General features: G+C 34.5%; 5 protein-coding genes across 15 annotated transcripts; 4 read left to right on the forward strand and 1 right to left on the reverse strand.

The window, feature by feature from the left end:
- The first annotated feature begins 15,272 nt into the window (after positions 1-15,272).
- Positions 15,273-22,485, forward strand: LOC115968475 (elongation of fatty acids protein A-like). Of its 4 annotated transcripts, none has more exons than XR_004086748.1 (3): positions 15,273-16,158; positions 20,382-20,427; positions 22,401-22,439. XR_004086748.1 is itself a non-coding variant. In XM_031087882.1 (2 exons), exon 1 carries the CDS (start codon positions 15,311-15,313, stop codon positions 16,136-16,138), a length of 828 nt encoding a protein of 275 aa, XP_030943742.1. In that variant the 5' UTR covers positions 15,273-15,310; the 3' UTR covers positions 16,139-16,158; positions 22,401-22,485. The 4 variants fall into 4 exon arrangements, 2 of the variants coding, with proteins under 2 accessions (XP_030943742.1, XP_030943741.1); XR_004086747.1 differs by lacking the exon at positions 22,401-22,439 and adding an exon at positions 16,452-16,521 and having other exon boundaries at positions 20,382-20,713; XM_031087882.1 differs by lacking the exon at positions 20,382-20,427 and having other exon boundaries at positions 22,401-22,485.
- On the forward strand, positions 16,130-32,517 carry LOC115968474 (pathogenesis-related thaumatin-like protein 3.5). Of its 3 annotated transcripts, none has more exons than XM_031087880.1 (5): positions 16,130-16,158; positions 22,401-22,461; positions 31,094-31,171; positions 31,421-32,084; positions 32,287-32,517. In XM_031087880.1, the coding sequence occupies exons 3-5, from the start codon at positions 31,111-31,113 to the stop codon at positions 32,420-32,422; spliced, it is 861 nt and encodes a 286-aa protein (XP_030943740.1). In that variant the 5' UTR covers positions 16,130-16,158; positions 22,401-22,461; positions 31,094-31,110; the 3' UTR covers positions 32,423-32,517. The 3 variants fall into 3 exon arrangements, with proteins under 3 accessions (XP_030943740.1, XP_030943738.1, XP_030943739.1); XM_031087878.1 differs by lacking the exon at positions 16,130-16,158 and adding an exon at positions 16,457-16,521; XM_031087879.1 differs by lacking the exon at positions 16,130-16,158 and adding an exon at positions 20,399-20,427.
- Positions 32,518-46,591: 14,074 nt separating this feature from the next.
- On the reverse strand, positions 46,592-81,121 carry LOC115967935. Of its 6 annotated transcripts, none has more exons than XM_031087094.1 (12): positions 80,383-81,115; positions 76,618-76,846; positions 73,165-73,312; positions 68,036-68,134; positions 65,292-65,449; positions 64,667-64,832; positions 59,684-59,820; positions 56,088-56,775; positions 49,908-50,020; positions 48,881-49,136; positions 47,002-47,320; positions 46,592-46,851 (listed from the first exon to the last, which is right to left on the reverse strand). In XM_031087094.1, exons 1-11 carry the CDS (start codon positions 80,570-80,572, stop codon positions 47,024-47,026), a joined length of 2,481 nt encoding a protein of 826 aa, XP_030942954.1. In that variant the 5' UTR covers positions 80,573-81,115; the 3' UTR covers positions 46,592-46,851; positions 47,002-47,023. The 6 variants fall into 6 exon arrangements, with proteins under 6 accessions (XP_030942954.1, XP_030942953.1, XP_030942959.1 ...); XM_031087093.1 differs by having other exon boundaries at positions 47,019-47,320; positions 80,383-80,988; XM_031087098.1 differs by lacking the exon at positions 46,592-46,851 and having other exon boundaries at positions 47,227-47,320; positions 48,892-49,136; positions 80,383-81,118.
- A 27,789-nt stretch (positions 81,122-108,910) lies between these two features.
- LOC115969017 (transcription factor MYB8-like) lies at positions 108,911-111,687 on the forward strand. The gene is made up of 3 exons (XM_031088577.1): positions 108,911-109,105; positions 109,261-109,390; positions 110,899-111,687. Exons 1-3 carry the CDS (start codon positions 108,973-108,975, stop codon positions 111,401-111,403), a joined length of 768 nt encoding a protein of 255 aa, XP_030944437.1. The 5' UTR covers positions 108,911-108,972; the 3' UTR covers positions 111,404-111,687.
- Positions 111,688-137,697: 26,010 nt separating this feature from the next.
- On the forward strand, positions 137,698-139,308 carry LOC115967635 (transcription factor TT2-like). The gene is made up of 3 exons (XM_031086775.1): positions 137,698-137,957; positions 138,142-138,271; positions 138,529-139,308. The coding sequence occupies exons 1-3, from the start codon at positions 137,825-137,827 to the stop codon at positions 139,184-139,186; spliced, it is 921 nt and encodes a 306-aa protein (XP_030942635.1). The 5' UTR covers positions 137,698-137,824; the 3' UTR covers positions 139,187-139,308.
- The last annotated feature ends 3,257 nt before the right edge of the window (positions 139,309-142,565 follow it).

A 142,565-nucleotide genomic window follows, 5' to 3' on the forward strand; every position in this document is an offset into this window, starting at 1 on the left:
TCAATGGGCTAGCGGTTGCTTGAAAGGCTTGAAAAGAAAGAAACACAAGATCAAAGGTGACTAGGGTGATCCCGCCAAGAATCCTCCGATACTTAAGTCAGTTTTTTCTCTAGAACTCAAGAATTCCAACTTTAGGAGTAGTGGAAATTTACTTTCATTTGATGTGGATGAGTCCTTATATAGTGAGCTTTGGAGTGGTTACTTGTTTAATAACTTTCTCAACGTGTGTGGAAGTTAGAAGGTTCAGACTTAATTTCCACAACCGCTATAGAAGTTAAAGTACTCAATCTTATCTTCTACAACTGCCATTGGAAGTTAGGTACTTAGTGGGAAGTTATAGCGATGAACAATGATTTTCCTTATACTTCAGAATAGTAGAACGTGGTCTGAATTACAAGCTTTTGTATATAAATTCATTCTGAAAATTTTCTAAGTGTTGAGAGGTTGTCCAGGTGTTTTCTTGGATGGATGACCCTCATGTCCATGGACGACCTTCTTAAGTCGGACGACCTTCTTATGTTGGGCTAATCTTTCTGGCTCTGGACAACTCTTATGGATGAATTGGAGATGGGTTTGATTTTTAGTTCACCATCAATATATATATATATATATATATATATATTTTTGAGCAAATGATCGCCAAAAATTAGCGAATGATTTATTGCATTCTTTAATTTCTTCCTTAAATAAGAAATATTTTATGGCATTATGAAAGTTTAATACGATAAAGCATTATAATTTTCTAACTGAACTATAACTTAACTTGCTTTCATTTGTTTTCTTGACCTAGTGAAAAAAATAAATTTGACACTACAAAATTTAGGTACAATTGCCAAGGGCCACATTTACTGCTACTCACTCGTCTGGGGTTGGAGTAGGCATCAGGGATAGCAATAATTGTGTAACGGCAGCAATGAGAATGAAGATTCCTTGTCCTCTAGGACCTTTGGAATGCAAAGCTAAGGCAATGGAGACTGGTTAACTTTGCATGGGATGTAGGGGTACAGGAGATGATTTTTGAGTGTGACTCCTTGATTTCGTCTGAAGCCTTGAATGGGTCAAGTGAACCCCCAGTGGCTATTAGCAATTTAGTTGAGGGAATTCAACATCAGATGAGAGATTTTTGTGGCATTCAAGTAACACATGTTCGAAGAGAGGGAAATTGTTCAGCACATATCTTGGCTTAGTATGTTAAGGGCATTGATGGCTATGTAACTAGGATAGAGGAAAATTCTACTTGTATTGAAATAGTTTTGATTCATGATGCAATGCATTTATCTTCTCTTTAATAAAATGATGATCTTCTTATTATAAAAAAAGAAAATTGCCAAGAGCCTTGTAACTAAATTTGCACTTTCAATGCACAAAGTGCTTAGAGTTTAGAGGGGCTATTTTCTTGTCCAAGATGAATGTATGAAAAGCAATGGTAGATTAAAGTAATTGTTATTTACTCATGGCATTCAAGTAATTATTTGTTGTTTTTATTTATTTATTATTTTTTATGCTTAATCAATCACTTCATTTGTTTTTTTTTTCTTTAATTTTTATTATGTAACTTTGATTCCTAACTACAAAATTGGTCAAATTAGAAAACCCACAATGTGTTTGATGAAATTTCTTATGTAAGTGCATTTCTTCGAATTCAATTGTAGCTTCACATTTTACACACTTCGCTATTGATTGTATGTCTATGTTACCAATTTAAATTATTTACCAAATGTTTTATATATATATATATATATATATATATATAGGTGCCGTCGTTCAGAGGGCACTGGGGGCGGAAGCATAAATAGGTTACAAATGCATTGCTATTACAAGTGTAAGCTGGGGGTGAAGAAAAGAAAAGAGCCATTTAGGTTACAAAGTATTTCTGAGTACTAAGTAAGAAGCTCTGAGGTGATTCTAGTTGAGGTATAGAATTTAGCTTGCTGAAGACTGAGGCCAAGGATGCCTTATATAGAAGGAGAGAGCCTTGGGTCCGTCCAGGAGACTGCGACAATCACGGAAGGTAAATTGCTTTTACTTCAGGTGAATAACTTTTCAGCCGAAAGCAATAGTAACTTCAATGATTCTGCTGGGGTACTGTTGGAGTGAACAATAGCTGGTCACTGTTTATGAACAGTATATTGTCCCCTTGCTTTTCTGGAATAGAAACTCTGCATAGTGTTTCGGACTGTGCAGTGAATCGGTCAACTTTGCAGTGCGGGTACTATTCTGAATAGTAGCCGGTTCTGCAAAGGTGGTTCTTGAGCTAGCCTGGGCTTCAGAAGCTGTTCTGGAGCGTCTGGGAGCCGATCTAGGGATGCTTTTACTCGCTGTCCAAGTTGTAACCATCATAAGGATCTTGAGCATCCTGAAATGGGTCAAATGGGACACGGTTGCAAGAGGCTTCAAAAGAGGCAGGGGAGTTTTGTTCTGCTGACTCTAACTGGGCCGACTGGAGGAGCAGCTGTTGGGCAAGATCTTTCAATTCTTTGCTAGATTTTCCGGATATTTGGACGGAGTCTAGACTGGATTGTGATCTTGTGCAATGAGCTATGGTCTTCTGAACTGGAAGGGGAAAGTCTTTATACATTCTGGCAATAGCATCAGTAGGCCTGAATCTATCCCACCATTTAGTAAAGAATTCCCTATCGAGTAGGTTCTGGTTGATTGCATATTTCCACATACTTATCCAGTGGATCTTGTACTTTATAGTCATGTGCAAGATGGCCGGAAATTGGGAAGCATGCTTGTCTGCTTGGAACCTGGAGCTGAAATACCTTAGTGCATCCTATAGGGGTTCTGGGAAGTTCTGAAGAGTAGAACCAAACATTTCCCACCACTTGAGGAACCACGAAGGGATCTGTCCACTGAAGTTTTTGTCGAACTGTATGAACCATGAATGATCATAGGTCATATTTTGAAAGAATAATACATTTTCAAATGCATCCATATAGTCATAATAGTTGTACAGGGGTTCTGAGCCCTTGAGTACAGTAAGTTTTCTGAGAGTGGAGGGGTGTCCCCAATCTTTGCTGCTTACAAAACTCTGTATTATGAATTTATGGTATAAGACAATTGAAGGATTAGTCCTTTCTCTGATGTCTTCTATTCGGGCAGACTTTTCTTGGGTAAGAATGCCTTTATAGAATCTGATGTTCTTTTCTGGGCTTTTGGGAAGGAAATGCCATTCATGAGGCAGTACTTCCATTGCTAGTGCCAACGGATCTGTTATGTGGGCTAAGTGTGGCTCGACATAAGAGATGTGCTGGACAAAAGGTTTTTTGAGGTAAGAAGCTCTACCTGTTCTGGGAGGGAGAGCATAAGAAGGTTGTTTAGACACATTCTTAAGACCAAAGGGTTCATCTACATTGTATGGAGAGGATACAACTTTGGGTGGCAATGTGGCTAAAGCAGAACTGTAACTGTGTTGTCCTTGGGGCCTTTGGTAGTTTGGTTTAGGGATTGTAGAAACCAAATAACGATTGGCAACAACGGATGGTGACACAGGTAAAGTCTTTTGAGAACTGGAAAAGGGTACTAATGGGCCAGGGTTCTGTGCCTGACTGGTACTCCTAGTGTTATGCTGTTTAGGCAATTTGGGAGGTTGGGGTTGTACGGGTTTCTTCCCGGACATTTTGTTCTGGATTCTGCAAAAATTCACGGGTGAGGAAATCAGGGATACTATTTTGAGTTCCTGCAATGAATTCAATGTCAAAATCGAAAACGGAAAGAATGGCTTGCCAACGTGCAAAAATCTGTTTTGATGCAATGTTTTGAACATCTTTTTCTAAAACATGTTTTGCAGATTTACAATCAATTCTTATTAAAAACTTTTGATTCAAAAGATCACTTTGAAATTTTGAAATGCATAGTACTATAGATAAAATTTCTTTTTTAATAGTACTATAATTCAGTTGAGTGGGAGTCCAAATTCCTGAATGAAAACAGACGATCTGTTCTGGGGAAGTGAGACTAACACGCTGAAGGAGAATGCCACCATAACCAATGTTAGAGGCATTTGTCTGAACTACCTTGAAGGAATTTTCAGAGGGGATTCCAAGGCAAGGGAGTGTCTTGACATATTTTTTGACATGTTGAACAACCAGTGTATGAGTGGGTGTCCAAGGAGGAGGATTGGTTCAAAGTCTATCAAAAAGAGGCTTGCATTGTTGCCTAAGGTTTTGATAAAAATCAGAAATGTAATTGAGGGATCCTAAGAACCTTTGGAGCTGGGTCTTATCAAGGATCTCATCTGGAAACTTTTCGGCAAACTGGATGGCTCTATCTATGGGTTTGATGACTCCATGTCTTATATCAAAACCTAAGAACCTAACACTGGTTTGGAAAAGTTTAATCTTCGGGGCCGAGACAACAAGACCATTTTTCTTGATGGTTTGGAAGAATGTTCTGAGATGCTTCCAATGTTTGTCTAGGGATTCAGAGAAGATTAGTACATCATCAATGTACACAATGGTATGACTGGAGAATGGATTAAAAATCTCATTCATGATATTCTGGAATTCAGAAGGTGCATTCTTAAGACCAAAGGGCATTACATTCCATTCGTAATGACCAAAGGGTGTGGTGAAGGCTGTCTTGTACCTATCAGGCTCACTGATTTGTATCTGCCAAAAACCACTCTTCATGTCAAACTTACTGAAAACCATTGCTTTACTAAGCCTGTTAACTAAGTCTCTTTTGTTGGGAATAGGGTACCTAATCCATTCTAAGACTTTGTTAAGGGGCTTGTAATTGATGACAAGTCTAGGGACACCTCTTTCTATCTCAGCGTTTTTCTGGACATAAAAGGCTGGACAAGACCATGGTGACCTAGAGTTTCTGATGATTCCCTTTTTAAGAAGATCCTCTATTTCTGCCTTACAGGTATCCATAAGTTCCTGACTCATTTGGATAGGTCTGGCTTTGGTAGGGATGTTCTTTTCATGGAAATCTTTGACATAAGGTAGAGCAACCTCGTGCCTTTTCCTATGCCAGAAGGCTGTGGGAAGATCAGAGCAAACTTCGTGCTTGAGCTGTTCTTCAAACTTTCTGATGTCTGATTGGTAACTTTTGCAAGATAATTGCTCATCAATCCTTTTGTAACTTAATTCATATCTAAGGTACTTAAGGTGTTGAGTTTTGGCTTTGATAAGGTTAAGGGTCTTGGAGATGGTAACCTTTTGAAGACTATTGATGTCTTTAGGTTTAGGACTCCTAAGAAACTTAAACTTGACTGGCTGGCCAAAAGGATGGGTAGTGATTCCTTCACTATCCGTGGTGAAAGGATATAACAGACACATGAACGGGTTTCCTAAGATGACCCTATCTGTCATATTTTTGACAAGAACAAAGGTGGTTTTGAAACACGCATTGTCTTGGCAAACATGTGCTTTTGGGATTTTGAATTTAATCTGCATTTTCCCACCACTTGCGGAAGTCAACCGTTCTCTGGTTTTCCGGAAGTATTTAGAGGGAATAATACCTTCTTGAATGCAATTGAGATCAGCACCCGAATCTATTAGGGCAACTACCTCAAATTCAAAATCTTTGCTTATGACAATCCTGACTTTGGAATGCCATTTCTGGGAGTTAATCCGACTGATGGTTTGTAAGAACGATCCATTGGATGATTCTAACTCCATATCTGCAGTAGGGTTAACTGTATCATCTACTTCATTATCAGAGGGGTTTTGTAATGAGATTCTATCCTCATTGCCCTGTTGTGAAGTATACTCAAGGTTTTTGATTCTTTGATCCATAAGACCATGATCAACCTTAAGGATGATTAATTCCTGCCTAAGGGTTCTTGCCTCAGACTTGGTATCCTTGATCTCTTTATGAAGATCGTGGATAGTTATCTCTTTCTTGGAATTGGTAAACCTATTGTAGATTTTTTCCAAGTTAATTTTGGGTTCCTGGATCCTAGGGTCGGATGTACAGCTTTCCTTGACTAGGGTTTTGTGGAACTCACTAAGTCTCCGAGATTTCTCCTCTGGGTCATTGATCTGTTCTATGAGATCTAGGAGTAGTTCTTCTTGTTTAGAAAGAACTTCAACAGTATTGTTTCTGCAACAACTGTTTGTGCAAGGAATGGTTTCATCTGAGCTACTAGAGGTGCTATCTGGAACTCTAGGAGAGGATGAATCTTGGTAGATCTGACAGGTTTCTCTATCAATAGAACTGTTAAGAGACTCACTTTCTGGATGGTCAAGTTCTATGGCTTTAGAGATATCTTCAGATACTAAGGAATGGGTAGGGGATTTGCCTGTACATTCTTTCTTGATATGTCCCTTCTTTCCACACTTAAAGCATTTTCCTTTTGCTTTAGGTTTGAGAGTTTCTATAGGATTGGGGTTTCTTTTGTTATAGATGCCTCTGGTCATCAACTTTTGGAGTCTATATTCTCTGGAGACAATCCTTTCTCTGTGGAAATCTTTAAAGGCTGGGTTTCCTCTATATTTGGATTTCCATATCCTAGGAGGAAGTGGGGGTGTATCACCAAGCTGATCGTCTAGAGGTTCTTTCTCCTTTTCACTTTCTGAGGAAGGTTCATTAGAACTACTAGAAGATATATGGGCTTCTAAAACATTTACTTCTGGTAAAGGAGAGACTGGTTTTTCTACTTTCTTTTTTGAATGCCTAGCCTTTGCTGGTGGAATGGGTTTTGAAGGAAGTTTGGTTCTGACACAGTTCTTTTTATGCCATTTGAAATGTTTCTCAAAGTATTCAAAGAAAGGATAATCTGCTTTTACCTCTTTCATGAATATCTTCCATTTCTCCAAAACTTCAACTTTCTGTTCTCTGGTATGGTTTGCTCGATAGGCTTCTCTTGTAATCCGGTTCTTTTCGGAATTAAAATCCTTTTCGAGGTAGTCCATATCAGGGATGAACTCTTTTGTCAACACGAGGAGCTGATGGTCATATTCAGTTTCTTGTTGAATAGGATTTCTGAAATCAGATCCTGATGGTGAGGGAGGCTTAAAACTGTCCTGACTGTTGTTGTCTTCTTCTTGATCAACAACTGAGTCTTGTTTGGCTGTGTAACAAGGGGTACTAACCTGAGAGTGGTCTTTGACACCTTGGAACTGCGGGCCTAAGTCTCTTCTAGATGTAGGAGCTCGTGTTCTAGACGAACTACTATGGGATGCAGGTCTATCTTTCAAGAGGATAGTTGGCTGCCTAAAAGGGGGGCGTAGATCTATGGATCTAGACCTTGGTTCCTAGTATGTTTCCTGGTACAGATCTAATGAGGATCTGGGTAAGGGTTCATCATACTCAAAGGGTGACCTAAACCTAGATTGGTCGAAGCTTAGTCTAACCGTTCCATCGGCTAACTGCTGGACATAATCTGGATCTGGGTTCCTAACAGGATTCTGGATCTGTAGAGGATAATTTTCATTCTCTAGAGACCACTGTGCTGGGAATGTTATCTCAGACCATTTCAGGGTTCTTGGTACCTGAACGGTGGATCTAACATCTGAAGTTTGGATAAGAGTAGTTTCACCTGGTTTTCTCTTATCGAAAGCTTGGATGGACATGTTCGTCCTCATGCACTTATAATACACTCGGTATATAAGAGCAAGCTGTTTGGTGCCATGTAATACGAAGATTCCATGGGTTCTAATGTTGAGGGTGAGGACCTTCAAGATATGAGGGTCGTCAAGTGCAACTGTGAGGTTTGGAAAACAGTCGAAATGAATTGGACCGTTACTCAAACTGGATTCTATGGTTCCTAGGAGACTGTCTCTAAATCTGATGAGACGGGTATCTCTGAGGGCCATAAGGACCGAGTTGTTCAAACCTTCTCTGATCAATGGTTTAACTCCGACTTGGACAAGTCCTATGTGGAGGTATTTGTGACCAGATTCCCTGTGAGCTTTCACGGCTGCAGGGGACAACAAATAACAAGTTTCATATTCCTTGTTAATGCTGTAGACTTGTTCTATAGTCCTAACATGGTAGTCCGTTCTGAAAGACTTTTTTAAGGACCATGACGAAGACTTATAGACCTGGGTTGTGGGAACTTTAGGTATGTTCCAATCTCCTAACTTCTGATCTAGATCTGAAAGCTGGTACGACTCTGAGTTGATTGTTCCATCTTCTTGTGGAATCTCAGGTGGGTTTGTACTGCTAGATCTAATGGAAGTGGAAGAGTCACTCCTTCCAAACATCCTATTTATCATTCTGGATTATAAGCCTAAGAAATCAATTACAACCTAGACTACCTTTATCTTCCAATTTCTGGATCTATCCTTAGATCTGAAACAGGGTGTGTATGGACGCCTACTGTATCCTGTTACCAACTTACGGCCGCTCGGACACCTTTCTGTGAATCTTGCTACCGCTTACACTATTTCGCTTTGTTGAGTGTACTTTCCCTATCCTCTCCGACCCTAACGCCTAACGCTTTCCTGGCTAACGGCTCAACGGGCATTACAGATTGATTCGGGCTTCCTGCTCAACTTAGGTACTCTAGACTCACCGGGTAGCAAACGATCACAAAACTGGAATTACTCCTAGACTTACTGGATAACATTATGACACAATACTTAGCATGGTACACATCTGCAACAAACTGTGGGGAAGAAACAAAGAATGGAAAAAGAAGATAACTGGGAAGCAAAGGATTAGCTTAAACAGATAATTACAAGATAATAAACAGTTTGAATGAACGGGAGGCTCAGCCTACCACAAAAGAAAGAACAGTATAAACTGGCTAAGATGAAGTAGTAGATGAAAAAATGCAACATATGGGAGTGGAAGTGCTATCAGAAAATAGATGTAAAACAAAATAATGTTTGTTAGAGATAACATACTTCAAAGTAATACACAAAATAATGGATAACTATGGCGGTTGTACCGGCCAACTTGATTTAAAATCAAAATTTACAGTAACTTACAAACACTTACGATCGAGCACAAATGGCTCTGATACCAAATGGGGGTAAGCTACAACAAAGAGGTGCCGTCGTTCAGAGGGCACTGGGGGCGGAAGCATAAATAGGTTACAAATGCATTGCTATTACAAGTGTAAGCTGGGGGTGAAGAAAAGAAAAGAGCCATTTAGGTTACAAAGTATTTCTGAGTACTAAGTAAGAAGCTCTGAGGTGATTCTAGTTGATAGGTGCTCAAAGGATAAAATGTTAAATCACCTACATTTCCAAACACTCATTAGAGTAGCTGGTTCTTATTATTCTTAGTGAATTACAAGTTTCTTGTGATTTTTTTAGTATGACAATTAGCTTAATAGTGACTTTGTTCTCATAACAAATGCGCTTCAAAAAATGTTAAAGCCATATGCACATTGCTAAGCATTATCATGTTTATGGTAGTTGTCTATTGTGATGGCTACATTAAATGTACTACATTTGACCATGGTTGTTATAAGGTGACCGTTATCTTTTGATATAGAAACTTATATGATGCTTGCTTTTCATTTTATTTAGGCGTGGGATTTGTGGAAAAGCAATAGGTTGTTAGAGTTGATGGATCCCATCCTTAGAGATGCTACACCTGCCAATGTCCTATTAAGATACATAAACATATATAAAACTCCTTTGTCTCCTAGAAAATGCAACTGATAGGCCTACCATATATGATGTGGTCTTCAATCTTGATGTTCAACATGAATCTTGCATGTTTACCTTTAATTACGAAAACAACCAGCGTTTTCAATTGTCAAAGATATGGAGAATTTGGGTTCATGTAAGAGAATGCTGCAAATTTGTTCTATAATAAATGACGTGATAATCTCCATTTTAATTTGGAAGTTCAATGACAATTTAGAAATCAGTGTTCACACCTCAATCATCTTCTCTTTTATTTTTATTTCTTTTGAAGGAATCTTCTCTTTTATCTAAGTTTGTTTTAAATAAACAATAATATGTCATATACTCCTCGACTTTTACCCTTTTTTTTTTATAGATAAGTTTGTTCAGGGATGGAAGCAAGAATTTGCCTTGGCAACCAAATATGAAGGGGGAAAAAAGAAGAAGAAGAAGAAGAAGATAATTCAAAAATAAGAAACTCTCTAAAATTCAAAAATAAATTAATACATGAAAAACAAAACTAACATCTATTTAAAACTAATATCTAACAATATAAACAAAATAAAAGACAAATAATTTTCTCCTCAAACAATCAATTTAACCATTTATGATATATTACAACATAAAAATAATCTATGATGAATTTTGAATTGAATTTCGCAAAAATTTATATTTCATGTACAAAATCAAAAAGTCTGTTCATATCATCTTCCATTTTGTTATGAAAACTGCTTCTTATAATTGAAAATACTGACTAGTCTATAAACAAATTAATAGACTATTGAATTTCAAATCCTCACTAGTCATTGGTACACAATTCCAAAATATTTAACAATTTCTTAAGGTCAAAATGTCGAACTACATCATGCTAATAAGTAATAACGGTGAAGTTCCCCTTCCATCTCCAACCATAGTTTTTCTTGATCAGTGAATTATTGCGAATAAAACTAGTTCATCAACAAACAAATATTATAACTTCTAAAAAGATTCACATGCCTCTCAAACATCTAGAGATGAGATAAATACAGGAAACTCATTTATGCGTTTGCTAAACAAGAAATCCACGGGGTCAGTTGCTCGGTTGGACAACTTTGGGCTCGATAAAGAATGTAGAGGTTACCTGAAAATTGCTATCTTGGGTCAATCAAGCAGAGTTAGGCCTTGGGCTTCTTTGATGGACCAAATAATTTTGGGCCTACAAATTTTTTTCCCCCAAAAGACAAAAGATTGACCACATACAAAGGACCTTCACTCACGTCCATTTTGCTGAGGACTCCCTTTTTTTTCTTTCAAAATGATAATTCCTCCCTTGCCAGTTTAAAAAGGATTATACTGTGGTATTGCTCTATCTCAAGCCAATGCATCAAATTTTACCAAGTCTGACTTTTACTGCTCTCCTAACATTCCACAAAATGAACAAGATAACATGGCTAACTCTCTGCAAGTCAACCTTGTCCGGCATCCTAGCAGGTATTTGGGCATTAATTTTAAGTTTAGAGGTAGGAGAGTATGTGATTTATAGGATTTAGTTGATAAAGTCCAAAATAAACTCAAAGGTTGGAAGGCTAAACTCTTGTCCCAAGCTAGTAGAGCAACTTTAATTTCATTTGTCCTACAATCTATACCTCTCTATACCTTTTCCTACTTCAACGTCCTTTTGGTGGGGGCATGATCTTGGTACTAGGAAAAATATCACTGAAAGTCAATGCTCTTCCATTCATCAAGGCCGCTGGCTGATTGGAAATGGAAATTAGATACTACTTTCCCATCCAGATTAGTTTCAGTGCTTAAACCATGTCCTTAGGGAGTACAGTCTCAGTAATGGTATAGTGGCAGACTTTGTTGATAGTCAAACTAGGTCATGGAAACGTGATCTAGTTAGGAAAATCTATCAACCATCAATGGCTAAGGAGATACTTCAAATTCCTTTACCTAAAACCCAGGGCAACAATGACAAGCTGATCTGGAAGCACTCTTCATCAAGAGTTTACAAAGTTAGTCAGGCCTATAGTTTAATTCACCAAGCACAGAACCCTTCTCCACAGAATGCTTCAATCCTAAGCCCATCTGTTTGGAGGTTCTTCTGGAAAGTGAAATTACCTCTGAAAATACTTCTGTTTATATGGAAATTGCTGCATAATTGTTTGCCTACATTTGATAATTTGAGAAAAAGAGGTATCCAAATGACAGGAAGATGCTTAATGGGTGATGAATTGGAAGAATCTGCTATACACCTCTTTTTAAATTGTACCTGTGCAAGAGCCATTTGGCATGGATCAAATCTGGGTTTGAGAACTTTTGAATTGGAATTTAACTCTGCTGAATAGTGGCTTAGTCAATGTATTCTGTCAAGTAAAGATTTGGAGCAGAACAGAATGATCTTCTTGCAAACTATCTTCACCACTCTTTGGTCAATTTGGAACCATAGAAATATGGTTCTGCATCAGGGTCTAAGTCCTAATCCTATTAAAGTTATTCTAATTTCACAATCTCTTACTTGCAAGTATCAGAAAGCCTTCAACCAAATGCAGAAAAACAGGTCAAAATTATGGTTCTTTCCTGTGATGTGATTTATAATGGGTTGCATTGTGTATTAATACAAGTGAAGTTAAATGGGACTTGCCAAATGGGATGCCTACACAAGTGTAATAATCTAATTATATATTTATAAAAAATCATATTTCTTTTTAATGAGTAGTTATAATGAAAATTACTATTGTGAAGTTTGCTATTTTAATTTCTTAGTATGTGCTAAATTTATCCAAGTTGTTAAAACAAATTAAATATATTTTGTATTCAATCAAGAGCATTAGGAAGCTTTGTTTCCTTTGGGATAAACGTTAATTGCTCATTATTTGAGCTTTTTGTAAGCAGATTCGATTCTTCCTGTTGTGATTTAAACATTTTATTCCAATTATTTAGGTGGTTTGAAACATAATTGCACCATGCGCAGTTTCCATAATTGGCCAGTTCAACTGTGGTTCACACAATCCATAATAGGCCGGTTCAATTGCAGTTCACACGATCCATCCTCTTGTAAGAGACCATGCTCCTAACCAGTTTTGAATTGATTGGTTTGGGCCAAACTCATATGAATAGGTTGTGTGGGTTCATGTTTGTGCCTCTCAAAATGGTGGTTTGACTGATTACATTTCCCCCCTTCGATTAATGGTTTTAAAATGGAGCCACCACTTATTTAATTATTGAAAAAAAAAAAAAAACCATAATTGAAAGATTCATCATTTTGTTGATTTGAGAATGAATATACATTGATGATAGGATATTGCACAACTTTGGTCATAAATACAATATAAGATAATGTACGTGGTTTTATTTTCTAGTTACAATCTAGAAATTGAAAATTACATGAATAAGTAGTTGATCTACTAACTCTTGATCTAAACTCGGAGGCTAGGTTACGAGATGAGAAGGTTGTTAGACACCCACCTTACCTAGTGAAACTAGTCTTCTAAACTACAATGGCCAACGTTCATGTCACATCATTCAATCAATCAATTGCATGTTTATTGCTTTAATTTAAATTGGCATGCTACTTGTTTGAATTTAAATGAGTGTGAATGTGATAAGCCCTAATTCCATTTATTCATCATCATAGTTGGATTGAAAATAAATTATAGTGGATGTGTGTGAATGGTGATATCCCAGATTTAAGGATTTGAGATAATTACAAAATTAAGGATGGAGAAGAGGGAGAGTGAGGCTCACTCAATATCTTGAGTCTTAGGATGACCAAGATATGACAAGACTAACTCTACTTCACTAGAACTTAAGAGGGGCAGAAGAGAGAATGTCTTTGTGTCTTGGAATGGAGGAGAAGGGGGCGGGGGGAAGGGGGGATTATATAGTAGTTCTAGAGAAAATATGAATGGAAAGACATTAAATAAGGGTTGACAAAGGATGAGAGAAAATAATGAACCTAATCCCAATTTTAAACTTTAGGGAAGGTTGGTGCATTAATTTTGGAGGTTTGTAGGAGTGGTGAGCAAGCAAAATAACTAAAACTCCGTTTTTTTTTCCTTCTATAACAGCTTAGAGCCGATTTCGAAAAATAATATCTTACTCATTTCTAGTCAAAATTGTCGCATTTTTATAATCAAATTGAAGCCCCAAATGTCTAGTTTTTAGAAAAATTAATCGCACTCACAAATTCAAAATGGTTTGAGAAATATCAATGAAATAATGAGCAGAGGTCATTTCTTTGAAAATTGTTTTAACAAATTAAATTAACATTATTTGGCCCAAAATTAGCTTCCAATTAACATTAATCAGCCACAAAATCATGACCTAATTATCCCAATTAAAAAAATAATCACATCAATTACTTATTGAATAATTAATGTTTGATCATCTAATTAATCAAGTTGGTTTTTCTAAACAATTAATTCTTATTGGTTATAATTAAAACCAATTTGGAATTAATGATGTGTCATAATCTGATTGGCTAGTGAGACTTAATTTGTGAGAGTGCATCTTAGTCATTAAAACTTGATTTCATAATAACTTCCAATTCGATTGTTTGATTAAGGATTATAACCAGTTAATTTGATCGTTACAACATCAAGACCACTCTGATAAAATGAAATTAAGGACCCAATGACCACAATTAAGATGCTTATCTCAAAGTTGAAATTACTCTTTTACCCTTCATGAAAGGTCAAATGCGGGTTGTAAAATGGAGTGCCAATACCTTTTATTTGTAATATTTCGTTCTTGTTAATTAAAAAATTGAACCTTGATCAGGTTCTTAGTTAACCTCGTTGTACAAACAAGTACATATAAATATCATTTGAGTATTTTTATTCACTTATAAAGTATCATGTTAATATTATTGCAAAGAGTATGTACAAGCAAAACATACAAATATATATAAATAATATGTGAAAGAAGTTTTCTATGTTGTAAGAAAATAAAATATAGCTACTAAGTGAGTATTTATTTACTATATATCTATTATGTGAATAAATTACTTTACAACGCAAAAAGGAAGGGAGAGGAGAAAAAGTCACCTTAAGCAAATTTATTCTCCATGTATATTCAACACAATAAACCAAAATAGTTTTTTTTTTTTTTTTTTGGGGGGGGGGGGAAGGGGAATTTGGTTACCTTATGGGCAAAAATGCAATTTATGAAAGTTGAGGGACTAAAATGTGCTTTTGTAAAGGTTTTTGGGGTCAAAGTTTGATTTTTGAAAAGTTTAGTGATTGAAATGCAAATTTGGGAAAATTTTGGAGGAAAAGTTTTGAGATCAAAACATGATTTTGGGAAAGTTTTAGGGTCAAAACATGAATATAGAAAAGTTTTGAATCAAAATGTATTTTTGAGAAATTTATGGACCAACATGAAAATATGGAAAAATATGATGGCATGCTAGTAATTAAAGGAAAAGCAAGCTGGTGGACCCTTTTAATTTGTGTGGGCTGGAGCTGTTTGGGTTTTGAGTGAAACCTAAACAGGTTGGGTTAGGGTCAACATTTATTCAAGCATGATGTGGACTTTAAGACTGGGCTAGTGTGATTGGTTTGAAGTTGGTTTAAAACCTGGGTTTGTAAGAATTGATGGCTGGAGGCATAAGTAACACGGGTTTGGGTTTACGTGAGGGCTGATGGTTGAACTTAATTGGGCTGGACCTCATATTGATAACCAGACCCCACTCAAAGCCTATTTTCCCTACAGCCGTGTGCCTCTCCTCACCTAGAAATAGAATCTTCTTTCGTTCCTCTTCATTCTCTCTCTCATATATCTCTTCCTCTAAGATGATTATATCATCCCTCCAATACTGGCTTGTGAACCACCCAACCATCCTCCATTTCTCATGGACCCAAGGCCAAACCCCAGCCTCCACCCCTCTCTTCCTCTCTCTCATTCTCATCTCCTATCTCTCCCTCACTTACATCCTCTCTCATCATCATCATCTCCAACTCCACGCAATCCCAATCCACATCCTCAAACCCATCTCAGCCCTCCACAACCTCACTCTCCTCCTCCTCTCTCTCATCATGGCCATTGGTTGCACTCTCTCAAGCCTCACACATCCACCTAATTTTAATTATATCATTTGTTTCCCACCCAATACCTCTCCCTCTGGGCCTCTCTTCTTCTGGGCCTACATCTTCTACCTCTCCAAGATTTTAGAATTTGGTGACACCCTTTTGATCATTCTCACTAATTCCATCCAACGCTTGACCTTCCTCCACATTTACCACCACGCGACGGTCCTGATCATGTGCTACCTTTGGCTACACACTTCTCAGTCTCTGTTCCCTGTAGCACTAATCACCAATGCGTTGGTGCACCTCGTAATGTACACCTACTACTTATTGTGCGCAATGGGTGTGCGCCCCAAGTGGAAGAGATTGGTCACAAATATCCAGATTGTGCAATTCGTTTTCAGCTTTGCGATTTCGGGTCTGATGTTGTATCACCATTTTACCAGCTCCGGGTGCTCCGGGATTTGGGGTTGGTGCTTCAATGCTGTTTTCAATGCCTCTCTGTTGGCTCTTTTTGTGGACTTTCATGCTAAGAGTTATGCCAATAGGAAGAAGATGATGATGGGTCCCGGTCCCAAGGATAAGGGATTATGAAGATCTTTACTTTATCGTAGGTAATGTTTTATTAGAATATAATAATAATAATTATGCTGTTTTGAGAAACAAATGTTTTATTCCAATTTGGATTTTATTTATGTTGCTGTAGATAGTTTTTCTAATTCATGTTCTGCTTGCTGCTGTGTTGTCAGTGTTAGTAGTTTTTTGGGTAAAATCCGTTAAACACCCTTGAGTATTGTGGTAATGCCAGCCAAACACACCCATAATGTTTCAAAACTAATCAATATAGTCCCTAGACACCAATTTGTGCACTCTAACTTACCTCCTCTCTTCTCTTTCGATTTCACAGTACCATTCATTCATTCACCCTTCATAAACCAGTTGGCAGCAGCAACATATCATGGATGAACTCAAAGCAGGTATCATAAAATCTGAAATTTCAGTTCAAAGCTGAAAAAACCCAAAAACCAAAAACCCAAAACCCAAAATTTTGGTTTTTCTTTAAACTATCACTTACCCTCTAATCTTCATCGACACTGAATCACACAGATCTCTGCCATCGAAGAAGAAAGAAATAGTAAGTAAGATCATGTTGTGTGATAGACACAAGAGAGAGGTGTACACTACCTCCAGCTCAAGATGTATCCAACAAGTTTTTCCAATTCTTTGCTTTTTAAGAACAAAAATAGAGAAACGGCCTCAATATTTTGATGTTCTTTACCCACGATTTCTATTGTTTTTGGAATTAAATTAGCTACACAAGATATATATAGATATATATATATATATATATATATATTCAAGTTGGTTGATTTGTGCCCTTGATCCATAATTCCCAATTTTTTCTTCCAAAATTTCTGTTTTTCTGGGGACAAAAGTCAAAACCAAGCAATAAAATGAAATGAGGATTGGAAATATTGGGTTTCTTTTCTTTCTTGACAACCAAATGAAGTTTTAGAATCAACAGTACAAAGTGTAGGAAATAGGAATGAGAGAGAAATGGCTTAGGAAGTAGATGTTGACTTTTGATGATACAAAATTTGTGGAGAAAAAAAAGAAGATTTTTTTGTGTGCTTCAGCAATGAACTATGAGAGACTGCAGAGCTATATACTTAAGGCTATGAATTATCGAAAATATGTTGTTGCCAACTAAGTTAGAGTGCACAAACTGTGTGCAACACCGTTAGTGTTTAGGTACTACATTAGCTAGTTCTGAAATGTTAATGGATGTGCTTGGCATTACTCCTTGTTGATACCCATTTTTGATAACAAAGGTTCAATGACAGAAAAGCTCAAATCAAGCCGAGAGAGGAAAAAAAAAAGAAAAAAGAAAGAAAGGAAAGATTAGGGAATAATAACAAAAATAATGGGGCCATGCCCCTAAGGTTCAAAGAGAAGGAATAGCCATAAAGAACATGGAATATAACACATTAACCCATGGGCAACGTGAGAGAACCGGCCAAGGTGAGATGACCCTCTTCAAGAGAAAAGAAAATAGGCCTTGAATGGGTCCAAGGAAGAGGGGAAGAGGAAAGAGGCCCAATGGGTCAACCCAGAAGGTATTAACAAATAAACAATAAAGGAAAGACATTGAAAGGCCCATAGGCCCAACAAGGCAAGATGTGGCAAGTCCAACAAGCCCACTTCATTTCCATAAGGGGCAAACACGAGTAGAAGGCCTTAGTCCCAACAAAGGATAAAAAGGGACAAAATCACATAGCAGCGGCAAAAACTGTGTGGGAAAGGAAGAAGACAAGGCATGAAGTAAGAAGACAACAATACAATGGTCAGAACACCACCAACCTGTATCCAACCAATGCAAGGGGGTGGGCCCACAACGAAGGGAATTATAGAGGGTGTGGTATGGCGGAAAGGGGAAAAGAGCCTATTTCTAGTATCCTGCTAGGACCTCTTTTGGGAGGTGCTTTGCTAGGAAGGCATGTTTACCCAAGATAGGTAGTAAACCAACCGAGACCACTTGATGCATGCTAGAGAAATTGGTAGAGAGAGACTTAAGGTTTTACTCTTCAAAGGAGAGAGAGGTACACGGCCGAACAGAATGGATAAGAATTTGTCATGGGATAGGTAGTGGAAGAGAGTAAAAATGTTGAGCATGTCCAAATGTAGTGGAGGCTAAACCTATAAGCCAGAAAGGTATTGGGCACTTTTGAGGAGTGTTTGCAGTAGACAAAAGTAGTTGGTGAGCAATAAGGGTAAAAGAGTGAAATCAAGAGAGCTTGATTTAGTATAAATAGGAACAATACCCATAAGAGGAAACGAGATACTGACTTAGGCAATCAATACAAAGAGTTGAAAAGGAAAGAAGAGAAAAAAAAAAAAAAAGAAGGAGAAAGAGTGAAGTAAGACTTGGTAAGATAGAAGAGTGTATACAACAGAAATAGCATGCATCAATAGAAAATCTTTTTCCTCCCTCACACAATAAACCCACTCTTTGTAATTCCATCAAAACAAGAAATAGCTATCTAGACTCATTCTTTAAAATGTAAAACTTTATGAGTTAACTCAGTAATAAGGTTATCCAAGTTGAGGTTTGGGCTCTATACATTACACTAGCCAAAGCATGTGTGAGTGCTGACGTGGTTAAATTCGGACCTTACATGTGGGCTAGCTGTGAGGAAAGGAAGGAGAACATTGGTTGAGGAAGAGCATCTTTGGATTGTGCCAATAGAGTGACTATCTTGGGGAAGGCTGAAAATGCACTTGGCATGGACACCTAGCACTGACACAAAAGGGAGATATCAACCCCCTATAGTAAAATGCTATAGAACACCCCTTATTAGTTGAGCTTGTGCTAGATCATTGCTAAGGACACATGTATCCCTTCTAGCCTCCTTGATGTCCCTTTCCTTGTCTATAGCTTGCTCCCCACGTTGTAGCAAAGTCACCCCCCATCCCACTACCTTAACATTGGTGTGTCTTCTCTTTCCTCCAACTAGTATAGTACAATAGCTGTATTAGGGTTTGAAATGAGGGAATCATGGCTTGACAACTGTCCTCATGTACCCAGCAATATTCCTCATACTATAAGAGGAACATATTGCTAAGCAATTAGGGCAAGAACCTAGAAAGATAGAGAGAAAGCAGCAGAAGTTTGGATAGGAAAGTGAGGTAAAAAGAGAGACTTTCTTTGGGAAGAACATCACAATTGTACAAAAACCTTGACTTTCACATAATAGAGAACATCAAGAGTGAGGGACATTCTTTCCTTCTCTCACCCATGGTTTTTATCCCTTCCAAAGGGTTTTCCACATACATTCCATGCCTTCTTTACTTTCCTTATTCTGCTTTTACATTTTTTTGAACATTAAAGTGTTAAAGTTTTCATTTTTATTGTTCTTGAGCTTTTTCACTTAAATGTATTGTTAGACTCATCACTCTTTCTCTTTCCTTAAGCTTGTTAGTCTAACTTGCATGTACAGGCTCTCTTTCGTTCACTTCTTGTGGAAACCCATTATTTATATGTATTATGATTCTGCTGCTTTAACTATGGCTAACTGCTAACGATTTGGACTGACTTTTCTGCCATAATACATACAAACACACACACACACACATATATTATATACTCACACATATATTACTTGTTGTCTCTTTGGGGTGCTTTGTCTTGTGTATAGACTGGCCCTGAGCAAGGTCCTGTAGAGATAGTGGGCCAAGCCCAACTCTCCAACTCACAAAAAGCCTTAGCCCAAAAGCATAAAAAAAGGTCCCCACACTCCTCTAGGGTGTTTAATTGATTTTACCGTTTATTTTTATTTTATTTTTTCCAAGAAATAGGAATTAATAATTAAAGTATTAGCACCAGCTCGTGCATAAATTTCTGTTTATTTTAGCATAATAATTTACTTTTTTTATTATTTACATACTCACTTTAAAAATACTTCACATCAGATTATCTACTATGTACTATATTACATTAAAAATATAAACTTTTTAACTATTTTTCTTTCTTCACACATAATAACTATCATGGACTGTCTTTCTTCATCCTCGAAATACATAAAGAAAAAAAAAAAACTAAATGTAAATGAATAGTACCAATGTAAATTTACATTTTTATTGTAACAATTATTTATATTTACACAACTTTGAATAGACTAATTTAAATGAATTTTGAACTTATTTGACTAAAATGTGGTATTTTTTCTATTATGCATTCATTTATCTATTTTGTGTTTACTCCTGCACTTACATGTACATATGAGAGTTTACAAGTTTTCTCTAAAATATACTCATTAGGCGTATTTTTCTCTTGTAGGAGATTAAAACAAAGCATGTAGACATGAAGGCAAGAGAATCCAAAGGTTAAGATCAATTGAGAAGTGGCTTTTAACGAATTTAACAAGTCAATGATGTGAGGAAACATAAAAGGAAAGAGAGAAATACATTTAAGCTAAAGTTGGAAAAAATCTTGACATGAAAATATTTTGACCATGTTGAATTGACTTGATTCTTGCAGCCATAAAAAGAGGACTTGAAGATATAAAAACTTTTAGTTTACAAAAACTTCATAATCTACTGTTTTCAAGGTTAAAACTGACCTAGAAGTTGACCCACTACTAAAAAATGGGAATTGACATTTTTATTTTCTTTTTTGGGGAGCATGTGATTTTTTAGGGTTTTAGAGTTTATAAATATTAAAAGTATACAAGGGTAGCCATGTTTTTTGTTTGCTAGAAAACCTTATTTTTTATCAATTTTTAAGAGTATTTATTTTCTATTGAAACTTAAGAATTTAAGCTAGGGTTAGGGGTGAATCCCCAATGATAGATTGTCCACTTATCAATCCAAACATGTTTTTCACATTTTGATTATTGAAATCAATTGGTCTCTTTTCATAATTGTTTTGTTAGATTGATGTTTAGTTGCTATTTCGTTCATAAGTATTCTTGAATTTTCCTATTGTTAGAATAGGGTTTTATAATCTCTCTAGCAAAATGTGATACTCTTGCTAGATATTACTTTTGCCATAGTATTGTCTCTAGGGTATGCAACGTTCTTGAGCTTTTCTAGCAAAGTTGTTATTTTCTAGACTAAATTCTTGGACCAATTGATTAATATAATCAACCAAAGAGAGTTTTATTAATAAACCCTATTTTTAAATCTTCCAATTGGATAGTTTATGTGTTTACTTTCCCGATTGTGTACTAAATTGGATTGGTAGTGGATGCTTAACAATATTGGTGTACAAAACCTAACACACTAGTAATTTTATTATTAAATTTTATCAAACTTTCTTTGTCCTAGTTTCAGTCATATTTTCTATATATTATTGGTGCTTTTGACATGTTAAGTGTAACACCCCATAATTTTATTACTAATTTCTTTCTTATACATAAATTAAAAAGGAGGCTCATAATTAAATGGATTTAATTGATTTAGGCCTAAGATATTTAAATCAGATAATTATTATGGTATAAGAGGCCTAAGTGAGATGGCATATATATATATGGGCCTTGATAAACAAAAAAAAAAAAAAAAAAAAAAAAAAAAAAAAAAAAAAAAAACACCCTAGCCTTTTATCTTGAGTTGTGTGTGTGTGTGTGTGTGTGTGTGTGTGTAAATAGGAGGCTTCTCCTCTTTTAGCGACACACACGGTTAAATTTATTTCCCTGCTCTGTGGCTTTAAATGAGATTGCAGGTATGATTTTGTTTTGCCGTAAATATACAAAGTTGGAATATTCAATGGCTAGCAATTGTTCCCACACTTATAGGAAGCATCTATTATTTGCATACCTAATAGAAAAATAGGTGTTGCTATTATGGATCTAAATCTATGATTATATTAATGGGAAAAATGGTGCTTTGTGGTTGTTATATAATCGTATATGGCCTCACTAAATTCACCACCAATCTGTCATGCATCTACACCTTTGTCATTGTCCAAATACGTGTCCAGCAATATCTTATGTTTTGCGGCATCAAAGGAATTATGGTGGCAGATATAGGCAGTGACTAGAATTAGATTAGTTGTGAAAAGCTTACAAAATGAAGTCTGGTCGACAAGTTCAGGCATCAAATGGGGCATTTCAATGCTCCCATCTATCAATTTAACAACTGCAACTCCAGCAGTGATGGCCATAAATTCAATAGCCAAGCCCACTGACAAAGCTGAAGTGTATCTTAAAGAATCTAACATCTCTGTAGGCTTTAATATTGATTGATAAAACTACTTAAGTATGAAAATAATATAGATAGATAAAACTATTTAAGTGTGAAAACAGAATTTTTAAGTGGGAGATTCATGTATTGATGGACCTATTTTTGGTGTTGCTAGGTTCTAATTCTACTGATTTATTGTGACTCAAGGGTGTTGCTTTCATTTTTGCAATTAAGAGGTAAGTGGTGTTTACTAATTTTGGTAGTTTTCCCAAAATAGTTTTGATTATCATACTATCCTTATATCAAAGAAATATGTTGATATTTTATAAATATATTGATATCCTATAAATATTTGATGTACACATTGTATGGAAACGTTGACTATTTGTTATATGAAAAACTTGTGGAACAACCTAAACTTATTTAAACTAGTTGCATACCCGCACGTTGTGCGTGATAATTTTTTTAGGATGATCTCATTAAATATCTTATTAATACTATAATTTTACTTATTAACCATTGGTTTTTCATTAGTTTTTAAGTTAATATAAACCTTAAATATTCCTTTCTTTTTACCTTTACACACACATGCACATATGTATAATGTGAATCTTTACTCATACCTTTAAGAAAACTCTATATATTCCATATCTTTGGATGTGTAAAATTATAGACCACTACTCCATAATGATAGGGACTAATTATATATATATAAATATATATATATATATATTTTTTTAGTGATCTCATTTGCAATGCTTCTTACCATTATTGTATATTTACTAAATGATGATTTGCATAACAAATAAATTAAATGAGAGGTAGCATTGTTCATTAGATTTTCAAAAGTAATAGTGTATGAAAATTATATATATATATATAAATAAGATTAAATGAAAGGTCAAAAAAGAAATTTTAAAATTTTCTAACTTTATTTCTTACGTAATTTCTACTACTACCAGAGAACATCTTTTTTTTTTTTTTTTTTTTGTTATGATTAATATCGTTTCCATAGTTAGAGTTTGATTAATTTTAAATTTAAATTTAGTACTATGATTGTATTTAATTATTGATTTAATTTTTAAAGTGAATTTAATAGTTTATTTTACTACATTGTAAAGTTTTTAATGTTCTCCACACGATAATCTCTATTTTATTTTTTACTTATCCTTACAACCTCTTTGTTTTCCAATCAACGGTTACTAATTGATGCTTGCTTTTTTTTTTCTTTATCTACCCTTTATTACTTTGTATTGTTTTTTTTTTCTTTACCATCTCTCTCTCTCTCTCTCTCTCTCTCTCTCTCATCTGGCAACCTATCGTTATCCAAAATTTGATGATGATTTTATGACATTAAATATGCATTATTAGTTTTTAAATTTTTTTAATTTAGTGTTTCTAACTTGATTTGTATTGTATTTCATTTTTCCTTTGATGCATTGGGTGTGAGAATGAGTGTTTCCCTAGCATTACTTCACTTAATAAGGTCAATTTTATTTATTTATTTAATTTAAGCAAAATATAATATTTTAAAATTTTTTGGATACAAGATAGAATTTCTACTCTAGCCTAATCTAATTGTATAAGTGTGTGAAGTTCCCTCCTAGAGACTTGAACCCTGGCCCTTGCCCTCGACACCCCACAAACATTTATACTTGTGAAGTAACCACCGCACTAAGGGTGTGCGATGGTAAATTTTTTAAAATTAAAAAGGAGAGGAAATATAAATAATTTAATGATATATATGGGGGATGTGGCTGAATTTAAATGTTGAATAAAATTATATGAGAAAAAAAGAAAAATTAAAATATATAACAATAAACACTAACTTATCTAAATCATTCTATGTAATATAATAATAGTATATTCTAATATACTATCTTTAATTCTTTATAATGCAATATGATAACATTTAACAATCAAAGTGATAAAATAAAAAATAAAAAAAATAAAAAAATAAAAAAAAAACTTAAAACACAAAACTAAATTTTATCAACCAAAATAGAATTCTAAAGAATACAACACTTTATCAAGCTAAAATAGAGATGCAAGAAAAATAAAAATAAAATCCACCAAAAAATTGAGGGAGAAAGAGTGGGAAATAACCCATTTTTTGTGAGAGAAAATTATGTAAAGAATAGAAAAATGAATGAAAAATTTATACTAAGAGAATGATAATAAAAAAAAATAAAGAAAGATAAAAGGAAAGAGGAAAAGTGATATCAAGGTAGAATGTTTAGGGAGATGAAAAGGTAAAGGGAATGAGAAAGGTTGGAGAAAATGTAAATGTTAAAAAAATGAGTACAATTTGATGAGCATAATTTTCTTTTATTTGAATTTAAGTAAAATATTACTTTTTTTTTTTAAAGAGAGAGAAAGTATCAATAATTTAATGATAAGGAGGATGTGGTTGAATTTGAATATTGAATAAAATAAGATGAGAAGGAAAAAAATAAGAAAAATTAAAAGATATAACAATAAATACTAAATTATCCAAATTATGCTATGTAATGGAATACTATTATATTTTTATCTACTATCTTTAATTTTTTATAACGTAATTGGATAAAATTTAACGATCAAAGAGAAATAATAATAATAACTAAGGATCATCAAATAGCCCACGGTTCACAACCCAACCCAGAAATCCGAAGGCCCACCGGGCTAATGGGCGGCTTGGCCCATGGGTAGCCCACTAGCCTAGTGGGTCAAGCCGTGGGCTAGTTTTTATGCCCATGGGTACCTGGTGGGCTGGCCCAGTAGCAACCCATTGCCCAACCCATTGGCCTAACCCGTTGGCCCATCCCAATAACTCATAATTCATAACAAAAATATATAGGAAGTGTATGAAGAATTGATCTTGAGATATTATAGAGGAATTTCTTAAGAGAACTCCCTCAACTACTAAGATACTCAAAGTAATTGTGCTAAACTTAGTTTACTAAATATATATTTTTCTAGTGGTCTAGCAAATTTGAATTAAAAATTTGACATTTTTTTTTATAAAAGATAAAAATAAAAAACTATTTAAAGCCTTAATAAAAAAAATTAAATAGGTTTCCATCAACAAAACAAAAAATTAAATAGATTTGACTGTAAAAAAATTTGTAACTAAGTATTAAATTCTTTAATTCTTTCCTTTAAGAAAATAGATTGATTATTCTCTTATAAATAATTGATTCTTTCCTTATAAAAATAATAAAATAATATGCTAACATAAGCCCATGGGTAGCCCATTAGGCCCAACCCGATAGCCCACCTCGCTAAAGACAAAATGAGCATTGTCCATGGGCAGGGTCATGGGCTAAGGTTTTCTCTTTTGGCCCAACTCGACCCGGCCCGTTAACTAGTTAATAGCCCGTTATGCCCAGCCCATTGTGCCCATTGGCTAAGTAAAAATGGGACGGGCCGGCCCATTGACGATCCTTAATAATAACTTAAAACACAAAACTAAATCGTATCAACCTAAATTAGAGTTCTAAAAAACACAAAAATTTATAAACCTAAAGCAGAGATGCAATAAAAATAAAAATCCACCAAAACATTGAGAGAGAGATAACCTTTTTGTGAGAGATAACTATGCAAAGAATGGAAGAGAGAATGACAAATTTATAGTAAGAGAGAGTAAATAAGAAGAGAAAAATAAAGGAAGATGAATGGAAAGATGAATAGTGATATTAAAGTAAAGGGTAGTGGGAAGATGAAAAAATAAGGGAAGAAGAAAGATTGAAGAAAGTGTAAAAAATTTTTTTTTTTAAAAAGTGAATGTCAAAAAAAAAAAATTATAGGAAAATTGGAAATAAAAAAGAAATATATATATATATATATAGATGTTAAAACCGACAAAGAAGAATATGTAAAGTTAATAATTTATTTATATATATTTTTGTAAAAAAAAAAGAATAATAATTATGTGGCAAATGATGTGGCAATGAGGTGGCGCAACAAGAGTTTAGTAGCAACAAATACTACGCTTCAGCTTTTAGTAATATATAGATTTGTATGTGTAGAGAAATCTTTGTATTTTTTAGTATTATGATTGGATTATTTGTTGTGAGTATCTTGAATTTGTTTTGAATTCTATGGCAAGTCATGATTAAAAATTCAGTATTGTATTAGTCCTTAGCAAGGAACAATCATAAAATAGCTAGTCCTTAGCAAGAGACAATCCCAAAAAAGGGGACTGTGCACATTTGGTAGCTCCTTAGTAAGGGAGTATACCATTGAGGATCTGAAAAGGGAGCTTCTTAGCAAGGGAGTGCACCTTTAAGTTCCAAAGGAGTCACCCTTGAAAAAGGGGGTGAAAAGATAGTTCCAGTCCCAAAAAAGGGACAACACAACCCTGTCAACAAAGCGTAAACGTTGACCACGAGATAAGCTTAGGAAATTGTTTGTATGATGGTGTTGGTATGTTATGATGACTCACAATATAATGATATTTTTATATGAAATATTTGATGTTAAAATATAGATAGTTTTGCAAGTTATAACTTTGCTATCATTTAAAAGGTTTGTTCCCACACCCCAATCTCACCCCCTTTTTTATTTCCCCTTAAAAAAACATTAGAGGAATCATTGGAGTAGAAATTCTTGGAAGACAACAGTTACAAATTATATTGTGAAACTGAGAATTTCATTATTATTTTTATGGTATTACATATTGTACTGGAGAATTATTTTGAGGATATTTTATCTTTGGTGGAATTAGAACTTTAACAATTGTGATAAGATTTTAGGTTGTTGGTTGCATTTATTTAATACTTTTATGAATTATTTAGATTGAATAGACCCCCCTTTTTTTAATGATTTTGGGGCGTTACATTAAGTGCCACAATTGTTTTCCTTTTTCTTTTTAAGTAAAAGACGATATCAAGCCCCCCAAAATTATTAGTTTACTTAAATCCCAACATTCTACCTTCTCCCAAAAATAAAATAAAAATAAATTGCACATACACGCTTAAAGGAAAGAAACAAAAAATTGACTATTGCTGATGAATTTTTATTTTGTTGCATATTTCCGTTTGTTGTGAAATAAGTTAAATAGATAAAACTAAGCAAGAAGAACACAAAGAATATATATAAATAAACTCTTGTATTCAAGTGGTCATCCACAAGCTTTAGTTGATATCTCTTAGATATGTACAATTATAGTAAAGCAATCACCCCCCCCCCCCCCCCCCCAAACACACACACACACACACACATATATAACCTTAGAATTACACACACACACACACACACATATAACCTTAGAATTCTTGTAGAGTTCATGGGATAAAGTTGCAATAGAGAGTACAATTATGGATATACATCTCCCCTATAGACTTTATACATCCCAAGTAACCCTTTCATTGTCAAAACTTTACACATTCCAATCAGACTTTATTTCTAACACTCACCTTTGGATAACCACTTCCTAAGAATATGCCTAATTAAAACATTTCCAAAGAAATAGCCCATGGGAAGAAAAAAAAATTGGCTAAGGAAAAAGAGTATAATATTCATGTATCACTTCGAGTGTCTTAGGAATGCCTCATTAAAACCTTGCAAAAGAAAACCCAGCGTGAAAAAACCTTAGCGAAGGAAAAAGCCTACAATCAGCACATATCCTTTAGAAAATGTACTCCCCCTCATGAATACAAAGAACTTCCATTGTTCATGATAAAAAGATCCTTAAGTCAACGCATACCAATGTTATGCACCATATGCCAAATTATCACATGATCGTATCTACTTAACATCAATATCGCCGCTATTCTCAAGCTAATGTGTATAAAAGAATTTTGGTGCAATGTGCTTGGTTCTATCACCTTTGACATAGTCTCCTCTAATTTGTGTGATAAAGCAGCGTTATCTTCGTATAATATCATTGGGTTTTTTTTTTATTAATGACAATCCACATTTTTCATGAATATGTTGAATTACCTATCTCAAGCAAACACATACACGACTTGCTTCATGAATTGCAATAATCTCTAAATAATTAAAGGAAGTAGCAGAAATTGTTTGGTTAATAGATTTCCATTAAACAGAAGTATTTCCATAAGCAAATAATCATTTTTGTGATTGACCTATGTGTGGATCAAAAAGATAACCTGCATTAGCATATCCAACTAACTTTGGATTTGATACATTTGGATAAATAAAAAAAATCCCAAATCAGTCGTCCCATAAAAATAATGTAATATATGCTTAGTTCCATTCCAACGTCTTCAAGTTAGTGCAAAATTATACCTTGCTAGAAAGTTAACTGCAAATGCCAGATTAGGTCATGTGTAATTTGCAAGATGCATCAAAGTACCTGTTTGTTTCAGCGTTTGAAGCCCAAAAGTTGCGTTTTCAAGAAAGTCAGCCCAAAAATAGTGTTTGGTAAGTATAAAACGCAACTTTTTGGAAAAAGTTGTGTTTTATATTTGTGAAGAGAACGCACGTTTGAGTTATGGAGCTCTGGAGGTCCATAAACAAAAAGTTCATGCGCGTTTTGAAGCTATTCGTTGGGTTCTTCCTAAAATTACCAAATTACCCTTGATAAATCATCAGTTCTCATGCTGTGCCTTATTCCTCTCATCTCATCTCTCTGCTTTCCCAAAAATTTCCAAATCCAAACACAAAAAAATTTATAACAAATTCCCAAATCAACTAAGGAAAAAAAAAAAAAAAAAAAAGCAATCCCTTGCAAATTAGGATTCCTCAAAATTCAAAACAAAAAAAATCAGAATATAGCAAAATGATAGAATTACAAGACGAAATTGAAGGTGAATGCGTCAACAACACCGAGCTCTGGGTTCGATCAAATCGGCGAACCCTTCCCAATCAAACCCTCCGACTCCGACCCCATTTTCGATCTCCAAGCCCTTCCCTCTCAGCCACTCGCTGTCTCTGAACTCCACCACCTCATCTTTGTCGTGCACTCCGATGGATTCTACGTCGCCAGAACTTGAGTGGGACGCTATCGATTCCGCCAAGAACCAACAGACGAAGTGCTAAGAGAGAGAGAAAAAAAATACTCAGAAGGAGAGCTCTGGAACGTTCTGGAGTTTGGAGGAATGGCAGGGAAAAAAAGGAGGAAAGAAGGATAAAAAAGAAAAGAGTAAGGGTACGTGTGTGGAGGAGAAAAAAAGAGGGTGAAAAAAAAAATGCCGTGTGTGGAGGATAAAAAAAAGAGGGGGAAAAAAATGAGGAAATGTTATCACAATTTTTTCACAATAAATTTTAAGGGGTAGGTTATTATTAGCTAATATTGGTGAGAAAAAAATAATTTTAATAGTATGTTAAAATTAAAATCAGTATTAATTTTTATCACAATATTTTCACAATACTTTCACAATAAATCTTAAGTGGTAGGTTATTATTAGCTAATATTGGTAAGAAAAAAATAATTTTTTTAGAAAGAGAAAAAAATAATTTTAATAGTATGTTAAAATTAAAATCAGTATCAATTTTTATCACAATATTTTCACAATACTTTCACAATAAATCTTAAATGGTAGGTTATTATTAGTTAATATTGGTGAGAAAAAAATAACTTTTTTAGAAAGAGAAAAATTGATTTAAGTATGATGAAGTAGTTGATTTAAGTATGAAACAAACTCACATAAAAAAATTTAAAAAAAAAAGTATGAAATAAACTCCCTAATATATATTGTCCTTTTTGGTAATTTATCCCTCAAATTGCCACTTTTATAAGTGCTAGCCAAACACTTAGTTTTTTCAAAAAACACTTTTTAACAACTTTTACCAAACACTCAACTTTTTGAAAATGCACTTTTTCATTATGCACTTTTTGAAAACTCAGCTTTTTCATTATGCACTTTTACAAAAGGTTGAACCAAACTCACCCTAAGATATGGTACTTCAGGACCAAGAGATTCTTCATCATCATCTTGTGGTCAAAAAAGATCTTTCTTGACATCAAGTGACAAACCTGTCATTAGAGTGCTCAAACAAGTTTAGTACACTCGAGTTCCATCAGTGTAATTTTTTTTTTTTTAAATGCATGGAACTCGAGTTTACTAAACTTAAGTTCCACGTGTTTTTTTTAATTCCACGTCAGACTTATATTTGTCAAACCTCGAGTGTAGTAAAGTTGATTTTGAGTTGGAACTCGAGTTTGGCAAACTCGAGTTCCAAAAATAGTCCAACTAACTAAATAAGTTTAAACGTGTGCTAGTCACCGATTTTTTTTCCTAAAAATGTACTATTTACCAAATTTTGCCCAGAGATGAGAGTTGAAGCATGAGAGAGATATGGAGAGAGTAGTGTTTTGTGACTTGTCCATAATATCAACTGACAATGTGTGGGTCCCACGATTTTCACAATATTTACAATTGTGCTACTCAGAACTGTTACTTAAGTGTTGAATACACCTCTTGATTGGTTTTCTAAATTCATGTTTTATTGAATATCCAATCAGAATTGTGCCACTCAGAACTGTCACAATTGTGCCACTCAGAACTGCTACAACCACTATATATTTACCAGTAATATTGAATATCCTGTTTCATCTCTTATAGTTATACAGACAAAATAGAAGAACAAGGCATCAGCCCACAAAATGCAAAGCATAGATGTCAAGTATAGGACACACGTAACACAACGTAAATTTTACGTTAACAGTAGAATGTAAAACCCAGAATTTTCAATGTGTTAATAGAGAAAGGGGGCAAAAAATTTAGATGACATTAACTGAGGCAAGGTATCATTTGACTTTATGGTTGTGTAAGCAAGGAACCTTTTGGGGCTGTCATAGGATGTAGATTCACTCTCGCGTACACGTAATCTTCCTTCTCTTTTATTTTATTTTATTTTACTAGACACCTCTTTACTCTCTCTTATAAAACATATCTCCTCACATATAACTATCCTCAGCAAAAGCAGAGAGAGTGATGGCTTCTTTTTGCAGCGTACTTCTGACAATTGTGTTCATCTTCACTATCACTGCATCAGGTACATTCCTTCTCCACCCTTTTGCCTAATGTTCTAAGATTTATTTGTATTTTTATGATTAGCAAAAACCACTAGACGCCTGATATATTTTCAAATTCATGGTTCAATTTGTCCCGACATTACACCATTGCATGCATCTAATATTTGACTCAGACACTTAAATTTTCGTGTCAAACTTGGACTACAAAATTCTGAGGACATTGACTTCCATTAATATGCTTACAAATTTTTGCACACCTTGTGCGACAGTGACTAGAATATCCAGCAGTACAAGAACTTTCACCATAGTAAATTCCTGCAAGGAGACAATATGGCCAGGAATAACACATAGCGAGAACATCAGTGGTGGTGGAATTGAACTAAAACCGGGCAAATCTACTGTTTATACCGCTTCATCTGGGTGGGGTGGACGCATTTGGGCTCGAACCAGTTGCAAATTCAACAAAAATGGCAATGGCACATGCCAAACCGGTAGCTGTGGCAGCACCCTCAATTGCACTGGCCCGAGTAGCCCTCCCACCTCCATCGCGGAGTTTAACCTTGGAGAAATCGATTATTATGATGTTAGCCTTGTAGATGGTTTTAACTTGCCTGTGATGGTTAAAGCTTTTAATGGTACAGGCAATTGTAGCACTGCTGGCTGTGATGGAGATATGAGGCAAAATTGCCCATCAGATCTTACCCTTAAGGCCAAAGGGAAGGTCATAGCTTGCCGAAGTGCATGTGATGTGTACAAGACTGATGAGTATTGTTGTAGAGGAAAGTATGGAAATCCTGACACATGTTTACCTTCAAACTATTCCAAGAGTTTCAAACTAGTATGCCCGGCTGCATACAGCTACGCATATGATGATCCTACTAGTGTCATAACTTGCTCTGGAGCAAACTACGTTGTAGCCTTCTGTGCAACAAGGTAAGACCATATTTAGCGCAATTGAAAAAATTTTAAGCTCCATTTAAATATTAAAAAAAAAAAAAAAAAAAAAGCTCCAAGCACTTAATATTTGTAGTTAATAGTTGAGAGTAAAAATATGTATAAGAATGTTTGTCATATTTGAATATGCCATGCGTTTCTTACAAACTTTTAATTTTAACTTCTTTTTGGTTGAATACAGGAATCAAACGGTATGCTCTTATCATGATAATCAACTTTTCTGTAATCAATCAAAGGGCTTAAAAGTAGTCCCTCACAGATGGTGGGTTGCGGTGCTTGCTATACCCTTGATGTTAAAATTATGCGTAATGTTCTAGCAAATTCTATATAATGTTTCATAATCTAAAACGCTACTCAATCTTACTTTGTTTTTACTTCCTCCTTTTTTTCTTTTTCTTTTTTTTGGGTTAAATCCCACCACACACCCTTGAAATTTATCAAAATGAAACTCCCTTGAAGTTTGAATAAATACAATAATTAAGTTTATGCCCTTTTATGCTGTGATTTCACTAAAGGAATATTTCATTTCGTAAAAGATTTTTACTCAAACTGCGGACACTTTCCTCCTTGAGGTAGTGAAAACTTAACTGTTGCATTTACACAAACCTTAAGGGAATGTGTCATTATACAAACATTTGGAGAGTGTTATTTCATAATATCTCAATAAAGGTCAATGCAATTAACCCATTTTCCTTTTTGGCTGTAAGATGTCCACCATATCATTCCACTCTGGTTTGGGTGTATAAATTTTCTAGTTGTATAATCTTCTCTCGGCCAAAAGAATATGAAAAAAGGCAACACCTTCTATTGTCTTGTGAAATTAAAGCTAAGAGAACCCTCTCCCCCAGCAACAGCATTTTGATCCAAGAAAAAGATTAGCATGCAAGATTTATAAACCAAAAAATAAAAACAAATGCAGCTTACCAAGCTAAGTCCCGTCGATTTTAAATTTCAAAACTTATTTGTGGACACGTCTTACAGACAGCACTGAGAAATGTTGCATAGAATTTCATATCCTCTTCAGTATTGCAAGCACACAAGTAACAAAAGCCTTCAAACCAACATTAGTGACTAGCAATAGCTAGTGTTATAGTTATAGCTGTAGTTGGATGTGGCAGAATTATGCACAACCCTTGAACCCAACATGACATGACACGAAATTAACAGATTATGGGTTAAGGCTTAACGGGTTTGTATCATATTCTGATTGACGTGACTGACTCGTTTAATAAACGTATCGGGTTTAATAAACGTATCGGGTTTGTGTCCAAACCATGGAACTTGTTTGACCCATCTGACTCATATAATTAAATGACATTTTACCAATATAACCTTCAAATCCTAGGTTTATAAACTTATTAGGTGTTGTGGTTTATTTTCTTTGACATATTATGATTGATTATTTGTGAAATGAAGATATATTTTAGTTTTGAATGATTATTTGTAATGCAATTACGCGTTAGTTTAGAATTTTATAATTAAAAAAAAAAGGTATTTGTTTGGTTTTTCATAGTTCAGATCAATTTGGTTAATACTAACTCATTTAATAAACAAGTCATGTTGGGGTTGAGGAATCTTAACCCGTTTAATAAATCAAGTTAGTGTTGACCCATATTGTTGAATACTTATGAGTCAACACGACACAAACCAAACACGTGAATACAAATCGCCACCCCTAGATATAGTTAATGTCATAAATTGATAGCAACAACTTACCATAAGATGGAACTGGCGCACGTAGATAGAGGACTAGATTCAACATATACAAAAATACAAGTCAGCAAGCTGAGCTGAAATGCAAAACAAGATGAAAGGAAAAATTGTGAAATTTTCACCTAAGTAAGCTCCAAGTCTTGTCTTTGTTAGTGATTGTTGGTTCCTTTTTTGACCTTTTGGGCTGGCTGCTATTGATAAGGAAGGAGAGCTGGGTCTAGCTCACTTTGCAGGATATGCCAAGAACCAGTCTATGTACAAAGCAAATAACACTCCAAAGGGCAAGATAGATATATCATATATATATATATATATATATATATATTCTTTGTTTTCATGTGTATCATGAAAACAAAGAATAAATACTACTTCAATAGACATAATCATGAGTAGAAAAGGTATTCTCAACAGGATGTTAACTATAAAGAGCTCAATCCCAACTTACACAACCTTATAACCTAATAAGGCTACAAATTTGACTGGTTTGGAATGTGAGTTAGAGTAGTTATCCTTAGGAGATTGTAGAGAGTATGCATTTAGGTTTTCTGAGGAAGGAAAATAATTCCTAGTGATGCATGCTATACACTCCTGTTGTGAATACCCTACTCTTTTTCTCTCGAGTGTCACTTTAGCCCTTTCTCTCTTCTATTACTAGCTCCTTTTTTTTTTCTTATGAATGCCTAGGTTATTGTGTCCCTCTATTCATGTCCGTTGTTCCTATTTATACCCCAAAATCATACCTATGTAATTTCCCCCTTTTACCCTTATTCTTTTCTAGTTCTCTATTTGCTGCAAACATTCATCCTTATTGTGTGATGTTTGTTACCCATGTCAGTCGGGCGTTCTCCTACTACCTTTTGACCATGTTCAATAGGATGCCATCCCACTACCCCCCCCCCCCTCCGGCCCACGTTCAGCCTTATACGCTCCCACTAAGGCACCTCAGCCCATTCCCCCACGATAGAGCAACCCCTCCCATTTTGGGTAAAAGCTAGTTTGCCATGGAGTCATCATTACTCTTTCTTCTTGAAACTGTAAAGGCTCTCATTAATTCTTTTTGTCCTCCTCTAGCATGCATCAGATGACTCTCACCTACTTCCTACCATTTTTGGCAAAGATGCTTTCCTAGCAAAGCATATTCCCAAAAGTGGTCTATGCGGAATATGAAATCTTTCCCCTCTCCATCAAGCCACACCCTCAGCATCTCGTCAGTGGGCCTTGATTTCCCTTGCATTGGCTGGGCTACAGGACAGCAAAGACCCCAACTTTGCTACATTTGTCTCCTCTTCAGGTTTGGTTTTTTTTCTTCTTTATACAATTACTACCTCTATCACTTGTTGTTACTCTTTGTTCCCTTTCATCTTTTTCCACCAAAGGAAGCTTTGGCTTCTCTTTCTCTTTTATATGGACGTTATGGGCTTTATGGGCCCGCTGCCTTTCGTTGGGTTTTAGGCCCATTGTTCTTTACTTTCTTATTTATTGCAAAGGGCCACCTTTAGCTTTAATCATTTTTCCTATTTTGCTCAAATGCTTTACCACAGAATTTGCTTTACTAGACCCTTTTAGAATCTATACTTGGGCTTTACTCTTCCATTCTTTAATTGGGCCTTTGGGCTTTTATTCCTTGACACATTTCTCATTTGCACTCTTCCTCCTAAGGGCCTCTTGAGCCTTATTTTCCAATGGGCTTTTGGATTATGGGCAAACCTTAAAAAATGGGTATCAACATTTAGCCCCCCTAAGCATGTGGGGTGCTTTGTAGCCACACATGTGAATCCTTCTTTTCTTTCCTTCACAAGGTTTTTTGAACAATCCCTATATCTTTATTATGTTCTCTCTCTTCTCTTTATTTCTCTTTCCTTCTAATATGTTGCGAACAGATCAGTCTTTCCAAGTTTCTTCCTTTAATTGCTATCTAGACATATAGCCCCTAGTTCATTTAATGTGTCGCCTATTTTATAATACTCTTCACCATTTCCTATTATTTCTCCCACCAACCCATACATATGTTCATTTCAACTCATCCTCTCTTCCCTTTCTCTTTGTTATTTCTCCTACTAACCCATACTTTGTTCATTTCAACTCATCCTCTCTTTCCATTCTCTTTCTCTGTCATTTTCTTCTCCAATAAATCTATATTTTTTCATTTTTTTCTCCTCTACTCATATCTATTTCCATGGCAACCCATCTCAAATGTTGGCTTTTCCTGTCGTAAAGGGAAAGAACCTTGTCATTGCTAATCCCTCTTCCTTGGGATCAAAGAAAGAATTAGAGGATGACCTAAACTAAAAGTTTCTTAACTAGGATCTATTTTTATCTAAGACCTTTAGTTAAACTTGCTAACTCCCTAGGTGTTTTTGTTCTATAGATTAACAGAGGGGAACAATCAAAATCAAGCTCTAAGAGTCCTTTGTGTGGGGTATTTTCGTCCCTTTTTCTTTAAATTTCTTTAGTTTCTATTCAATTTTTCTACTTTAATAACCTGATTTGTAGTGTAGGTTTATAACTTAAATAGTTTAGAAGCATGATAAGTTAGATAAGATGTAGTTTCTTTGAGTGTTATTTATTGCGTATTTAGGTAGGGATGTGCATGCATGCATATGCATCTCCATGAACATGAATACGCATGCTTATGCATGCGCACACATTTTCAACCCAGAATCCCAAAATTTTTGTTCTTTGACTTTTTCTCTGTCTTGATTAGTTTAAATGTATGTTTAAGTTCTATTTGAGTCAATTTTCACATGTTCAAGCTAGAGGTTAGTAGTATAACATGTTTGTATGCTTAATCTATTAGATTGATATTTAGGGCTTATGTGCTTTGGTGAACAAACACAAACATACATTTGAACATGAACATGCATGATGCATAAGTGTTGTAATGCAATAAGGTAAGTAAAGGTAAGTTATGCATGATCACATGAACACACATATGAATTCGATGATGTACATGATATGTTTTATAAATATGATGAGTTTGGTGATGAACATGGTGAATATGCTTGTTAATGATGATATGATGTTGTTTTCTTTGTGATGATGTGATGTTACTGCTTTATGATGATGATGTGGTTGCTGCCCTTGGTTATGTAATGTGTTATGTCATGAGATAAAGCATGAAATGCTTAGATGAATGGTAGGATATACCATGCCTAGATGAATGTTAATTAGGCTATGCATGTGAATGAAATAAAATGTTATGTTTAGATGCATGTTAGGACATGTATGAAATGCCATGTGATGTATGTGTTATACCATGCTTATATGAATGTCAGGGTGTATGCTAGATGCATGTTACTATGTGTGTGTGTGTAGATAACCTATTAGAGAAACCTTTGATGGAATTAGGATGTGGAATACAATGAATGGAGGCCGACCCACGGGTTGGGTAGGGTTGGGTGCCTAACACCTTCCTATCCACATACCTAAACCCTAGACACGTGTTATAGTAAGATCAGGCCCTCCCAAGGTAGTCAAAGGTGAAATGAGCCCTTAAGGCTCTAAAGACTTGTATCGCTCGAGGCGATGAGGGGCCAAAAAGGCGCTAGCCCGAGTGAAGCAAGGTGCCAAATTCTAAATATAGTTTTTTTACATATAGGGTTCCATTCTAATGTATTTGATGTATAAGAATACTATATAAATAAATCTAAATTTGCTCCTAGTGGATAGGAGCTGGTCTATAAAACCAGTTTTTAAGTTTGAATCCCAATAGAGCCTATGTTTGTGATAAAAAATTAATACATGCATTATGTATCATACTCATAAATCACCATTAAAAATTAGTATCCATCCAAATATCAACTAAGTCTGAATATTAAACCAAAATATTGTTCATAACTTCATATTAGAAAGATAAGGGAGTGTTGCTATGAGATAGTGAGTTCAAGAAGAAGGGTAAAGGAAAAAAAAGTAGTAGAGAAAAATAGAGAGGAGAGAGTTGTTGGAGACACTTAGAGTCTGAGAGAGAAGGGTAAAGAAAAGAAAAAACTAAAGGAATAAAAATATTACCTAAGAAGAAGAAAGAGCAATGCTTTGCTCTGAAAGTTGCTAAATAGTGTTGTTGAAGAGTGGTTCCTGAAGATTCTTTTGGATATTTTGTTTTATGCTTTTTTTTATATTAATTTATTTTAACTAGCAAGTGATAGCTCATCCCCACTGAAGGATAATAGGTTTAAAATCAACCTTGCAACCACTTAAATTTACAAAACATGCCATTAGTGGCTTTAAAAGCCAAAATTTACTAAGGCTCTCGCCTTTCACCTAATAAAAAAAATCTGAGTGAACGCCTAGGCTCCAAAGGCAAGCCCCTTGCTAAAGGCGCCTCACCTCAATGCCTTTGAGGTGCTTTTATGGCGCCTCGCCTCGCCCGGGCACCTAGGTGAGTGCCCAAAATTCTTGACTACACTAGTCCTTCCACAAGGGGCGCTCATATTTATGATTCCTAAACATAAGCTAGGTGGTAACTCCATTATTACCCTCCACTACGATCCACTTGGCCGAGGCATACTACCAAAAAATCAAACAACATATGGTATGGCCGCATTGTGGGTGCTTATGTGGGTGCAAGCGCTCATGACGAGTGGTTTCCTTGTGGCAAATACACCTTGACCTGGAGTGGATGGGGCGGAGGGTGAAAATGGAGTTGCCACATGGTTTAGGACCCTGAACCAAATTGGCATTTTGGGCCACTTACTTACATGCATAGGTATGCATACCAAATTATGGATACGAAGTTTGGGTATGGCTTAGGAAGGTGTTAGGCATCCAAGACTGTCCGGCTTGTGGGCTGGTCTTCATTATGTGTTGCTAGGCCATATTTAAATAAAGAAGTTATTAAAAGAGCCTCGATCCTTAACCTAAACATACATCATGCACTTAAATAAAATAACACACACAAGATATTAAATATCACACAATAACTGAAAAGAAAACACATTAAAATCATGATCAAACATATACTATTAATATGGAAAACTAATCAAACAAATAAACTCAAAAAGAAAAATATCACAAATAAACCAAACATGGCAAGATTGACCAAGTAAAATATGGAAAGCAAATAAACATGAATAATTAACCTAAGCGTAGTCAAACAGAATCAAAGAACCCATGGAAAAATGATTAAAACAATAAGAACAAGATTTTTATCAAATCTGGGTTTACGACTTTACGCATACTCAACTATGTGTATGCATGGTCAAAACCATGTGCACACATACTCGATGATACGTATGCATCCTTTAGCTCAGATTTGAAAAAAAATACATTTTTATATATTTAAACAAACAAAGATATTAACAAGTATGTTAAAAACCCTAAATATTAAACTAAGAACCAAATATAACTAACCTATAATCATGTTAACACATCAAACAAGAATCAAAACCATTAAACCAAAAAAATAAAAAAATAAAAAAAAAAATATTCAAACTAGCATCACATAACGAACATGTTAATATAACATAAGAATAAAATAAAGACACAAATAAAACAATTATAAAAACTATGTTAAGAAAACATGTGAATCATATTAAAAAAAGAAAGAATTTAAGGAAAGAATACTCATAATTGTTTAAGATTATGAGTTTATAGAGAAGAAAAGAATTAAAGAACACAATAGTTTTTAGGAATCACAACTCAAGAACAAAGTTTAATTGAAAAGGGTTTTGAAAACAAATTGGAAAACTAGTTTCTACCTTAGAACTAACTAAAGAGAGGTTTTTGAATTTGTAAAAAATGTACAAAGGTGCTGTGTATGAGTTTTGCTTCTTTAGTCTCTCGAGCTTTTGATATGGATATAGCATGCCTGAGTCCATTTCCAAGGAAGGGCTAATTAATGAAATTTGTAAGTTTCTAAGGAAGGGCTAATTAACTGTTACTTATACTACAAAAAATTTAAACCTTTATAGAATAATTTGAAGACTTGATCCAGGATGCTTGAGGCATTACATATATTCAACTATCAAACTTTTTCCATTTAAATTTTGAAAATGAACTATCAAAAAATTAGGGTTTAAGAAAAGATGGAGCAAAAAATAAACTCTCTCTAGCTAGGGTTTGGATTTGAGACATAATATGAGTATTTATACATTAAAACTAGGGTTTTCAGGGCTTTTTAAAGGTCTTTGGACATTCCCAAGAGTTTAGGGGCTGCCCCCCTTCAAAGAATGATGCTTTGGAGGCCCAAAAATCATGTTATGAAGGTTTGGAATCGTGGCTACGTATGCAGCTTTCATGCATGTGTATGCATGCTTCCCAAAAACCCTAATTTTGAATGCATTGTTGGCCCGACTTCAAATGGTCATAACTCACTCCATATAAACCCAAACATGCAAAATTTATGTTCAAATTGAAGCCTAAGATGTCTAATTTCCAATTAAAAAAATCTAACTTAAAAATGTTTTTTTGGATCAAACGTTATGGTTAAAATAGTGAGCAAATGCATTTTTTAGCATCGTTTTTTAAAACAATTTGAGCACTTTTGAGTTGTGATTATTTTCACACTATTGTGAACTCCTTAATTACACTTAGTTGACATATTTTAAGCTCATCATTAGGGTCAAGGACCAAAGATTATTAACGGGTACAAAATGAAGTGTCTACAGCTTGCAACCACACCCTTTTGTTCCACACGAGATTTATGTTCTCATTGAGCTAATCTTAGAACATTTGCGTTATATTTTAGCAAATGTACTGCACTAGCCATACTCCACACCTGAAAATGTCCTCCAATCAGATCGGCCCATCGAGGCGAGCCTTGGGTCCCAAAATAGGACAAAGCCCCACTTCCAATTCATGAAATAAGTAAATTAACATTAAAAGTAGTGGTCTTTCACTTTCACTTTTTGGCTCCCACTTATCCTACACCTCTCAAATCATTTCACAAGGTTCTCAATAGGGTCTTCTTTCCCCACTGATTCTGCCAAGCCCATTTCCTTGGCTAAAGTTTCCTTAGATATTAGTTAGGGACAGTGGGAATCTCGTTAATCCATTCATGTGTGTCACTAATTAGATGATGAGGCATTTAACTACGTCAATAGAATCATAGTTACTCAGGTTGTTTACCCGCGCTTGGTTGAATTTCTTCACTTTGACATGTAGAGAACTGGGTAAAAATTACATTGCCTAAGCATCCGTAGGGACCATTACAATGCATTGTTTTAATTAAATAATAGGATTCCCCTTGTACTTTCCAATTCTAAGTCGATTGTTTAACGCTTAAGGAAGACCACTAAGGTGGTCATTCCTAGTCCATCCCCCGACCAACACACGACAACCTACTTTCGCCGTGGGAGTAGCTCGAGTAGTCCACTGATAGCCAACGGGTTTGGGATTGGGACCCTCATGCCCAGCCCTTAGAGCCAATCCTTTTCCCGAGGTGTTACAAATCTATTTTGCTAACTTCCCTTTTCTACATTGTTCCATCAACCTAGAGGTTTTTCACCTTGGAGACCTAAAGCAGTTATTAGTACAACCATGCGTGGAAGGCACTTGGCTTTGGATTTTCAAAGGTCGTCGAGGGTGAACTAGACACCACATGATGCTTAATGCTCTTCTTGGACCCTACCTCCGGCTTATGGACACCCCAAGAAAGGAAAGCCTTGTTTAAGGGCCTTTTTTTTTATTTTTTTTATTTTTTTATCGTACGTTAGGTCCTTGGCGACGTGGCTCTTTGTGTGTATGTATTTCAAGGGAGAATTCTGTGTGTGTGTGTGTGTGTGTGTGTGTGTGTGTGTGTGTGTGTGAGGTCTCTTTTTCTTATTTTATTTTAGGAGTCGCCACCAATTATTGGTTTTGTATTAGGTGTGATTGATCACCTATTTGTCTAATTCTTTTTTTAGTTACCTAATTAACTAAAACCAATTCAAGGGTTATTAATTAATTAAGATAAACCAAAATCTCGAATAAAAAAATCTTGGACTCAGAAGTTCGATTACGAGTGGGAATAGTGTTAGGCACCCCACACCGCCTATCCAAGGGATAGTAGACCATTAAATTTTAATTCCAACGTTAAATTTTTAGTGAAAAAATTAGACACTTGGCATTTGGTCTTTGAAAAGGCTTTGTGTAAACAATGTGTGAGTGTGTGTGTGTATACATGTAAGTTTTTATTTACATATAACATATCATGTGAATATTTATTTCAAAGAATTATTTACAAACAAAGCATGTTAAATTATATGTACATAACATGTGAGAATTTACTAGGTTTCAAATATAATACATATAATTTAACATGTGATTATTATTTACTACATATTTAGTATGTGAATATGTACAACATAAAATAAGAGAGAGGGAAGGAAAGATGTCACCTTTTAGCAAATTTATCCTCCATTTTCTCAGTCTCATGCACAACATAATGAACCAAAACATTACTGCAAAGGGGAAAGGGGGGATATGTTAGCTTGATTAGTGGCTATCGGTTGAATGAAAACAAAACATAGACACAAACCTCTAAAATAGTGCAATTCCAAAGATTCAAAATAATGCACATGAATGAAAACCTTGAAAACTTACCTTTAAAAAGATAAGCAATTTCTTTTAGGAAAGCTCATGGCTTTCGGAAAAAGTTCATTTAGAAACTAAAGGTTTACCTCTTTTTTGGAAAAAGGGCTTCTCTTTATTTTACATTAAAAAAAATGGTGAAGGTGTTGATATTGAGGAAAATGAATTTGGAACACAAGTATTTTTTACAAGAAAAGAGTCGGTTTTTTTTTTTTTTTTTTTTGAGAAAATGGGGTCCATAGTTTTATTGAACACCAAGATTTTTCTTCATTTTTTAGGATAGAAAGAACTTGATTAAAGGTTTAAACATTAAAGACCATTCTATTTTAGGAAAAGGATTTTCCATGGTTTTAGTGAAAACTATGTTTTTATCCAATTTTCAAAGAGGGTTAAACTTTGTTTGTTTGTTTGTTTTTTTTTTTTTTTTATAATAAGATAACCAAAAAGTTTTCAAGAAAACAAAGTTTAAGTTTGAAAATCATTTGTAACAAAGATTAAAGCAAAGAAAGCAACAATTTATTTGGAAAACATTTTTAAAACCCTAATTGAAACATGAGAAACTGGTTGATTTATAGTTATTCAAGTAGTAGATACCATCATGCAAATTATAACTATGGTTTTGAAACACAGATTGTTCAAAGAATCAAAAAAAGGGAGAGGTTAAAAATTTGTGAGATAGAACCGAGGTCACCATAATGACATCATAACTAAGTTAATAATTATATGAAAGATAAATAAAGATATTAAATTAGTAAAAATAGAAAAACTTGACTAAAACAGTCCCAATAAATATAGAGATCTACCTTTCAAAAATATTTTTCATATCATAACTTTCATAAGGAAGATAAGAAATATTAAATCTTAATCAATCATAAATTAGATATCAAGTTTCTTATCAATGGAGTTAATACCGTACCATAAGTCGTTTCGCTTTGGTGAGATGATGAAATATTTCTGTACCAGCCACTATCGATGTACCATTTTGGGATTATTACTATATATATATATATATATATATATATATCTTCATTAACTTATACATACATATGAAATTAATATACTTAACATTTTTGTTAGAGCTCAATATGCTACTCTTTTTATGCAGGCCAAACAAATATTCTCTCCAAACTAGCTTGGAGAGAAACTCTTTAAACTTATCATATATCCTTTTTTTAGGTGTAAATTTTGAAAACCGTTGAATTTCATGTTCCTTATATTCCTAACATGCATATCATATTTCATTCAAATTGAATGTTATTTACTATTCGATCAAAAAACTTTTTTTATACACAATTTTAGATCACAAAAACTTGAAAGTTTAACATTTCTTTGAGGACATATCACTTGATCTTTGATCTTCTTAAAATTTTACAAGCACGAATGATATAATAAGAACATACAACACAACAGCTAAATTTTTAAAATTTATACTCAATATAAAGACATAAGAGAAGTTTGAAGGGTTTCTATCTAAACAAATAAATAAAGTGGTTGATAGCTACGCCAAGCATTTAGTATAATTTAAGAGGAAATTGGTTGACAGCCAAGCATTTTATGGGTGACCGTGACAGTCAAGACTCAAGGCAGCAATTCAGAATCCAAGGACTATAGAGTACGAAAATGTAGAAACTGCAAAAAAAACGCAGAGAGAAGAAATGGTGATGCAATCTCAAGGTCCGACAACATCTCATAGTAGTTGAAACTTCAACAATGGGTGTAATTACCAAAATTATAAAAATTAAAAAAAAAAAAAAAAAAAAACAACTTTTACCTGATGCTGTGAGAACTGTCCACTGTTTTCAAACCCCAAAGGTTCAAATGCAATTTGCACGGTGCACTTCTTTTTTCTTTTCTTTTTTTTGCATATGCCGGTTTTGGAGTTAAAAGAATCATCTTGGTGAACGGTTCTTGGTTAATCAAGTCAAATCATACTGTTCGGTCTGAGTTTCACAACCACGACTATAATTAATTTAATGAGTCATTCACAGTTTCATAGTCTGAATTAGTTCATACTTACACATGCATGACTTAATCTTTGAGACAAGCATATGACTATTAGCAGGAACAACCGAGGCTCAAGCAGGCCCGAGGGAGTGGAAGGACACAGATGGGCGCATCAATCATGTAGGGGCTTGGTATGTTGGCAGAAGGAGCCAAAGACCCCACATCTACAGAAAATTCTACATCTGAGACCATAAGTACGCCCACTTAGTCCACGATGGCAATGCATGATCCGTAAGGCACACATTGGAAACGTGGACAACTTTGAGATCTTGTCGACACCCCATAAGGAGCATCGATTAGGAATGTAAAAATTAGAGGGGAAAATGTCTTTCAAGTAGGTATGAAGCACAAAAACCCAGATTGAGTCCAAGGCATCAACTAACGCTTGGATCAAAACTGACGGGGAGCATGCAAGATAGTATGATACACAAGCACAGAGCCTGCCGAGCCATACAACCCTGCCATCACTCACACCATCACGTACACTAGACCAAAACACCACCAAGCGAACCACATCATGACAAGCCACAAGGCTTACCAAAAGCAAAAGGAAGCATCCGAGTGGCACCGATTCTGCAGTCTGCACTGCTTGGCATGAAAAGTTGAAACAACCCAAAGGCCCACGTCGGAGCAAAGCCATGTAAGCTTGATGGCCACCTTAGGCTTGTTATTGCATGCCACTCAGCAAAAAGAATACCATCCGCCTTGCTATAGTGATGCCCAGGCAATCCCAAGAATACAACTCGGCCCCCACGAAGCCACCACCGACAATGGAGGAGGCGCCTTCCCTGCTAATGTCAAGTTTCATTTAAAAATATACATATAACTCGATTTTGTTAAAATCGAGTCTCTAAAACAATAGCATTCTGCTAAGTAGTTTCAAAACAGGGACATTATACTAGATATTTTAAAAAATAAGAGTAAAAGGCTAAAAGCCTATTTTCCCCCAAGATCATGAGAGGGGATGATGGTCTAAACTTCCTCACCTAGGGAGCTCTTAAGGTTTGTTTGATTGGGAGATGAAAAAGTAAAAAGATAAAAAATATTTTAATTTTCTCTTATTGTGTTTGGTTGAGAGGATGAAAAGATGAAAGTAGAATATATAATTTATATAAATTTACTCTTATATCTCTATTATATAATTTAATAAAATAATTTTTAATCATTAAATAATAATAAAAATTTACTCCTCCATTCACTTATATATATATATATATTTATATTTTGTGAATCAAAATAAAATCACCATTTAATTAAAAAAAACACCGTTAATTAAAAAAAAAAGTAACAGTTGATTAAAAAAAAAAAAACGAAGACACGTTAATATGGAAAGAATGAACCAAAAAAATAGGGAGGGAGTGAGAGACATACGTGGCATGCAAAAGAGAGAAGAAATGAGGGGTTGGTGATAGGTATTAATTAGAGGTAATTTTATCATCAATTGCATCAACCTTCCACATTTGTCTTCTCTCCAAAATAGAGAGATCAAATTTTAGTGGGCCAGGTATGTAAGTGCCTAGGCCTCACCAAAATCCTCAAACTTTTTTTTCCTCACCAAACAACCTAAAATTCTATTTTCTCACATTTATTTTCTATTTTTCTTATTTCATCTCCAACCAAACATAGCCTTAGGCTAATTACTAGTTAGTTTGTGGAACCATTAATGCGTTGAGAAAAGATGGAGGCATATTTTTTCAAGCAAATCTTCACATTTTGACTTGATTTTTTGTACACACCTTAAAAGAATCCAATTGTGAAGTAGGAAAATTTTTAGCCCGGAGTCAAACTTAATTATTTTAAAAATATATATATTTCAGAAGCCGAAAAATATGACAAGTCCAAATTTTTTATAGATGTAGTTAATGTCGTGAATTGGTAGCATCTTACTGTAGGATGGAACTATCACGGGGAAGATAGAGCACCAGATTGAACATAAACAAAATACAAGTCAGCAAACTGAGCTGAAATGCCAAAACAAGATGAAAGGAAAATTCTGGAATGTTCACCTAGGTAAGCTCCTAGACTGCACGCTATGTTAGTGATTATTGGCGCATACACATTCTGATTGAAACCAGAGTAAAAAATCTAGTTCCTTTTCTAGTGCAAGAAGTGAGATTCTTTAAAATCTCTCTAAAAATAAAATAAAAAACCTTTATCTACGGCTTGTGTTCATTCTTTGGATTTCTGTGTTTGAGTACAAAAAGATTGATATCAATCTACAAAAATAAATGAATCCTAATAGAAACATAAAAGAGAACAAATCAAAACACAATGTACACCAATTTCTATACCAAAAATAAATAAAAATTGCAATAACATTACATCTTCTTTTCTCGGGAGCTAGCAGTAAATCTTTTATCAATACACTTTCAGCCTTCAAAATTTGGCCTACGTTTGATTTCCATCCTCCAAATTTGGAAAGTTAAAATATATTCCCTGAAATCTTTAAAAAGTGTCAATTTTCCTTACATCCATCTGCTGTCAAAATTTATGCCGGGCCCCTCTGCCATGTTTGCAGTTCCTTTGAAGGAAAACAGATGAAGGACAAAATCAATACTTTTAAAAATTTCAAAGACAAAACAAAAGTGCAACATTTTCAATTTGGGGGATGAAAATCAAACTTGGACCATATGAAGGCGATAATTTCAACCATGTTTCAACAAAAACCTACTCTGAAAGCGTACATACACAATCTATCCAGACTTGCCACTGTTCTGAATTCTTTCTGGTTTTTCTTGGTCCTCTGTTTCCTTTGTTTCAGTTTCTGACCTGGACTGTTCATTTTCAAATGGTAATACAACTACAGGTGCTGCAGGCACCATGTCCCAACGTTCCTTCAAAAACTTTCTGAATCTCTTAACCATTTCCATCCTGAACTCTAGCTCCCGAGTGAAGAGATCAAAGAGAAGAAAAGCAAGAACATACTTGAAGGGGACAACAAACAGAATGGTTGCAGAAGAAAAAAGCACCAGTGCAACCTCAGCAGTTATCTGATAAGAGTTTAAATAAATATAATTCATCACATCACAGCCAGAGTAAAACTCAAAAGTTTTTTTGTTTCTTTCTATTTCTTTGCTATGTAATAAAGAGAGTGGGGCTGATGGGGTTCAAACCCCAGCGCCCAGGCACCACAAGAGATGCTGGAACCATTCAGGTATCCCTAAACCCCATACTAAGTGATTGTTTGGATAGCGCGTCCAACGTCCAACGTTTTTTTGTGGGTCCCATGCACTCTTCACAGGACCCGTAAGTACCTTTTTCAAAAAAACAACTTTAAAGGTTAAAACTGGGTCCCATGGTACTATTCACATATTTAAAAATTATTTTACTACAGTGTTTTCAGTTTTCAGTAATAAGTGATATTCAAACAAACCCTAAAAATGAAAAGTACAAACACTATTGTCTCAAAAAACTAACAACTGCCACAATAGTCATCATGTCAAAAATAATATAAGATTCCAATCACTATAAAGTGAGTCTTTTGAGAGAGAGAGAGTAAAGCCATAACTAAAAGCCTGCCTCTAAAGAGACAATTTTTACAGAAAGGCAGAAACTGTGTCTTAAAGACACGGTTTTAGCCATAAAATCATGATCTCAAGACACAATTTTAAAGCAGCATCAGATTCCCAATTAACAATCAAACTGCACTATTTCTACCAAAAAAAAAAAAAAAAGAAAAAAAAAGAATGGTATTATTTCAACAAAATCCCCAAGTCACGCATGTTAAAAAAGGCCACATGAATAGAAGAGAACACATTTTTGTCCACCATATGTTAACCAGTGTAATTAATTAAAATTTTCTTCAACTTGAAAATTGTGTATCAATAAAACAAGGTACTTGTAGGTCAAGCAATATGGTAAATCAAAGGGAAAAAGAAAAAAAAAAAGTAGACATAAATGATGAAGTTTGAAAACAATTAACATGCAATTTGATTGATAAAATTAGCAATTATCATGAATCAGCACTTTTTTAAGACAAGAAAATCACTGAAACAATATATCATTTGGGTCATATACGGAAAATACTAAACTAACCAAATGTTTTTAACTAGTCCACCCCAATAAATGCCATAATTTCAGTGAAATCTTTGAGGATTATTTCTGCTACTTCTACACCTCACTTTTGGTATTCCTTTAGCACCTTTAACCTTTGAACTTGAATTTAAGGTTGTTTTCTCATGGAAAAGCAATACATTAACTGCAAAACAGTTTATGAGGTTTTCATGGATGTTCCCAAGGAATATTGATGAAGGGTTATATATTGAATGTGTTACGTAGGCTGAAAAAGAGAAGATTGAAAATAAACACATCCTGCTAATTGTGTTTCCTACAGAGCTATATTTCAGAACAAAATAGACATTTATTTCTGGCATAGCAACATATTTTGTCGAAAGATGATACTAAACAGCAGTAAATACATCAGGTTTAATGTGCAAGTCAAAAAGACAGGGAAAAAAAAAAAAAAAACATTCAAGTGACATCAATACAGCATGTGTTGTTAAATGCATAATTTTAACAAGATCTCTCACTAGTGACAAGTGACAATGTACCTGCGGCTGACCTGAGAGGAGAATAGTACGTATTTTTAGTAGTGTGACATTCAGATTCTGCAAATAGTTCTCACAGTCACGCATGGCATCTTTTATGGCCATAATCTTTTGAATAGTATTTGATGGTGGCTGGTCATGGATAGTAACTTTCCCAAATGATCGTCCAAGGCGGCCCTGCTCCTTCAGCCCCTTCAATGTTAGCATGCTAGCCGCTATAATCATCAAGGCCATGGGAAATATATATGAAAGCAAATTTCTGAAAACAAAATCAACACCGAGCTTAGGTTACAATCATAGAGTTCAAATTTTCAGAACATATAAAAACAATCAACAAAGCAAGATGCAAAGTACTTCCTCTGTCCCATAATGACTGGCTCAATTGAAAAATGCACAAATTTTAATAAATAAAAAAAATCAATTCAAAACAAAACATTTTAGACTTTCAAAATTTGTCAGTTTAGAAAAAGTAGTTGGATAGGCAAAAATACCATTTTTCTCCATACATTTTGGGGTCACGGTAAATTTGATTCCTACATTTTTTTAGCAGTCAATTTGGTCTCTGTTATTTTCAACTTGCTGTAATTTGGTCCCTACCATCAACTTACTAACAGAAATTGACTCTATAAGTTGAAAATAAAAAGGACAAAATTGACTACTACCAAAATGTAGGAATTAAATTGAAGGTGACCTTAAAATTTAAGGACCAAAATGGTATTTTCTCCTAATGAAGGAAAAGGAAATAAAAATAATGGTTTTGACTTTTGGATAAGGACATACATAACGAGACAAACAAAAATGCAAATTGTGCCACTAATCATAGGATGGAGGGAACATCTGCTTTCAGTAAAATACAATTGCAACTTTTCTAACATTAGGAATGTCATATAAGCAAGAAACTATTATCATTTCTGATTAAAATCTAACATCACGCATTGCCTTGTGAAATAGGAAACAAAATTTCAGTTGTAAAGTCATCTACCAGCTTAGAACTTCATTTTTTTTAAAATTATTAAAAGAAAATTTCTACCTGAAAATTATTGTATATGCAAATGCAAGAAAAGAAATAGTCAAGTATGGTTCCTCCCAGTGCCTAAGCTTTTCAAAATTCTTGGCGATTATTGTCAGAGGAAGGACAAGTTCCTGCACAAGGACAAAAGGCCAATAGTCTTCATCTAATTATGATGCAATGATTCAAGGGCAAGGGCAAAACAACTGTAAGCAATATAAAGTAACTGCAGTGCAATAACTGAAATTGCTGCTTTATTCTAATGTAAAACATCAAATACGAGGGGAAAATTTGTAATAATGCATTTAAGTTATTAGTATAGATATTTTGCATGTGTTAGGATAAATTAATTAACCCTAAGCACACTTCATGAGAACATGGTATTAGAGCAACAAAATCAAATTCACCCACTACTGCTAACTCTGACGTCCACCATCAACTTTGGCATTCTCCATCACCAGTGACTACAGTAACTGAAACCATTGGTGCCCACAACTGCAGCCATAACCATAGCCATACCGTAAAACAAATCAAAAAAAAAAAAAAGGATAAGAAATATAATAAAATGAAATAAAACCCACACACAAAAACTTCGTGACTTCGACAAAGGCTCCCTGTAGCAATTACAAGAGAAAAACATCACCCAACCCAGTTGAGTTAATGGGTCAATCTGACCAACCCCGACAACCTGAAACTTGGGGTCTCTCGACCCAGCAAACCAAATCCTGGTGTCTTGAATGAAAAATCCACAATAGTGATTGCCGGAGATCCACGGAAACTCATCTTTTGAACTTTTGTTGTGACCCCTCATGCTATAATATGTTCTGATCTATGCACTTGAAGTAATGTGATACGGCTGGCTGCAGTGCAATTGAGGGTGAGTTGAGACACTAGCAACATAGATTTTAAGATTACTTCTAGGTTGGGCTTTTTTTTAATAATTAGATGTAGCCTGGTTTTTTTTACCAACTGCCAAACTTATTTGGCAAGAGGCCAAAGAGTTGTACTCTGGTATTAGTAATTCTTATTTCCCCTATGCTTTTAATGGTCTGTCTTTGGAAGATATTATACCAAATTTATATGAGAAGAACTCAAACTTTATCAACCCATTTCATGTCATGTTCAAACCATGCAAAAACAGAGATTGTGTGCAGGTAGCTCAATTTCTCTTGGGCTTACCTACAACCTTTGATGTTGTGAAATCATAATTCTTATTTAAGTTTTTGGTATACAAAGCTAGTCCTCCTTATCTGATTCTGGTACCGTCACATTGCACTCTAGTGATTAACATGCTTTTCTCACCTCAATGGGGAGTGGTATAGGTTGCCTTGGTGGTGGTAGAGGTTGTAAGCGAGGGGGAGGAGGTCATGAGAAAGGACAAGGTCCTCGCAAATATATGTATTGTCATGGTGAAAATCATACTACACAGTTGGGATCTTCAAGGTAAAACTACAGCTCATCAAGTCAATCTTCAAGAAGACAAGCATGCTTCAGTTCCTTTTTAGTGCCAAAGTGGTGTATATTCCTCAAGAAGAGTATTGTCTCTTGTGTCTCTACAGTCTCAGTCAATTGCATCTCCTTCTACAGCAACTTCAGTTCAGAGATAGATACTCTCATCGCTTGAATTGCCACTCACGAACCCTGGGTCATTGACTAGGGAGAAACTGATCATATAACTGGTACTACAAGTTTGCTTTCTGATCTTGAAAAGCCAACTAGTCTTCACCATGTTAGGTTTCTCTCAATCACTATTGTATCTGGTTTGGACACTGCTAACCCCATCCTTGTCTTCAATGTTATATTCCTTAAATTTTTAGTTAGTCTAGCATCTATTAGCAAACTTTTTAAAGCACTTCACTGTTTTTTTCAGGATCTCCTAACGGGGAGAAAAATTGGAAGTAGACATGAGTCTGATGGTCTGTACTATCTGGATTCATAATTCTTCTCATTCAGTGGCCATTCAGTCATCTGTCTCTCCTTTTCAGCATCATTGTCTGCTTGGTCATCCCTCTCTTCAAACCTTAAAGTTGCTAGTTCCATCATGTTGTCAAATTGAGTCCTTATAGTGTGAAGCTTTTTAGTTAAATAAACAACATCTAGTGACTTGTGCGTCTAGACATGAAAGAGGTTTTAGTCATCCTTTTCACCTAGTTCACTTACACGTTTGTGGTCCAATAAAAGTCCACTCATATTTGGGGCTTTGGTGTGTTTTTCTCTTCATTGATGATTTCTCTAAAGTCACTTGGTTTTAACTTATGAAGAAAATGTCAAAGTTGTATTCCATTTATAATTTATTTGTATAGGGAAATAAATACAGACAAAGTTTGGCTACAAACTTAATTGTAGCCAATGGTTACAAATCCATTTAATATCTTTCTATTGGATGTAAATTTTGACAAATCCACCATTAGATTACATTTTTTTCTTATATCCTCCATGCTTACAAAATTTCCAAAAGATCAATAACTATGTCATCAATCAAAATATTAAATTTCAAGTTTATATAGTCTAAAATTATACATAAAAATAAGGTAATAGATCAAATAGTAAATAACATCTGAGTGGCACAAAATTTGATATGTGTATGAACATAAAGAACATGCAATCTAATAATTAGATTTTCAAAATATATAGTCATGTTAATTTTTTTAATGGAAGTTGTAGCCAAACTTTGTCCAATAAACACAACTTGATTTAATTAGTGTTTTTTGTCCTAAAAATGCTCGAGAATAAGTTCATACTGTTTTGTCTCAATTTCTTGATGACCATGGTGTATAAGCAGGGATTTCAATGTGTTTTGATTCCACATGGAAAGAGTAGGGGCTGATGTGTTTACGGCAGCAATGCATCATTTTTCTGATTTTATATATGCACATGGATTAGTATATGTTCCACTAGAAGGAGGTAATTTCATGTGGTCAAATAATTGTGAGATTGCTTCAATGTCGAGAATTGACAGGTTCACTTTTCACGCCTAATTGGGAGGAGCGCTATTCCTCGTTGTCACAAAGAAGTTTATCCATGCTTTTATCAGATCACTTTCCTATTTTATTGGATTGTAGTAACTGGTCATGCCTAATTGGGAGAAGCGCTATTCCTCATTGTCTGAAACTGATCACCTGGGTGCTCATCCTGCTGATACTCCTATGGATTCTGCTGTTAAACTTGATGGCAAGAAAGGTGAACTGTTTAGTGATGTTAGTCGATATCGCCGCTTGGTTGGGAATTGAATTATCTTACTGTGACTCGTCCTGACATTACTTATGTGGTTGGTGTGGTTAATTGATATATGCATGCTCCTCAACAACCTCACTTTAATGCTGTCTGTCGTATCTTATGTTATCTGAAAAGGGCACCTCGACGGGGACTTTTGTACAAGCCCTCTCCTTCTCTGTCTGTGACAGGTTTTAGTGATACTAACTGGATTGGTAGTCGTTTTGAACGGCAGTCCACATCTGGCTATGGCTATTGCACCTTTGTTGGTGACAATCAGGCTGCTATTTATATTGCTAGCAATCTGTGTTCCATGAACGTACCAAATATATTGAGTTTGATTGTCATTTCATTTGGGATTTAATGATGAAGAAACAGATTGTCACCCTGTTTGTTCGTTCGAATGATCAGTTGGGTGATATTTTCACCAAGCCTTTAGCTCATGCCTCCTTTCAACGACTATCTTTCAAGCTGGGCATGTTTAATATGTATCCTCCCAGCTTGAGGGGAGTGTTAGAGCTATTTTCTTGTTACTTGCTCTATTAGCATATTAATAAGGATACTTGTGTAAGGTGGAGGCTGATATATTAATGCCTAAACTCTCCCTTTATTTTCCCCTTCCTCTTACTTCTCTAACCTGATTTTCTATAGTTTACAATTTAACTAAATGCTTATAATTTGTGTTCTTGATTGTATTGATCCCCAGCTGTATAATAGATCGTGTATACTTGGGTGACTCTTTTTTAATGTTTGAATAAAATTATCATTACTTATCAAAAACAAATCTCCCAAAGGTGATTAGATGTTCCCTTAGAAAAGCATCTAGAAACCTACAGAACCAATAAAAGTAGCATTCTTCCTTTAGGCAGCTTCATTAGGGAAAATTCTAACAAAAAAACTTGAGAAAATGTAATTATTTTCTTGTGAGTTTGTGCTGTATGTGTCAAAGAGACAGAGAGAAAGTGCATCATTTGTTGTTGCACAGCCCTATTGCCAAGGATTTATGGAATTGGTTTTTGCAATTATTGGGGTTTAGTGGGTGATGTCTAGGAGGTTGTTATCTACTAGTGAGTAGGCAAGGCTGTTTTGATGGCATTGCTATAGGGGGGTTTGGAAAACCATTCCTCATTGTTTGATGTGGTGTATCTGGAGAAAGAGAAATGAAAGAAAAATTGATGATGTTAGAGGTCAACTTTAGACGAAAATGCATTTTATGAGGAATTTATTCTAGTGGTTATTGGACATCTAGTATGCCACCTAAGTATTTGATGTTTATTTTCATGATAAAATTATTACTTATCAAAAAGAAAAGTGTTCCTAAATCCTATTGGAGCGATATTGTGCTAATTGGTTATCTTATCAATAAAATTCCCCCAGCCTTGGTGTTCAAATCCCCTTTATTGTGTTGGCTCATGATAAAACCTTATTCCGCTTATATCTAAAAAAATTTGGGTGTGTTTTACTTTGTTTAAATATTAGGCCTCGAAGGTGAAAAACTAGAATACCAAATCCTCACTTTCTTAAAATTTATTTTTCTCACATACTTGTGAATGCAAAAAGGGTGCAATATTATTGTCCTAAACTCAGTCATCATTTTGTAAGTGATGATGTCACCTTCCTTGAAACTAATTCATATTATTCCCTCCTCTTTCTCAGGATGTGATAATTCCTTCTATGTCTTCCCTGATTGCAATTGGTATCTTCCTGTTCTATTCCTGATAGCTCTCATTCGATTAAGGCTCCCTTAAACCTTTAAAGGTGTGAGCCTCCTTCCCAAAATGGATATCCCTTTTTGATTCAGATATCTTCCCATTTCTTTCACAAAGGTATGGTTACTTATACTTCTCACTCTATTTTTCATTATGTTTCTTGTACACATTTATCTCCCTTATTTAATGTCTTTACCTCATTTGTATTTTTTCTGGCTATTCCCAAGTCTATCCAGGAGGCTATGTCTATTTCAGAAAGGACAACTATGGAAGAAGCGATGATAACCCTCCTGTTGTGGAGAAAACGTGCCTTGGCTTTGTTAACTAAACCCTAACACATAAAATATTATTCATATATAACACAGTACTGTGATAATACTGTTTTGCCCTTAGCATTATACCCATAACACCATGATTAGAATTGTACTTGGGACTTGGTTACTCTTCAATTAGAAAATTCAATTGTTTCTTTTTGTTAGGTGTATATTATAAAGTATTTGCTAGATAGTTTCGTTGCTTTTCGCTAGGTGTATATTATAAAGTATTTGCCAGATGGTTCCATCAAGCATCTGAAAGTGTGCCTAGTTCCAAAGGGGTATACTCGGACTTATAGGGTGGATTACACGTACCATTTTCCCAATTGCAAAAATTTATTTGGTTTGGATTTTATCCTTGGCTCCTAATCTTGGTTCGCCTTTATTTCAGTTGGACATTAAAAATGCATCCTTACAAGTGATTTGCAGGAGGAAGTGTTCATAGAGCAACCATCAGGGTCGGTTGTTTAGGGGGAATTTGTTTGGTGAGGTATGCAGATTAGGTAAAGCTATCTAAGGCCTTAAGTAGTCTCCTATAGCTTAAATTGGTAACTGGTGAAGCAGCAACAAGGTTTAGGCTTTTCTGCTGCCAACCTGATCGTTCTGTCTTCCACTTCTACAAGAGCAAAGACCTTATTATTGGTCTATTTTGATGATATAATTACCACCACAACATCAACTCATGTAACCTGAAAACTAAACTTCTGACTTCAACAAAATTATGTCCATCTAGAAGAGGAATCAGCCCATATTAGATTGACATAATGCTAAGGAAAAATATTTTAGACTAAATGATGCATGCTATTGTAGAGTAATCAAAGAGATGGCTAGACAAAGTATTGCTAAATGGTTTCCTATTCTTGTGATTCAAAAACTACTCAAAGGAAAGGACTAAAGGAGAAATACAGGATCAAGGAGAAATACAAATGTAAAAGAATATATTAAAAAATTGTCAAGTGACCAACCTTGAAAAGATCAATGTTACTAGGTATCCCTTTAAGCATTGCAGCATCAATTGTAGCCTGAGTTTTCTCGACCACATGGTATTTTTGTTTGCATGTTTCTGTTGCTCTTTCTTCAAGAGTTGCATCAGCCACAACTAGATTTTTACTTAATACCACCCCTTGTCTTATTGAAGAGTTATTCCAGAAAGTAGTCGAATCATTGGAAGCCCAAGACAGAGATCTCATCCACTTCTGTAAGTAAACACTTCCATCTATGTCAAACACATGGTTATTTCTTTCAAATACCTCATCAGAAGGCCTTGCTCCTCCAGTTGATTGACTGCCTGCCTCCATAAATTTTGTAACTAGTGGTCCACCCCAAAATTTTACAGCTAAAGTTTGACAAACAACATGACCATAGGGTGCACACTCTAAATATGTGAACTGAACAAGTTTGGTGGGATCATCTAATAACTTCCGCATAAACTGAAGGGCCTGAAGTCTCGCTATACTATTAATAGCACTGACAGTAGCTCTCTCCTTTCCTTTAAGAGCACCATACACATGAAACAAAGATTCATCACCATCCTCTGGTCCATACTCACGCATGAACTTGTGTAAAGCAATAACTTCACCTACAAATGCATGCCAGACATCTCGCCTCATTTCACCTCCCAAGTCAACAAATTCCAGGACCCACGATTTTGACCTAAATAAAAACAAACAAAATGTGTATTATTCTTGTAAGTAGATGAGATATTTATAAGAGAATTATGCAGCTTGAAGCAAAGACTTCTACATAAAAAAAACTATTACAAACAAAACAGTGTTTATAAAATGATATCAAACCCTAAAGCTAGAAGAGAAAGATGATGATATGTCCAATCATATCAAGATCTTGATAAATCCAATATTCCAAATAATCATACCACTACCCTATTATAGAAGTTTGAGATAAGATGCAGCAGACATGATTCAACATCTCACTCACAATATCACAGTATTCCTTGTCATAATTTCCTACATTCACCTTCAAATACATGAGGATTTCATTCACAGGTTTATCATTATCAAAGATGTCCAACATTGTTTCGGAATGTCACATTATCCTTATGAGTTGGCTCTGTGGTCAAATTTTCCAGGAGGTGGTCAACTAGATGGGCAATATATAGAGAAAATATTATTTCCTTGAAAAGACAGAAAAGTAAACAGAACAAAGCAGAAAATGTTAGGCCAGAGGGCAGGGAGTGACCACCCCCTGAAGTGTTCATGCGACAGAAAGGATACTTAAAGCTAGGTCAACACAGTTGATAAAATACTATGTGGAGAAATACGGCTTCAAAATACTGGCTTGACCCTTTAATTGTTTGCTAACTATTACAATGACCTTCAAAAACCTAAACAATCAAGATAAATTGATTAAATTTATTTTGAAAAATCCTAATATCATTACAATCCTAATCTATAAAATTGAGAAGATATACACTGATAATGATTTGATGAATCCCTTTTTTTTATTCTCTTCTTTTCTTTTTTTTTCTTTTTTTTTGTGTGTGTTGTGGTGGTGTGGGGGGGGGGGGGGGTGGTCTGAATAATTTGATATATCTCACTCACTCTATTACAATGCACCAGATCAGATTTTTCCTATATACCAGAGACGATGTCCAGGAGTAACATAATGAGTGAGATACGCTAAATCATGTTAAACATTAGTATGGATCATTGTCATTAACATTAGGTTTGATTTCATTTCATTTCCAACTGCAGCTCTAGCATATCCCCAGAAATGATTATCATAAGCAATTAATTTTATAAAGCTTCCCTTTAAATTTGAGTGTGCTACTAGAGTGGGTTATAAATTCTGCCCTAAGTTTTCCCTCCCATGCTTCCACCCCTCTAGCAGTTGGCCAAGGCTGAGCCCATCAACTGAAAAACATTTTTTTTTTCTTGAGTTTCTTATTACTCTTCCTCGAAGATGACAAAAAATCAAGATCAGGGGTAACCCAATTATCTATTTTCAGATAAGTAGGTATCCATGTTATCTGTGAAGCACTTAGATAACAATTGATAGGTTGATCTAACTTCATCATGTTTTTCTTGTAGTTGCTTTATTTGACAGAAGAAGAACATGAAAGAAAAAACTTGTAGGACTAGAATAACTCAGAATACTTGGTTTTATGAGACAAATGGTTGCACAAAGAAGCTTAAACCCACTAAGACACATATTTTCAATTCCATAATGCATATCCTTTTGCAACTCTCACACTCTTCAACAATCATTGGAAAATATATTGCTGGAACAAGACAACAATCATGGTCCAAATTCTAGATTCCAATCCCCATGAATTTAGAGAGAGAGGCAAGTGTCCATAAGAGAAAAAAGAGAAATGTAATGATGGGGATTTCTTTTGAATGTTAACAACCGTCAAAGAGAAATATAATGATAAGGTTTCCTTTCTGGCCCAAGGCAGGTAACCATTCTAAATAAGCAATCCAGAGTAAGTTATAAACTTTGAAAGATTTTTGGTCCTCAACCAATCATGTGTCACCCAATATACTTCAACAAAAGTGTAAACATACACAAATATCCTAACATATACATCGAGAGAGATAATGTGTCCTTACTTTCGTAAGGCCATTAGAAAGGCATATTTTTCACAAATTTCTTTACAACACATCATTTGCAATTAAGGAATTGAGTTGAATATTTTACATAACATGCAAATTACAATTAAATATAAATTCTAAAACAATAAAAGATCTAGTGACTCAGATAAATGAACATTCACAATAACAATTGTACCAAGTGACAATTTTGAACTGCATGAAACCAAGAAGAGCAGATTCTTTAGAAACCTACTACTGCTTATGGTATCCTTCCACATTCCTTAGATTCAGTTCAAATATGCTTTAGCAAAAATGAAAAATCAACCACCTCCAATTCATTTATATTTCAACCAACCCTGCTCAAAGTCAGTGCATTATCCTATCAGGATTTGCTAACAACCAATTTCTGATTGTTACTGCTCTCCTTGTGTGTCTTGTAACAACGTCCACTTGTTTCTTTCTTTCTTTTTCTTTTTCTCTTTTTTTAATGACATAGGAGAACTTCACTCAAATTAGCTGCACGTTATAGAGCATACTATACAGCAATCCTCACTATTAATCAAACTCCTATGAGCAACTGACCCCACCCACCAGAACCAATTACCGGGTAATCCAGAGGCTTGTCACCCCTAACAGGCTAAGCAGTTTATCCTCATACCCAGGAGGCAATGTCCACTTGTTTCTTGAATTCCTTTCTTGAATGAATTCCTTGGTAAGGTAATTTTAAAAAAATCCTACTAGTGAATAGCTAATTTATATAAAGAGAGTTTCATTAATGGAAGTCCCTAGCATAAAACCAAACAGATCTGACATGTATTCTTGATTTGATCTCTACTTCAGTCTGTCCCCCTAATATCATAGGATAAACAATCTGATCATTCCTTTAACAGCACTGTGAGAATAAAAAAAGCAGCGAGCTGTTCCACATCCAAGGTATATCATTACTCATACATGACAGCACTTTTAAATGCACAAGTTGCTCTGCTGATAGTTTGAAGTAGCTTACTCACTCGGTACCAGAGGAGATGGAGACAGCTGAGTCAAAAAGAGCAGATCCCAAAGGTCCAACTTTTGCTTTCTCCACTCGAAGTCCATCTCTAGTAAGATCAAGTTTTATAGCATCTTTGTGCCCTGATAAACCAATTGCCTGCAACATAGAATTGAAAAGATCACTGACAAAGATTGCTCCAACCAAAAATGTATTCCTTTTATTTTTATTATTACAATAGAAATAAAAAAGAAGGATTGGGTTGAAGATTGTTATTTTTTTATAAGTAATAAGATTTACTGATATCAAAAAAGGGACGCCCTAATACACAGGAAGTGTACAGGGGTCAAAGAAATCAAGTACAAAAATTAAAAAAAATCTAGAAAATCAAGAAAGGAAGAGTAAGATTGGTTTATCAAAGCAGATAGCCAATCTACTAAGGTTCTAAAGAAAAGTAACTTGAGGTTTGAAATGGATCTCTCATTATTTTCAAAGCACCTACTATTTCTTTCCCTCCAAAGACACCACATGAGACAATGGGGAACGATTATCCGTATATGACCATTCCAATGATGACCAAACTGCCCTTGCCAACAAGCTAGGAGACCCACAACTGACTTTGGCATAACTTAACTTACTTCAAATAAGCCCAAAACCATAGACCACAAGTCCATGGTAACCGGACAATGAAGGAAAAAATGGTCAACTGATTTACCATTACACTTGCACATATAACACCAATCCAATAGCCAAACCTTCCTTTTAATTAAATTATCAATCACCAAGCATTTCCCCCAAGCTGCAATCCAAACAAAGAAAACCACTTGAGAGGGGATCCTCAACTTCCATATGCTTTTTCAAGGAAAACATGAATCATTAGAGCCCACTAGCAGAAAATAATAAGCATTAACCATAAAACCCTTAGTTCTATCTAGTTTCCAGCTCATTTTATCCTCCTCTATTCCCTTTATAGAAGTTCCATATATGGTATCCATGAAGCTCAACATAGCCTCCAATTCCCAATTATGAATAGCCCTAAAAAAACTTACATCCCAATGAAGAACTCCCTTTGTAAACTTCATAAGCTTAGCCACACTCCCTCCTTATCATGACAAAATCTAAATAATTCAGGATAGCTGGCAACAAGAGGTGTCTCCTCACACCATCGATCTCGCCAAAACTTCACTCTTGACCCATCATCTATTTCATACACAATATAATGTGACAAAAAAGTCCATCCCAGATTGATATATTTCCACAGACTAACACCATAAGGACCAGCAATTGAACCAGTACACCAGCCTCCCCATACACATCCAACCTCTACCACTTGCTACCAAAGAGCATCTTTTTCAAATCTCCACAACCACTTCCCAAGTAAAGCTTTATTAAAAATCCTCAAATTTCTTATCCCCAAACCACCAGAAGAAAGAGGAGTACACACAATGGCCCATTTAACTAGGTGAAATTTGGGTTCATACCCTAGACCACTCATAAGAAATTCCATTTCATCCCCTAAACCACCCCATAAGAAATTCCATTGGATTTTTGCAATATGGTTAGTCACAGGAGCAGGGATTAGAAATAAAGAGAGGAAATAAGTAGGCAAATTTTATAGAGTATTTTTAATAAGAGTGACTCTACCTCCCCTAGATAAGTACAAACGTCTCCATCCCGCTAATCTCCTTTCCACCTTCTCTAGAATCGGGTTCCAAATTGTCTTATCTTTAAATTTTACACCCAAAGGAAGACCCAAATATTTCATTGGAAGGGTACCTTGCTTGCGGTCGAGGACATTCAACAATATCTCAATATTATGAACCACTCCCACAGGTACCAATTCTAACTTACCCATATTTATTTTTAGTCCTAAAATGGCCTTAAACCAAATAAGCACCATACAGAGAATCAAAATCTGATTAAGGTCAGCATCACAGAAAATTAACGTGTCATTAGCAAAGAGGAGATAAGACACCACCAAAGATCTACCCTATAAATTACACACATGAAAACCTAACTTGCAACCCTCATGGAAAACTTTATCTAACGTTCTTCCAAGAGTTTCCATGACCAAAACAAATAGCAAAGTAGACAAAGTGATGCAACGCATTTCAAGCAACTATATGCCTATATCCTAATCCACTTGTAACTAATTAGTTAGTTAGTTAGTTAGAAGATTTCTTAAGCATTAGCCTATAGGATTTAGACACTTGTCAACCATCTAGAGGCTGCCAATGCCAAACAACTAGTATAAGTAGGAGAATGTAAACTCTTTGTAAATCAGTTTTTGGTAATTGAATGAATTGTTAGCCTTCGTGTGCTATTTAGAACTAAATGTTCTTGCAGAGGTACTTATCCACCTATCAATTTTTTCTAAGTAACTCAGTCCTTTCATTGTTTCTAAACCATACATAGACAGCCCATCACATCCCCTGCATCACAAAGGATCGCATTGTCTCAACCCTCTAAAGCTCACAAAAAAAACACAAGGAGAACCATTAATAAGGATAGAAAAACAAATAGTAGATAGACAAAAGAAAATCCACCTCCTCCACTTATCATAAAAACCACCAAATTCATAAGAAAGCCCCAATTCACATGATCATAAGCCTTCTCTACATCTAGTTTACAAAGCAATGCTAGCCAAGTAGACTTCAATCTACTATCAAGGCATTCATTAGCAATAAGGACTAGGTCAAGAATCTGCCTCTTTAGAACAAAAGCACTCTGAGAAGCTGAAATTATATCTCCCATGACCATGCGTAGTCGAGTAGCTAAAACTTTTTATAAACCCCCCAACAAGACTAATAGGGTGAAAGTCCTTGACTTCTACTGCAGCAGATTTTTTCGAAATGAGAGTAATGAAGGTTGCATTCATGCTTTTTTTAAACTGACCTTTAGAAAAAAAAATGGTGAAAAACAGCCATAAGATCTAGTTTAAGAATCTCCCAGCAAGATTGGAAAAATGCCGCGGGAAAACCACCAGGCCCGAGCAATTTGTCACCACTGAAATCCTTAATGACTTCAAATATCACTGTCTCCTCAGAAGGTCTCTCCAACCAGTCCGCTTTATCTCCAGATATTGTTGGAAATTCCAACACTTTTGGAAAAGGTCTATTATGTTGCTGCTCAGAATATAAATCCATGAAAATTTGAGTAATACAATCCGCAATCATATCCTGATTAGAAGACAAAGTCCCACTAACCATAAGAGTCTCGATACCATTATTTCTTCTATTAGAATAGGCCATCCTATGAAAAATCTGGTATCGGCATCCCCCTGCCTCAAGTGCAACATCCTAGACTTTTGTCTCCAACTAAACTCCTCTAGTAAAGTGAACTTCTCAATTTCTATACGGAGATTTACCTATTCTAATTTTTCCTCAACTATTAGTAAATGAGTCTCCCCTCTAACATCTAAAGCACTCAATTTACTCCATAACTGCTGCTTCTTAATAGCAACATTGCCAAACTCTGTTTCATTCCACCGTTTAAGATCCACTTTCAAAGCTACCAACTTCTTAGCCAATATATAACTAGGAGTTCCTTGGAACAAATAAGATGCCCACCAGCAATCTGAAGATTGTTTGCTGATTTTTATTTTTATTTTTGTTTTTTTTGTGTATTTGAGAGGTTCAGCCATCCCAGATTGGTGTTAATGGAGTGTTTTTTTTTTTTTTTTTTGTTTGAATTGTTGGAGTTTAACTTGTTTTAAGACTTTGAGGAAAGCCTGTGTGGGAGATTGAGGTTTTGGAGCAATTAGTTGCAATCTCAAATCTCAGTGTTACAGTGAAGCTATGTTGTACTTTGGGTTAGTTGTGTTCGATGCCTGAAGAAAAATCTAGTCATGGCTGAGAGAAAAATTCACTGGTCAAGGATATTTATATGTAATGTACTGGCCATTTGGAGGGAGAGGAATAACCGGCATTTTGAGGACTTAGAAAGATCAGTTGCAGATCTTAAACTCTTCTTCCTTAAGACTCTTCTGGATTGGGTTACAGTGTTTGGTTTTCGTTCTTTTTCTTCAGTCCATGGTTTCATGGACTTTTGTACTTTTAGCACTTGATTTGTATTTGTCCTTGATGTATACTTCCTGTATACTCAGGTGACATCCCTCTTCTTTTTAATATATTCTTATTACTTATCAAAAAAAAAAATTACTTTTATTCAAAGTCAGGGTTATTTTTGTAATAAGGCAATTTTCCTGCTCCTATTAGAAAGAGGGTTTAGTTTTTCTATAAAAACAAACTATGTACTCTTATCAAGTGATACTTTGATGAAATGAAATTTTGAATTGGAAGAATTCAAATTGCTGGGTGCTGATTCCTAGCAACTTTGGTTCCAATTCCTAAGTTTTTTCTTTGGTTTAGTATTTCTTTAAAAACAAACCATGTATTATTATATGACAAACACATAGTTCTTTTTTATATAGGAATGCTAAACCCTTGATAAGAGTACATAGTTCGTTTCTATGGGATTTGAAAGAAACTTGTATACAAATGTGTTTGTTCACTTTTTTATGAGGAGATGCCATTTGATCTAAAGAAATCTAAATGTGGGGCAAAAAGTATACTCTCCAATGGACATTAAGTTGCTTCCACCTCACTACCCATCAGCATGTACTGGATCATTACCGAATTTTCTTTTATTCATTATATAATATTCAAAGAAGAAAAACATTATCACATGTATATGCCTTTATGCCTGCCTAATTGTATAATAAGGCCCTTATGTGATATAAAACTACTTTTACCAATGATCCCTATCGAAAATACTTCCTTTTCCTATGAAAACAGGTGGAAGGTGAGGTTGTGGATTCAAAACCCACTAGGTGAGCGTCAAACATACCAATGAAAAAGGTAATATAAAACACTTTTTGTTGAGTTGAATATGCATAGAATCATACTATACATTCCACCAATAACTTAACGGACTTCATATGAAAGAACACCAATTTTTCCACAAAATGCATATTCAATGAAGAAATGTTACACAAGACTATTACCTCAAAATAGATTGCTCTATCAGTTAGACTAAGTTTTCCTGGCCATGCCATATTGTTCTCCCATTTTAGAACAGGCCGCTTTCTGCTGGAAGCAATACATAAGACTCTCTCCTCATAAAACTCGGGACATTCTTGAATCTGGTATGATCTCCGTCCTTCATGCACTCTACACCAGAAACAGTACAAGCTTGAATGCATTTTCAGATGAAGAAATATAGTTTGTAATTATATGCAATATGAACAGTAAAAGCTACAAAAGATGTGTTATTCAAGAAATTACAATTTTATGATGCACAACAATACCTCTCAAAGAAAGGGCAATGGCAGATAACTTAGAGTCAAATTTTTGTGGGTTTTTTTTTTTTTTTTTTTTTTTTTTGCCAAAGGTGTACCTCCCATTTCCATTTTTTAAAATATGTTTTAACTCAATCAGACATGTACCAAAGCCATGTCCATGTTCAATACATGTCCAAAACTAATACAGTGGGACATTTCAGATATCTATTCTTCCTACCCTATTAGGAAGTGTGTTATTGTATAAAAAGAAATTACTAAGATGCTAAAGCATTGATTACAATATCACAAACCATATACACATAGATCAGAAGAAAAACATGAAGCTCACTTGAGAAGTTCACTGATATAAGTTAGCCACACACTCAAAGAGATACCCTCTTCATCACCAGCAAGTGTCTTGAATAGATTGTGCACTGTCGACCGATCAGCCACACCAGAAACAGCTGGAGCTATACGAACAAAAGCCTTTTCTCTAACAAGCTTCCTCTACAATTGCAACAAAATATTGATATGTTTAAATTTATCATACTCAATATTAAATTAATTGTTGAAAGAGAGAAAACAAACTGTCAACAGCCATTACATCCAGATGAGAAATCCAAAGTATAATGCTCCTACCAGCTACACATTCACCAAATTTCCACTTACAATTACAACAACCAAGCCTTAGTCCTTAAGTTTGGGGTCTCCTATGGATCCTCAACAGATTAATCAAGGTCAGCCATATATGTGGTATATAATAAAATATATGTCATGGAAATTGCAAATATTCTAGTTTATTCCCACTTTCCAGAAGAAAACCACACTCTGCAATCTTAATTTGCTATACTTGAGAATAACTGAAGGATGTAGAAAATGATAAACAAGTGAAGGAGATGAGGTCATTCACCCATCATTATATAATTAAATAGCAGTGACACTAATACCAAGAAAAATGTCATTAGCAGTACTTATTATCAGTACCAAAAAGCTTAGCTAGAGGAGGGGGGGAGGGGGAAGAGTAAGAGAAAGGGAGCCCACTAGAACACAAACATATGAGGCCCCTCTCCTAGCTAGGGAGTTGGGATATAGCAGTCAAATATGAATTGCTTTCTAAGGATCAGGATCAGCAACTGTGAGAATGCATGTCTCCTGACCTATCAAATGCAGGCTAATGAGAATGCGATGTCACTATCCAATCCCTAACTATCTTATATAGCAAGAAATCATTTATTTCTTAAATGATCTCAAAATAGAAAAATGTTCATTATCTGCAAAGATGTACACCAATTTATATCTATATATATGTAAAAACTGAAGCATAGCATTTATTATTTCTACGCTCCTGTTGAGCCACATTATCCACTTTTTTTTTTAATCTTTTCTTTTCTCTTTTTAAACTTTTCTTCTCCCAATTCTCAAAAAAAAAAAGAAATCCTCTTCTTCTCCCTATTAGCTCACACCCACTTTACACTTCTTCCAACTTTTCTCCTCCTTTTTTGCCTCTTTATCTCCCCACTACTTTATTCTTTACCATTACACTTCCTTCATCCTTTTATCTTTCTTATATTTTGACTCTTCTTCTCCCTATTTTATTTTGTATAAATTTGATATCATTTCTCCCATTCAATTCATATTTTTCCCACATTTACAAAAATGCGAGTTCTCTCTCTCTCTCTCTCCTTTCTTTTGGTGGATTTTTGTTCTTCCTTATAACTCTAATTAAGATTGATGGTTCCCTTTTTTTTCCTTCAATATGTGTTTTGGTAGTGTGTGTGTGTTTTTTTTTTTTCCATTTCCCTTCAGAAAAGTCTTCTCTTTCCCTTTTATAGCATTGATTGAATTTTGGTTTTGGTTAATACTTAGATTTTTTTGGAAATAAGAATTTGAAATTATATCAAAACACAATCTACATAGAGCTATGAATTTGAATATTCCTACCAATTGTTTGAGTAATAAATTATTATAAAGTCTATTTTTTATTCCCTTGGTTTCATTTTAATTTTGGTTAAGATAACATTGTAATTTTGTGATGAGTTTTGATTATTATTATAATTTCATTATTCCTTAAGAGATGAGAAATTTGAAATTTATAAAGTTTAGTTGTATATTAGGCAAATATAACACACTACAATAGAAGTTAGAAGAATATGGTTCACCTTAAAAAAATGATATATTTATAGAGATAAAAACATAAAAAATACTTGTAGAAATCTTTTTTCTTTTAATAGAAAATATTTGTAATGTGTAGAATGAGAGAGAGAATAACAAATTTGAATCTAATACAAAAAACACATTTGGCAATTGTTTGTTTTAAAATAAGGGAGTGTTGCGTTGCGTGATTAACTTAGTTCATAAAACTTAGCACCAAAAGGGTTATACACGCACATGGGAGTCATAATTGAATATATAGAGCTAAGGGTATGTGGGAAGAGAATTAAAGCTATATATGCAATATACAACTAAACTTATGTATGTAATCTCCTTATTTTTAGTCACGGTTTTTACAATTAGTATTTTATTTACTATCTTTAGCATTTTTTTTTTTTTTTTTTGGATTGAAGGGTAGAAAATAGGGTTTGAGAAAGTTTATTTAAAACTAAAAGAATAATTTCCAAATTTTATATACTTTTTAATGATACACAAAATGTTATAAATAAATTTTATTAAAAAATGAATATGTTCACTAACTTGCCTTTTGAATTCCTAAAAAATTGTATTGTTCTCATTTTGGTACGACATAAATTATATATATTGCATTTTTTATTGTTCCTATAATAAATGAAAACATGATTATGAGATACATTACTCTTTATTAAATTAGTCTAAATTGCAAAAAAATAAAAAAATAAATAAATAATTTACAAGATCACCATAAAAAAATTATCACGCGCAACGATCATGTTTGCGACTAGTGCATATAAAAACCCATGCTTTTTCTTCTAATCTTTCCTGTTATTCCGTGATTGATCATAAGAAAAGTTTAATTATCTTAATAAACACAAAGCTCAAACCACTAATTGCCACTGAAGTCAGAAAAGAAGCTCACAACATTCCAGAGGTGGTTTAGCAAATAAATGATAAAAAATGAACCTGAAAATAAGCTTTCTCTGAAGCATTTGCAAGCTCTTCTTGGTAAGGATTCTCCCATGCAAGCATTGTTATGAATATCAGTCTCTGGAATGCAGGCTCCTGCAGATGGGCCAAGGTTTGTCCAAAAACAAGAAGAAAATCTGTAAGTGTAGAAGATCCAAAACTTACATTTATTAAGTTTGAAATTTATAATTAAAAAATGTAAATTATTAATTATTAAAAATTTATTTTTAAAAAAAAATTACAAATGACACCTTTTAAGTTTGGTCATTTTTTATTTTCATTCCTCATTTTTCATTTGTGTTATTTTAGTCCATTTAGTTTACATTAGTTGTCAACATTAGTCTTTCCATCACAAACTACCGTTAACCATTAAAAACTCTTTTTTTAATATTAATAAACTAATAATTTTTTAAATAAAATAGCAACTATAATAAAACAATAATAAATATCTCACATGCCCAACAATAGCACCATTCCAATTACCAATACCAATCTACGCAACAAATTCAAAAACGTGATTTACCTAAAAAATTGAAAAGCTAAAAACATCTAGGAATAGAATTCAGCCATGTAGAAAAGAAGGTGAAATTGAAAAGAAAGAAAACAAATAAAGGAGACAAAAGGGGTTTTTGGCCATTGCTAAGGAAAAAGAAAGGAAATAGATCTGATGGTTAGATGAGAGAGAGAGTTAGTGAGATTAGAGAAGAAAAAGTAGAAAGAAGATGAATCAGTAAGAAATCCATTGGATTTTATGGTGGACAAGCATCTACCCCCTGTCCCAAGTGCCAAGCTCCACCTCATTTGCAGCTAGGGACAAAAATGACAAGATTTATAATTGTAATGATCCGAGGAAAGCGCTAGTCACCTTTGCGCTTATAACCCAAAAAGACTAGTCAAGTTACAAGTGGGCTCCTCGCAACTGCCTATAAACCCAACATCCACCTAATAAACACCTAATGTAGGACTCAGCCTATGCTTGTACAGCCAGCACAACACACAATCAAACAATCTAATCTGATTAAATCAGCACAATTTGGATTATCACAATCTCCCCCACTTAAATTCCCGACGACCTCATATGGGCCCAAGTTGTGCAGCAACCCAGTCCAAGTAACATGACGTTACCACTTACTAGGTTTTCTTTGATGCCATTTATGACAACCCGATAAAAGCACTAGCCACATCTGCTAGCAACATCTACTCTTATACCCCAAAAGGACTAGTCAAATTACAATTGGGACTCCTCACAAACGCTTAGAAACCCAAGATCCACCTAGTAAATACCCAACGTAGAACTCAGTCCACACCCACACAACCCATACTCAAAAAATCTTATACAACTAAATTCACACAATTTGAGGCATCACAATAAGCTTTGCAACATTTTGACTATTATTTTATTGCAGAGATATCATATTAATTGTGGACTGGAGAGAGACAATCAACAAAGGCGAGGATCAAGTACTTAGAGGTGGCTTTGAACCAGGACATTCAGTAGTTTGACATAGGACCTTCAACGTCATTTTTTGCCATTAACAGCAATTCAGTAATGGTCCAAGATGCCATTAGTTCTGGAGAATCAAAAATAAGAGTTTTATGTGAATTTGCTTCTAAATCAGGCTTTGGATAAAACCTGATTTATTGTTTTTCTTTCTGCAATTTGGTAACTTTATACACTATACGGAAACATTTGTGGTGGATTTCACTGCTGTGTCAGTTGGGTTTGGTCACTGTTCCTGTGGTGCCTCTCATAGATAATCAATGCTATCCACACAACCACATTAGCCAAACTCCTTGGCAAGAGCCAGGAACTCTCTCACATGCAGAAAACACGGTCAAACAGGTAAATTCAAGAAGGCATTTTGTTCATATATATTACCTTTACAGAAACTATGAAGGTAAGTCTCCTGAATGATGAGTATCAAAATGTTTAAGTTATCATAGAAGACTGCAGCCTCCATAGAGTCACTCCTCCCAGAGATGAGAGAGAGAGAGAGAGAGAGAATGAATTTTATTTTTATTTAGGAAAAATGTAAATAAATTTTCAAATTTAAAAATGAAAAAAAAAAAAAAATTAATGGTTAAGGATAGTTTATAACAGAAGGATCAATGTTGACAACAAATGTAAACTCCACAGACTAAAATGACAAAAATAAAACTTAAGGGATGAAAATGATAATTGACCAAACTTAAAAGGTGTAATTTGTATTTTTACCTCAAAAAAAAAAAAAAAAAAAAAAGTTTCTAGATGGAAGATTACCAATTGACAAATCTTACATATCAGTAAGATTAATAAGTCCCAGAACTTACAGCTAATTCTTAACCCCAACTTTATTGATTTTTTTTTTTTTTTTATAAGTAATAAGATTTATTGATATCAGAAAGGGACAACCTAATACAAAGGGAGTGTACAAGGGGGTCAGATACAAAAATTACAAGAATCAAGAAAATCAAAGATAGAAGAGAATGATTGGTTTCGCACGGCAGACAACCAATCCAAAATTATTAGCATGGGTCAAACACCTACAATTTCTTTCCCTCCAAAGACACCACATTAAACAATGGGGAATAATTATCCATATATGAACATTTCAAGGAGGACCAAACCGGCCTTGCTAGCAAGCAAGGAGCCACACAACTGACTTTGGCATAATTCAACTTACTCCAAATAAACCCAAAACCAAAGACCTCAAATCCATAGCAACCAGACAACGAAGGAAGAGATGGTCAAGTTTCACCATTACACTTGCACATATAACACCAATCCAATATCCAAACCTTCCTTTTTCGTAAATTGCCAATCGTCAAGAATTTCCCCAAAGAAAGAAAGCCACTCAAGGAGGGATCTTTTGCTTCCAAATGCTTGTCCATGGGAAACAACAATCATTAGATCCCACTAGAAGACTAGACTATAATAATTATTCACCATGAATCCCTTATTTCTATATGGTTTCCAGCTCATTTTATCCTCCCCAAACCCCCTTACTAAAGAGCCATAAATAGCATCCATAAAGTTTGACATAGCATCCAATTCCCAAACATGAAAACCCTAAAGAAACTTACATTCCAAAAAAGGACCCCATTAGTATAGTTCACTTACATCCCAAAAAATGACCCCATTAGTAAACTTCATACACTCAGCCACACTTGCCTCCTCTCAGCAAAATCTAAACAAATCAGGAAAGCGGACAGCAAGAGGTGTCTCCCTACACCAACAGTCTTGCCAAGACTTCACCCTCGACCCATCACCAATATCATACAGAATATAACAAGAAAAAGAAGGCCATTCCCGACTAATATTTTTCCACAAACCAACACCATATGGACTAGAAACTAGACCAGTACACCAGCCACCCCATACACAACCATATTTCACCTATATCACTTGCCTCCAAAGGGCATCCCTTTCAAGCCCAAATCTCCATAGCCACTTCCCAAGCAAAGCCTCATTAAAAAATCTTACTTTCCTTATCCCCAAGCCACCTGAAGGAGGAGGAGTACAAACAATAGCCCATTTAACTAGGTGAAATTTAGGTTCTTCCCCCAGACCACCCCATAAGAATTTCTGCTGAAGTTTCGCAATTCGATTAGCCATATAAGCAGGGATAATAAAGATAGGAAATAATTAGAGGAAATAAGTAGGTAAATAAGATAGAGTGCTTTTAATTAAAGTGACTCGACCTCTCTTGGATAAGGACAAATGTTTCCATCCCGCTAATCTCCTCTCAATCTTCTTCATAATCGGGTTCCATATTGTCTTCTCCTTGAATTTATCACCCAAAGGAAGACCCAAATATTTCATTGGAAGAGTACCTTGCTTGCAGCCAAGTACATTCAACAATAACCCAAAATTATGAACCACTCCCATAGGAACCAATTCTAACTTTCCTAAATTTATTTTTAGACTAGAAACCGCCTCAAACCAAATAAGAATTATACGGAAAATCATATGGAGAATCAAGTCGGCATCACATAAAATTAGAGTGTCATCAGCAAAAAGGAGATAAGACACCACCAAAGATCTTCCCTCCAAATTACCCACACAAAAACCTAACATACAACCTTCCTAGACAGCTTTATCCAACATTCTTCCAAGAGCTTCCATGACCAAGACAATAGCAAAGGAGACAAAAGATCACCTTGTCTCAACCCTCTAGAACTCTCAAAAAAACCAAAGGGAGAACCATTAATCAAAATAGAGAAACAACAGTAGATAGACAGAAGAAAATGCACTGCCTCCACTTATCAAAGAACCCACTAAACTCTAGCAACTTAATAAGAAAACCCCAAATAACATGATCAAAAGCCTTCTTAACATCTAGTTTACAAAGTAACCCTAGTAGAGCGGTCTTCAATCTACTGTCAAGGCATTCATTAGCAATAAGTAGAAGGTCGAGAATCTACCCGTTCAGAACAAAAGAATTCTGAGAAGCTGAAATAATAGCTCCCATGACCATGCATAATCAAGTAGCCAAGACTTTAGCAATAATTTTATAAACCCCCCAACAAGATTAATCGGCTGAAAGTCCCTTACCTCAACTGCTACAAATTTTTTTTCGGATGAGAGTAATGAAGGTTGTATTCAATAGTGTGGAAAGCATCTAAATTTTAGGTGTCCTCCATTTATTGCTGTTCTGCTGTTCTCTGCTTTCTAAAAGTAGTTCTCCAGGAATAAGGTGCCAACATGTTTCTTGGTGTGGAAAACAGTTTGGTGTTTAAAACCGGAAAACTTTTTTTTTTTTTTTTTTTTTTTTTTTTTACATTTACCAAGCAGGGCATTAGTCTTTGCTCTTTTCCATTTATTGGACTTTACAGAACAATGAAAAATTATATAAAACTGCATTCTAAAAGTTTTGACACTGATTACTACAGACTTGATCTTAGATGGCAAGAATACTCCCCATGAGCATATAAAAGTCAAAGACTAGAGAACAGAAGCAAGGGAAACAGAAAAGGAACCAAGGAATACATGCATGGTCTATGAGATCAGTAAAAAACAAACTGTTTTAGAACAGAGCTTCATAAGTTATTTGCTGTAAAGGATTTCCGTTGTACACACACTTAAATAAAGCCCAATAAAATCTATACCAACCACTTACTATAATCTAAGAATAAGTATTACAAACCTTGAGAGAAGGAAGAATATCAGAACTATCCCTTGACAAGAATCTAAAGCAGCAATACTCAACCAAATTACGGGCATCATTATATACAGATTCAGGAACGAGTGCTTTAAATATTTTCTGCATTTTCTGCCCAGTCAATCCATTCATCCTGCAAATCTTAAGTTTGAGAGTCAAATCATAATTCCCTTATTAGTACAATAGGCATAAAAAACTTAGCAAGCCCTTAAAAACAAAAGTTAATAATAGAATAAAATGGGTTATAGTCTTTCCCCTTTAAAGGTTCCTTATTCGTAATGGATAATACTTAGAAGAGCTAAAGAAAGGTGGGATTCCATGTCATGAATATATCACTGAGGGCATGATGTATGAGGCTTAGTCAGATATCCAAGATCAAGTGGTGGGTTTTTAAAAGAAGTTATATCAAGAGTCTGAATCTTGGAGGCCCACTATTAATGGGTTAGAGTTTGCTAGTCTAGACGAATTCAATCAACTTTCACTAGAAAAGGAGTCTGAAAAGGAGGAGATCATTGCGGCTTTTTGGGAGGCTAAGGGTGATAAGGCTCCTAGTCCTAATGGCTTTACCATGGCTTTCTTTCAAAAGTGTTGGTGTGTGCCTGAGACGGATGTTATGGCTTTCTTTGCAGACTTTCATAGACAAAGCATCTTTAAGAAATCTCTCAATGCCACCTTTCTGTGTTTGTGTTTGATACCAAAGAAGATCAACACGGTTAACATTAAAAACTTTCGTCCTATTAGCCTTGTGGGTAGTTTGTACAAACTACTGTCAAAGGTGTTGGCCAATAGGCTACTATGTGTGTTGGATAAACTTATATCCAATTCCCAGAATTCCATTGTTGGGGGAAGACAAATTCTTGACTCTATTCTCATTACAAACAAATGCTTGGATAGTAGATTGAAGAGTGGTATTTCAAGTGTGATTGTCAAGTTGGATATTGAGAAGGCTTATGATTATGTGAATTGGAGTGCTTTGTTTTACCTTATGGAGAGGTGGGTTTTGGAAAGAAGTGGGAGAGATGGATGAAGGCGTGTATTTCTACAGTACATTTTTCAATGCTTATTAATGGGTCTACAACTGATTTTTTTGGTAGTTCTCACAGTCTTCGCAAAGGGACCCCTTATCTCCACTCCTTTTCCAATTGGTGATGGAGGAACTGAGTCTGTTATTGAAAAGGACAAAAGAGGGAGGTTTTCTTAGTGGTTTTCAAGCAAGTTCAAATGCGGGAGGAGGTTTGTATATTACTATATTTCTCATCTTCTATTTGCTAATGATACTATTCTTTTTTGTGATGCATCCAGGGAACCAAGTATTACATATCCGGATGGTGTTGATTTCTTTGAAGCTATCAAAGGCTTGAAAGTAAATGTTGGTAAGAGTGAGATTGTGCTGATTAGTGAGGTTGGGAATTTGGATGCTCTAGCTCATATTTTATGTTGTTGTAAGGTTGGTTGTTTGCCCATGACTAATTTGGGTATGCCTCTTGGGGCTCATTATAAGGATTCTTTGATTTGGAACCCTATTATAGAAAGGATGGAGAAAAAATAGTCAGGTTGGAAGCGGTTATATTTGTTAAAAAGAGGCAGGCTTACTTTATTGAAGAGCACTCTATCAAGCCTTCCCACTTATTATCTATCTTTGTTTACTATTTCAAAACATGTGGTAGATAGATTAGAGAGGATTCAAAGAAATTTCCTTTGGAGGAAATTTGATGAAGTTTTAAATATCCATTTGTTGCTTGGGAAAAGGTAGTTTGGCCAATGGAGGCAAGTGGTTTGGGGATCTAGAGAATTGGGATGTTTAACCAAGCTTTGCTTGGAAAGTGGCTATGGCGTTTTGGGTATGAAGTCACCCATTTATGGCGTCAAGTTATAGCCACCAAATATGGGAAAGCTAGTGGAGGTTGGTGCACTATTTTTGTTAGAGGGACACATCGTTGTGGGATATGGAAGAACATTAGGAAAGGTTCAAAGAGTTTTTTTGGTCATGTGGTGTATGCGGCAAGAGAGGGCCTTTGCATTTAGTTCCAATTCGACCCTTGGAGTAGTCCTATTTCTTTGAAAGACTTGTATCTAGAATTGTTTGCCTATGTTATGGCTCAAGAAGCTCAGATCTCTGATCTAGTTTTTATTGCACCAAATGGGCGAGGTAGGAGCTAGAACTTACTTTTCCGTCGTGACTTTAATGATTGGGAGTTGTAGAGATTTTACTCTTTCTTTGAGCATATTTCCTCCAAAATACCAAGGGGGAGGGTGATGATATCTTGATTTGGCAGTTGACTTGTAGTGGTGTTTTTGATGTGGGCTCTTTTTATAATTCACAATTGGAAGCCCATTTTGTTTCTTTCTCTTAGCAGAGCATTTGGTGTTTTAAGGTACCTAAAAGAGTGTCTTTTCTTTTTACGGACAGCTACTAAGGGCGGGATTCTTACAATAGATAACCTTGTTAAGAAAAACTTACCTCTTGTTAATTGGTGTTGCCTATGTCATTGTGATGAGGAAACTATGGATCATCTTTTACTCCATTGTAAGTTTGCTCATGCTTTGTGGAGTGAAGTCTTTCTTATGTTTGGGGCTCAGTGGGTAATGCCAAATACAGTTGTCTCTCTCCTATTTGCATGGAGGAATTGGTTAAGGACTTATTCTTCAAATGTTTGGAACATGGTACCGGCGTGCCTCATGTGGTTAATATGAAAGGAACGCAATGTCCAAACATTTGAGGACATTGAGAGACCGGTAGATCTATTGAAGTTTGTGCTAGCTAGGACTTTGTTTGAGTGGTCTCATGTTTGGGGTTTTACGCATTGCTTTTCCATGTTTGATTCAGTATTTCTATTAGCTCTTCTCTCTGATTTGTTTGTATCCACTTCAAGTGCAATGAGTTTACTATTGTAAACACATTGCACTTTTCTTATCAATAAAACTTTTATTACCTATCAAAAAAAATATATCAACAAAGTAGAGCCTCCATTTCAAAACTCCCAGAGATACATGATTATCAATTGGCATCTTGGTCCAAAAATACCAAAGAATAAAGATATTTCAGGTATATATACCCACTTAAAACATTGTGTCTTGTTTAGAGAGGCACACACACAAATTTATATACCCACACACACACACACACACACATATATATATAAGTGGTGATAGCTACACACCGTGTGTATGGTACACACAATGTCATGCCAGCTGAAATCGTGTTTTGAAAACACCATTTCACAATTATATCTAAAATCGTATTTTCACAGGAAGTTTGTAAGGAGTGTGCAATAAGGAGTGTGTAATAAAGTTCCACATCTTATGTTAAGTGAAAGTAAAAAGCTACAAATGTTATAACATTATAATTCATCTCATTGAAAATTTCAATTAACAAGTGAATAAAAAATAACACTTTGGGAGACACCAACATGGAAAACTCTAGATAAAAATATTCACCTGCTAAATTGCTCAATAGATACGATAGCAGCTAAAGAGAGAATCCCATTCGGTGTTCTGCTCTGAATAGTCTGTTCTGCCATAAATATGTCCTCCATATCCGGAGTATCAAAAGCATTTCCAGGATCAGGCTTTCTACTTTGACCAGTTTTTGCAAGTGGAGAAGCCACTTCACTAAAAAAATTTTGAGTTTTCAAAAGCCATAAGTTCAATCTTTCTTGCACTACATCTGTCAAGAAATAAAGAGTCAAGTAAATACCAGAAGTAAAAGCAATGACGAAGATCGTTACCATGGGACAAAAAGCATTTTATAAAGCACACTGATATGTCTACTTCAATCTCCTCTAACTCACATAAAGTATCCCGGATTGCAGTATCTTTCCAAATCACAATCCAATAAGAAGCTCCATTTTTTTATAAGTAAAATAATTTTTCATTAAAGAGAAAAGAGGGGAGTAGCTTAAGTACAAGACAAGTATAAAAAAGGACCCCATAAAAGAAAGAAAGGGAGCTACAAGGTCAAAATGTCTAGCTCAAAGTATCTACAACATCCAATAAATCTGAAGCAGTACATGGCCTTGCAGCTTGATTCCATTTGCAAGTAGATCCCAAGAATTTTAACCTCATCTGAATTAACCACCATTCCTTTCCTTCAATGGTACGTGCAGTTCTTTCTCTCCACGTACCCCACATTAAACATAGCAGAATGGCCCCCCAATTTTTAGGCTGCATTTTTTTGTCCAATAGTTCACTTCCAACAAGTCAAAAAATTTAAACACTGACAGACTGACTTCGGCATTAACCAACTCACTCCTAGTAAAATACAAATGTCCATAAATTTCTGGCTACCCCCTTGGGATTTGCCCATAAAATTCAACTCCAATCCATAATAATAATCTCTGGTATATAAAATTATCATTTATTATAATTTTACCCTTCACCAATGTTTAAACTTTTAAACCATGTAAGCAACATGAGGTGGAGCTCTAACTCACCAAATAGGTCTCCAAGGAAATGATTTATCACCCACCTCCCTCAACACATCATAGTAATTATGTTCTCTCAATACCTAATTTTAAGAAGCTGACCAAACCTTCCTATCCTCCTGACCTTGCTGCACCTTAGCTGCATACAACTCCTCCAAACACGAATCAACGATCAATCCTGAACAGCTCGACTAAATTAAGAGTTCCAATGAATAGCATCATTTATGATCTCCAGATAGTCCGCCACTGTTGCCTCTCTATTTCTTGCAATTTGGAAATGGTGCATTGCTTATAGGAAATGCCCTAAGCCCCTACCTAACCCTTTCCCACCTTTCATTGCACCCAGGTTCGATTCAAAGAGTCACTCATAGGTGACACCCCAACTTGTATATGCTATGAATCCATCCATGATAAAGTGTAATATATGACACTAAGCACAAACACAAGTGGAGTTCCTATCTCATACAGAACATACCCTGCAAATCTATCCCAACCTTGCCTTAATACTCTTCCATAATTATCTACATCCGCAAGTGCTTCTTACCTCCCTTGTTGACCATAAACTTTTCCCAACAGGGCTTGACTGCAAACAAACTTGTTCTACTTTATTGAATTATTGACTTCCCATGAATACTCACACACATATGACGTGTGCAAGGCCCAAAACAATTTCTATAGATGATGATAAGAGATTAGGAAAATTTTCTCTATTTTTCATTCAGATGAAATTTGGCCCAAGGTGAAGATAGTTGCAATTTAAGCACAATCAATCCTTTTTCTAACTCAGGCCTTGGTTTGTAACATGTTTGTAATTTTTATGGTTTTTTTCTTGTATACATTCACTGTCTTCTGATGTTTTTTCTTCTTCATTTTTTTTTTCTTTTTTTGGTTAATTGCACTTTCATTCCTTTGCTATAAGCCTATAACCTCTAAACTTCAAAAACTGGTGGAAAGTCAAAATATTTTATTAAAAAAAAAGTTTAATACAACTTTAAATTCTATATAAGTATGAATTTTCTATTTTACTGACAACAGAGGCTAAAGTGTTTTTTATTCATAATTAACAATAATTTAGGGGGACATTTTTAGTTTAAGGGAAATTGCAACTGCAGCATAGTTAAGGGACAAAATGCAATTGCACCTTTTTTTTCTTTTATCTTTCATTCAATCAGGTTTAATATTAGGGCAAATTACAACTTATCCACCTGTGGTTTGACCGAAATTTAAGTTGCCTACCTGTGATTTGAAATTTGACACTTTACCCACTAGAGGTTTGACCAAAATTTAAATTGTCTACCTGTGATTTGAAATCTCATAATGCAAATGTTCCGTTGGGAGGATGTATGGTGTGGGGATTGTTCCCTTAAGGAAGCATTTCTAGAATTGTATAGTATTAGCCAGGCAATGGAGTTTTTTGTGTCAGAGGTGATGTGTTTCTCCAATGGGAGGCTTCATTGGGACATTCGGTTCCATCGTCCACCACAAGATTGGGAATCAGAATCATTTGATCGTTTTTGGGTTGTGCTTTATTCCACGAATGTGCGGGATGTTGGTGATGACAAACTTTACTAGAAGCAGGCAATGAGGAGAGGTTTTGAGGTTCGAGGCTTCTATCACTCTTTATCTCCTTGTTTTGTCATTGATTTTCCTTGGAAAATGGTGTGGCAATCCAAGATTCCTCCTACAGTAGCGCTCTTTTCTTGGACTGTTGCCTTAGGAAAGATCTTAACTACGGATAATCTTTGGAAGAGGCATATTGCAGTGTTAGAGCAGTGCTTTACGTGCAAAAGGTGTGGGGAATCGGTGGATAATCTTCTTCTTCATTGTCCTATAGCATATGAGTTGTGGTCTATGGTTTTTTGTTTATTTGGTATACATTGGGTTATGCCGCATACAGTTAGTGAGGTATTAGCTTCTTGGCAGGGGAAGTTTGGTAGACATCGAAATATAGGTTTATGGAGGTTTGTACCGTATTGTTTGTTTTGGTACTTATGGCGGGAGCAAAATGCTAGATGCTTTGAGAATTGTGAACGATCTATTCCTGACATTAAGTTTTTCTTTTTCCGTACTCTCCTTGAGTGGAGTTTAGTTTTGCCTTCCTATTCTTGTCTTTCTCTCCCCAATCTTATGGATCGTTGTAATCTGGGTTGTTGATTTGTGCCACTGTAGTACACTTCCAGTGTACTTGGTTGGTTTTTTAAATAAAATTTCTTACGTTACTTATAAATAAATAAAAAAAAAAAAAAAAGTGTTCCGCTAGATTATTTTTGATCTTATTTGATTTTGTATTTTTATGTTTTTTTGTGTTTTTGGAGAAGAGAAACATAGAAGTAAAGCAAAATTACATATTTAGTCTTTTATGAGTTTCAGAACTCTAACTGTGCTAATCTAACATGGTTAAAGTGTCAAATTTTAATCCACGGTTAGGTGCAACTTAAATTTGAGTCCAAATATTTGTACCACTTTTTGTATACCAATCTATATTCCACCAATCATTACTTGCCATGATTTCATTTTACTTTCCTCGCTGAAGTTTAAAATGGAAAGCAACCGTACGCATGGTAAGTAATCAGTGGTGGAACATAGATTGGTATACAAAAAGTGGTATATTTGCATTCCTTAAATTTCTGCCAAACCACATGCCGGTAAGCTAAATTTGCCATTTATATTAATTACATGCTAAATTCACTGACAGGCTTCACCTAGGAATACTAAGAAACCAGAAACTCAAAAAAACTAAATTTAAATTTAAACAGATATAATAAGAAGAAAAACTCACTAGCATTGATGTCAGTCAGCTTCCATCTATCCCCAAAAGACTGCCCAACAAGCTTGAACCTGTGTTTGTGCTCAGAAAAACTCTTTGCAGAATACCCAAACTTGCAAAAGTCCTTATTATGATGAAAAATCAAAGAATTGGGTGCAGCTGGGGATGGTTTCAACTGGGCAATTGGGGATTTTGAGATCATCTTTTTGAAGTACTAATAATAATAATACATGGAGCACAAAAATCTAGAGTATTGAGCAAGAACTTGGATTGAAGGGTACGCGGTTGACACTGACAGAGGGACTTTCACTTTGTGTATTTCTGTTTCGTGTTGAGCAAGAACAAGAACTTTTTTTGTGGGTCTGTCTGTTTGCAATGGCAACTGGTAAAGAGAGTGGTGGTGATTGGTGAATGTGTTGCGTTGCGCTTGCGCGGAGTGGTGAGTACTGTTGCTGCTTGCTGGGTTTGTAAATTGTTTTTGTTTACGGCCTAAAAGTAAAACACAAACAAGCAACATGGATAGATTAGATAGAGCCCAATCTTGAATATATTATACTTTTGGGCCTTAAAATTATGGCCGACACATGACATAGCCTGCCTGCAGCGGTAAATTACTAAATTTAAACAAAAACCAAACGCACTTTTAATACAAGTAGAAAAACGATGTGAAAAAAAATAAAAATCCTATAGAACACAACTACAACTCATCCTTTATCTATCCTCTTCTTTCACCAAGACCAAGACCAAGACCAAGACCATTATCATTATGTATGCAGTCCTCACTGGTGAATGCCCATTTTTTGTCCCAATTCAAATGATGGTTGTCTCGGGCGCTTAAAGGGATATTCATTATAGCTTCTGCTTCTTTAATCTCTAGGCCAGAAATTTTGGTCTATTAGACTTGAATTCCAGCATAGCACTATTACGTAACATGTGTACCAACCCTCCACCAATACCCCATTTCTATAACATGCTTTGAACCAATTAGGTTTTGTCAGTTGTCATGCATATCATCCCCTTCCTTGACGCAACGGCATTTGCAAACAATAAAGTCTGTGTTTGAACACCTTATGAAGTAAATGTGTGTTCTTTCATTTGCTTGACTAATAGGACATCATTGAATTTTTTTTTTTTTTTTTTATCTCTCTAAAATCCATCCCGCCTTGATATTTATCTTACAAACCCAAATAGAGACCCAAATCCACAGGTCCTCAAGGCTTTTGGGCTACAAAGACCTAAATTAGGCCGTAGATATGAAGACACAAAAGAGGGACTTCACAAAAAGGGGTTGATGGTCTTAAACCTGCCATAAATAAGTTGCAATGCATGTTTGTGGGTCTCCAACCAACATAAGCCCAAATTGGGTGACCCAGTTAGCAACTCAAGCCTATAGAGAGAACTTACATATTACTATCAAGCCCAAGGAGATGAGGTTTGGTTGGAAAGGGAGAGAAGATTGAATAGATGGTTGGTTGGCACTTGGCACACCTCCTGGGCGTTGTTTTTACTGTATAAAAAAACACCATGGGAGATAAGGACAAATCAGCTAAGATTTACATGTCAACTGTCAAGTCTCTTTTACAAATTCGTAAGTCTGCCACGCAAATGAATTGGCCTCTATCAGCATTTATTACTCGCAACTACCCTCGTTCTCTTTATTAAAGTCGATCAGCATCTACAATTTGCCACAACTCATATTCCACTCTGTCGAGCAAATGAATCTGCCCCCTTACAATTAATACAACAAGCTACTTTCCTCCGCTAATCACCAATCTCTGTAATGAAGAAAATATCCTATAAAGACAAATTGAAGACACATTATCCCAAAGGTTTTGAATTCAACCTGTGCAAGTGTGCAGTATGGGAAAAAAGAACCCCCCACTTTTGCTTTAAAAGAAAATCCAACTTGGTTCCAGGAGACAACTTAGAGGCTTAGCTCAACCCGATTTCACAAATGACCAATATCACATCCTTCATCAAAAAGCACGTGGACCACTTTAGCCAAAATTCTAAGAGCTTGCAAAATCTTGAGTCTCACAATTCCATGACATTCACAGTTCAAAGTTCCCTCCCTCCCATCAATCTCGCTTCCTCGTGGGATTTCTTCTAAACGAATTTAAAGAAAGCTATATCTACCACTAAGGTCTAATCAAAAAGTTGTCTCCAAATTGATTTCAAACTTTGTAAAATTGAATACCATTCAATAGTTATCAAGTTTGCAGGGATCGAGGTCCAACCCCCTAGTAGCCAAGAAACAAGAAAGTACCTTGTTATTTTCCATTATTTCTTCCTTTTATAACCTCGCCACCAGAACACCCTTTCCAAATAACAAAGGATTTCTAACAATTTCGTTAGTTGCCCGGTTTTGAAAGTATGTGTGAAACTAGCATCTCGAGTTTTTAAAACTCGAGATTTAATTAAAACTCGAGTTTCTAAAGTTCGAGTTCGTTGTTTTGTAATACCCTTACGTGGACAAATTTTCCACATGGAACCACGTAAAATCGAGTTTAAAAGACTCGAATTCTGCCCACCATTAAAACACAAATCCACAGCACTTTCAAACGGCTCATTACAAAATCCTCAAAGTTCAAACACCTAAACACGAACCCTTTCAAACTCACTCTCAAACTCCGCCCTCTCAAAGTCACTCACTCACTCACTCACTCACTCTCAAGCCGTTCGTAGCCCACTGTTCGTAGCCCGCCGTTCGTACTCTCTCTTTTCAGGTTCTGAGTTCTCTATTTCTTTTTTTTCTTTATGCTTTTTTTGGATTTGTGTGATGGGTTATTGTAAATTTGAGTTCTTTTCTGTTTTGGGTTCTTGAAATTTTGGGTTTTTGTAGCTCAGTTTAGTGGCTAAACTTTTTCTTTTGTATTTTTGTTTGGGTTTTGGGACTTAGTGGTTGAATTGAATTTGTGGTGATGGGTTGCTTTCTGGGTTGTTAAATTTAGTAGCTTAATATGCCTTTGTGATTTCCTTTTTGGGCTTCTTCAATTGTGGTGGTTGCTATATGGGGGTATTAATGGCTGAATTTGTTTTTGATTTTGGCTTTTGGATCTTGGCTTTTGTTTGTGATTTCTGAATTTGGATTCTTGTTCTTGGATTTAGTAACTGAACTAAAGATGACTGTCCAAAAATATGTTGGATTCTTGTTCAATAGTTGGGATTTTTAAAATCACAAAAATATGTTATGGGGATATGCTTGTGTGTTTGAGCAAGTGCACATTGTACACAAAAAAGGAATAAAAGTGGGAAAAAGAAGAAGAGAGGGCTTGTTGTTGATTCCTCGAATGGGTTTAGTTGTTAGTGGGTCTGTGGGTGTATATTTGGATAATTTGGGCTTTTAATTGGGTTTAGTGACTTTATTTGGGGTAGTAAAATTAGGTTGTACAAACTTGTGTCTTTGGACTAACAAGCTGTTATTTATTTGTTTTACCATAAAAAAAAAATAAAAAAATAAAAAATAAAAAAAAAAACTAACATCAAGCTGTATGGTTTATTTGAGTAAAACCAAATTACTCAATAATCTGAATTGGAATACTGAATATAGTGGTTTCCTTTAGTGGAAACTACCATGAAATTTACTGTGAAAATCAACTTTATTTTTGTCAGAGTACATGAAAGATTAATGGAGGAACTTTGGTGGCCAATAGAACTTTGGATTTGATCACGTTTACTTGTTAGAAAAATTAAATATTTGATCTGCGTGCAGGTTGATATCTAAAATATGATTGAAAATTACTTTTGGCAGCTAATTTCTGCACTTGGAAGAATATAAAAATGGTCTTATGGCCTATGAATGTTTGGTGGCAACCAATGTAGAGATTGAAAGGAGTTAGGAAATGCACAAAAGAAAGAATAATGTTAAAAAATATAATCTTATTTACTTATGAAAATAAGTTTAGAATAGGAATGTAGAAGGCCTAAAAATTTTCTGTTAAGGGCCATCCTCTTGCATGGTCAATTGGTCACATTTTGCTGATGCTCTTGAAGCTTGAATGTTTCTGTAACTCTTTCTTTTCACTTCAAATTTATGGTTCCAACAAGTGTAAACTTTTATTTACCTACATGTTCTTATCTAGTTTGTATGCACTTGTAATGTTTAACTATCATTTTAACCTTGTATATATATATATATAAATATATATATATATATATATATATATAATTTTGAAGGTGATGGAATGAAAATATATGTAGTCTTATCAGACATTGGCATAGAAAAATTGGGGTTTTCATAACCTTTTTAATTTTCTATACTCTTTGTATTATGGAGCCTCGAATCGATAAGGAGCTTGAGATCGTGCACCCTGATCCCCAAAATCAGTCATTGTTGACGCGACAACAATATCATCGATCAAAGGACATTTGGAATGGCGAGGTGAAATATCTTCTAACAACCGCTTTAATTTTTACGTTGTCTTTGACTTTTAGTTAGCAAGTTCTTTCAAAGTTGTATATCTAGTTCTAACAACCACGATAATTTTGTATCGATTTCAAAGTTGCACACATTCAGATGCGAGATAATCGGGTGATTGACATTATCAAGTTGGTAAGGCTAGAAGGATTGTTTAAGGCCCCTTCGAGAGAGATAGATCATTGCCTAATATCAACATAGTCGACGTCATCATTGTCATCGTCATCATCATTGTTAATGGCAATAGTCTCATCAACATAGTCGTCGTCGTCGTCATCATCATCACCATCGGCATGAACATCACCATTGGCATGAAAATCATCATCCTTTACATGTGTAGAATACTCATATTAAGCATTCGGAACCATAACCTGTAAGCTTGTGGTTATTTGTTGGATATCCTCTTGCCAGACTGCACATGGCTCCAACTGTATATACAACTCAATGTTAGTTACTTCAGGTATTCTCTCCAACTTGTCAAACATGATCTTTTACATGTTTGCCTGTTTCTATCACCATATACTTGTAATTAATCCGGTGCTTCAGGATTTCATTTGGCATACGATAAGTAATTTGTATGTTGTGCACAGCAGGATTCTCACACAACTCTTCCATGACAATCTTCTTCAATTCGTGAAGGGTCTTCAACCTACGATCAATTTGGGTATAATACATCTTTATACCTGGCCCTTCAAATGGCAATCGCATTGGTATTCTTAAGCGGATGACCGTGGTATAGGATTATATCAATTTCAGACATTGTGAACCTGTTTAAGTCAAGTTACTATGTTAGTTAAATCACATAGTCGTAAAGTGGGGGAAAAAATGTAATGTGATCTTAAGGCTGAACATATTCAAGCCAGAATTTTCATAGGTAATTACTAGTTTTATAGCCATTATGTAACTTGTGGTACCCATGGTTCTAAGTTTGGTTTCAGAAGCAAATTTGAAACATATCTAGTGGAGCAACCCCGAAAAATAAAAGGTAAGGAAAATATATATATTTAAAGAATACATAGAACGAGAGGAGACTTTACAAAGATGATGCAGCATTAACAAAACATATTAAATTAACAAGACCAAAGTATTCCATATCCTTAAGGCTTAAATGTCATTACCAGATACCAAATTGTTTCCAAAATGACCAATTCTTATACTTTTTTTTTTTTTTATAATTATCAATTCCTTATACAATCATGTATTGTAGGTCAGTGCATTTTAAGAATTACTTTAAGGAGTTTGATTATGATACCCATTCATTACATTCATTCACTTCCCATTTCATACCCAAAATAATGATGAATAAAGTCAAAAAAACTTGTAAGATCATGATAAAAATAAAATCCTAAAAATGATGAATAAAATTTTGATAACAAAAACCATGCAAATAAATACTCAAAAAACTAACACTAACAAAACAAAGTTCTATAATTCACAATATTGGTAAATTAACTAAGTTATGTTAACCATCTACAAAATAAATAGTCAAACTCTTTAATCCACACCCATAGACAACTAATACCCAACTACAATGACAATCAAATTATGCAAACCCTTACCTGAGATATGAATTTGTTAAGAGGGAAGAGCAGTGAGAGAGGCAGTGTGGTGAGTGAGAGTAAGAGGCAATGTGGTGTGAAAGTTATGGGTGAGTGAGAGTTAGTGAGGGTGAGAGTTAGTGAGGCTGAGAGACTTAATGAGGATGCTCTGTTTTAGGGTGAAAAGGCTGTGTAGAGGAGCTATCTGTGTTAGCACTTGTGTTATACGGGCTAAGTGTTAAGCGTGTGAGTTTTTATTATTTTACCCAGTGGAACTCGAGTCTATAAGACTCGAGTTCTATGCAATGTTTAATCAAATATTGCTTTAGTTGATAACACGTTTTTCTCTAAGAAAATCGAGTCTTAAAGATTCGATTTTTATTTTGTGCAAAACGAGTCTTTAAAAGGGTGTTTGGATTGGCCAGTTTTGAGTTACATAACTCAAAAACCTTAACTCAAAACTCAAAATCCGTGGGACCCACTAGTTGAAATATTTTTTGGTTTAATTTCCAGCATTTGTTTCCAGGTCTCATATCTCAAAATTTTGAGTTTTGAGAATGAGAAATGAGAACTCCTCAAAAGTTGTTTTTAGTTTTTGAAATATGAGTTTTGTGGCATTTTTCGTAAATAATTGCAAACGTGTGGGACCCTCTTCGGTGTATGGTCACATCATCCTCAGAGCCGTTGGAAGCTTTTGCTGTGCCAAATGCTCCAGCTTCAGTTCGGCCTCTGTTTTCCTCTCTTCTCTTTACTCCGCTGACTCTCTATTTACTCCATTTACAATTTTACACCTTCTCCATTTACTGCTCAATTAACACTTCTCACTCACCTTTACCAATGTACCATTATTTCAAACTTTTGCCTTTCTTTTATTGCTCAGACCTCTCATTTGTTCCATTTTTTTCACAAGCCACTCTTAACCCAGCACAAAGCAAGAGGAAGAAGAAGGAGTCTCAGCCAGAAACAAGCACACCCCAACACATCCGATACCAACGCCGACTCTGGTTTGAGAATCTAACCTCTGCACAGGTGACTGCGTTTTCTCTCTCTCCCTCCGTAAACCCACCTTGCTCTGTTTTGTGTTTCTCTAAATTTCAATGTTTGTATTTCAAAGTTTTTGTTCAGGTGCTCTGTTTTGATTTTGTTTGTGTTTCATTTTTTTTTTTCAATTTCTCTAAACATTGATGGGTTTTGTAAAATAATGAAATTTGTGTCTGATGGGTTTTGTAAAAAATTTGTGTCTGATGGGTTTTGTAAAATAATCGACTTTGTCTGTGATGAAATGTGGACTGAGAAACTTTGATTCGGGTATATGTTATGGGTTATTGTATGGGTCAGCACTGGTTTATGCTAAAAATCCAATCTTTTTGTGACTTTGTTTGTCATTGTGTGTGTTGAGTCTTCAATAAATATTTCGTTGCTTCTATCTCCCTTCTTTTCTTTATATTGATAGTTTATCAGAAATTTCATATTTTGAAGCACTCCTTTATAATCACTTGAAGGGACTTTGTGTGTGATTTATTATAAATTCAATATCTATGGTCATTTCTTCTTGACAAGAGTGGATGCTTTCTTTCTAATAACAAAGTATACAACTGGGTTTAATCTCTTGGATCAGATTGAGTCATCACTTTTATTTTGTAACTTTGTTTTGTAATAATTCTATAAAGCTTGAGGTTCTGTCTACTTGAGGTTGCATCCTCTGGATTTGTTATGGATCTCACTTTCTGTACATAATTCTAGAAGACAAATTTTGTTTAATCTTTCAAAAGGCCAAAAGGACCCACATTGACATATTTTTAAAACCTATGATCTATAAATTAACACATTGTTGTGCTGAGATATTTGTATTAGATGGCTCATTAATCACAATAGGTGGATGACAAATTGTGGCCTCCTCACATTGAACAAATTTTCATTGAGATTATGTTGGATGAACAGCTCAAAGGGAATATGGAAAATGGTGTGTTTAAGACCCCTATTTAGGAATCTATTACCAAGCAGCTTTATACCCAAACTGGGAAGAATTTCCTGACTAAGAAGGTGATTCAAAAGCATAATAGGCTAAATCGAAAACAACGAAAGTAGGGGCAATTGTTGAATTATACAGGGTTAGGGTGGGATGAGTTAACACAAACTGTTATCGGTTTTGAAGAAGTGTCGGCAAATGTGGTTGCGGTATGTTCTTTATTCCATCTGTTATTTTCATATCTCTATTAACTTCCCAGTTGTCTTTCGTATGTCATATTGTTTGATGTCAATTTGTTTTGTTCTTTTTAGGGAGATCCAAAAGCACCATTGTTACGGAAGAAGGGCTACCCCCACTATGACAAACTAAGGTAACTATTTGCCCCTACCACTGCAACTGGGGGCCCTTCAAATCTCTTCTAACACCCCAGCCCCAGATAGTGATGAAGAGCATGCCCCAGAGGAGGCACTTGCCAACGATGAACATTGTACCCAAGTGGTTCATGATGATTGTTACAGTCCAAACCTGGACGAAATACCCAGTGATGAGAGCCCTTTTAATGACCAAACCCAACATCCTGATAAGCATCCCGTTCAAGATTCCAATGCCAAGGGGAAGAAGGTTGCCAAGAAAGCGGATAGGGCGAGTAAGATGACTACTGCTTTACAAAAGTATAATGCATTGACTAGAGAGAGGTATTCCTAAAGAAGGGGGAGGGCAGCTGGTAGCTCAGACCATTGTGGCCAATCAGCTGCTAGAGGTGATCCATGCTCACTGGGAAAGGCTATTCAAGTTCTGAATCAGCATGAGGACCTTCGATGCCTATTTTGTCATTTCCATAGCTCTTCACGTCAAAGAAAATAGGGTGGTGTTCATGGGAATGCCAAAGCATAGGAGGAAGAGGTGGATAGACCTAGTTGTGAAGCAAAAGGGCAACAAGCAAAACTGATCTGCTTTATGTTTATTTCTTTTATGTTATTTGGGTTTTGTTGTGCAAGTTTCATGGACTTGGATGTACTTATTAAAACAAGATTTATACATGTGGTTGGTTGGACCATCTTTTGTTTTGTTAGTGCTAGCTATCATAGATGGCTAAAAACTTAATATGTTTATGTGTATTTGATGGTGTTTGTAGTAGACCTTGCCTGTTATTTTTCATGTTTTTTAAATGCTATTTTTATTGTGTGATTATATGTTTCAATATTTCAGCATTCATAACTACTGTTCTATGCTCTTTTGCCATTTTCTAAAATTTGTTATACCATAAATACCATATCTACCCTGTCTATTTCATAACTATTGGTTTATGCTTATTTTTACATTTAAATATGTGCTAATCTTCTTTCACTTCAGCATATAGGTCCTCATGTTTGGTCCCAATGACGACTTCTGGACTTATGACTTTGACAACGCCTACTTCAGCAATGATTATGAGATGCAGTGAGGGGACAACGACTTTGATGATGACTACTATCACCCAGATGAGGAGATGTTCCATGGGAGTTATGACTTTGATGAACCATTCTTTAACCAAGATGTTGACATGCATGGGTGCTGCAATGATACCGGGCACGACTGCCTCATCCTTGACCATGACATCCTCCATAACAATGGGTATGGTACAGATTATAACTGGTCTAATAGCAATACTGATTCCGATTATGACTGGTCTGATTATGATAATGAGGAGGACTTTGATTACATAAATGGTTTGGTGGAGGAGATGGCATCCTATGTACAATGCTACTACAACAAACGTCCGATGCGTACAAGCATTTTAACTGGTAGTGGCTATATGGAAGAGGTTAGAGATGGAAATCCGAAACAATGCTTTGAGATGTTCCGCATGTCTTTGCGGTTATTCTATCATTTCGTTGATGAGTTGAAACGGCATGGATATCTGAAGGAAGGAAAGGGTCATGTTGATGTGCAAGAATCTGTCGCTATGTTCTTGTACATCATTGGGCATAACACCCGAATGCGGTGTGTTGCGGACAAATTTCAACATTCGATTGAGATGGTGGCCTGCAAATTTCGAAGGGTTATGCGTGCTATCCACTCCTATGGTCAGCACTTGATTAAGCCTGATCCGAATGTAACCGGCCTCCCACGACATCTCCAAGTGAACAAATATCACCCATGGTTCGAGGTATAATTTCCCTTATTGCTTTTATTGATAAAAATAATTTTTTTCCAAGGCTATAAATTGTTGGAACCATGGGTTTGGGCTTTCCCTTATTGCTTAAGAAACTCAAAATAATTTTTTTGACATATGGGAAAATGGCTGTGCAAGTTGTTGGAACCATGGGTTTGGTCATTTGTTGGAAAACATATAGTATAAATGTAATATTTTGTGCATTGGATGAATGTCGGATTGTTTATAGTTTAATTTTAACTATTTGTAGAGATGCATTGGTACAATTGACGGAATTCATGTGAGTGCTCGGCCTCTAACTAGCAAAACTCAGCAATATAGGAGTAGAAAAAACACTGTCACCACTAATGTGATGTGTGCATGTGATCATGACATGCGGTTTATATATGTCCATTCGGGTTAGGAAGGTAGCGCCAATGACTCACGTGTATTAGAGGAAGCCATTAAGGACCCAAAGCATGGCTTTCCATGGCCACCAGAAGGTACATTTTTTTAATTTCCACTGCCCAATTATGGAGTGCTCATTCAGCAAATGCAGCAATTTTAAAAGTTATCCAACTGAGAAAAATAACTTTGATTAGTTTCTATGCATTACTCCTTAACATGGTGTTTAAATTAAATATAACATGTTTGCCACTTACTTGATTAAACTATAGTTTATTTGATTAAAGAAAAATAATGCTGCATGGTAGTAGATCTAAAAGTGATTATGTAACAAGCAGAAAATGTGAAATTGACATAAACAAAGTATTTAAACAGGAAATATAAATTTTAAATTGACAAAAATTTTTGGCTGACATATGGAAACTTTAAAATATTTTATTTATGATGCAGGTTCATACTACTTGGTTGATTCGAGGTACCCCATTGGTACGTCTTTCCTTCCACCACACAAATCCACCTGCTACCATGCTCAAGAGTTCAGATCAAGCAATAGGCAACCGACAACCAAGAAGGAGCTATATAACTATAGACACTCCTTTCTGCACATGGTTATTGAGAGATGCTTTAGTGTTTTGAAGGCCCGTTTTCCAATATTGAACTCGATGCCGAACTTCAAGCCTTTGCGCCAGCGGTATGTCATTTCTGCATGTTGTGCTATGCACAATTTTATATACATGAACAGCCGGTTTGATGAGTTGTTTCACAATTGGGAGAATGCTGATGTGAGTGGAGGTGCTGCCCAAAACAGTGGTAATGGATCTGCAGGTGCATCTGCTAGTACAACCACCCGAAGATATGTTAGGGAGATGTCTGACTAGGCGAAGCGTGCTATGAATCGGTTTAGAGATGACATTACTGACTGCATATGGACTGATTATGAGCGTCATCGCCATTGAATCTGGAAATATGTGATGGCTTTTTGTGTATTGTGGAGTATTTTGTTGGGTTGTTGGTGCCATTACTCCACCTGGTTGTATAGTGCCCTATAAGAGTTGTAATATTATAGTTATGAACTTGTACAATTCCGTTTTAGGTTAGGTGACACCTATTCACTAACTACTATGTACATGATGCATCTTTTGGATGATATGATGCATTATGTTTATTTAGGGGGTCAGTATATATTTTCATTGTCAAAGCCTTGTTGACAATGTATTTTGTAACTTATATATTATTCCTATAATTTGACAATGAAATATGTTATATCATCTTTATGTTAATATTCAAATGTTTATTTTTGTGTATATATATATATATATATATATATATTGTTTCTTGGATATGTAAACAAATCAGATTGTTTACAATGCACAGGTTATGTCAAAGCATTGTTGATAATGTACAGGTTATTTATGTATTTGAGATATATATATATATATATACCGGTCCCAATGTGTATGTGAAAATATCACTATTAAAGCAATTAAGGCCTCTTTATTTATGTATTTGAGATATATATATATATATATATATATTTCAGTAATACTTTCTGTCTCTCATCTTCATTTGGTTTTTGTCAATACTTAGTATATGTCCATGAAGGACAGATTTTTTTCCCCTGATGAAAGAGCAAATTTAATACCACAAAGAAGGCTCAATACAGATCAAAGAATCGGAAACAACAAAAAGTTATAAGAAGACTGGAAAGAATCTGAAACAACAAAAAATCTGTACACAATTTTCCATTTTCACAAACTTGGAAAGTTACATAACAGAAGGACTTGTTATAAGACATGATAATGCCAAGCATTAACAAAATTTACAGGAGTATGTTACAGTCATGTGTCCAAACTAACTCGATTACATATTGCCTATTACATATGTGCAAATGTCAGGGTAGACAAAGTTGAGTCCTTCCAACTATCCCAATCCTAGTACTAAATAGGTAGAATACAAGGAACAACACTCATGATACAACTAGAGCTTGTTTGTACTTGTTCATCTTCTCTTCAGTAATCCTTTTTGCAACCCTTGCCTTTTTTGCCTTTCGCTTCGCAACTCTTTCCCTTTCTCGTGCTTCTTCTTCTGAAGCATGAGCTTCCCTCTCTCTCTCATTAGCAAGGTTTGCCTCATTCTCCAGCCTCCTGAACCTTGCTATCACGATAGGTGCTGTTTTAGCACCACGCCTACAAGTGTTGCCGTCCAACCATCTAAAAAATTACAATGACGATCATCATCCTGCAACGTAAATGACAACATCAATATAGGCTTAATAACATGAATTTATTAACATAAAACAAATAGTGTAAATAATTGGTCTTTCAATGTCAATTTTTTGCTAAAACCAATAAGACATTGTTTGAAATAACAGTTGTATTTGAAACCAGCAAGATAACAAGAGGATAAAAAATATCTTGGTTCTAAATCATGAGTTCTTTTTCTTGCAAGGTCAAAGACATTTAAACTAATTATTTCCCTACAGCCAATATAGAAATATGAGTTTTGCGATTTGCTGTTGTCCTGCAATCAAGTTTCACTAATTGCTTTTGTATTATTTACTATATATACTGCACGCCAAGATTTGGAATATGAGAATGCTAATAAACAATTTCAATTCAAACAGAACAGATCACAACCAAGTCAGAGCAGAACCAGATCACAACCAATTCTTTTTTTGATTCAGGTCCAATTCAAATTAACAGCAAGATAACAATTTCAGTTGTATTTGACTAGGATTCAGGTGTAATATCTCTAATCATAAACAAAAATTTGTACTAACTAAACAGATCACAACCACAAAGAAACTCAAAATTAAGAAGAAACCGTCTACCCAAATTGCTCACCTCAGCATATACTCCCATAAAGCTAAGCAAAGCAAACTCAACCCTACACAAACAAAAATAAAACACAGAGTAAGTAGTAAGAAATCAATAAATGGAGGGAAAATAGATGAGTGGGGAGAATAAATATACCTATTACATTGTTAAGATGGATAACCCTGGTTGATTTATAACCCACTGGTTGATTTTCAGGTTCTTTGGGGGCAGAGTAAGAAGGGGAAATCAGACACAACAGAGGCCTAGAGTTAAAAGGGAAAGGACAATCCCGTGGGGTTTGGGCACAACAGTGGGTATGACTGGGCTAGAAGACACGAAGAAAGGGGTTTGATGGAGATGGGTTTCAACCAAAATTTGGGGATTAAGGGGTTCTTTTGGGATAGAGATAAAACAAAAAAAGAAAAGGAACTCACCAGTTGGCTGTTTGTAGCTTATGGGTCTTCAGGATGTGGAGGCATAGGTATAGAGAAGGAAAAAGAAAAGAAAAAAGCTCAGACCTTTCTATTAGGTTTGGCGTGTGTGTGTCTGTGGAGATAGGAAGACAAAACAGTATTGGGTGAAAGGAGAGAGAAGAGGACACGCATGAGAGAAAACCAACCTTCTGACCTGTGCAGGCTATGGGCTCCACCAAAAAGTGAAAAAATTGAGAACTAAGATGTGGGGCACGGTTTTGAGATATTGGAGCCAAACAATTTTTTTCAGTTTTGGGTTTTGAGTGAGATAGAGTTTTGAGAAATGAGTTAAGTTTTTGAGTTATAAATTTTGAGTTTTGAGATATTTCCAATCCAAACATCCTCTAAGACTCGAGATCTAGGTGGCATTTTGTCCAACTCAGGCAGCACAAAGTGAGCAGAAAGCAAGTCTCTGAGACTCGATTTTTAATGTAGATCTCGAGTTTCTAAAACTCGAGATGCTACTTTCCATTATTCTTTCAAACGTTGCCTAACTTACTACATAGAAGCCCCCCACATTACTAGTCTGCCCATTCCCCCCACGCCACCACAGAAAATCTTTTATTTTCTCATTTTTATTATTATTTAAGGGAGTTTGTTTTGGCTTTGGGCTTACAAATTTGTGTGTGAACTAATAGTTGCAAAAAAAGAACAAAACCCTATTTTGTACGCTCTCCTAGTGGAGTTTCATTTTTTCTCCCCCAATGGAATTCAAATGCATGGTTGGAGGGAAGTAATGGGTAACCAAAAGGTAAATCATTATTTATAAGTATCGTCCAAGAGCATAAGAGTCATCCAAAAGAGGAAGAGGAAGAAAGAACATCGTCCAAAGAAAAACAAAGAAGCACCTGAAGGAAGAAACGAGTTCATCTAAGAAGAAGATAAGTCGTCTAAAGAAAAGAGCTCATAGACCACAGATAGCCACTTAGTAAATTCTAAGTGTTTTCTATGAGCTATATATAATCAAATAGTTGGATAATCAAAGGAATTTCTCTATATAATCAAATTCATAATCTATACTCAATTTTACAACTTCATAATCTGTACAAATGGTCAATTTTTTTTTTTTTTTTAATGTTTTAACTGAATTTAGTGTCAGAGTTTTTATCAAAAGCTTATTCAACCTAGTTACAAAAGCACCATAAAAACCCATAAAAATGAAATCATTACTAACAAAGATTTTTTGTGCATATTATTGATTGATTATTTCAAGAGGGAATGGGGGGTATTTATACCCCAAAAAAAAAAAAAAAAAAAAAATTGATGGGGGAGGCTCACACCATAGTGTGTGCTTCTTGCAAGAGGCACACACCATGGTGTGAGCCTGTTGCCACCACATCAGTCTTCTACAAGCCTCTCCAACCTTCCTTTCTTGATTTTCTTATTTTTCCCTTCTTTGACCTTATTTTCATGTTGTTGTTTGGACGTCTTTGGGAGTTTGGATTTCTTAAAACTTGAAATTTATGGATGTCTAGTTTTCATAGGTTTTGGCCTTATGAAATTCAGAGTTACCGTTGTCAAGATGTCATACTTGAAAGGGAGGTAATGTAGTATAGAAAATTATGTAGCACCTTTCTTGGAATATCAAAGGGGATATTATCAAGCCCTTTTTTTTAGAGTAGATAATCCATCATATTTCAATGTGGTCTAGGCCATTTGCACCCATTGTGAATGGATTTGTACAGTTTATTGCATGAAAATGCCCCAAAAACAATATTTTTACTTGAAAAACAATGAAATATAGTTTTGTTTAATTAGAAGTTTGATGTTCACATGATATTTTAACCTTGAGTTTGGCCTTTGAACTATTGTTTTAAAGGGAATTTTATAATCCTTAAGATGGATAAAAATTAATCTCGATTAGACGGTCGGATTTTTTGTCAACATTTTGACTAGTTCCGATTAGGGTTAGTCAATTTTGGCTAAAAATAGCAAATTTGGGATTTTGAACCCTTGGCTCATTAAATGATTTATCCAACATCTGATCAGGGTAAAATTATTATTTTAAGTTTAAAAGATAGTTTTTGCGTTTTAGCTTTTAGGGCTTATCTGGTATTTTGGCACACTAATCAAGATCAAACAAAATGCAGTATCAACACCAATAAGAAAAAATATATATAATAAAATAAGCTAGGCATAGGGTTTATTAAACACATGTTAATGCACACAATTTTGTGCACCCACAAAAAACACTTGCCTTTTCATGTGTGTAAAGGTGGCACAACAAGGTTTTGGTATGTGGTAAAATATAATCTATCATTGAAACACAGACACACCGACTCTTTCCAGCAGTATCTTTGAGTTGCTTTCTCTTAAATTTATTTTAACTTTCTTTTGATGAAACACCTACCAACAAGTTCGAAAGTGAGTCTCCAAAGTGGACTAGCCAAGCCTGATTCTAGGGTTTTGCTCTCAAACCCATTTGGGGCTCTTGACGAAAAAGTTGACAGTGTTGGGTTCAAGTTTCATTTAAAGACCAATAACTCACTAGCTTGCTCTTAGGCCTTCTATTTCTCTCCCAAAAAATTAAACTCAAACTGAAACGGATATTATATAGAATATAAGATTTGACTATTCAATATACATTTACACTCTATTTGTTTTGAACTTGTTGGAAGCAATTTTTTTATTGCCAATAAAATTTTTGGGAAGCCAAGACTAAGACTTGACATTGGGCTTTGAAAATGGCCTAAAGACTGTCAGTGAAATGGGAAAAACCAATTTTTAGCTCAAGGTCTATATTGCATCCAACAAGGATTATAATGAGGCCTCAAGTACCTCTTACAAGGATAAGCATGAAAAATGGTGGCCCATTACAACAAGTACTCAAATAATAGTCCAGCAATGAAACAAGAGAAACGTCCAACGTTAGTTTTCTGATAGACTAAGAAATATGTTTACATCAGAAAAGTCTTCATCAGAAAAATCTTGTGTTTCCTCCTCTATTGTTAAACTAGCCACGAATCCGTGCGTTGCGCGTGATAATTATTTTTATGGTGGTTTTATTATTATTTTTTTTACAATTTAAACTAATCTAATAATGAGTAATGTATTTCATAATTTTATTTTTATTTATTATAGGAACGATCATAAATGTAATATAGGAACAATTTAAAACACCAAAAAAACGTAAACCAAAAAAAATTAATAATCTATTAAGGTTATTTTCTTTGTAGAAATTATAATTTCGGCCGTCCAAAACATATTATCAAATAAAAAATTATTAGCAAAATTTAAGAATTAAATTTCTATACATGCATTGGTATAAAATAATAATAATAAAAATAAAATTGCAAAAGTTAAAATTTGTCACCTATCTGATTATTTTCGTTTGGCTAACTTTTGCTTTTCTTTAAATAAATGGCATTATAGAGTACTTCTAATACAACTATTAAGAGTATTTTTTCCACCACAAAGGATTAGAAAAGAAACAAAAATTAGTAAAGTCTCATAGTTTAACATCTAAATTGAGAACTATAAAAAATCATGTTATGTAATAGAATAAATACCAATTTATCCAAATCATGCTATGTAATATAATAATATTTTATTTTTATATGCTATATTTAATTCTTTAGAACGCAATAGGATAACATTTAACAATCAAAGAGAGAGAGAGGAAAAAAAAAAAAAAAAAAAAACAACAACAACAACAATTTAAAAAACAAAACTAAATTACAATTTAAAAAACAAAACTAAATCGCATTAACCCAAAATAGAGTTTTAAAGAATAAAAAAATTATCAACCTAAAGTAGAGATGCAAGAAAAATAAAAAAAATCCACCAAAAAATTTAGAGAGAGAGAGAGAGAGGGAACCTTTTTTGTGACGAAAAACTATGCATAGAATAGAAGAGATAGTGACAAATTTATAGTAAGAGGATGTGAATAAGAAGAGACAAAAATAAATGAAGATGAAGGGAAAAATGAAGAATGATATTAATGTAGAGGGTAGTGGGAAGATGAAAAGGTAAGGGAGGGAGAAAGATTGAAGAAGTAGTGGGGAGATGAAATGGTAAGGGAGTGAGAAATGTTGGAGAAGTGTAAATATTAAAAAAAAAAATGTTAAAAACAATTATAAAAAAATTGGAAAAAAAAAAAAAAAAAACCCTAAAGCTTGAAAGGCTTCAACGTTTTGTTTTTTTGTTTTCGTTTTCTTCCTTTAAGCTGAAAAGGCTCACACAAAACCCTAAAACTGAATTGAAAAGGCTTTAGGTTGAGCTTGATAGTGGAACTAAATAAATAAGAGGTGGACTGGATTAATTATACATATTTATTATAGGGTGATACTAGAAGTAAATAAATAAGTAGTGGGCTGCATTTATAGGGCTGAAAATTATAAAAACCATTTTAAAATTGTAGGACAAATTATATTTAAAAAGAAAAAAAATGACGTGGCAGCTGATGTGATGCAACGTGAGAGCAGCAGCATTAAATGCTACGCTTCAGTTTTTAATAATATATAGATTAACATGAGAAAAAAATTACATAGTAACAAAAACATCATAACCTTCAATAGAATAACAATAAACAATGATCATATGTTGCAACTTAATAATTACAAATAAAAGGGAAAAACTTAGTATGAAATAAAGGGAGAGAGAGATTCAACTAGAGCAACAAATATTTAAACAAGATCTCTATGTGTCATGCCATACCTATAAAGATGTGTATATATATGGTAAATGAGGAGATTAATGGATAAGTGTGTGTAAATATAAAAGAGGGATAGAATAGTGTTAAGCTATTATTAGCCATGAGCTTGAAGGCTTTTTATGCCGCAGGAACTTTTTTGATGAGGTGGAAGAGAGTGTTTGTGGGTATTTGTATAAGGCTGTTTATGGACTAAAAGCTATTTTATGAAATCAAGAACTTACTTATGAGCTGAGAATAGCATGGTGGGTGAGGATTTTTTATAAGGAAATGATAGGAAGATAGAAGGTAATAGTGTTGGTGGCTATTTGCATTGCAGAAATCTTCAAATGAAGTAGAAAAGAATGCTTCTAGGTAAGTGTGTAGGGCATATTTATGAATTAAAAGTTAAGAGGTTGATTTATGAACTAAGAGACTAATTTATGAGTTGAGAATCTAATTTATGAACCAAAAATCAAGATAGTAAGCAGGGGATTTATGAGAAGATGATGTGGTTTTAGGAATTAATGGTGGATTTCTTTTATAATGGAGTTACAGGGAGTGATTAGCAAAATCAAGAGGATCGGATATGATTAGCAAGGAAATTTCAAAATATATATCCTAGGATTTGTCCAAAAATTGTATGATTAGCTTTTGGGCATTTTAGCTTCTTTGGATAATGGCAGCTGGAAGCTAAGATTTAGCTAATCTCAACATTAAGTGCTGATATTTGGGGATATATCTCAGCCAATAGGTTTAGGACATGGGTTAAGATTAGAGATCTTGTTAGCTGTAACTAGGATAAGAGCTTCAAGGGCTGGCTATTGAGGTCATTATTGGAAATTCTGCTGGAGAGCTTCTTATGCGCTCCAACCACTTTTTCCTAAATTTCCCATTTTAGGATTCATGAGCTTGGTTTATAAATAAACTAGCATATAGTCCGTGCTTACGCACGGAAATATTAACAATTATGATGATAAGATGTTTATCTTAGTAGATTCAATTTCCACATTGAGCATTATGAATGGAAGTAACTTAACACCAACATTTAAAAATTAAATTGGACACATAGCACAAAATTAAACTACAATTAGAAATTAATTTGATTCAATTTGAATTCTAAAATTGAACTTCAACTTAATATAATATATATGATTATATTTTTGTCACTTTTAACAAATTAACAAAATCTTAATCCAGACACACTAAAAACTATTAAAAAATAAGAACTAATCATTGAGCTTGGAATTTTCTTGGAGGCGCCAATGAAGCGCTAATGTATGAGAGTGTGAAGCAAGGAAGAGTGGGATTGAACATTGTGTTTGAACCCGGCCTTGCTCTAAAAAATCCATAAGGAGGAGGAGAGGGCAGTGTGTGGATCTAGTTGGTAGAGGTTGAGAGAGGAGGAGACATGGGATGAAGATATGGAATTAGGAGGAGATGATGTTTTACTTTTATAGTCTTTCTCGTTGGACTCCTTGGTTCTAGTTGTGGGATTAGAAGAGCTCCAGACTTTATTGAGATCATCTATAAAAGTGTGCAGGTGAGATGTTCTTGCTTAGGCCAATGAGTATTATTATTGTGGTTTTCTTGGCTTCCGTGTTAAATGTTAATGCATCATTTATTTGGACACAAAAATTAGAAAATTTAGATAAGATACATGACACAAAATTGGAGTCCAATTTATAATCTCCATGAAAGTGTGCAGGTAAGATGTTTTTGCTTAGGCCAATGAGCATTATTATTGTGGTTTTATTGGCTTCCATGTTAAATGTAAATGCATCATTTATTTGGGCACAAAAATTAGAAAATTTAGATAAGATACATGACACAAAATTGAAGTCAAATTTATAATCTAATTAAATTTTTTTTTTTGAGTTTTGATTAGGATAAGTGGCGCAAAATTGAGAATCCAATTGAAATCTAATTGGATTTTCTCTCTGCTTCACCTATTATTATATATATAGATTATTATACATTTTTACCACTAAATAAAATAATTAGTTGAAGCTTAGAAGGTCTGGTGATGACTTCCTTGAGCTATGACTGAAACTTGAAAGAGAAGAAGAGTCTTTATTGTTCTTCAGCTTTTTAGGCCCTGTTTGTTATGGTAACTCAAACATATGTTTTCAGTTTTTAAATAACATTACACGTATTTCCATATACCTTTTTATCTATACGTATTTTTACATATGTTTTCAAACACATATTTTCAGTTTTTAAGTGTATGTATCAAACACTTCCATAATGTAAACCCATCTATTCGGTACTGTTCACTTCAGGCGCTACAGTACGAGTAATGCTGATGGGACTCTAAGTTGACAGGTGGCCAACTATTGACTTATTTAGGGAGCTTATTTACTTTTGTACAGTTGTCCAACTGGCATCTGATTAGAACTGAACTAAAGAGGAACTACCCAGCTGGCTTAGTGGCACATGTGGACTTCTTTTGCTGTTGTTTTTTGCTGGGTTAAGCATTTCTGGTGGGCCTTGTCTTGGTGGTTCTCTTCATTTGGGCTTGCTACTTTGCTCTTACTCTTTAGGCCCTATAAGATGGATAATGTAGCCATAGGTTTGTATTAATGTATTTTCATAGGCTTTTATTGTTAGCGAGAATAACAGATACTTAAGGCTTCTATAAATATTCATCATAGGGTCTTGAATAATAATTTCCATGAACTAAAATAATAATTTGTATTAATCTCATAAATAATATTTTACATAGGTTTAATTATTTCAATAATATTTGTCATGCTTAAATAACTTATTGGTGTTTCATAAATGATACTTGCCATGGACTATTTAATTCCCATAGTATTCCATAAAAAATATTTGCCATGGGTTTTTATCAATAGTAATTTCCACGGACTTAATACTGCAGAGATAAATAGTGTAACATAAGATAAATAATTACCACATATTTTTAACATAAGTTCCATGGTTTGGAGTCCCTCAGAAAAATTGTGTCAAAAAAAAAAAAAAAAAAAAAACAGTTCCATGGTTTGTAATATGGTATAAAATAAATAATTTCGATGGGTTTACAATCTCCACGGGCTTATGAAAAAATTGCTAGATAATTTTATTGGCCAAACTTTGTTAGCATTGGGCTTTGAGGAAAACATTTATATTTGACAATCATAGTATTTTGTCAAGTAAATAATTATGATTTTCCATGCATTATTAGCTTTAGACTTTTGAAATAGTAGCATTTGAGCATTATTAGTCTCCGGCTTTTAGTAAAATATTTATATTTGATAGTTGTGCTACCTAATCATTATTGGTTTTAGACTTTTAAATCATAGCGTTTGCCAAGTATTATTAATCTTGAGCTTTTAAAATAATAGTATTTGCCAAGCATTATTAGTCTCAGGATTTTGAAATAATATGATAATACTTGCCAAATGATATTGGGATTCAAAATAATTGTGTGTCAAGCAGTAATAGTCTTGGGGTTTAAAATATTTTTTTGCCAAGCAATAATCATCTTGGACTTTTGCTATTGATATTGCCAAGTAGTTAGCTTAGGCTTTGATGTTGCCAAGTAATTTGCTTGGACTATGAATAAAATGGAATGTATGTATTGGGCTCATAGGGCCGATTTTGGGCTTTGCCAAATAGTAATATAAATTTTGATAAGATATGAGACTTTGGGCTTTTTGTGATGGTTTATATCGTGGGCTAATTTAGGGAGTAAGATGGTAAATAATTGTAGAGGATATTTGGGTATTCTTCGATAAGTGGGTAAGTAGGATCGAATAGGATTGTGGCATGCGGCATGTGTGAAAATTTATACCTTAATAGAAGTAAAATATTTTACGAACAATGATTTTCCATTTTCAAGTGTTTGTTTGCATGTAAAACGTGGTCAAACTTGTAAAAAATTTTTCGTTGACCGTAAAATCCTTTATAAAAGTTGTAAAATGTTTTCCTTTTAAAATTTTGGTAAAATATTTTATAAAAACATCTCCTGAGTGGCTTGCTCATCACATGCTCCTCTCGCCCCATTAGGTGGGCTAAGCACCTAGAGTCGCCCGCTCTAGTGATTAGTACTGACTGTTTGGAGTTATTGTTTCGATGACTGGTTCCACTGATTAGGTGGTCAAAGCTACCGCTTTGGCTACTAGTGTCGAAGGTTTAGTCACTAGAGATGCCATTTCGACTACTAGTGTCGATAATCTCATTACCGGAGTTGTCGTCGTTTTGTACATTAGTGTTAGCAGTTTGGCAACTAGAGACACCACTCCAACAACAGTCACTAGAGCCACCATTCTAATTGCTGCTTCCAATGGTTTGATCACCGAACCTTTAGTACCAGCAACCACGACAGCTAAGTTACTTGTTTGGTGATTTTTTTGAAAATTTTAACTTGACATACCAAACACCTGAAAATATTAGACTGAAAATGTTTTACATTTATAAGTTTGGCGAAACAATATAAAATAAACACTATTATACCAACACATGTAGTAGATACACACAATAAATCAAATACACCACATTATACCCTATTATAAACACTATTATATCACTCATTAGTTAATTTTCAAAAGAATAAATCTTGCTACACACTCATCAATGCGTACAACTTGTACACACTCCATTAAAATTAGCTAAAATTTTGAAGTCGTGCCTTGAAACACGATTTTACAATTTTAATTGTAATTATTTTTTTCAAAGTAGTGTGTTTAGATTGTGTGTAATTTTGAGTGTGCAATAATCATTTTCAAGAGTATATCAGAGAGAGTAAGAGAGACAAAATTATAATGGTTCATATAAATAGTTATCATATCTATCGTAAGATAGATTTTTTTTTTTTTTAATATTTACAATTTGGAAACATGTTAATTACAACAAGGATTATGTATTTGGAATTTGTTGATTGCTGAGGAATGGGCCAGATTTTTTTTCTTTTCTTTTTTAAACAATTCAAAATTTTGAGTCATCAATTATACATTTTTAAAGTCTAAAATTTAAATTTTGAGAGAGCCAAATTCAAAAAGTCTAAAACCTAAATTTTATTGGAGCCACGCACATTTAAAACCTGGGGGGGGGGGGGGGGCGGCCCTGTTAAGAGTATTTCATCATCAACATCAGTTTCAAATCATATTCATGATGATTGAAGTGATAAGAAAGAGCTTAAGGCTATTTGTAGACACTCCATTTTGTATCCATAATTTAACCTTAGAAGATGGCAAAGTAACCACTTTATGTGCCCCAAAAAATCATGGTTGCATTTTAGTCATTAAGTATCTGTTTGGATCCGGCGTTTGTTGCGTTTTGCGTTTGCATTTTTTTTTCCTACTGCAACACGCGTTTCAAGGAGACAAATTTCACTGTTCATGCTACTGTTAATGAACAGTAGCCATATATATTTGACTTTTCAACCCTTTTCATCACACCGTGGGTCCCGTGCACTGTTCACAAGACTCACAAACTTCACTTTTCATCAACTTTTTCATTAAAAATGGGTCTCACGGCACTATTCACACATTTAAAAATTATTTTGTTACAGTGTTTTCAGTTTTTAATTTTCAGTTTCAGCAAAAATAAGTTGTATCTAAATGGATCCTAACTCATTCATCATATCATGAAAATAATCTTGAGATTTCAATGATCCCAATGATACATCTGGTTTCCAAATCAAACAGTCTGTTCGAAAGATATCGCAAGATCAACTTTTAACGGTTTGCATGCATGCATTTGGGTGAAACCTATCACACATAATTAATTTTGAATGGTTGTTAAATAAAATTAATAAAATTAATTTTTGTGATTGGTGGAATATTTTTACTAAGGTGTGATTTGTTGCATAAGATTAAAACAAGTAAGCTAATAAGATTTAAAAACTGTAAATAATATGATTTTAAAGTAATTATCTTCAAGATAAATAAAGCTTCTCACAGAGTGTATGAGTTCTCTAATTGAGTCTCTGTGTGTTTAATGACTTTAAAATAAAGCTTTTATATGGTCTAGAGGTTTAGTGAATGAAACCCTAGCAATTCAAGTCATTATGGGCCGAAATTCAGATATGAAAATTCTGGAATCATAGAGCTCGATAGATCGAGAGGTGTCGAGCTTAGTATCAAGAATCTTCATTAAGTCTCAATAGATACTAGTGTTGAGCTTGTGTCATGACTAATGTCGAGCTATTCTTCACTTGTTTCTTGATTCAATTTTTATGTCTTTAATGATACCACTTGTTATGTCCATGCAACATCTTGATATATTAAATCCAACTTAGATCTATCCAATTATAAGTGAAGTGCATTTTGTCAAAGGATAAGCTAATACATAGAAAATATGATCCTAACACATCCATAGCTTTATTATGGCCTTGAAGAGTCCAAGTCTTACAACTAAAGTATGGGCTGGCAAATGACAAAAATAGCCCTTCAATAACTGGTAAGTAAAGTTTTACTGTAATTTTCAATTTTATACTATTAAAAATAGAAATGTTGCCATTGACAATGCATGACATGCTTTCTGTCTTTCTAGAATGTTGAAACGACTAATTTGGACATTTCCTAAAATTCAGGTATTTTTATTTTCAAATTAGTGATTTGATTTAAACCAAAAATTCAGGCAGATTTTATGGCTTTTTATTTTATCTATATATATATATATATATATAACCGAAGCCTCTACTAGCTCCACAATTTCCAAGTCATCTTTTTTTTTTTTTTTTCTTTTTAACGATTTATTATATTAGAATTTATTAATTTAGAACCCCACCCCAATCAACTCCCCTTTCAGCCTTCACGTCACCTCCTTCTTCTTTTTTTTCTTCTTTTTTAATGATTTATTATTAAATTCTAACGATTTATTATATTAGAATTTATTAATTTAGAACCCCACCCCAATCAACTCCCCTTCAGCCTTCACGTTACCTTCTTCTTCTTCTTTTTTTTTTTTTTTTGTTTTTAATTCTTTTGATAATTTTTTATTATTTTAGAATTTATTAATTTAATTCCCCTTCTTCACCCTTCTTCTTCTTTCTTTTTTCTTCTTTTTTTTTAATTCTTTTTAATAATTTATTATTATATTAGAATTTATTAATTTACAACCCTAATCCCCCTTCAGCCTTCACGTCACCTCCTTCTTCTTCTTCTTCTTCTTCTTTTCTTTTTTAATGATTTATTATATTAGAATTTATTAATTTAGAACCCCACCCCAATCAACTTCAACCTTCACGTCTAAAACAACCTCTCTGTTTCCCGTCAGCCTTCACGTCTAAAACAACCTCTCTATTTTCTAATATACACTGGCACCCCAAAACTCAGATCCTCCCGCTGCTGCCGCCACCATGGATCACCGCCACTGCATCGATTTCTTTTTGCCTCTCCATCGCCGCTCAATCTAGCCCATCATATTCTAGGTCGGCAAATTATTTTGAGGTAATTAAAACATATTTTTTACTTTGCATAATTTCTATATATTGCTCTCTCTCTATCCGCTTCAATTGTTCATGGAATTTTGTTAGTTTGTGGCTGTGGGTTGCTTTGGATTTAAGTATTTTTTTTTTGTTTTTCATGGAATTTTGTTGGTTTGTGGCTGTGGGTTGCTTTGGATTTAAGTTTTTTTGTTTTTGTTTTTTTTTTCTTTGCAGATTTCCATGTTTTCTTCTTCTTCCTTTGTTGTCAAATCTATGGCAAAGAAGAATCATGAAATTTTTGTTATTAGATTTTTTTTTCCTTTTTTTTTTTGTATGCGATTTTTATTGGATTTTTGGTTTTTTGGGATTCTTCTATTAGCTTTTAATTCTGGGTTTGTTTTAGTTGATATATAGTGTTTTTCTCATCTTCATTTTACATTGGTTTGGATTTTCTTTTTCCCTTTTTTTTTGGTTATGCAATTTTTATTGGATTTTTGGTTTCCTAGGATTCTTCAATTTGATTTCAATTTTGGGTTTGTTTTGGTTTGATATATAGTGTTATTGTCATCTTCATTTACATTTGTTTTCCCTTTTTATAAATTATTATAATCTTTGGGTCTTCATATATGATAGCTTGTGGAATGTTATGTTGGGGTTGCCGCTATTTTGGATTCCGTGGGAATTTTTTTTGAAGGTTGGGGTTGGTTAGTATAAGTGCTTGAGATTGCTGAACATGTGTTTGATAGAATGCTCAGGTGTTTGTTCTCAGATTCATTTGTAATATGCCTTTTGTTCTCTGTTTAAAAGAATTCAACTACAAGAAATTACAAAAAGGTTATGGTTTGATATATAGAGTTATTGTCGTCTTCAATCTAATAAGACCGTGCCAATTGCATGGTTAACTCCAAAAAAATTTTAATCAGATTTTTTTCTACAGAAAGCTGTGCTATTACCCCAGTCCATTAAAAATCACTACTCATGTTTTAGTTTTAAAGTTGTAATATCTATTGGACAATATAGTATTTTGTGTTTCAATGTATTAATATTGTTCTTTTTTTAAAACAACAAAAAAAATTGTTATATTTGAATGATATCTTGAATAATCACTAAATATATATAGTATATTATTAATGTCAACTCTTATTCATAAGCATTTCATTTAATTATATAAGTTATTCCAACTAAAATAAAATGAAATGAAGATTTGAAATAATATTTTAAACTACCATAAATAAATATTCAATATAAACTAAAATTAATAAATTTTTCTTTTTTAAAATCTAATTTTCAATAGTTTCATGTGCATCGCACGGGTTTGCGACTAGTTTAAATAAATGATATTATGTTATTGGATTTAAGAACTACAGTTGCTCGCCGTACTCCAACGAGATTATTGAAAATTTCATTTGGGAGGAGAGGAGGAGACATGGTTAGGAAATTTGGATGATGGGCCATAGAACCATATGTTAATTTGTTAGTGACATTGCTTTCAAGGCTTTTTGTTTTTTAATAAGGATAAAGTTTAGATATAAAATTGGTTGTAGCATAAGGTTACAACCTTACTTAATATCTTTTTATTGGATATGATTGTTGACAAATCCACCGTTGGATTACTTCTTCTTCTTATATCCCTCATACTTGCAAAATTTCTAGAAAATCAAATATCAGTAGCTATATCATCAATAAATTGTTTAAATTGCAAGTTTTTGTAGTTTAAAAGTATATATAAAATATAAGGTTATAGATTATATAGTAAATAACATCCAATTGATATAAAAGTTTACATGTGTATTAAGAGTGTAAAGAACAACTAACTCAACAGTTAGATTTTCAAAATATGCAGTAATATTTATTTTATTGAGTAAAGTTGTAACCTTATGCTACAATTAATTTTGTAGTTAAACTTTATCATTTTAATAAACATTGCTTTCAAGACTTTGGTTATTATTTGTCACGACCACCGAGTACCTTCTATTATGGTAACACCCAAAAAAGATTAAAAAGTAAGGTACACTATTGGCATTTAAAGTTAGTATGCATTTGGGTTAGGATTAAAAATTAAAATTATTTTATTATTCAGCTTATTTTTGCTACTATTCATGGGTCTCACTGCACTTTTGAATACTATTTATGGGTCTTACTGTACTATTTAAACTAACTTTTATATTTATCTACAGTACTTTCATTTCAACAAAATAAGAGATATCCAAACACACTTTTAAGAATATTAACCAATGAGAGAGAGAGAGAGAGAGATGCAAGTGGGGCGGCTGGGTGATTCAACAAACATTCAATAGCTACATAGAAAGGTCGTTAGGAGAAGACACAATTATTATTGAAGGTTGAGAAGTAGAGTGGCTATACAGAGTTCAATAATTATTTTGATACTGTTACCTTTATGAAATAGAAAGGCTTTATATAGCTATCATATATAAAATAATAAAGCCTATAGAGTTGCCCATTTGCATCCAAAAAAAAAAAAAAAAGCGCGAAAAAATTGACTCTTTGAGAGTTGATAGCTACTGCTGCTACTTAGTAAACGCATACACGCTACTACAACTATTATATACAAATAAATATTATTTATGATCTAAAATATATAATCCTAGCTCCCAACTATATTATCCATTTGACTATTAAATCAATAATATTCATGATGATTACGTTGATTTCACAGACATATATAGGACCACAACATTGAGGCATGTGGTCCAATTATATACCATAATAAATAAATGAAATATGTATCCTTTAGCGATAATATATATAACTATCAATGACCTACCCATTGTAATCACAATCACAACCAGAGAGAGAGAGAGAGAGAGAGAGAGTTTGGACCGTTTTAATGGGAAGAAGCCCCTGTTGTTCCAAGGAGGGCTTGAACAAAGGTGCTTGGACAGCCCAAGAAGACAAAATTCTCACAGAATACGTTAGAATCCATGGCGAAGGACAATGGGGAAAACTTCCAAAAAGAGCAGGTAAGATATATATATATATATACATATAGTAGCTAATAAGAAGAGTGCTTTTCTTTCTTTTTCCTTTAAGGAAGGGAGAGCCGCTAGCTTAGAATTTAGAATATTGGTACGTACGTACGTACGTACAGAGCTAGATTCATTTGGTCTGTGTGCAGGTTTGAAAAGATGTGGGAAGAGCTGCAGGCTTCGCTGGTTGAATTATCTTAGACCAGACATTAAGAGAGGTAACATATCACCGGATGAAGAAGAACTCATCATTAGGCTTCACAAGCTCCTGGGAAACAGGTTTTCTTTCTTCTCCGATCCGCTACCCCTGAAAACGTTTAAAAAATCATAATGGATAGCTTTAGACGTGTCATCTTCTCCAATATTCCCACCTGATCATGTCATGGATGGTTTATATATATATATATATATAGATGGGTTCAAGTTACACCTGGTGTAACTTCACAAGAGTTACACCTTTTTTGAACCATTGATTTGTATTAGATCTAAGGGTGAAAAAAACACTCATAGTCATGTATTTATTGTTCCCTAGAAATTAGTAACTAAGTCATTAATTCTTCTTATTAAAAATAGAAAAATTAAAAACAGCATTAACTCTCTCCATCATCTTCATCTTCTCTCCCTCTCTCACATGGTCTTGGGTTCTATCTTGTGGGCGTCACTTGTGGGCTTGAAGGCAAGAAAGACACTAACAATTGAAGTTTTGTTCAGCTTTTTAGTTTGCAATTTAAAAAATGATTTTGGATTGTTTAGCTTTGTTCCTGTTTTGCTTAAATAATTCTCATTCCAAATTAAAATTATTCCAAAGTTCATGAATGGTGTCGTTAAGTACTTGGTAAAGGACAAAAAATCCTTATCTTATGCTAGAATTTTCATAAAATGATGAAACTTCAATCCTTATCCTATTCAAGTTAGTCGTGGTTGCACTATTTTAGTTACTTGTGCAGGATTTCTTTTGATTAAGGAATAAGAAATCAAACATGGCTTTCAAAGAAGTTTACTTTGATCATTACTATCAAAATTATGAAGCATGCTGTTTTTCGTTTTTTTTGAGAGAAAAAGACCATGTGAGAGAGGGAGAGAAGATGAAGATGATGGAGAGCAAAGAGTTAATGCTGTTTTTTATTTTTCTATTTTTAATAAGAAGAATTAATGACTTAGTTACTAATTTCTAGGGAACAATAAATACATGACTATGAGTGTTTTTTTCACCCTTAGATCTAATACAAATCAATGGTCTAAAAAAGATGTAACTCTTATAAAGTTACACCAGGTGTAACTTGAACCCATCTCATATATATATATATATATATATAGTGAAGTTGTCGTGGTGAATGGTAGAGAACAAAACAATAGTAGAATAATGTGACAATCAGTGGCTTGAGATATTCCCCAAATATATTTTAAAATTATTGAATTTTCGGGTATATAACAATATAAATTTGACCAAAATTCTTAGATCTGCCATTACTGAAAATGATAGTCCACTTACTGACCGTCGACTACTTCAACTTTCTTGTACCAAATTAAAGTTGTAGTTGTAGAAGAATTGTTCCTTAGATACATGTTTTACTGGAACCACATATTTCCAGACATAATTCTTATCTTTTGTGAGCTTTATTAGTTCTAAGAGTGTTAATTTGCTTATATAGCTTTCGTTCAGGTGGATCGACATTAATTTCCAGAGGTCAAATTCCCCCAACCCTTAATACTTTCAGAAAAAGAGAACACCATATATAATTTGATGATAAGACACAGACATTTGATCTGTTTATTCTAATTTGTAGATGGTCTCTAATAGCTGGGAGGCTTCCAGGCCGAACAGACAATGAAATAAAGAACTATTGGAACTCAAATCTGGCCAGAAAAGTTCATGACAACAAAAGTGCTACTCCAACTCCTTCAGGCCAGTTCGCCCAGGACAAATCCAAGATTGATTTGCAGGTGGTCCGGACCAACGCAATTAACAACAAAAATTATCATTTTGACACCAAAGATTCATGGCTATCCGTGGACTGTGACCATACATTTAATGATAAGTCCTTGGAATTTGATATGTACCATGGACTATCGTCTTTTGCTAACGGATCAGAAAATATTCAATCATCGGATTTTATGATGGATTTCAATATGGGAGAGCCTTGCTTCTCTGATCTTCTCATCAGCTCTTACCTTCCAGACTCACGTGTCTTCGAATGTAGCAATGACTATGATAATGGATTGTCCCCCTCTTTGGAAAAATGTTTAATATTCTCCAATGAAATGCTGTGTGATTGGACCTTCATTCAATAATTGTGTTCAAGCAAGCCAACGTGACACCCAGCAGTCTACATCCATTAGCTTCCTCTCTTGACACTGAAGTGGGATAGCAGGTAGAATAATTGACTCTGAAGTGATTGGTCTTTTACTGTTTATTACCCCGTAAGATTTAATGTTAATTTGATATGTTTATTGAAAATTTTATTAGTGCTTTATTTCCATTTGTTGATGTTAGCGGGCTTTTTAAATAAACAATGTATTTATAGTTGTACTTGATGTGTAAGTTGTCTGGAGTAATAAATAAAGGATTTTACTAATGTGTGCTCTTAAAGCACGCATCAATTTTCATTTTTTTAAAAAAAAAATATTCGAGAATTGAAAAGGTAAAAGTTCTCTTTTCTTTATCACGTTAATACATTGATTATTATTGGGTATTCCGAAAATATACTCCTCTCTCACCTAAGAATAGGTCTTACTCACTATAGGTCCACCCTAAATGAGAGGGAGGGAGCATACTTCTGAATTACCTAATAAATTTCTTTATTACAAGATATATATTAAACAGTACTAAATAACAACATTCTGATCAAAAGACTCGTCAACAGACTATTTGATCTGCTTTGAACTTGGAAGACTTGCAAAAAAGAGTAAACACTTTTGCCAGAGAGCATTGGTGTGTGTTGGCCAAAACCTTTTAATAGCTAAGAGTAATGCGAGAGATACACCAAAATCAATACCTTACTTATATGTCAACTCTTGATTGGATTTTATCACTTTCACATGGGCCCACCACATGTACTTGAAGATGCTAAAGTCCAATAAATAGGAGTGTCAATAAAATGCAACTATAGTATGTTCCCTCAGACCTTTTAATGGAGATAGTTGGTGATTTATATAGAAACTCTTAAGGTCCTCTATGTCGCCCCTTCCAAGACTCGACCATAAGGCCACAACTCATTTGACCTCACACTCAATGAGCTATGTCTAATTACTAGACGTTGTGATTGGCTCTGATACCAAATGATAGGAACCCATGGGTAGAACTCACCCTTGAAAATTGGCTTGCAATGGGAGAGTGTCTAAAAACTTATAAACACATGGTTAAACTTACACTTAATCCATGTGGGACATTAAAATCATAACATAAAACCGCCAAATTCAAGTGTTAAATTGGTCTACGGCTGGTCGTCGATGATAGGAACTGGTGATTTCAATTTGAGTGGTAGGTTTCCCTTTTAAGACCTCAACAAATTCGACCTGTCAGATTACCTTCCTCTATTGCTGCGGATTTTTGCAAAATTTGGTGAGATCTCCACTCCATCGTGGCGGTTGATTTTGACTAAAGTAGTGGTTGCTGATAGGTCTTCAATTCTTCTACCCGACATGGTTGAATCCAGTGACAAATGGACACCAAATCTAATGTTTTCAACCCGTGAACACCCCTAATTAGGATTATATTACATTTAGAAAAATATGTTCTAGACCAAATAACCCGAAGAAAAATACCGAACCCGTCTTGAGAACTTTGAAACCAAACTAAAAAATGGGTCTACCTGTACTTGACCCACTTAACTACAGGTCGGGTTAACCCGTACCCAACCTGTTTATTAAAAGCAATTTTTCTTTCCTCATATTAGATTCTATAAGACAGTACAACATATTCATTTTTCACAATTATACACACACATTTAGTATTTATGGTAATGATATACTATACCTAGAAAAAAAATTATGTTCCATAATATGTACTAATTTATTAATCTTTTATGATATCATTAGTAAACTATAGATTGTGTATAATTAAAAAATTGTGTGTATTTAAATTTTATTTTTTGAGTAATTTGTAATTTGTTATCTTATTTGTATTGAAATGAAGACAAAAAACAACATATTCATGTTGTTGTTGTTGTTGTTGTTATTATTATTATTATTATTTATTTTTCTTCATGTTAAAGAATACGGGTCCACCTATAACCCAATTGACTTGACCTGCTCAAAACCTATTTAGGAAAAATTGTTTTTGACTCGATCTCGTTATAACCCATAACTCGATAAACCCAAACCCGATATCATTCATAATTCATAACCCAATTAACCCAACCCATCCTAACCAATTTGCCTAGTCTAGAATATATATGGCCATTTTCTACTTAATTCTCTCCCATTATCCTTTGTCATGGCATTAGAGGTGTAATCGATTTGATTCGGCCGGTTTTCTATGTGTTGGCCAACCGAAATCGAAATTTTTGGTTTGTGAACTTCTCCATCGAAACTGACCGAAGTAGTTGGAAATCAATCAATTTTAGTTGGATTTCGGTTTTGGTCGGTTTCGGTGGGTTTTTTCAGTTTCCTTATCACATCTATTTTCTAAGAAAGCAAACAAAGAAAAGAAAAACTAAAGAAATTGATCTAGAGAAAAGAAACAAAGAACAAACTAGAAATATAAACCCAACAAACTAAATCCAAGCAAAAAGAGTGGTAGCACATCTTTTGATCTACAATTGCTTCTCATCTAAGAGATGTAGATGGTGGCTAAAGAAACAAAGAACAAACTTGATATATAAACCTAGCAAACTAAATCCAAGCAAAAAGAGTGGTAGCACTTCTTTTGATCTCCAATAGCTTCTCAACTAAGAGATGTAGATGGTGGCTAAAGAAATAGGTAAGGGATGAGTGAAGAGGAAGAGAGGGGATGGGGTGGCTGAGAAGAGAGGATGAGAGAAGGAAAAGTGGAAAAGGATTGAGGGGAGATGGGGAGGGTGGCTAAATGAGAAAGAGATGTTTAGGGTTTTAAATGTTTATTTTTAAATAGAACACAAAACGACATAGTTTTGATAATAGAAACTTAAAAAATGAGAAGGAAAAAAAAAAGTTGTTCTGGAGGTTAGAACCTTAGACGGGAACTTGAAAAACATGCATGGCACGCGTGTTATCTCCTAAGGCAACATACGTTTATGAAATATATTTTACCAATAATATATATATATATATATATCGCTCGGTTTCAGTTTGCTTCAGTATACATTTCACTAAAACTAGGATAGAACTGATCAATTTCGGTTTTTTTAAAATTTAAACCAAAACCAAACCGAACCAAAAAAAAACTGAAAATTAAATTTAGTTCGGGCAGTTTCAGTTGGTCCATTCAGTTTTTCGGTTTTTTGCACACCCCTACATGGCATGATGGGAGTGGTGGCATTTAAGTAGGGCTTAATTCTAGGGATTTGGACCCATGATTGGAGAATGTGGTTTGGTGGGTGTGAATCTCGCAAAGAATCACTCCTTTCCAAATCACGTTGAGAGAAGTTTGTCCTTAAGACCTCGTTTGATAGCCCCTGTCTAGTAGGGCTTATCCAAGAGTGAAGACCTTCAGACATGGTGATGGAAAGTTGTCTAAAGAAGATAACCCATCAAGGAGTATTGACATAATTTGAAAGTATTAATCCTTTGCATAACCCTATTTTTGAAAATATATGAATATGAGAGTTGAATTCTCTATAAACCAATCATTTTAAGACTCAGGCCAAACCAATCGGCATGTTCGGGTTAACCAGGTACAGACCACCAAGTCAATTATTTGAGCCCTAAAAAAGAGAAAATAGAACAAAAACCCTTTGGAACATGATCTAACTCTTCGTTGATTCTCTAAATTGTTCATGAATCAACCAGCCTTTTTTTTTTCCTTTCGAATTTTTCATTGCAAATGAAGCCATCTCTTATGGAATTGTATAACATAAAAAGTCACACATATATATATATATATATATATATATATATATATATTAAAATCCCAAAAAGACCAAAATTGTCATTTCACAAACCTAACGGCAAAAGGTACACATGGTCCAGAAAATTTTCAAAATTCATATCAACTTAGGACCTCATAAGCAAAATGTCATTTTTAAGATTATAAATAGAGGATTTTAATCAGGAAATGTGACAGTAAGGCTGTCCAAACCCGACCAAAGCCCGACAACCCAGCCAAACTACCTTATGCCAACCCGATTTTGGCCCAAACCGAAGGTCCAATCGGTCGGTTGCGGGTTTCTGTTCTCAAGAACCAACACCGGCAGGTTGAGTGGCGAGTTTGTTTCTCCAAAACTCAAGCAACCCGAACCCGATCGAAGTTGTATAAAAAATCTGGCCAAATCCTGCAAAATCAAGTCAGATCCGGCGAGATCTCGACTAAATCTGGTGAGATCTCAACCAAATCCGGCTAGATTTATTGTGATTTAGCCAAATCCGGCCAATTCCAACAATTTTTAGTGAAAATTTTCAAATTCCAGGGAAAAAAAATGAAGATTCCAGTGAGATTTTCCAGATTCTGGCATGATTTTCCAGATCCCAGCAAGATTTTCCAAATTCTGGCATTATTTTCCAAATTTCGGTGATATTTTTCAGGTTCCGGCATCGTTTTTTTTTCAAATTTCGATGATTTTTTTTACTCCAGCAACCAACCGAACCAACCGATGCTCACCCTCACTCGAAACTGACTTGACCGATTTTTCCGGCGGTCGGTTTTGGGTTCCTCTACCCTCCACCCGATGCCGGCGGGTTAAGTCCGAGTTGGGCCCAAAACCGACACGGCCCGACCTATGGACAGCCCTATGTGAAAGGTTGATTTTCTTTGGTTAAGAAATGACCTTAAAATGAATATGAACATATAAAATTAAAAGTAATTGATATTAATTGATCTTTGATAATGAGTAATTATAACTTGTTGATGCTCAAAATTGCAAATATTTTGGACCAAGAAGTAAAGCCAAAAACTCAATGAATTTAGGCCTAAAGGAATTGAGAATTTAAGCCCAATAGAAATTAAGGCCCAAAGACCCACCAAGAAGACTAAAGAACAAGAAAGACCCAAAAAACAAAATAAAAGAAATAAAAGCCTAAACTTACATCTTTTTTTTTTTTTTTTTGAGAAAAGACTGTGGACGACTAAATTTCTCGATTGGAAATAAGTCAAACAAGTGAAATTGTTTCACAAATGCGAATTTGTATTGATGATTGTGTGGTACAATTCTCTATGATTACAAAAGATTGATCCTCTGATTCGATCTCCTTCAAAGATTTGTTGATTGGATTTGTGGTAATATGATTTTGACTTGAACACAAAATATCCTTCAATTTGGTTGAGGGATGGATCGAAGATTGCTGAAACGGAATTACAATGAATCTCTGGCTATGAGCTTGTTAGAAATCCTTTGTTCTTCGCGTTCTTCGTATGTTCTTCATCTTCGAAGGTTTGTGGTGGAAGTTCTTCTGGGCTTTGGAGGCTTGGATCCGTAGAGTTTCACTGACTTGTGATTTGTTGATGTTTTCGAACACTTTTGGCTTGATTATCGCAAACTTTAGGATCTAGGCAGATGATCTGGATGATTCTGCTTCGAATGTTCTTCGATCTTGGGGTTGAAGTTCTTGAAGTTCTTGAAGGCTTTGAGGCTTGATCTTTGCAGAGCTTCCTCACTTCTGAATCTTGGTCCTTTTAAATGTCTTAGGAAGGCTTCTATTTATAGGAGTTTGGAAGGTGGCGGAGTCTGATTGGTGACACATGTCACAGCCTGATTGGTCCGCTTGTGTCATCGCTTACACGTGCTGGACTGCTTGTGTCATCGCTTACACGTGCTGGACTACTTGTGTCATCGCTTACACGTGCGAGGCTGCTTGTGTCATCGCTTACATGTATGCTGATGCGTGATTGGTTTTTTGCATGACACTTGCCAACTTTCCGTTGGCTTCTAAATAGTGATAGCAAAATCCAGCAGCAATACATGGTGCTTTATAATTGGCTGTATTTTGTGGACTTGGTAATGTGACGTGTCAGCTTGTAATAGGTCGGGAATTTTCCCTCTCTACAAAGACTTACATCTAAGTTGAGAGATAAATACAATGGAAAGTGACCTAGAGCAGAATACAGATCTTCTACAGAATAAAGATCTCTTGCAAAATGACTTTGGCAGATTAAGACATATTGGATCCAAAACCCTTTTGATCCAATAAAGATTATTTGGCCCACAAAGATCTAAATCATTTTGTATAAAAGAATAGGAGTTAAACCTAATATGAAAAAACACAATGGAAAGAAACAAGAAATTGCAGGCTTAGGTTGTCATTTGGCAATTTTTTTTATTATGTGTTGTATACTTTGAGCTTCCCACTATCATTTGCTGTGGCAGCTATGAGGCATAATTAGTCGATAATTAATTTCTTTCTATTTATATTTATTTCTATTGACTATAAAACTAAATAAATAATTGTCAATTCCGATAAGTCTCATTCAAGGCAAATTTAGATGCACCATCTTTGGCAGTTGATTTCAGGTTTTCAGAGTCCAGGAGCAAAATTGAAATTTATTTACTCTAGGTGGGTGAGTTGGTGAATTCAGATATATTCTCTAATAGATTAGAGCCGCATACAACTGGCTTATTGTAACATCGACTCCCTGTCTTCTACTTCCATCACCAATAAATCTTGGACAAAAATTTCTTCACAATCTTTCCATTACTTCTAATTAAGGTGGTATGTTGTGTTTAATAATAAAGAAATAAGATGATATATTGTAATTACTATTAATAAAAAAAAATGACAAAATTTAGTTACAAAATTAGTTGTAGTCTAAGATTATAACCTTACTCAATAAAATAAACATTACTACATATTTTGAAAATCTAACCAATAAATTTTATGTTTTTTACGTTCTTAATACACATGTCAAATTTTGTTTCAATCAGATATTATTTACTATGGGTCCGTTTAAATACAACTTATTTTTACTGAAACTGAAAACTGAAAACACTGTAGCAAAATAATTTTTAAATGTGTGAATAGTGCCGTTGAACCCATTTTTAATATTTTTTTTCTGATGAACAGTGCACAAACAGTAATGAATAGTGCACTGTCTCCTAAAAGTTGTTGTGCGTGAATCAAAAAAGAAAAAGAAAAAAAGGAAACACAAATGTGAAACGCAGCTCAAAATGTGGATCCAAACACTCACTATATGATCTGTAAGGACACGATTCGTAACGAACTATAGCAGTGTTGGGTTCGCATGTAAAATAGCCCAAACAATATCATTTGTAGAGCGTGGGTTTAAAAGGCTAGGCCTTGGTCACCAGGCGGTGGGTTTTTCGTGGTGTTCATACATGGTTAAGTTTTCTTCACCCCTAGAATCTTTTTCCTGGAGGTGGGCTGGGAGGCTCTGGTTTTTGGCCATTTTTCTCAGCCTCTTCTCTAGATTACTTATTTTTCCTTTTATACTAGCCTGCGTTCACTGTCCTTCGTCCACGTGTAGGATCAACATTTCCAAGACTGATACTTGTCCCATCAGCCCATACCCAAAGTCGTTGGGGGTGGTTGTAAAAGCCGAAGAATTCGGCTCTGTCAGGTGCAGAGTATTGAATGGTAGTTAGGGCAGCTTTCCCTGGATATTTTAGATTTTCTTTCAAGTTTAGTCCTATACCGTTTTTGCCCCTCTTTCCGGTGGGACTTTGGGTCTGCCGAGGACTGAACCGTCCTCGGCTGTATCCCAAGGCTATCTTATACTTTGTATTATTGAGCTTGGGCCATAACCCTCCTCGACTTGGGCCTTTAGACTCCTCACAGGCAAATGGGTCTGGCCTATAAATTATTGGGCCCCACATGATCTATAAGATTATATTTTATGTATAATTTTAAATTACAAAAACTTTCAATTCAAACAATTTATTGATAACATAGATATTGATCTTTAATTTTCTAAAAATTTATTAAGCAAAGATAATATAAGAAGAAGATGTAATCTAATTGTAAATTTGTCAAAATTTACCTTCAATAAAATAAAATATTAAGTAAGGTTATAATTTAAGGCGATAACTAATTTTGTAACTAAATTTTATTTAAAAAAATAATATTATGTTGATCCTGAAGCCAATTTTTGAAAAGTGTATTGTTTTAACATCTAACCACCATTTATCACATCAATAATCAAAATAAAAAATAAAAAAAATTAAAAATAACTGTGACAAAATTATCATTTTGACACCAAAGATTCATGGCTATCCGTGGACTGTGACCATACATTTAATAATAAGTCCTTGGAATTTGATATGTACCATGGATTATCGTCTTTTGCTAACGGATCAGAAAATATTCAATCATCGGATTTTATGATGGATTTCAATATGGGAGAGCTTTGCTTCTCTGATCTTCTCATCAGCTCTTACCTACCAGACTCATGTGTCTTCGAATGTAGCAATGGCTATGATAATGGATTGTCCCCCTCTTTGGAAAAATGTTTAATATTCTCCAATGTAATGCTGTGTGGTGGGACTTTTATTCAGTAATTGTGTTCAACGGCCCAATGTGACTCCCAGCAGTCTACATCCATTAGCAGGTAGAATAATTGACTCCGAAGTGATTGGTCTTTTACTGTTTATTACCTCGTAAGATTATATGTTTATTGAAAATTTTATTAGTGCTTTATTTCCATTTGTTGATGTTAGCGGGCTTTTTAAATAAACAATGTATTTATAGTTGTACTTGGTGTAAAAGTTGTCTAGAGCAATAAATAAAAGTATGTCCTTTCAATACAGTGGTTATTATTGGTTATTCTAGAAGTATACTTCTTCCTTCTCACATAAGGATGGGTCATACTTACTATGAGGTCCTCTATATGAGAAAGAGGAAATATATTTCCGAACTACCTAATAAATTTCCCTAATACAAGATATATATTAAACAATACTAAATAACAACATTCTGATCAAAAGACCCATCAACAGACTACTTGATTTGCTTTGAACTTATAAAACTTGCGAAAAAGAGTAAACACTTTTGCCAATGATCATTGGTGTGTGTTGGCCAAAACCCCTTTGATAGCTAAGAGTAATGTGAGAGATACACTCAAATCCACATCTTGCTTACGTGTCAACTCTTGATTGAATTTCAACACTTTCCCATTGGCCCACCACATGTACTTGAAGATGCTAAAGTCCAATCAATAGTTGATACATAAACATAGTGCAACAATGGGTGTGTCCCTATCTTTGCTCGATGGCTAAACTATAACTCACAATTAATAGGAGTGTCAGTAAAATGCAACTATAGTATGTTCCCTCGGACCTTTTAATGGAGATGATTGGTGATTTATATAGGAACTATTAGGGTTGTCCTAACCAGAACCATACTCGATAAATTAGATTGACCTAAAATGTTAGAAATCCAATAGATAGAACTCACTATTGAAAACTGGCTTGTAAAGGGAGAGTATCCAAGGACTTATAAACACATGGTTAAATTTACACTTAATTTATGTGGAACACTAGGATCATAATATACCACCATGTTTTGTATCCCCCCGTACTCAATGAACTACATCTGATTACTAGATGTTGTGGTTGGCTCTAATATCAAATGGTAGGAACCCATGGGTAGAACTCACCCTTAAAAATCGGCTTGTAAGGAATGGGTGCTTAAGAACTTATAAACACATGGTTAAGCTTATACTTAATCCATGTGGGACACTATGATCATAACATAAAACCACCAAATTCAAGTGTTAAATTGATCTATGGCAGGTCATTGATGATAGGATTTCAATTTGAGTGGTGGGTTTCCCTTTTAAGACTTTGATAAATTCGACTTGTCTGATTGCCTTCCTCTATTGCTACGGATTTTCGCAAAATTTGGTGAGATCTCCACTCCACCGTGGCGATTGATTTCAACTAAAGTAGTGGTTGACGATAGTTTTTCAATTCTTTCACCCGACGTGGTTGAATCCAGTGACAAGTGGACACCAAATCTAACAGTTCCAACCTGCGGACACCCTTAATTAGGATTATATTAGATTTAGAAAAATCTGTTCTAGACCAAATAACCCGAAGAAAAATATTGAACCCATCTCTAGAATTTTGAAACCAGACTAAAAAATGGGTCTACATGTACTTGACCCGCTTAACTATGCTCGGGTCAACCCGTACTCAACCTGTTTATTAAAAGCAATTTTTGTTTCCTCATATTAGATTCTTTAAGACAGTACAACATATTCATTTTTCACAATTATACACACACATTTAATATTTATGATAATGATATACTATACCTAAAGAAAAACTATGTTCTATAATATGTATTTATTTATTAATCTTTTATGATATCATCAGTAAACTATAGATTGTGTATAATTAAAAAATTATATATTATTTAAATTTTATTTTTTGAGTAATTTGTAATTTGTATTGAAATGAAGACAAAAGAAGTCATAATCATGTTTATTATTATTATTATTATTATTATTATTATTTATTTTTTATCATGTTAAAGAATACAAGTCCACTTGTAACCCAATTGACCCAACCTGCTCACAACCTATTCAGGAAAACTTGTTTTTGACCTAATCTCGTTATAACCCATAACTCTAATAAACCCAAACCTGATATCATTCATAATTCATAACCCAATTATCCCAACCCATCCTAACCAATTTTCCTAGTCTAGAATATATATGGCCATTTTCTACTCGATTCTCTCCCATTATCTTTTGTCAAGTAATGCTACAGTTACAAACTATTTTACAACATTTTTACAAAATGTTGATGTAACCAACCTCTTATTGGTTTTTATCTAAATCCACCATTAATATCACTTTTTTATTTACCAATAATCACTCACCACATCAGTAATTTGTAAATTTTTTTGTAAAATAGTTTGTATCTCTAGCATTATTCATCCATCCATCCTTTGTCATGGCATGATGGAGTGGTGGCATTTAAGTAGGGCTTAATTCTAGGGATTTGAACCCATGATTGGAGAACGTGGTTTGGTGGGTGTGAATCTCGCAGAGAATCACTCCTTTCCAAATCGCGTTGAGAGAAGTCTGTCCCTAAGACCTCATTTGATAGCCCTTGCCCCTTGTATAGTAGGGCTCATCCAAGAGTCTTCATTTACTGAGATTCATACAATGACTTGTTAATTGAGCGGTCATCCATCTTGCTTCAGGTGAAGACCGTGAGACATGGTGATAGAAAGTTGTCTAAAGAAGATAACCCATCAAGGAGTATTGACATGATTTGAAAGAATTAATCCTTCGCACAACCTTGTTTTAGAAAATATATGAACGTGAGATCGAGTTGAATTCTCTATAAACCAATCTTTTTAAAACTCAAACCAAACCAATCGGCATGTTCAGGTTAAACAGGTACAGACCCCCAAGTCAATTATTTGAGACCCCAAAAAGGGAAAATAGAACAAAAACCCTTTGGAACATGATCAAACTATTCATTGATTCTCTAAACTGTTCATGGATCAACCCGCCTTTTTTTCCTTTCAATTTTTTCATTGAAAACGAAGCCATAAATATATATATATATATATATATATATATTTTTTTTTTCTTTCTTTCTTTTTATTGACTATAAAAATTAATAAATAATTGTCAATTCCGATAAGTCTCATTCAAGGCAAATTTGAATGCACCATATTCGGCAGTTGATTTCAATTTTTCAGAGTCCAGGAGCAAAATTGAAATTTATTTATTCTAGGTTGATGAGTTGGAGAATTCAGATATATTCTCTAATAGATTAGAGCCCCATACAACTGGCTTATTGTAACATTGACTCCCTATCTCCCACTTCCATCACCAATAAATCTTGGACAGAAATTTCTTCACAATCTTTTCCATTACTTAAAGGCGGTATGTTATGCTTAATAATAAAGAAACAATGATATACTGTAATTACTATTTATAAAAAAATGATAAAATTTAGCAAAATTGGTTGTAGTCTAAACATTATTACATATTTTGAAAATTTAATCAATGAATTATATGTTTTTTATACTCTTAATACACATGTCAAATTTTGTTTCAATCAGATATTATTTATTATATGATTTATAAGCTTATATTTTATGCATAATTTTAAATTACAAAAACTTGCAATTTAAATAATTTATTGATGACATAGATATTGATCTTTAATTTCTAGAAATTTTGTAAGCATAAAGGATATAAGAAGAAAATGTAATCTAATTATAAATTTGTCAAAATTCACCTCCAATAAAAAAAAAAATATTGAGTAAGGTTGTAATTTAAGGCGACAACTAATTTTGTAACTAAACTTTGTTTATTAAAAAAAAAAAAAAACTATGACAAAATTGTCTTACCATTGTATTGTTATAACTTCTAATTACCATTTAACACGTCAATAATTAAAATTAAAAATTAAAAATTAAAAAAAAAATATTGTGACAAAATTGTCTTACCCTAATTAAGGAATATTTCATTTCGTAAAGTTTAGCTACAAAATTAGTTGTAGCCTTAGACTTCAAACTTACTTAATATCTTTTTATTGGATATGAATTTTGACAAATCCACCATTAGATTATATTTTCTTCTTATATCCTTCATACTTGCAAAATTTCAAGAAAATTAAAGATCAATAGCTATGTCATCAATAAATTTTTTAAATTGCAAGTTTTTGTAATTTAAAATTATGCACAAAATATAAGTTTATAGATCATATAGTAAATGATATCCGATTGACACAAAATTTAACATGTATATTAAGGACAAAAAGAACATGCAATTCAACGGTTAGATTTTCAAAATATGTTGTAGTATTTATTTTATTGAGTGAGTTTGTAGCCTTAAGCTACAACCAATTTTATAACTAAATTTTGTCTAAAGATTTTTACTCAAACTGTGGACACTATCCTCTTTGAGGTAATTTGTCAGTGAAAACTTAACTGTTGCATTTACACAAACTTTAATTGAAAGTGTTATTTTATGATATATTTGGAAAGTGCTATTTCATAATATCTCAATAAAGGTCAATGCAATTAACCCATTTTCTTTTTTGGTTGTAAGATGTCCACCATATCATTCCACTCCGGTTTGGGTGTATAAATTTTCTAGTTGTATAATCTTTCTGTGCCAAAAGAATATGAAAAAAGGCAACACCTACTATTGTCTTGTGAAATTAAAGCTAAGAGAGCTCTCTCCCCCAGCAACAGCATTTTGAACCAAGAAAAAGCTAGATTAGTATGCAAGATTTATAAACCAAAAAATAAAAATAAATGCAGCTTACCAAGCTAAGTCCCGTCGGATTTAAGTAACGTTACTATTTCTAGCACCCCTCTTTGGCGAGAGAAAATGCTCATAAACTACTTGCCAAGCAAGGCTCATCTCAAATTATTGTAATTTAATTCCTTGGTAGGGTGACTGTGATGGTTAAGTACTACACCTTTAATTGCAATTATAAGTACACAATCTTAGTAACATATTATTCTTTCGAAGCTAAAAAAATATGATATGCTAATTATTAAAAAAAAATACTAAAATTATCTATCAAAAAAAAATTGAATTTTTTGTTTTTACTTTATATTTAAAAATCTTAATCAAGCTCAAGACAACTACTTTGAGACCGATTGTCCATCCACTCGTCTAACCCACTTGTTTGTATTTAAAAATCTTTGTACCTTTGTGGGCAAAGATTTCTGAAAATTAATAAAATCCAACACAAATTAATTCGCCGACAGGTGCAAAGAAAGCACCACACGTTCAGGCAAATGGATCAATCATTTGGTGCCACATAAAAACCAAAAGAAAAAATAAATAAATAAATAAATAAAAAATAAATGACTTGTACGTTTTGCTACGATTTGTGTGTGCTTCATTAGATGCTTTCCCCTTCCAGCTGCCAGGAGGCCCAGGACCTGTGACTGTGATTGTGACTGTCAGAGGCGGAACTAGTAATAATATATACATTTAATGAATAGTTTAACAATTGAGCCCAAAATAATTATTTTTGACCCCCCTCCTTCTATTAAGTTACAAATTGGCTCATAAAAATGATAAAACCCAATTGATAAACAACTATACTACAACATTTGTACTACTGTGTTGGCTATTTCTTACTTTTTTTTATTAGATCCAAGCTATTTTTTTTTTATGAGTGTTAAGATGAATTTTAGTGAAAAAAATATGACTATTTTTGCTGAAAAAAAAAAAAAAAAAAAAAAAAAGATAGATGAATACAAATTACAAACCAAGTTAATGTACTTGTACTGAGTGAGAGTGGGGTGCGTGGGTGGCCATTAATCAATGTGTGGGGTGGGATGGCAGGTGTGTTTGGCTATTAATTTTTAACTTAAAATATTTAATTTTTTTTTTTTAACTTACTACTTACTTTTTTTTTTTATAGGAACTTACTACTTACTAGTTGGTTGTTTATTAGTAAATTAGTTTAATTTTATGTGGGGTATTATAGAAATGAATAGTTGTGTTAATAAATTGGTGCTAATGTGTAGTATACAGTCATTGGTATTACAAATTTTATTAGATAAATTTTATAAATTCATGTATCATTAATCTAAAGAAAATTAGGATTGAAAGGGAGATTGTTGCAAAGTTTAGTACAAAATCAACTATAGATGATTTTTGTTATTTAAAAGAATGTTGAATTCTATTTTTAAATTATTAATTTAAACTATATTAATAAACGGTTATTTTGTTTCTCCTCTCTTTTGTTGATATTTTCTTAACATTAAATATATGCTAATTTGTATTTTAAAGAATTTTTTTTAATTGAGGTTTTGGCCCCCCTAAATTTTGATCCTAGTTTCGTCCCTGGTGACTGTGAGCGACTTCCTCCACTATATCAGACATGACATCTTTGGTGCATGAAAGATGGGGTTAGCTAAGCTGCGCAGCCTTATGAACATAACATATAAACATATAAACATAACATATATACAAGCCATCATAAGTTGTGACTGTGACTGTGACTTGCTCCAACATAACATATAAACATTCATCAAAACATAACATATAAACATACATGGTTGTTATTTTTATCATGTAAATGTGATGTAGCGTAGGCGTGTAGAAGCAAAATATATAACACACAAATACTACAACTCTTCCATTATACCTAAGTTCTACAAGAATACTAGGCTAATAGGCAAAATAATAGAGAAAACCTCTCTAACAAACTTTTATTCAAAAATACACATAACATAAATAACCTCTCTATAAAGAGTATTTATAGGAATATAATTTCTCCTGCTCCTTTTAGGAAAATGTTGACACCCTATTTTGCAACCCGTATTTAACCTCACATGAAGGGTAAAAGGGTAATTTCACATTGGAAATATGCATCTTGATTCTGGTCATTAGATCTTTAATCTCATTTCACCAAAATTATCTTGATATTGTAACGATCAAATCGACTGGTCATGAGCCCTAATCAGACCATTAGATTGAAAGTTATCATCAAATCAAGTTTTAAAGGTTGAGATGCGCTATCACAAATTGAGTCCGACTATATGTGATTATGAACAATTAATTTCAATTGGTTATAAGTATAATCAATTTGAAATCGATGATGTGCCATAATTTGATTGGTTAAGACTATATTTTATGGTAGGGTTACACACACCTAATTAACTAGATAGTTAAACATTAATTATTTAATGAGTAATTTGTGCAATTATCTTTTAATTAGGATAAATTTGGAACCAATTAAGTCTGAAATGGGAGTGATTGGAGCCATTTAATGTTAATTGGGAGCTAACTTGGAACTTATTAATGTTAATTGTGCTGAAACCATTTTCTAACAAATGACATCTGCTCACCATTTCATCGATATCTCTTGGAATATTTTGAATCTGTGAATGAGGTTAATTTTTCCAGAAACCAGACATCCGGGGCTTCAATTTGAGCACAAGAACAAGACAATTCCGATCAGAATTATGTCAGATATGATTATTCGAAGTTGGCTCTACAGGCTGTTACAGCAGCTACGGGAAAACCGAATTTTGTCTTGCTCCTCACTCCCACCAATCTTTCCATTTAATGCACCAGATTTCCCCCAAGGCTAAAATGAGGTCTAGGTTCATGATTCTTTGTCAACCATCATTAAATGGTCTTCCATTCATATTTCCTCCACCACTACTATATAAACCCCTCATCTCCTTCATTCCAAGAAAAAAAAAATCCTCCTCGCTTCTCTTCTCTTCTCTTGAGTTCTCGTGAAGTTGAGTAGTCTTGTCATATCTTAGTCTTCCTAAAACTCAAGGTATTAAGTGAGATTCACTCTCCCGCTCCTAGCTCTTTTTTTCCTCCACCCTTAGAACCTCCATCAAGAGTCTCCTCTTCCACCATATGGATCTTGCATGAAGGTATAATCTCCTTCCCTAACTGTTTGTTTATGTTGCCATGATGAGAATTTAAGATATAAGCATAATAAGTCCCTTGAATATGTTTGAATGTTCTTAAATTTTCTTATGTGTTCTTTCCATGTTCTTGATTATCCATCACATGTTCATGCATAACACTAGTTTTAATCTTAAATCCACATCAAAAATATGAAAAACATGTTTGTTTCATAATTCTTTCAAATCATTGAATCTAGGATATCACCATCCACACACATTCAGTAGAGTTTATTTTTCAATCCAAATGTCATGCTTAATAAATTGAATTAGGTTTTATCACCTTCACACACATTAAATTCAACATGCAAATTGATTGACATATTGGATGATATGATATGAATATTGGCCACCATAGTCTAGAAGACCGGTTTCACCGGGCAAGGTGGGTGCCTAACACCTTCCCACCTTGTAACATAGCCTCCGAGCTTAGATTAAGGGTAAGTAGATCAAATGCTTATCCATGTAATTTTTGATTTCTAGATTGTAACTAGGAAACATAGCCATGTACTTTATCTTAGATTGTATCTAGGATCAAAGTCATGTAATTTTCCTATGATCAATATAAATTCAATTTCAAATTAATAAAATAAGGAATTTTTCAATTATGGTTTTCTTATTTTTCCAATAATTAAATAAGTGGCAACTTCATTGTAAAACCCTTAATCTAAAGGGAAAAGTATAATTAGTCGAACCTCCATTTTGAGAGGCAATAACACGACTCCATCCATTCACGTGGGTTTGGCCCAACATCCTATAAAAACGAGCCGGGAGCGCGGTCTCTCACAGAAAAGAAATAATAAACCTACTTCTACTTGAGAAAGGAAAAACAATTTAACTAGAAAAATAAAAACAATTAAAATCCTAATTCAACAAGGAAAAAGAAAACAATATAAAATATTAAAATAATTTATTCTTCCTTAACCAATCTGCATCATTCTCTTGGGGTTGGGGAAAACTCGTCCTCGAATTTTGTAGCAATCTTCCACAATCAATTGGAACCCCGAATAATCCTCTCCATCCTATTCTTCTGTGCAAGACAAGATGAATCAATATGTTACTTATCAATCTTTTCTCACTCATAATAAATCTTGATGTACGAATTTTTATTCTTGACCTCTTTTGCCACAGTGGGATATAAGAAGTAAGTACTAAAAAAGAATCCATGCACACATCCATAAAGTTCATATTTCCTCCTCCACAAAGATTACTTAAAATCACTCGTTCACACCTCTTGTTGACCCTATCGATTCTTGTTCAATAAAATCCTCCCAAAAGGGATCAATGACCTTTTGTTTTTGAGTGTCGAAAATCTCATCAACAGTGTGAGTTATGGGCTCATCTCGTATGTATATGACTTTATTTTCATCAAACTCAATCTTGTCTCCTTGACTATAATCTTCAAGATAGTCATCATAAATTGGTGGAGAATCCCAATTTACTACACAAACTTTTTCAATGTATTCATCCTCCCTTTTGATATCGTAGTCCTCCTCCTCGACATCAAAATACTCCTCCTCCACATAACGTGGATTTGGATGGCAGTTTTGAGGTCGGTTTTCAACGGTTAAGGCTGTGAGCTGCTTTTAAAGCGCATCAAACCACTCCTTTATTCGTTGAAAGAACGCCTCTAATTGTGCATCACATGCAACCTCATCGCGTTCATACACATCATCTATGGCAACAAGTCTTCCCCCACATGCTTCTCTTTGTGCCATGGTAGGAACCTAGCCTTGCTCTGATACCAACTGATGCAGGGTAGACATGTAGAAGCAGAATCTATAACACATAAATATTACAACTCTTCCGCTACCTAAGTTCTACAAGAACACTAGGCTAATAGGCAAAATAATAGAGAAAACCTCTCTAGCAAACTTTTATTCAAAAACACAAATAACATAAATAACCTCTCTATAAAGAGTATTTATAGGAATATAATTTCTCCTACTCCTTTTAGGAAAAGAAATAATAAACCTACTTCTACTTGAGAAAGGAAAAATAATTTAACTAGGAAAAGAAAAACAATTAAAATCCTAATTCAACAAGGAAAAAGAAAACAACATAAAATATTAAAATATTTTATTATTCCTTAACCAATCTGCATCAAAATGTCTTTCAAAATTTTATTTTAAAATGGTGAAGCTACTATTTTTTGGCTCCACAAGTACTAAGTTCTCATAGAGCAGGCGAAAAAGGCTAAGAGTTCAAGTTTTCAGAAGAGAACTTCACACACATATACATCTAAATTATATTAAAATAAAATTTCTATTTTGTATTAAAGAAAATGCTCGATTATAAATATAAAATAAATCTAGTGTTACAACAAAATTTCACAGCTATCAAGTGGCAAATTATGACTTGTATATATATAATAAAGTGATGTCTATGGTAAGTTTGGATGAGAATCAATAAAATCTTGTCAACTTTATTATTATTATTATTATTATTATTATTATTATTATTATTATTATTATTATTTGGAAGGAAAAACCTGCCAACTTTTGTATCTGTAGCTTCATAAATATTTCATTAATTTGTGGTTTGGCAAAAAAAAAAAAAAAAATTAAGAGTAAATTAAGTATTTGATCTCTATCCTTTACACCATATTTTAATTTTAGCCCATAACCTTTCAGTTGAGTCAATTTGGTTCCTAAATTTTCAATTTCGTGTCAAGTTAATCCCTATTGTTATCTTTAGCTGAAGAGTTAGGGGCTAGGGATAGAGATTAGCGTACTAGAAACAGTGAGAGAGAGGGATTTTAATTTTTTTTCCTTAACCCAATCTATGAAAACAACAATTTATTTATTTATTTTTAAATATTTTAATACGATGTAGGAGTACATGCGTCCATTGATGTGGTAATAAATTAATTTTCTATTTAGGCCGTTTAACACGTCAGACTATTCCATTTATGAGATAATGGCAAAGATTAAGTTGACACTACATTGAAAGATTAGGTAACAAATTAACACAATTAAAATATAGTGTAAAAAATAAGGACCATTTATGTAATTTACCCAAAAATTAATTAAAAATTGTGGGGTTTTAAGTTTTATATATGGTTACGGGGAATATTTTCAATCAAGGCCATGCTAGCCACGTCATGATATATGTGACATCATCACCTGATATTTTTGGAAGATCATACTTATAAAACTAAAACAAAACTGGTTGATCCAATACAATAATATAGGATAACTTGACAAATTATTAGTCAAAAACTTGGGAACAGTAAGCTAGGTCTAAGCACATAAGTCATACCACTATACACCTTTGGTGCAATGGTCACTCCACATGTATAAGTACTTGTGGGGTGTAGAGGGTAAGGACCGAGTTCAAGTTTCACACGTATATATACTTAGATTAGGTTAGAATAGAAATTCTATTTTGTATTAAAAAAAAAAAAAAAAACACTAAAGTCATGGATGTTCAATCATCAATGATGATTGTGAGGCCCAAATAATTTATGGGCCAGGCCCATTTACCCGTAGGGAGTCCAAAGGCCCAAGCCGAGGAGGGCTATGACCCAAGTTGGATAATATAAAGCACAAAATGGCCTCGAGTTACAGCCGAGGACAGTTCAGTCCTCGGCAGGATCCAAAGTCCCACCGGTAAGAGGGACAAAAACGGTATAGAACTAAACTTGAAAGAAAATCTAAAATATCCAGGGAAAGCTGCCCTTACTGCCATTCAATACTCTGCACCTGACAGAGCCGTATTCTTCAGTTTTTACAACCACCCCCAACGACTTTGGGTATGGGCTGATGGGACAAGTATCAATCTTGGAAAGTTTGACCCTATACGTGGACGAAGGACAGTGAACGCAGGCGAGTATAAAAGGAAAAATGAGTAATCTAGAGCAGGGGTTGGGAAAAATGGCCAAAAACCAGAGCCTCCCAGCCCACCTCCAGGAGAAGGACTCCAGGAGTGAAGGAAATTTAACCATGTATGAACACCACGAAAGACCCACCGTCTGGTGACCAAGGCCTAGCCTTTCAAACCCACGCTCTACAAATGAAATTGTTTGGGCCCTTTTACGCGCGACCCCAACACTATTACGGTCCGCCACGAATCGTGTCCTTACAATTGGCGCCGTCTGTGGGAAGGCTTGTGTGTTGGTATAGGCGGTAGGTCGAGAGAGTTCCTTTGTCATTTCTAACGACTGGTTATAGAGTTTTAGTGTAAAGTTCCGCTAGGGGCTATGCTTCTTGACTAGAGGCTACGCTAGGTAGCGTTAGTCGCATGGATAACTTTGGGGGCTCGGCCGAGGAGCTAACTCCCCTAAAGCCAAGGCCCCACGCAATGAGAAAACTAGGTTTTGGACAGAACCAAGGCATTGCATGGTCCTCGGACTCAAGCCTATGGGGAAACCAACTACTTGGATGAGAAAACTGAGTTTTTGGACAGAACCAAGGCATTGCATGGTCCTCGGACTCAAGCCTATGGGGAAACCAACTACTTGGATGAGAAAACTGGGTTTTGGGCAGAATCAAGACATTGCATGGTCCTCGGACTCAAGCCTATGGGGAAACCAACTACTTGGATGAGAAAACTGGGTTTTGGACAGAACCAAGGCATCGCATGGTCCTCGGACTCAAGCCTATGGGGAAACCAATTACTTGGATGAGAAAACTGGGTTTTGGACAGAACTAAGGCATTGCATGGTCCTCGGACTCAAGCCTATGGGGAAACCAACTACTTGGATGAGAAAAAGAGTGAGCTTTGTAAGGTTGGCTACTTAATAACAATTCTAAGTTACTCAATCCTCGGCTCAAATACTGTAAAAGGTTAATGCCGATAGAAGTGTTAAGAAGATGGAGAAACACCCCACTATTCAGTAGCATAGGGGGGCAGTTCATTTTGCGGGTGATATGTCCTCGGATGGTTACTTCCTACACTGCACCGGGCATTGAGCTATCATCTCGACTAGTTTTGGGGTAAGTATCGTTTTTCACAGGTCGGCATTGTTGTGCCAAACAACTCTATTAAGGTTATGGTGATATCTTTTTTAGCAAGCATTTTGGCCCTAAGTGTCATTGATTCAAATGCTATATTATTGTGCCGAACAACACTTGCAAATTCATAATAGTGCCCTTCTCTTTGATAAAGGATTAGGACCCCCAAGTATTGTACTCTAAAGTTGGCAGTATTGTGCTAGGCCGACCCAATAAGCTCATCATAATGTCCTTTCTTTTCCTGGCTAATGGGAGTTTCAGCCCTAAGTATCATTTGTTCGATTCAGTATTATTATTAAGCCGGATTGTTTTTATAAACACAGAGCAAGATCTTTTTATTAACTGGGACTTTGGTCCTAGACGTTGGGCACGGTTTAAGAATAAAAAGAATTCACAAGATTGTATGTCTATGCATTGCGCTATCATCTCGAAAATATAGAGAAAGAACATGTGAAGTAAAGCGATAACAACTTTTATTAATATAAAGATGTATTACAACGTACAAAGAGGGGCTTAAACAAGCCTATACAAAAAGTAGATTGCCAAAATAATAACAAAAAAAAAAAAAAAAAGAGCAATACATTAAGTGAACAATCAGATCTCTTTTTAAACTCGTCTCTGAAATCCTTCCAAACTCTACCTCGGTAGCGCTCATATCGAGAGAAGGACCTTCTTCTCGGTAGCGCCCATATTGAGAGAAGGACCTTCTTCAGAAGAAGATGGAGGAGATGAATGAAAAGAATGAGGAGAAGAAGAGAGAAGAGATGAAAAGAAAGAAAAATGAGCAAAAGAGGGAGAAGGAAAAGCACCAGGATGGACCTGGTGGTGAAAAGAAGAAGAAAGAGAGGCAAAAGGAGGCACCAGTGAACGAAGAGAGGAAGAAGCAGGGGCACTTGGCCCCTGCCTCAGTCCTGACTCCTAACACACTGGTGCCATGTTAGGTATGCTCGGGAGAGAGCGGTTGGTACTGATGATGAGTGTTCTTGACTCAGTCACGCCGAAATTTGGACGTGACGAGTCCCTGCTTCGGATTTTGGCTGAAAGGATGGTGAGATAGATTTTGAGTCTTCGTCATCCCTGCCCTGACTGAGCTATTACGAGCTTTATTGGAATGTGGTGTTTACGGGGAGGGTATGGTTCCTTCATTACTCGTTGTTACGGTGAACGTATTATGGTTTAGTATATAACTCGTGGGTAAAGTAAACGCTAAAGGAGGTTAAGGGTTTCAGATCTTAGAAAGGTAAAAAGGGTCTCTGTACGAGAGCGATAGCCTCCTACTTGCATTCTTATAGGAAGGGCAAAACGGAAGGTATTAAATTCATCCAGGTTTCCAGAAGAACCTGTAAACAAAGATGTATCCGTTCCACTTCCCCACCTCATCAAACAAACCGTCGAATTTAAATAGTCTCGTAAATAGAAGTCATTAAAAGCACGTCTTGGATAACCAAACGGCGAAAATGCGTCAGGAGTAAGATCAAAAGAATGTCTCGTAGACCGGTACATCTCCTGGGTAGATGGAGAATCGCCAGCATTAGTGAAAGGTCGAATTAGATGGGCCATAATAAGGGCTCGGTATTACCAAAACCCCCCTTTCCAACCAAGAGGTTGGACAGCAGAGTTTTGAGGGGCTATTGTGGGGCCCAAATAATTTATGGGCCAGGCCCATTTACCCGTAGGGAGTCCAAAGGCCCAAGTCGAGGAGGGCTATGGCCCAGGTTGGATAATATAAAGCACAAAATGGTCTCGGGTTACAGCCGAGGACAGTTCAGTCCTCGGCAGGATCCAAAGTCCCACCGGTAAGAGGGGCAAAAACGGTATAGAACTAAACTTGAAAGAAAATCTAAAATATCCAGGGAAAGCTGCCCTTACTGCCATTCAATACTCTGCACCTGACAGAGCCGTATTCTTCAGTTTTTACAACCACCCCCAACGACTTTGGGTATGGGCTGATGGGACAAGTATCAATCTTGGAAAGTTTGACCCTATACGTGGACGAAGGACAGTGAACGCAGGCGAGTATAAAAGGAAAAATGAGTAATCTAGAGCAGGGGTTGGGAAAAATGGCCAAAAATCAGAGCCTCCCAGCCCACCTCCAGGAGAAGGACTCCAGGGGTGAAGGAAACTTAACCATGTATGAACACCACGAAAGACCCACCGTCTGGTGACCAAGGCCTAACCTTTCAAACCCACGCTCTACAAATGATATTGTTTGGGCCTTTTTACGCGCGAACCCAGCACTGTTACGGTCCGCCACGAATCGTGTCCTTACAATGATCTTTTTTATTAGAGACATAAAATAAAAGGAAAATGCTAACAAATACTCTTAGAACGTTGTTTAACAATTTATTTAAAAAAGAAATTTATGAAAAAAGAAAAACAATTATTATTTTGATAACTTTTTTCATAAAAATTATCTCAAAACTTTCTTAAAATTGATTACTAACCATTACCTTAAAAGAGTTAAAAGGTATTAGCTAACAAGATCCAAAATAAAAAGTGCAAAATGTCTATGACCAAGACATGGACGGTTCAAATTGAGGTTGGCCCATAGATGTTGATAGACATTTTTGTCAGAGACTTTACTTTCAGAAAAATCTTGGGTGCCACAACCAACTTTCAAGAACGTGTGATGAGAAGGTTAGTTCGAGAGGAGATGAATGCAATAATTAAATGTGGTCGATTCGATTGGTGAGTGTTGAGACTTAATTTTGCAGGTTTCTGCTATGCAGGAAACCTACCTATATTATAAGTACAACCTACCAGTAGTAAACTGAGACCACCACTTCACAGTTCACACTCCTGACTCCTATACATATTGTATTTGCTTATGAATTAAATGAATTGGCAATGTATTAATGTAAATTTGACTGTTCTCATGCTCCCTTGTTTTCTTAGGCATAATTAAAATAAAACCTAACTCAAGATATTAATTGCCATCAAACGCTGTTCAGCCAATGTTTTTGTTTTTTTGTTTTTTTTGCTAGTAATTTATGGTAAGGAAAAGTTTTGTCCCACTATGATAATCTCTTGCATACTAATCTAAAGAATAAAAAGCTTTTGTCCCAATTCTTAGTATGTATTCACTTTCAAGTTTCCACCCACTAATATCTCCACACACACACACACACAACAAAAAAAAAAAAAAAAAAAAAAAAAGAGTTTCCACCCACTACAACATGTTATGGGTATGATTTTAGTTTTCTTCCCCCTCCATTTTCAAACTTTGATTACTTTATAAGAAAAAAAAAATGTATGTATGGACAAAATGGAACTTGACGAAAATGCAATTAGTAGAATATAAAGTGAAACATTTAAAATATGACACAATATAATTGCTTATGCTCTTTTAAAATTTGCTCATAATGTAGATACTATGTCAATGTGGAAGGAAGGTTTTTTTTTTTTTTTTTAGGAGAACGCTTCATATTAGGATCTAACAATGTATAAAATACCATGCCATTTAAAATTTTAAATGCAAAAATTTTATTTTAGTCCCTACATTTTGATAACAATCAATTTGGTTCATATTATTTTCAACTTGTAGTCAATTTGGTCTCTACTGTCAACTCACTAACGAAAAATACTTACAAGACAAGCAATTTGTATAGTTGGCACACTTAAAACTCACATGGCAAATAAAATAATATAAAAAATCCACCTTGAAATCATAAAAAATCCACATCATTAAATTTTTAAAAAATTAGAACAATTTCCTTTAATGTAAAAAATAACAAGAAACAAAAATTTTAAAATGGGGTTTTGTGGTGTTGTGTTTCCTCTTTGATTTTGGAATATGGGTATGGGTTTAGTTGTGATTAGGGTTTGAAAAATGGGGTTTTGGGGTTGATTGTAGATCTGGGGGTTGATGTTTTGATTTGAAATTTTGGGATTTCAAGGGTTTTGTGTAAAAAAGACTTAAAAGTCACCCTCATAATCTGGGTTTTGTGTAAAAAAATTTGGTTGCATTTGTCCTCATCAAAGCCACTAGATTTGACCGATCACTAAGACACCAATTCGAGATGAGAACCCTCTCCATTTGGGTTTGTTCTCTCTTATTTTTCTATTTGGATATCGAGAAAGTTGTTGCTTGTTAGGCAAAATTTGCTAGATTTTTTTTTTTTTTTTTTTTTTTTGTGTTTGAAAATTTCAATTTCTTTTTGGTTATTTTTTATTTGGATGTTTCTCAATTGTATAGAGGTGAGATGTTGTAGAATGTATTTGGGAATTAAAGGATTTAAGACAGAAAAATCAAGAAAGTGTTTTTATGTTTGGTTGCCAAGAAAAATCAAGAAAATGTTCCTACCAAAAATTTTCTTTTCTATCTTTAAAATTTAGAAAATGTTTTCTTTTTCAATTCAAATGCAAAAGTTGCTTTAAATTCCAATTATAATTTTTTTTAATATTATTTTATTTGACACATAAGCTTCAAGTGTTATGACCCTAAAATGTAAGAACAAAAATAGTATTTTTGCCAATTTAAAATGTTATAACACTAAATACACTTTTAAATAGGTAATATTAATTCGCAAAATAGACTCATTTCATTTCAAATATAGATGATTAATTTCCTTTTTTTTTTTTTTTTTTCTTTTTTCTTTTTTTGCTTTTTGGCTAGTATTGCCATCAATCATCAAGCGAGAAGGCCATTAATATCTTCAAGCACGCTTTTGATGAACTAACAAGTTTTATCATGTATATTGGTTATCATAACTCGTAATAGGGAGTCACAAAAAACAAAGAAAATTACGTCTCCGAATCTATTATTGGTTTGTTTTTAAAATATCTTCGTGCATAAGCTTTCATCGTTACACGGTTTGGAAGATATAAATGGAAATTTTACTGTTTATATATATATATATATATATATATATTAAAAAAAAAATTAACCCAAAACAAGTTCGCACGAAACAAGTTGTCCCCAATGCACATGTAACAAAAGGAAATTGTCTTTAGATCCACCAAAGAATATTATTTGTTTTGATGCAGATCCACCAAAGATATTGAACCTAGTAATTAATAACTCTACCCAAAAAAACCAAAAAACCTTACTAAAATTTTTGGCACGTCGGTTTAAATGAAAGAGGGCCACATTTGCTATGAGACACATGGACCATGCAGAAATTAAAATTTTATGATATGCTAAAAACAATGATAAATTATTTTAATAGGACATAAATGAGCTATATGTATAAGTATGGGGTTTCCAAGAGCAGAGGAAATAGCAAATATTACAACTTTACAGAGTATCACAGTCACAGAGAAGCATCAAGATTGAAGGGAGTGAGAGAGTTGGGAGAAGAAGTGCCAAATGGGAAGAAGCCCTTGTTGTGCTAAGGAGGGGTTGAACAGAGGTGCTTGGACAGCTCAAGAAGATAAAATTCTCACAGAATACATTAGAATCCATGGTGAAGGCAAATGGAGGAACCTTCCAAAAAGAGCAGGTAAGATATATCTATATATTAATATTCTAAGACTTAAAAAGAGTGAATGACTAGTTCCTTTATTTTCTTTTAGTATTTATAAGAAAGCCAAAAAAAGACATGCATGCATGTGACTTCTTTTGGGATTTCTTTGTTTTTCTATATATGAAGCTCACATAAAAATGAAATGGTTAATTTTGTACAGGTTTGAAAAGATGTGGGAAGAGCTGCAGGCTTCGCTGGCTGAATTATCTTAGACCAGACATTAAGAGAGGTAACATATCACCGGATGAAGATGAACTCATCATTAGGCTTCACAAGCTCTTGGGAAACAGGTTTAGATCTCTCTCTCTCTCTCTCTCTCTCTCTCTCTCTCTCTCTCCAAAGAAAAAGTATATATATTATATGGTTAATAACATAAACAATCATATAACAATATTGTAATTTTTTTTTTATTACATATATAAGTGCGATAGAATTTTATAAAATTGAAATAAACTGTTATACACAGTTTAGTTAATCATGTAACATAACAATATAGTAAATTAAGTTAATTATGAGGCAGCTAATATATATATTTTTCTTTAATTAGATGGTCTCTAATAGCTGGGAGGCTTCCAGGGCGAACAGACAATGAAATAAAGAACTATTGGAACACCAATTTAGGAAAAAGAGTTGGTGACCCTCAATGCCCTGCTCAAACTCCTAAGCATTCTTATGAAAATAAATCGAAGCAAGCATCAAAGCAGAACAATTTATCCACGCAAGCGATCCGGACCAAAGCAATTAGATGTTCTAAGGTATTTCTCACACCACAGCCGCCAAGCCAATATGAACATTATTTTAACTCCATGGAGTTGGAGACAGTTGGGACAGGACACCAAATATTGGATATTGGTCAACTTTCCACAAATAGTAAGCTTGTGGAATCCGATACATATGAAGATAATAATGATAATAATCATCTCAATTCGTTGGATTTCATGATGAATTTCAACATGGAGGAAGTTTGCTTGACGGATCTTCTCAGCTCAGACTTTCCAGATATGTGTGACATAACCAATTATTCTGATAACGACGCTAGAAGAAATGATTTATCATCTACTTCAGAACAACCTCTAATTCTCTCTCAACAATTGCCGCAAGATTGGACTACTAGCGATTGTGTTCAACTTCTACCCAATGTAGCTACCAATCTTCAGTCTTTGGCTTCACTTCTCGATTCCGGAGAGGAATGGCTAGCACAATAATTGAGTCAAAACTATATGTACATGTTAATATTTTCAACTACAAGATTGTATATCTTATTTTTGTTTTTCAAACTTGTGCTGGTGTGGTCGCATTATCAATATAGTTATCCTTTCATTTCCCACTTTAGTTGTACGTGTGGACTAATCCAAACGAATGTTAAGATAGATTTCAAAGAGAATATGCAGTACTCCTGGCATGTAAACGAATGTTTATTCTATCTTTCATTTTATGCAAAACTTGACATTATGTGGCTCATCTACAGATACATGTAAACACTTACAAGCATAATCACTTAAGATTATACAATATAAATATAAATAAATAAATATACAAGGAAAAAAAAAAAAAAAGAGAATATTTTTGTTTGATTTACAAGAAGAAAAAGTAACGGAAAGAAATATAAATATAAATAATTTTTTTTTTTTTTTTATTTATCGTGCGTGATGATGTAAAGAGAGTGATGAAAGTTCTGAGACAAAAATGAAGGTACGTATGTATGTTTTTTTTTATTTGACTGTTTTGACTTTTGAATCAACGGTTGAGTAACGTTTGGGTACACTGTCCATGAAATCACATATGGCTCCTTCCTATTAAAAGTTAAAACGACAATTTTGGGTCCCACTCCCACTCCCACTCCCACCCCAATCAAAACTTCACGGTTCTCATTAACTCTCAATTCTGTGCGGATCAGACCAGGTGTCTTCATTCCGCGGTAGCTTCCTAGTCCTACCAATATTATTTGGCAACCCCACAAACCCCATGTGGATGTGGTAGCTCAAATTTCTGGTCCAAGCTCCAAGCTAAGGACCTCACACCAGCCTCCATGCACTGCACCAACCGCCATGCACACCTCAAATATCTCCTCTTTTTATGAAGAAAAACTTCATAGATACGCTCAAATTCAAAACACGCTTTAAGAAAGTTTGGGAGTGTTTGGTAAATTAGTTTGAGAATTGTTGTTTGGAGTTTTTTGAAATATGTATGGATGAAAAAATGTGTAATGTTATTTAAAATGTGAAAATGTGAGTTTGAACTCACTCATATGCCTAAATTCACTTTTCAACAAATACCCTATCCTTTTTTTTTTTTTTTTTTTTGCTGAATACAAATACCCTATCAATAGTCTCATGCATAAGTGCTACTATGAATTTTATTTTACTAAATTAACACTTAAATATTTTTTCAAATTTATTATAAATTTAGGTAGAATTGATTTATTAACATACTAAGAGCAAGACCACTTATGCCACAACTGTCTAAGTGATAAACTGTGAATGATGGAGAAAAAGTGGTAGGTTCATGTAAAAGTGACAGACAGCCAATCACTAAACTAAATTAAATGCAGTGAAAAATTAGTTTGACATGGAGATTTGATCATGATGGGAAAAACCGTCACAAGCAAAACCTTATCGAATGAATTTTAAGTCATCACTCTCGAAAAATCCACTAATTAAGAATCAATTGGTTACAAGTCTAAGGAATCTTACCACAACTGAACCAGGGACGGACCCAAGATTTCAAGCTGAGGGGGCCGGACATAAGCGAAAAAAAAATTTCAAATACGCACCCATATAGTATTAATAAACTATCAACCAAGACAAATACCCAAAAATCATTGTTTCTTAATATATTAAAATACATCATTTACCAACAAAAACAAAAGACACAAAATATTATTGTTTCTTAATACAATCATCTATGAAAAGGGAACTTGACACTCTTTCAAATCTTCAAAATCATCTATGATTGAATCCAAACTAAATGTCGAAACTATATCCTTTTCTATGTATAACATCAAAGAGTCCGTCAAAAAATCATTTTCCATTTTGTTTTGAAGGTTAGTTTTGACAACTTTCATAATTGAAAATTTATTTCTCACTTCTTTTCAATGTATAAATTTATCTAATTTAGCATTATGAGTTAACAATAGGTGCAAGTGAATCACTGTTATATTCTTAAATTTGTGTGACAATTTTCTATATTATATGATTTGTTTTTTTGTCTTTTGTATTTCGTCTTTGCCTTTATTTATCTCTGCCTTTGTCTTGTCTCCATATTTTTAACACTCACCCAATCTCACTACCGACATTATGAATTTTTTCTACTTTCTGCACTAGCAACAAAAAAACTTTTCCTAACTTTATCATTTTTTTTTTCTGTCACTTGTCCCTACTATTGCCCAACTACCAGTCAACAAAGGACAACCAGTAAAACACTTTAAACACTACACTAATTTATATTCTCTAATCTCTACAAACTCTACTCTCTCTCTCTCTCACATATAAAAGAAAAAGTCACAAACACAAAGTGATAGAGAGTCACAAAGCCACAAAAAAAAAAAAAAAAAAAAAAAAAAACCACCACAAGCATAGATTCAATTCACAATCACCAATTCAGTTTATCACTCATCAATAAAAACACAAACACCACAAGTCCACAAGCACAGATTATTAGATTATGAGATTCACAAATATTATATTAGGTTTTGAAGGAAAGAATAGATTAAATACTTGTGAACTGTGAAGATAGGTCTCGTGTGGGCCGTGGCGGCATTGGTGTCGCCATTTCCCGTTTGGGTATGCGACGCCCACAGTTGACAGGGACGAGTCTGTGACTCTGTGAGATGGGTGGCGATGTGGAAAACAAGATGGGTCTCTCTAGTGTGAGCGGCGGCGTGAGTACTCTCTAAGTCTCGCCTTTCACTGTCTCTGTCTCGCCTCTCTCTTTTCTTTCTTTTTTTCCTTCGTTTTTCCTTTTTCGCTTGTTCAGTTGTTCTGTTTGGTTTTGGATGCTAGGTTTTTTTCTTCTTCTTCTTCTTTTTTTTTTTTTTCAAAGATTTATATGGGCTCTTGACTGGGCTCAGTGGGCTAGCCAGCTAGGATAGGATGGGTCATGAAAATAAGGGGGGGCCCAAGTCTTTTTTTTTTTCTTTTTTTGGGAAAATTTTACCTACTAAAAATTTTTGTTTTTGGGCCGGGGGGGCCCAGGCCCCCTTAGGCCTCTACCTGGGTCTGTCCCTTAACCAAACTATCCCAAAATACCAACTGACAGTTGAACCTATTGGCCTATACTAGAATCAGCTCTAATACCCAATTGGACTTATTCTTGTAGAGATTTCTCCTTTGCACAGATCTTAGTACGTGACTAACAGCACATCAATAGTTGATTGTTATTGTTTAGCAAAGTTCTTCAATCCACGCCTGTAGATTTGGAAGCAGCTTGATACAAAACCCTATGGCATACAAAAAGTCCCAGAAACACCTGTTAAGTGTGTATCTCTGTACGTCTCTTTGTGTGTATGATGACTGCTATAAAATATAACCTTTATATGCTCTGAAACCCTAGGGCACAAAACCCTAGAAAAACATTGGCATCATG

The sequence above is a fragment of the Quercus lobata genome, chromosome 11, assembly GCF_001633185.2.
Source record: "Quercus lobata isolate SW786 chromosome 11, ValleyOak3.0 Primary Assembly, whole genome shotgun sequence".
Lineage (NCBI taxonomy): Eukaryota > Viridiplantae > Streptophyta > Magnoliopsida > Fagales > Fagaceae > Quercus > Quercus lobata.

Bases quoted from the DNA above. Each gene is read 5' to 3' on its own strand.
- LOC115968475 (XM_031087882.1), top strand. From the start codon at position 15,311: ATGATTATATCATCCCTCCAATACTGGCTTGTGAACCACCCAACCATC.
- LOC115968474 (XM_031087878.1), top strand. The intron at 22,462-31,093 runs GTAAGTGGTGTT...AACTATCCTCAG, and splicing joins TTCATTTTTGCAATTAAGAG to CAAAAGCAGAGAGAGTGATG. The intron at 31,172-31,420 runs GTACATTCCTTC...CTTGTGCGACAG, and splicing joins CTTCACTATCACTGCATCAG to TGACTAGAATATCCAGCAGT.
- LOC115967935 (XM_031087094.1), bottom strand. From the start codon at position 80,572: ATGATCTCAAAATCCCCAATTGCCCAGTTGAAACCATCCCCAGCTGCA. The intron at 59,821-64,666 runs GTAATAGTCTTG...TCTATGTTGCAG, and splicing joins ATAGAGCAATCTATTTTGAG to GCAATTGGTTTATCAGGGCA. The intron at 47,321-48,880 runs GTACATTGTCAC...AACTCTTATCAG, and splicing joins TCCTCTCAGGTCAGCCGCAG to ATAACTGCTGAGGTTGCACT.
- LOC115969017 (XM_031088577.1), top strand. From the start codon at position 108,973: ATGGGAAGAAGCCCCTGTTGTTCCAAGGAGGGCTTGAACAAAGGTGCT. The intron at 109,106-109,260 runs GTAAGATATATA...GTCTGTGTGCAG, and splicing joins AAAACTTCCAAAAAGAGCAG to GTTTGAAAAGATGTGGGAAG. The intron at 109,391-110,898 runs GTTTTCTTTCTT...TCTAATTTGTAG, and splicing joins CACAAGCTCCTGGGAAACAG to ATGGTCTCTAATAGCTGGGA.
- LOC115967635 (XM_031086775.1), top strand. From the start codon at position 137,825: ATGGGAAGAAGCCCTTGTTGTGCTAAGGAGGGGTTGAACAGAGGTGCT. The intron at 137,958-138,141 runs GTAAGATATATC...AATTTTGTACAG, and splicing joins GAACCTTCCAAAAAGAGCAG to GTTTGAAAAGATGTGGGAAG. The intron at 138,272-138,528 runs GTTTAGATCTCT...TTCTTTAATTAG, and splicing joins CACAAGCTCTTGGGAAACAG to ATGGTCTCTAATAGCTGGGA.